At 50.7% G+C, this 144179-nt stretch overlaps 4 protein-coding genes across 16 annotated transcripts in view; 1 reads left to right on the top strand and 3 right to left on the bottom strand.

The window, feature by feature from the left end:
* The window catches only part of DNAJC5 (DnaJ heat shock protein family (Hsp40) member C5), a 24948-nt gene extending 16050 nt beyond the window's left edge, over positions 1–8898 (top strand). For both annotated transcript variants that reach the window (XM_075571670.1, XM_075571671.1), the window contains exons 2-5: positions 3377–3492; positions 4125–4338; positions 4691–4862; positions 4996–8898. In XM_075571670.1, the coding sequence (XP_075427785.1) occupies positions 3386–3492; positions 4125–4338; positions 4691–4862; positions 4996–5099 (597 nt within the window). In that variant the 5' untranslated portion in view covers positions 3377–3385 and the 3' untranslated portion in view covers positions 5100–8898. The remainder of the gene's footprint in view (positions 1–3376; positions 3493–4124; positions 4339–4690; positions 4863–4995) is intronic.
* Positions 8899–27522: 18624 nt separating this feature from the next.
* UCKL1 (uridine-cytidine kinase 1 like 1) lies at positions 27523–69722 on the bottom strand. Of its 6 annotated transcripts, none has more exons than XM_075571664.1 (15): positions 69583–69722; positions 65429–65616; positions 62157–62263; positions 60228–60398; positions 58502–58573; positions 56660–56849; positions 53385–53446; positions 44514–44530; positions 34416–34514; positions 32119–32212; positions 31902–31964; positions 31055–31177; positions 30083–30190; positions 29603–29759; positions 27523–27853 (listed from the first exon to the last, which is right to left on the bottom strand). In XM_075571664.1, exons 1-15 carry the CDS (start codon positions 69696–69698, stop codon positions 27783–27785), a joined length of 1638 nt encoding a protein of 545 aa, XP_075427779.1. In that variant the 5' UTR covers positions 69699–69722; the 3' UTR covers positions 27523–27782. The 6 variants fall into 6 exon arrangements, with proteins under 6 accessions (XP_075427779.1, XP_075427778.1, XP_075427783.1 ...); XM_075571663.1 differs by lacking the exon at positions 44514–44530 and adding an exon at positions 37313–37332; XM_075571668.1 differs by lacking the exons at positions 44514–44530; positions 69583–69722 and adding exons at positions 37313–37332; positions 68213–68702.
* Positions 69723–73015: 3293 nt separating this feature from the next.
* On the bottom strand, positions 73016–102726 carry ZNF512B (zinc finger protein 512B). Of its 4 annotated transcripts, none has more exons than XM_075571659.1 (17): positions 102608–102713; positions 98485–98610; positions 93064–93134; positions 92450–92578; positions 89221–89384; positions 88771–88961; positions 88037–88108; positions 86768–86881; positions 83124–83248; positions 81055–81147; positions 80686–80784; positions 80306–80473; positions 78971–79165; positions 77168–77269; positions 74958–75020; positions 73906–74004; positions 73016–73761 (listed from the first exon to the last, which is right to left on the bottom strand). In XM_075571659.1, the coding sequence occupies exons 2-17, from the start codon at positions 98606–98608 to the stop codon at positions 73492–73494; spliced, it is 2079 nt and encodes a 692-aa protein (XP_075427774.1). In that variant the 5' UTR covers positions 98609–98610; positions 102608–102713; the 3' UTR covers positions 73016–73491. The 4 variants fall into 4 exon arrangements, with proteins under 4 accessions (XP_075427774.1, XP_075427776.1, XP_075427777.1 ...); XM_075571661.1 differs by having other exon boundaries at positions 88037–88114; positions 88852–88961; XM_075571662.1 differs by having other exon boundaries at positions 88852–88961.
* A 6737-nt stretch (positions 102727–109463) lies between these two features.
* Positions 109464–132472, bottom strand: SAMD10 (sterile alpha motif domain containing 10). Of its 4 annotated transcripts, none has more exons than XM_075571656.1 (5): positions 131074–132472; positions 128908–129089; positions 124159–124327; positions 110958–111098; positions 109464–110549 (listed from the first exon to the last, which is right to left on the bottom strand). In XM_075571656.1, exons 1-5 carry the CDS (start codon positions 131078–131080, stop codon positions 110437–110439), a joined length of 612 nt encoding a protein of 203 aa, XP_075427771.1. In that variant the 5' UTR covers positions 131081–132472; the 3' UTR covers positions 109464–110436. The 4 variants fall into 4 exon arrangements, with proteins under 4 accessions (XP_075427771.1, XP_075427769.1, XP_075427772.1 ...); XM_075571654.1 differs by having other exon boundaries at positions 109464–110296; positions 131074–132470; XM_075571657.1 differs by having other exon boundaries at positions 109464–110736; positions 131074–132468.
* Between the last annotated feature and the right edge of the window lie 11707 nt (positions 132473–144179).

Genomic DNA, 144179 nt, shown 5'->3' with positions numbered 1-144179 from the left:
TTGTTTATAGACAGTAAACTTAATTAACATATACATTTAAAAGTGAACAACCCGAAGCATCTCAAGGTTGATTGATCGAGAAGAGGCGATCTGCCCCTAGTATTTTGTAACCTCCTATGCATTTAGATTCTACTATGTAGATCCCGTCCGGGAGAATTAACAGTTTTAGGAGGATCTTAGATCAAACCCCTTATATTAGTACTGTAAAGGATAGGCAGAGAGAGAGAGGGGGAGAAGAGAGAAGAACAGAAGAAGGGGGGAGAGAGGTGATAGGAACGGGGAGAGCTAAGGGAAGGGGTGTAGTTGTCCTCCACTCCACCTTGTCAAAAGACCCTGAGTAGACATGAACTCCCCCTTAGAGGGGTTAGTGGTCTAATGCAGAGTCCAACTGAAGCATCCATATCTCATTTTTAATCTCTTTAATTATAAGGCCACTGTGCCCAAACTTTCTCATATTGTACTATATTCTGTTTCAGGAGCGCCGATAGGTATTCCATAAGCTTGACCTCGCTTACCTTGCAAAGGACCATTTGCTTAGAAGGGGGTTTAATCTTTTTCCAATTAGCTGCTATTGAGCAGCGAGCCGCAGTCAGGATGAACGAGGCCAGTTTTTTAAGAGGGACAGAGATATCTTCGATGGGTTTCGCGAGTAGGCATATCAGCGGGTCCATCCGGACCTCAACTCCTACCGTCTCCTCAACCAATGAGCATATCATATTCCAGAAAGTCTGGATCTTTGGGCATGTCCACCATATATGCACCAGATCTCCTCTCTGGCCGCACCCCCTCCAACAGAGGTCAGACAGGCCAGGGAAGATCCGGCTCAGCCTACTCGGGATTAAGTACCATTGAAATAGAATCTTATATATATTTTCCTTAGTAGTAGTGCAAATAGAAGTTTTGGCTGCTGCTTCCCAAATATCCTCCCATTCATCTCTGTCTATATCAAGATTGAGGTCTTCAGCCCATTTCAACATATAATTGTGGTTGATGGGACTCCTGGACCGTGCTAGCCCCGCGTAAATCTCTGAGATCAGACCCTTCCGGTATGTGCCCACCATACACATCTTTTCAAAAGACGTTGGACCTTCAAATTTGGATGTTTGGGAAATTGTTAGGAGAAAGTGTCTGATCTGAAGATAACCATAAAGTGGGAGTTTCATGGGGAGGCATTTCTCCTGTAAATCAAGTAACGGAATAAGAGTCCCTTTGTCTATTAGATCTCTTGCTGATTTCATGTTAGCCAAACTAAATGCTTTAAGGTTCCCTGGGACACAACCCGGAGGGAATTCAGGGTAACCAAAAATGGGAGTGAGTATGGAGGGTGACGACAGAAATATATTTTAAAGAACGGGACCCCTTTTATTGAAATTTAGCTTGACAGATAAAGAGGCAGTGATGTGAGTGATTGGGGAGGGGGTCTTAGTGTGTGTCTGTGTGTGTTTTTATATGGGTGTTTGGCCAGACATCCTAGTGTATTTTGAGAAGCCCAGTACAAGACTGTCCCAGCTAACTTTGAGTTTGAAAATAATAAAATACCAATTATTTACATAACTATAGTCGCTATAACACACAGAACGGGGGGCGTGAAGCTGTTGTGGAGGTGTTTCCTTAGGTGGCGCGGTGTAAATGGAACTGAATGAAGACTGAGGACAAAGTTGAATGGATCTAGTCAAATACAGTATAAACCTTTTTGTTTTAGTGCAGTTATGACTGTTTTGTTTACTTGTGATTACATTTTAGTTTTTTGTCCTAGTTTTTAGGTTTGTTATTTTCCTACGTGTTTTTTTATGATTTTTAATCATTTCTGGGATTAATGTATATTTGTGTTTTTTTTTCTTTCTCTTTCTGTGATATGTCTTGTGTTTTGGAAAAAGGTGCTAAAATATTTGACAAATACATATAAAAAAAAAAAAACACATCCAACCTCATCATATGGCCTGGGTGGGGGGGGTCGCCAGGTTTGAAGTTTTTATAATATTGGGACTCCGAAATCCAGTATGAAAGTGTGATGCCATAATGCGCGATGAATGATGCTTCGAGGTGAATGGGTTTTCCCGCATGACTGTTCTATTCTTTGGTTTTTATCATCTCTGCGCTTGGCCGGGCGGGGTAAGACACGTCCCAAGCCTGGCCCTACTCCCCCTTCTGCATTACTGTTGGCCGTGATATCATACACCCAGTATCACAAGCACGCTGCCCAGGGGTCACATTTGACTCCTCCCTCACGTTCTCCTCTCACATTCACAATGTAGCTAAAACCTGTAGTTATTTTCCTCCGTAACGTTGCAAAGATACAAACTTTCCTCTGTCCCGCTACTGCTAAAACGCTAACACAGGCCCTCATTCTCTCCCGTCTTGATTACTGTAACCTCCTGCTGTCTGGCCTTCCTGCCTCTCACCCGTCTCCCCTACAATCTATCCTAAACACTGCTGCCAGAATCTCTCTACTCTTTCCTAAATCTGTCTCGCCGTCTCCCCTGCTGAACACTCACCTGGCTTCCAATGAAATTCTGTATCACTTACAAAAGTCTCCTACTCTCTCTCTTTTTTTTTTTTTAAGGCTTTACCCTCCTCTGCCCCTCATTACATCTCGGCCCTAATTTCTCACTATACACCTGCCTGACTCTTGTGTTCTGCTCAATAATTTTTTCTGTCTACCACTTTTTGTATCTAAAGCCCTCTCCCGTCTAAAACCTCTCACTGACTGCCCCACACCACCTTCCCCTCGATATCCGACTAGCGCCCTCTCTCTCCACCCTTAGGATCTTTCTTAAGATACCTCTGTAACGAAGTGTATGTGTAGCTCAGCTCGCTGATACTTTACACCTCTTATGCACTGACCTTTGCCCCCTGCAGACGCACTTACTAGAACGCCCTCCTACTGTCTCTGTACGTTCTTACCACTTAGACTGTAAGCTCTTCGGGGCAGGGACTCCTTTTCCTATATTAGGCCTGAAGCGCTTATTCCCACTAATAGTTATATTATTACGCCCCGTGTATTACCGCTGTGACGCACTGTGTATATGAATGGTGCTGTATAAATAAAGATATACATGACCAGGCAGTGTCCCAACTTTATTATTTTAATAACTTAACAAGGCGACATCTATCGGAGACGGTAACTATTACACTCCCTGATTTGATTAGTCCTTTTAAGTTCAGGCATTTCACGTCAAGGCGCTAAAATACGGGACAATGATGCGTCCCGATCTTATCGGGATATGACGCTGAAATAAGGGACAATCCCCATATATACGTCCGGCGACCCTATTCGCTCTGTCTGTCACTCAATGTACACCCCCCCCCCCCCCCCCCGGTTGGGAATCCCTGCTGTAATGTCGTCTTGGTATCTTGCTTTTTTTTTTCTGCGCAGTGATTAAAGATGGCGGACCAGCGGCAGCGTTCTCTCTCCACATCCGGGGAGTCTCTGTATCATGTCCTGGATCTGGACAAAAACGCTACTTTCGATGATATCAAGAGATGTTACCGGTAAGATCATGAGGGGGCAGGGGACACGTCACCCAGACAAAAGATTCCCCCCCCCCCCTGTCCAGGGTTGGGTAATAATGGCTGTCCTCAGAGAGCTAGGAGGGAGTGGGGCGGCTGCCACGGTACCCGCAAGAGATGGCGGGAAGCGGGTGAGGCGGGTGCCGCAGTGTGCAGAGGTGCGGGGTGGGGCGGGTCATTCGCTGACTGATATTAGGACAATATATTTGATATAGGTTATCAGTATTTTTTTATTACCGGGTTATGGTTGGGATACTTTATGGGCTGCTGCTTCAGGCCAAAATGTATCCCGGTTCAAATCCCAATGTTTACTTATTCTTGTGACCTTCTCTCCCTGTGCACCAGGCACCAAAATGAGATTGCAAGCTCTTCTGGACAGGGGATTATGGTGCCTATTACATGTTGTGTACATGTGAATATAATTATATAACTAATACATACACTATTAATAATTATATATGACTATTTTATACACTATTATTGATGTGTTGCTAATATACACATCTATACATCGCCCAGCTCTGCCCCACTCCAGTACCCTCTTTATAACGCCCGCACCCTCTCTATAATGCTTGTCCCCCCCCCCCCCTCTCCCACATCTCTTTGGCGTGCAGGAAGCTGGCGTTGAAGTATCACCCCGACAAGAACCCCGATAACCCGGAGGCGGCCGAAAAGTTCAAGGAGATCAACAACGCGCACGGGATCCTGACGGACGCCACGAAGAGGAACATCTATGACAAGTACGGCTCCCTGGGACTCTACGTGGCGGAGCAGTTTGGGGAGGAGAACGTCAACACGTACTTTGTGCTGTCCAGCTGGTGGGCAAAGGTAGGTGCTGACCCCTTCCTTCCCAGGGAGGCCAGGGAGCAGTAAGGCACTCGGGGGATTTGGTACGTCCATATTGCATCATTTTAACAGCCCCGGAGGGTTGTGTGACGGAGGTTGTGACGTAGAGGCGCCCCTGTGTGCGAGTGGGGAGTTATATTTATGGGGTGGGAGTGTCTCTGTCTAAGCAGTGTGTTGTATTTTGGGGGTCTTTGTGATGTGGGGGGGTTGGCTTATAAGTGGGCCACAATGTTGGCGGGATTATAGTTTGGGGGTCTGTGTTTCTGCATTTTAACTGGCGGGGTCTGGCAGTGGTCGGGGTTGGTTATCATCGGGGGTCCCCTCTCCCCCGCAGGCCCTGTTTGTGTTCTGCGGCCTCATCACGGGCTGTTATTGCTGCTGCTGTCTGTGTTGCTGCTGTAACTGTTGCTGTGGGAAGTGCAAACCGCGGCCCCCCGAGGGGGAGGAGCCGGACTTCTACGTGTCCCCTGAGGACCTGGAGGCTCAGCTGCAGTCCGACGAGAAGGGTGAGTGTGGGGGGAAGGGTAGCGGGCGGCGGCTTTTAGCTAGGAGGGCAACACTCTGAAGTTCTGTTGCTTTGATTGCAGTGTATGGTTTGCGCTCTGAGTCTACATATCTTCTCTCCCCTTTTCTCTCCAGAGGCGGATGATGTTCCCGTGGTGGTACAGCCCAGCTCTGCCACGGAAACCACGCAGCTCACCAGCGACTCGCATGCCAGCTACCGCACCGACGCCTTCAACTGAGTGAGCGTGGCAGCCCGCTCTTACACCCCCCCCAGATCATTAGGATTAGAGAGGAGGGGGGAGGACTGAATGGGACCCCACACCCCCTCTGTGTAAACATCAGACCTGCCCCCTCCTTCCCAGTGCCACTCTCCCAGTACCCTCATGTGACCAGCTTTTTATCTGCTCCCCTCGGTGTGGTGACCGGAAGCTGCCCTGGTGGGGGCGCCGCATGCTCATTACGGAGCCCTCCTGACTTACATGGTCATATTTGTCATTTATTTTAATTTTATTTTTGTCTAGTTTTTATTGGGTATTTTTTTTGTATCAGGGCCTGTAAACCCCCCCAACTCCCAATCCCCCTTTCTTTCTCTCTCGGTCGCTCTGTCTCTTTCTTTCTCTCTCTTTCTCTCTCCGTCTCTTTCTTTCTTTCTCTCTCGGTCTCTTTCTTTCTCTCTCGGTCTCTTTCTCTCTCCTCTCTCTCTCTCGGTCTCTTTCTCTCTCTCTCTTTCTCTCTCTCTCTTCCTCTCTCTCTCTCTCTCGGTCTCTCTCGGTCTCTCTCTCTCTCTCTCTCTCTCTTGGTCTCTCTCTCTCTCGGTCTCTCCCTCGGTCTCTTTCTCTCTCTCTCTCTCTTTCTCTCTCTCTCTCTCTCTCTCTCTCTCGGTCTCTCTCTCTCTCTCTCTCTCTCTTGGTCTCTTTCTCTCTCGGTCTCTTTCTCTCTCTCTCTCGGTCTCTTTCTCTCTCTCTCTGTCTCTTTCTCTCTCTCTCGGTCTCTTTCTCTCTCTCTCGGTCTCTTTCTCTCTCTCTCTCTCTCTCTCTCTCTCTCTCTCTCTCTCTCTCTCGGTCTCTTTCTCTCTCTCTCGGTCTCTTTCTCTCTCTCTCGGTCTCTTTCTCTCTCTCTCGGTCTCTTTCTCTCTCTCTCGGTCTCTTTCTCTCTCTCTCTCTCTCGGTCTCTTTCTCTCTCGGTCTCTCTCTCTCTCTCGGTCTCTTTCTCTCTCGGTCTCTCTCTCTCGGTCTCTCTCTCTCTCCCCTTCCATCTGCATGTCTGCTGTTCTGTTTATACATGGCTGTAATGTGTTTGTGTTCATGAGAGATAATGGGCAAAGACACTCGCTGCAGTTAACAAGTTATATCCCTCTCTTTCCTCTCCTGTTTTCAGAACTGTGTGCGCGCTCGTCCGTGTGTCCAGCATAGTGTGTGTGTGTGTGTGTGTGTGTGTGTGTGTGTACCAAGGAAATCGCTTTGCTCTTGCGTTTGCCTAACGCCAAATTAAAATGGTTTCATTGCTATGGAGTTTTCCATGTACTGATGGGGGAGGGCGGGGGCGTTAGAGAAGACCCCTCCCCTGTTACCCTCTTTGGTTACTGCTTTGAGCAGCGGCTCCTTTGCACAACACTGGGCGTTTTTTGGAACGCGCTGGGTGTTTATCAAAGTCTCACTCATGTAAACCGTTCGCAGAATGATTTCTGTAAGAAACTGGCTTGAATATCTCTCTGATAAATCTGCTGCAATATTTTGGCTCCAGTTTTACACGGTTGAAACTTGGATGGACAACGCATTCCGCGCTGCACTCTCAGAACGCGTCGGGCACACGCAGCAAATGTGTGCTACCCGTCACCCGTCTGCAGTCGCTTTTAAAACCTTTTTTTTTTTTTTCAATTCTTTTCATGATTATAAAATAGTTTTGTTTTGGGGGTACAGTGTAAACCGCACAGGGGCGCAACCCCAGAAGAACGCCCAATGCAGGGAAAGTGTCTTCCCTCCTCATGTTACCGGGGAACGCCCTCCCTCATACTGGGGGAATGTTTTCCTCCTCATGTTACCGGGGAATGTTTCCCACCTCATGTTACTGGCTGTTATAGCAAGGGGAGCGTCCATTTTAACCTCCCGGACACTTATTTCCAAACTCTCCCGTCTCCCGAACAGAGCATGAGATTTTAAAAATAGAAATAGTGTCGGGACGGGTAAGAGGAGATCTCCTGACGTTGGCCGAGTAAAGCAGCAGACTGCTTTTAATCAGACCCATCTTTGGAGCGCATAGTTGCATTGTACTGTCGCTGTGTCTCTAAATGTCCGAGTGATGGATGTGTGGGGGGAGGGTAGCAGTGACGCTGTCCCCTGTGGCTGTGGTATAAATGGGTTGTTGCATGGTGACTGTATGTGACCGGGACACAGGCCCTGCTGCTCTGCCCTGCTCTCTGCACGTTGGGTTAGGGAGGGGGAGTTTGGCTCTGCTGCTGCCTCCCTGCACCTGACTTGTGTATATATGCAGTGTGAGACAGAGTTGTGTAATGTCCCGGATAACCCCAGACATTGCAGTAGCCCTCTAGTTACAGGACGGGGGGGAGGTCTTTGTAACCACTTCTAATGATTCACTTCTCTGTATCTTCTGCCCGCACACACCGACACCTCCTGGGTTTCCACATCCCTGTTTCACTGCTCTTTGTTTTTAGTTGGTATATGGGGGGTGGGGGTTGGGTGGGGGGGAGCCGGAGGAGGGGGCAACCACGTGAACCCTTTCGTGATGAGTGGTGAAAGAAAGCGGGAGATTTCAAAATGGCGGCACAACACTCTGCGAAAGAGGGGACAGGTGCGCGAGCTCCTGGTGTAACTGTGTTTAGTGTGGGCAGGGCCATAATTATTTGTATATAGTGCTCGTAGTCTGCAGCGCTGTATTTATATGTATATAGTGGCGGTAGTGTACACAGCGCTGCACGTATGTGTGTGTGTGTGCGTGCGTGTGTGTTTGGCGCTGTGCCAAGGATACAGAGCCGATACCGAGCCTCACAGGCAGGGGAGCATAGAGATGACCCCAGGAGTTTGACAGGGACTCACCAAGGGGTATGAAGTTCAGTTGAGTCTTCATTGTATAGAGACCTTTCCAGCAGGGGGAGCCAGAGGGGCTCTGCTGCCTGAGGTGCCAGTAACACGCTGCACGGGAAGACCTCATTCAGTGGCACAAAACTGTCCATGTGATGTAGGGTGACCTAACTGCAGAGTATCAGGGACAGGCTGAGACAGTCCTGGGTTTATAGCTAATGTAGGGTGACCTAACTGCAGAGTATCAGGGACAGGCTGAGACAGTCCTGGGTTTATGGCTAAAGTAGGGTGACCTGACTGCAGATTAGGGACAGGCTGGGGTCCGGTCCTGGGGTCTGGCTCAGCAGGGAGGTGCCAGCGTATCTGGGAGTATGCACAGTGACGCTCTCTCTTCCTGCTCGGGGGTTCGGATTTAACCTCTTCGCTGCCAGAGACCTGCCGCCCGTCGCTTTGCCATTTACGAACACTACGCACATCGCAAATGTAACATTTAGTAAGCGATTTATGTATTTAATTTCAACTTGTGTAATTGACTTTAACATTTCCTTAACTGATGGGACCCCCATAGCAAGTAAATCCTAATGATTTGCAGTTATTTTGCGTTGTTTCTGGCTCGCCCTGGGAGGGTCACTCCTGCTGTAGCCCCACTTACCTCTGTGCCAGAAACTGCCCCCCGATTTCTGGCATAGAAAAAAAGTCAGCTCTTAACACCCTGTGTTCATGATGGCTTCATCCCCAAAGTGAAGCAGCAGAGAGCAGCTGCAGGAGGTGTCTGTCTACCCAGCCGTGTGTGTTTAGTTAGTCTTTAGGGGGGCAGGGGGGGGAGAGAGAGAGGGTGTAACTCCGGGGTCCCCGTGGACATTGGCACAGGGAATCATGTTCTGTTTGTAGCATGTCAGTTCATAATGTACGTCTGAATATTACCTTATGTGAAACGAGAAGGATGTTAAGGAATATGAACCACTACTGTAAAATAAATGTTTTCAGTGCAGGAACATCTCGTTTTGCCTGTTGTGTTACGTGAACCACACCCGCCGCCTCACCCGCTTTATAGCGCGGGGAGCACTGGGGAAAGCGCTCTAGCAAAACATTTGCCAATGCTGGAATTTTCTGCTGCTGCTAAATTTCCTAACCGATCTCCCTTTTCAGGGCCACGTCGCAACCATGTGATGTGTGACCGGTATAAGGGTCAATTTGCCAAGGGAATTTTGGAGCAAAACCGGTCATTTTGAACCTGCACCAATGTATCAAGGTGTTTTTGCTCCAATTTTGCCACGACTGCCCAAGTTTGCACCTTAGGAGGAGTTGGGGGGAGTTACGTGGTGCACAGGTTATAATGAGATGTATCACATTCTGCGTCTCTGCCCCAGCTTGCACCTTGGGGAGAGTCAGTAGGAGGAGTTGGGGGGAGTTACATGGGGCAAAGATTATAATGAGATGTATCACATTCTGCATCTCTGCCCCAGCATGCACCTTGGGGAGAGTCAGTAGGAGGAGTTGGGGGAGAGTTACATGGTGCACAGATTATAATAAGATGTATCACATTCTGCGTCTCTGCCCCAGCATGCACCTTGGGGAGAGTCAGTTGGGGGAGAGTTACATGGTGCACAGATTATAATGAGATGTATCACATTCTGCGTCTCTGCCCCAGCTTGCACCTTGGGGAGGGTCAGTAGGAGGAGTTGGGGGAGTTACATTGTGCACAGGTTATAATGAGATGTATCACATTCTGCGTCTCTGCCCCAGCTTGCACCTTGGGGAGCGTCAGTAGGAGGAGTTGGGGGAGTTACATGGTGCACAGATTATAATGAGATGTATCACATTCTGCGTCTCTGTCCCAGCTTGCACCTTGGGGAGAGTCAGTAGGAGGAGTTGGGGGAGGGAGTTATATGGTGCACAGATTATAATGAGATGTATCACATTCTGCGTCTGCCCCAACTTGCACCTTGGGGAGAGTCAGTAGGAGGAGTTGGGGGAGAGTTACATGGTGCACAGATTATAATGAGATGTATCACATTCTGCGTCTCTGCCCCAGCTTGCACCTTGGGGAGTCAGTAGGAGGAGTTTTGGGAGAGTTACATGGTGCACAGATTATAATGAGATGTATCACATTCTGCATCTCTGCCCCAGCTTGCACCTTGGGGAGAGTCAGTAGGAGGAGTTGGGGGAGGGAGTTATATGGTGCACAGGTTATAATGAGATGTATCACATTCTGCCTCATTCTTTTTCCATTTTATTTGCCCCACAAAATCTCCCCCCCGGCCCCCCCATATCTCATCTCAGGTGGCGTAAACCTAACATACTGCATCAGCTGTTCTCGCATACACCGTCGTCCTCCAAAAACCCGCACCAGCGCACTTTTCTCTACGCTGATACATGGACCCCTTAGGATTTATTAACTGACTGAAGTGAATTGCAGAACTGAAAATCCTTCACTCTGTATCATGTGTATAAAATATAACTGCTGACTTTGATTTCCACAAATTCTAACAAAACAAAAAATGTTGGTACAGGATCTTAGAATAAGAACTATTTACATTGTATGGGCACTTTTGCTACCTGCAGGTATACAGGGGTCTCTTACATCAGGTCCTAGTTACCAATCCCCACCCCACTCGCTGATTCCTAGTCCCACCCATGACATGTCATGACACACTGCCCGTGGTTTCCGGCTGCAGCTTCTCCATCTCCGCAGCATGAGTTGGGTGGGAGGACCTGGCACAAACTGACCCAATATTTTACCCAGCACGAGAAAAATAATAATATGCACCAGATACAGGAGAAGATGTTTCACGTCTACAACACACGCACAGGCGCCCGTTCAACCTGTTCTGGGCTGTGCTGCATTCCACGGATACACCTGGCACTGCAGGAGTTAAAAAAAATTATGCACAGCCATTGATGTTAACCATTTCACTGCTGCATCGCACCCCATCATTTTACAACATTCACCCGTTTGTTCGTTCTGGTAACCAAGGTTTGTAAATCCTTCCAGAGCTGCAAGGGTTAAGAGCCCTATACGACACGTCACCGTCATACACAAATACGCACAGTGGGTGAGTTTTAGGCTGTAGCTGCCGTGTAATGGTCCTGTACACTCATCTGCCGATGTTCTCTTGTAACCCCTTGTTGCTTTGAACTTTCTGGGCCAGTTTCTCCGCTCTGGACATTTCCTGGACCTCTCTGAGCAGATGGGAGGTCAGATCCAGGGATCTGGGTTTCCAGTCTTGTCTTTTGGAAGGAGAACCCTCCCCAACCCCCCCTCCCCCCTCACCGCCCCATGGAGTCACTTCCAGGCTCCGGGGCGCTGAGGAGGGGGGGGAGGGGGAAATGCATGAAGTCTCCGGGACTGTGGGGGTGTGACGTGAACACTTCTCCTCTTGTACCCTTCTGCACCTTGCGCCCCCCTGCAGGAGGATTCTGTCTGCACACCACTCTGGGGTTGTAACTAGGGACAAGAAGTGAGGTCCACTGCCTGTCAGAGGGGGGCAGTGTTGTGAGGACAAGAAAAGTACCAGTGGGACCGAAGTGAGAGACACACACACACACACACACACACACACACACACACACACACACACACACACACACACACACACACACACACACACACACACACACACACACACACACACACACACACACACACACACACACACACACACACACACACACCACACACCACACACCACACACCACACACCACCACCCCCTCTCTCTCTCTCTCTCGTGTATGTATATGCGTGAGTACTTATATGTATACACAGATGTAGTCGGCATTATTGCACCTACCGGTGCGTCAAAGTTGTATAAATGGCCACACGGCCGTGTCATTTCGGTAACAAGCGTCACCATTGGTGTCAATAGATCTTCATCAAATCTGGAAGTATCGCAGGAGCTCTGACACCAGAGGAAAAAAAAGAAAATGACATCTATAAAAAGAGAGCAAAAAAAATACAAATATTATTGCTCCTGGTGGTGCTGTCGGGTAATAAATGTAACACAAAGAAGGGGGGAAATCCTGTATTTCTGAGTGCTTATAGTGTACAATTTTGTTCTTGCCTTGATTGTGTGTATATATCTGTAATGTGTGTGTGTGTGTCTCCACTGCTACAACCTTAATGCATGTCCTTGTTAATTACTGTATGCAGAAAGGAGGCAGGCACACGGGCTTAAGCATAAATGAATTAAATGTGCCATGTTACCGACGTTTCGGCAGTGAGATGCTGCCTTTTCCCAGGTGAGGGCTAAGTACCCCCCACTTTCCCACTGCTGAGTGCCTGCATTGCTTCTCTTGTTAATTACTGTAACATTATTACATCTGGCCTCCCTGCCTTGTGCTGCTGCTGCGGCTTAAATCACCTCCTCTTCTAGACTCGCTTCTGCTTAAGTTCTGACCTAAATTCTCTCTGCTGGATTCCTATTCATCTCTGTACACACGGCACAATTCTCCTCCTTTCCTTTAAGGCTGTACACCAGCGGAGTAACCACCCCCCGGGGTCCCCAGCTCAGGGGGAGGGGCCCAAAAGGGGCCGGGTATTCATTGGTACATTGGTATTCATCGCACATTGTGAGCTCAGAGGCTCCAGGAGAAGCTGCAGCTCTGTCCAAGGTGCTGAAATCGAGACCGGCTCCTCTACTGAACTCTCTCTCTCTCTCCTCTCTCTCCTCTCTCTCCTCTCCTCTCTCTCCTCTCTCTCCTCTCTCTCCCTCCTGTCTGTCTCTCCCTCTCACTTCTCTCAACTGTCTGTCTATCTGCTCTCTCTGTCTTTCCCCTCTCTATCACCTCACTGTCTGTCTCCCCTCTTTGTCTCTTTCACCTCTGACTGTCTTTTTAGCTCACACAAACGTCTCTCTAACTTTCTGTCTCTTATCTCTCTGTCTCTGTTTGTCTGCCTGTATCTCTCACACACCTGTTTCTTTAACTCAATCTCTTACTTTCACATATCTTTTATCTCACATCTCTCTCTCTCACCCTATATTTCTGTCTCTCATCTTCTCGCTCTCTGTCTCTTTAGCTCAATCTCTCTCACCTGTCTCTTTCCTTCTCTTACACCTTTGTATCTCTCTAACATCTTACATATACTCTTTTCTCTCTATCTCACCTCTGCGTATCCCTCTTTCTTTCATACACATCTGCCACTCTCTCTCCTTCACATCTCTCTAACACACCTCTCTCTCTCTCTCTCTCTCTCTCTCTCTCTCTCTCTCTCTCTCTCTCTCTCTCTCTCTCTCTCTCTCTCTCTCTCATAAACACCCCCCTCTTTCTCACACTCTTCTCTCATTCACTCCTCTCTCTCACTCACACACCTCTCTCGGACACACCCCTCTCTCGCTCTTAAAGAACAGCTTGGGTGCTTTCTATGTAAACACCAATATAATGTGTTATAGAGCAGAATAGTGGATGTCTCTTGGTCATGTCACTTGCCTTTCAAGTGGAGTGAACCTGGTTTAATTTCCAGTGCCAGCAATTTATAAGTTTGGGATAATCCCTTTATCTTCCTGTGGATCTGGAGCCAGAAATTAGAATTGTAAGATCCACGGAAAAGGGACTTGTGCCTGAAGACATTTCTATGTGCAGCACAGCGTAGTGTGTGTGTGTATGTGTATGTACTGTATGTATGTATGTATGTGTGTATATGTATATGTATATATGTATATATATATATATATGCAAATATAACTGTATGCTCATCTGCATGTCTTAGGCAGGTCTGCAACCCCGCCTTTCCCCATTATCACCAAGCATACAGCACTTCCACTGCAGCAAGGGATTCTGGGAAATGACATGCAAATGAGCACACAGTGTCACTTTTTGCCTCAATAACCATTTTTAACATGGTTCCCTATAGGCTTAAGCTTGCTGCATGGTCACAGCTTTGAGCACAGCCAGGGTTAAGGTGCATACCCAGAAAACCACCCACAGACAGCTGTTTCGACCTTGATGGGTCTCATCAGTGTGGGGTTGATTTTACTGGGAATGCAAGAGAGGCTATGGGATAGGCTAAACCATAATACTGAGTTAAGTTATGGTGAGTAAAAAAGTGACAAAAACCCTCCACAGGAAAGCAAATATGCAAATATAACTGTATGCTCATCTGCATGTCTTAGGCAGGTCTGCAACCCCGCCTTTCCCCATTATCACCAAGCATACAGCACTTCCACTGCAGCAAGGGATTCTGGGAAATGACATGCAAATGAGCACACAGTGTCACTTTTTGCCTCAATAACCATTTTTAACATGGTTCCCTATAGGCTTAAGCTTGTTCATGGTCACAGCTTTGAGCACAGCCAGGGTTAAGGTGCATACCCAGAAAACCACCCACAGACAGCTGTTTCGACCTTGATGGGTCTCATCAGTGTGGGGCAGTATTATGGTTTAGCCTATCCCATAGCCTCTCTTGCATTCCCAGTAAAATCAACCCCACACTGATTCATGGAAACTGCTCCAGGATCTGAGCATCTTCTTAACCCATTTTGTTCTGCAGGGTGCCTGTATTTTTAACTTGTTCAGTGCCAGCGTGTTTGTGGTTCGTCCACTCCAACCCTGAAATAATATAGGAAATATGTCTCTGCTGTTAGTGATGTGACACAATCCTTTTATCTTCTCCTGTCTGTGTGAGGCCGCAATTATAGTTGTCGCGCGTGCATGACGTCACGCATGCGAAACCTGCACTGAGGTCCGAGGCGTGATGGAGGCGTGGCCGTGATGTCACGTGAGCGGTTCGCCCTTAGCTGAACCGCGCACGTGACCCGACCATCACGCGACAAAGACAAAATTATTTGTCTTCTCGAGAATCGCACACGCGGTCGCACTTTATCGGTCACGCGCTCTATGGGCGGCCTCATAGAGGAGAGGCTGGGTGTATGTGCCGCGTGCGCGCCATCGCTGCCACTATAATCGCGGCATAAGAAGTATGTACAAGCTGTGCAGGGAACTGTTGTGATGTTCTGTGTGTGTGTGAGAGAATGTGTGTACTAGTGTCTGAGAGCACGTGTGTCCTTGTGTAAGTGACAGAGCATATGTGTGTGTCCCCGTGTAAGTAAAAGAAAGTGTGTGTGTGTCCCTGGGTAAGTGAGAGAGTGTGTGTGTCCCTGTGTAAGTGAAAGAGAGCATGTGTGTCCCTGTGTAAGTGAGAGAGCGTGAGTGTGTCCCTGTGTAAGTGAGTGTGTATGTGTGTCATCATCTATCCACCAAGAGGAACCTTCTTATGGAGAAACGAGAGCACGTGTGTGTCCCTGTGTAAGTGAGAGAGCGTGTGAGTGTGTGTAAGAGAGCGTGTGTGTCCCTGTGTAAGTGAGAGTGTGTGTGTCATCATCTACCCACTTTCTTATGGAGAAATGAGAGCTGGGCTCTAAGTATTGGAACATTTTATTAATGGAGGCCATTGAGATCCATCTCATCTTCTGGATGAGAAACGATGTTTCAGAGAATCTTCCTACTCCTAATTCCAGGGAACATTTCATGAATCCCATTACAATTACTTCCTGGTAAAATATTTTATAAATAAATAAATAAATAAACAATGACCGATTCCTCCTCATATATGTTTCGACCTTATCCGTATACAAATATTGCATATGATATTATGTACCAATGATCAGACAGATAAGTAGTTATTTCTATGTGTGTGCTTGGTGCTGTGCACATGGGAATCCGCACACACTCTAGTTCCCAGTCCCTCCCCCCCCCCCCGCTGGTCTCTCTGGGGCCTGTCACTGCCACAGAAGCTGCTTCGTCTGGTGAAGGGGAACGGTCACTCTCTAATAATGACATCAGAGCTGCCACTTAGCTCGATTGGCCGTGTCCCCTTCCTGGCACTGCCAGGGCTCCAGAGGCATGCCAATTACTCTGCTCCAAACACGGAGACTGGCAACTGGTCAGAACAAGGGAAGGGCCCCAAATTCAGGACAAGCGGGGGGACACACAGAGTGACAGACAGACCACAAGCATCTCCTTAAAATATGTCGACAGTTCTTTTTATTGCAGTATGGTTAACCATATTTTCATTTTATTTATTTCTTTGTCATTAAAATGTCATTTTACACGGTACACAGATTATAATGAGATGTATCACATTCTGCGTCTCTGCCCCAGCTTGCACCTTGGGGAGAGTCAGTAGGAGGAGTTGGGAGGGGGGGGAGTTACATGGTGCACAGATTATAATGAGATGTATTACATTCTGCGTCCCTGCCCCAGCTTGCACCTTGGAGAGAGTCAGTAAGAGGAGTTGGGGGAGTTACATGGTGCACAGATTATAATGAGTTGTATCACATTCTGCGCCTCTGCCCCAGCTTGCACCTTGGAGAGAGTCAGTAAAAGGAGTTGGGGGAGTTACATGGTGCACAGATTATAATGAGATGTATCACATTCTGCGTCTCTGCCCCAGCTTGTACCTTGGGGAGAGTCAGTAGGAGGAGTTGGGAGGGGGGGGGGAGTTACATGGTGCACAGATTATAATGAGGTGTATCACATTCTGCGTCTCTGCCCCAGCTTGCACCTTGGGGAGAGTCAGTAGGAGGAGTTGGGAGGGGGGGGGGGAGTTACATGGTGCACAGATTATAATGAGGTGTATCACATTCTGCGTCTCTGCCCCAGCTTGCACCTTGGAGAGAGTCAGTAAGAGGAGTTGGGGGAGTTACATGGTGCACAGATTATAATGAGTTGTATCACATTCTGCGTCTCTGCCCCAGCTTGCACCTTGGGGAGAGTCAGTAGGAGGAGTTGGGGGGAGTTTCATGGCGCACAGATTATAATGAGATGTATCACATTCTGCGTCTCTGCCCCAGCTTGCACCTTGGGGTGAGTCAGTAGGAGGAGTTGGGAGGAGTTACACGGTGCACAGATTATAATGAGATGTATCACATTCTGCGTCTGCCCCAGCTTGTACCTTGGGGAGAGTCAGTAAGAGGAGTTGGGGGAGTTACATGGTGCACAGATTATAATGAGATGTATCACATTCTGCGTCTCTATCCCAGCTTGCACCTTGGGGAGAGTCAGTAGGAGGAGTTGGGGGAGAGTTACATGGGGCACAGATTATAATGAGATGTATCACATTCTGTGTCTCTGCCCCAGCTTGCACCCTGGGGAGAGTCAGTAGGAGGAGTTGGGGGAGGAGTTACATGGTGCACAGATTATAATGAGATGTATCACATTCTGCGTCTCTGTCCCAGCTTGCACCTTGGGGAGAGTCAGTAGGAGGAGTTGGGGAGAGTTACATGGTGCACAGATTATAATGAGATGTATCACATTCTGCGTCTCTGTCCCAGCTTGCACCTTGGGGAGAGTCAGTAGGAGGAGTTGGGGGGGAGTTACATGGTGCACAGATTATAATGAGATGTATCACATTCTGCGTCTCTGTCCCAGCTTGCACCTTGGGGAGAGTCAGTAGGAGGAGTTGGGGAGAGTTACATGGTGCACAGATTATAATGAGATGTATCACATTCTGCGTCTCTGTCCCAGCTTGCACCTTGGGGAGAGTCAGTAGGAGGAGTTGGGAGGAGTTACATGGTGCACAGATTATAATGAGATGTATCACATTCTGTGTCTCTGCCCCAGCTTGCACCTTGGGGAGAGTCAGTAGGAGGAGTTGGGGGAGTTACACGGTGCACAGATTATAATGAGATGTATCACATTCTGCGTCTCTGCCCCAGCCTGCACCTTGGGGAGAGTCAGTAGGAGGAGTTGGGGGAGAGTTACACGGTGCACAGATTATAATGAGATGTATCACATTCTGCGTCATTACATTTGCTTTTATTTGCTCCCCAAAAATCCCCTGTATCTGAAGTGGTGTAAATCTAACATACTGCATCAGATGTAAGAAACGTTTCATACACACGCCGCCGCCGCTCTGCTCCAAAAATACGGAGCAGTCTGCACATTCTTTTCTCTGCGCTGAGCCCTAAGTCTATAAAGGAACCGTCCATCCTTGTGCTGCTCTGGACTCTGTCAGCTGTTTGTCTCAAAATGGGCTGGACAATAACTAGCAGATCTCAGTGTATTTGAGCTGGGAAAATATATTCAAATATGTGTCTCTTGGAAGAGACGGTCTTGGACAAAACACGGATGGCGCATTCTCTCATGGATGGAGCAGTCTCACCTGGATGGAGCAGTCTTCCCTGCAAGGAGCAGTCTCTCTGGGATGTAGCAAGTCTCTGACGATCTAAAGAGATGTCTCGTGGGCTGACGAACCTGAGATTGACCTTAATATTCCACCATTCTCAGATTAGACAGTCCTGGAAACATCTCTCATATGGGTGATCAATGAGTGGAGGAGGAGAGAAGGGGGAGAAGAAGAGAAAGGGGTCGAGGTGGAAGAGAGAGATGGAGGAGGTGATGGAGAGAGATCTGAGAGGGAAAGAAGACATTAATAAGAAAGTGAGAGGCTCCTGTTATTGAAGAGATGGCAGTGTCATGATTAACCCATTCCCTGCCACACAAACCTTCCTCATATCCTATTATACGATTCTACAGTACTTTTATTTCTGGTCTTGTTCTCGACCCCATAATTTGGGGATCGGAGCGTTCAGGCAGGAAGCTGATGTGATACCCTGGGAACAGCCCGGGCACCTTCCGTCTTTGTGTCTTCCGCTAGTGAGAGTTTACAGGGCGAGGCGGCGGCTCGGAGAAATGGGTTTGGGATCCCTTTATAAGCCAGAAGGGCTAGCCACACATTGCTCTGCATGTTATATATATATATATATATATATATATATCTTCCCACTTCTTTCTCCACAACATTGCTAAAATACAAAAAAATGTTTCTGTTTCTCTACTACTAAAATGTTAACGCACGCCCTCATTCGCTCCCGTCTGGATTACTGCAACCTTCTCCTTACTGGCCTCCCGGCCTCGCAGCTCTCTGCCCTTCAATCTATTCAAAATGCTGCTGGGAGGATAACCTCACTCTCCTCTCTGTCAGCCTCTGCTTCTCTCCTCCTGGAAACTCTCTGCGGGCTCCCTATTAAACTCTGAATACGCTACAAAACGATTCTCTCTCGCTCCAGGCTCTCCCCTTCGCCGCTCCCTTTATATCTCAGCTTTAATCTCTCGCTAACCGTGTCTACTGTTTTTGTTAGTCTCCGTACACGCTGATTAGAGTGTTAGCTCTTTGGGAGAGGTGCTTCCTTCTCCCAATGTTATTTTTATGTCTTTATACACTCATCCCATCTGTATTATTATATATTTCTGCATTGCAATGTTTAAAAAAAAAAAAAAAAAGTTAAATGTTGAGTGTCTGATTGGCTGTATAAAAAATATACATATATTTAGATTGTAAGCTCTTCTGGACTCCTTTTCCTAATGATACTTTTATGTATGAAGTGCTGATTCCTATTACCTCCCGTGTATTACCGCTGTAAGGCGCTGTACACAAGGATGGCGCTATATAAAGATATACATACATATCTTGCTGTGCGGTGTGGTGGCAGCTTCTCCAGCGGTGAAAAGGTTAAGGTTAGGCAGAGCGCTGGGAACTCTGCTTAGATGTTAATGGCGTTTTGGTGAGATAAGGTGCTCAAAGTGTGCTATACACAAGAAGGAGGGGAGTACACTCTGGGTATTAAAGCATTGATAGATGTATACACTGAGCATCAAACAATGGGGCACCAGATATCCTGAAGGTCGGGGTAGGTAGTCCAAGGACAGCCTCCCCTACCTCATTGGGTTAGCCCTAAGTACTCACGGTATTCACTGCCACCAGAGTCTCCCCTCCACCGCGTGCTGCTGTAGAGAAATGGAGTCCAGCAATGTAGAGAGTGATGCAGCGCACCGCGATCAAAAAGAAGAACAGGTCTGGCCAAAAAGATGTATTCTTTAATGAAGTATCATAAAACCAAGGGATGCAGCCCTTCTACGCGTTTCGTGTCTAGCACTTTATCAAGAAGTGCTTCCACACAGTATACAGAACATTTAAATAGTAATGGCTGCCAAATCTCGCGATGGAGATGTGATGTCACAGATATCGCGAGATTTGGCAGCCATTACTATTTAAATGTTCTGTATACCGTGTGGAAGCACTTCTTGATAAAGTGCTAGACACGAAACGCGTAGAAGGGCTGCATCCCTTGGTTTTATGATACTTCATTAAAGAATACATCTTTTTGGCCAGACCTGTTCTTTTTGATCGCGGTGCGCTGCATCACTCTCTACATAGATGTTAATGGCGTTTACTTTAAAAAAAAAAAAATGATTTTGTGCATCAAAAAAAAAATAATCAACTGCATCAAAGCCATATGCCAAGTTTAACTTAAACCCTAAAAAGCCTGGTAATAATGTTCGGGCAGAATTCAGTTGATATGTATCAGAGGAGCGGCTCAGTGAGTAAAGACACTGACCCTGTTAACAATGACATCTGAGTGTGAAGACGCTGATTCAATTCGGCTCCTTGTGACCTTGGGCAAGTCACTTTACCTCCCTGTGCCTCGGGCACCAAAAACATAACTTGTTAGCTCATCTGGTCAGGGTCTGTGTCTGTAACATTCCTATGTGCTGTCAGCGCTAAGCAAGAAAAAAAAAACCTATTATTATTTAAATTGTGCACACATTATGCAATGCTGGGAAATTCCTTTTTGTTACATTTTGGCACGCCAAAAAAACCAAAATATGTCCTTGGTACATACTGTCGGCTGTCAGGGAACGGAGCCGGACGGGCTCCATATAGCAAGGCAAATTTTGGAGAAAAACTGTCATTTTTATTCTGCATCAATACTTGCCCCATCTCAGGGAAAGTCAGCAGGAGTTACAATTATTTATTCATAAAATATATATTAGTACATTGAGAGTGACCTCTCGTTATCAAGTTTGTCCTGGGTACAGAATATTAAGCTAACAACATCATAAATGAAAGTTATAACCATGTTTAAAGTAGGAAACAGCCAAAGTCTGGAAGGAATTTAGACGGGAGGCGGTTCTCATAGACTCGGGTAAATTGTTCTAGCAGCGGTGGGGTATGGGGGGGGGGGGGGTTGGGGGGGATCAGTACGAGAAGGGAGAGCGACCGGATTCTTTATTGAACAGAGGGACCATAAGCAGGTTTCTGTACGGTGGATGTAAGGGGTTAAGTGCGGTGTACAGTGGGGGGTGAGAAGCCTGCTCATATAATTGGGATACTTGTCAGAAGGGGTTTGAAAGTTAGAAAACATATAATTTGCACCTGGATTCAAGGGATATCCAACCAAGTTCAGTTAACATATCACAATAATTGGTTTTGTAGTTAAATATTGAGCTGTAAAGAAGTCAAGCTTGCGGAGGTTAATTCTGGGTAGTGGACAATACACTATATCCCCTTCGTCAATAATTGGCATTAGCATCTGCTGTGCATAGCGCTTTCTGACCAAGGAGCTCGAGTAGGATTTAATGATATAAAAGTGCGCCCAGTTGCGTATAGATTTTGGATGTCGTGTCGATACGCACATCAAATCTTAGATGGGACTCTAGCCATATAACCAAATATTTAAAGCTGGTGACTGGGGTTAGATGAGGGTTAGACTCGGCGCTAACCTGTCGTTGGAAGCTTTGCACGTTCAGCCTTTGTCCCTAATACCAGTTACTGTTCTGTCCGTGTTTGGCGCCCGAATTGTAACGAGACGTAGCACATTCTCGCTGAAACTCATGAATCCGCCGATGGACTTTAATGGCCGTTAACGCTGGGGATCAGGTTATAATACCGGACATCGATGATTAGGGACTCTCCGCCACCGAGTGTGCGCGCCATTTTTGTTTGTGCCAAAATACCCGCCAGATCTGAAGTCGCTTACATGTGACTTCTGCAACGGACTGTAAGAAACGGCTTTGTACGTGACAAAGGGATAATGGCAGAATGAGCGCCCACTGCCCATCTCCGTGTCCCGTCCGCCTGGTGTAAAATGTCACACTGTAGCAGTTTGTCACTGGTGCAACATTTTTATATGTTTTATTGGGATAGTGTTTCACACCCAGGATATGCTGAATATTAATAATATTAATACAGGCCTGTGTATTAAAGTCTCCCAGCTGCAGCAGCGTCAGATATAACATAGAAAACAAATGATCTCCGTAGTCTAAATACTCTGGGTACTAAGGTAACGCATGACTTTGGTACCAAGGTATGTGCAGCTCTGGGGGATTTGGGAGGGGAACACGCGGGACTCTGATTTTGCTGCTCGCTCCCCTTACATCGTCTCCAGAAGTTCCGGAGCACCCAGCTTTGGGTGCAACTAATTTAATGACAGAGCGGGGGGAACTGCCTCATATTTTCTAGACTTTAATGTTGGCTCTAAGCATCTTCCAGCTGGAAAAGTGGATTCAGCCACGTGACCCCCCTCACCGTTCTATCTGGTCTGGGGGAGGGGGGGGGGTTGAGGGTGATGCTGTTATTAGTTATCGTAATTAAATTCGAGATCAAGGGTGGCCAACTCCAGGCTGCAAGGGCCAGGTTTTCAGGATATCCCTGCTTCAGCACAGGTGACTGAGCCACTGAGTGAGCAAATTGTGCTGAAGCAGGGATATCCTGAAAACCCGACCTGTTGGTGGCCCTGGAAGACTGGAGTTGGCCACCTCTGCTTCAGCACAGACACCTTCCAGAGACATGATCCCGAAAAGCAAATCCTACGGAAATCTGGACCACCTTCAGAGACAGAGGGTTTTTAAAGGTCGGCAAAACCAGTACAAAAAAATGTTGGTTTATTTCAGAGCGCTAAACAACGGCACCCGCTAATTTGCCAGCAAAATCCTGCAAAGATGTTCTGGAAACGTCTGCCAAGCAGCGGACGGGAGGCGAGAGAGCGAAGGTCGGATTTCTCTCGCAGAGAAACTGTGTTTCTTTTCCCGGTGTGGTGTGAAATACATACGTGTTTACTAAAGAGATGCAATGGGGAACTCCTATTAAATGTATAGTGACGGATGAGTTGTCAGCGGGACCCCAAACTCCTGGGAACGCCTGCAGACATGCCCCGAAGTTCTATAGAAGTGTCAGGAGTCGTTACATTTCTATTTGATGGAATAAGATGTATCAAGCAAGGGGTGGCCAACTCCAGTCCTCAAGGGCCACCAACAGGTCAGGTTTTCAGGCTATCCCTGCTTCAGCTGAGCAGGGATAGCCTGACAGCCTGACCTGGTGGTGGCCCTTGAGGACTGGAGTTGCCCCCCCCCCCCTGTATGAAACCATCAGAACCGACGTTTCGGCTGCAACATGCAGAGTTCCTCGGGGATACGGCCAAATCCTGAGGAAGGCTGCGTGGTACAGCCGAAACGTTGGCTTAATTCCTCTTTTGATGAAATCCGATTTGTCCTCTCCTGCTCTCACTTCAAACAAATATATGTAACCAGATCACAGGGGCGGTTATATTTAGAGGCAATTTGCCAAAACACTGGGGGTTGAGGGGGGTCATTGATCAGTGTCCCGGGTGCAAAGTTAACAGGGTGAAAACAGAGCCGGGTTTATCGTGTCCCTTCTCACATGCGTGTTCTCGCAGAGAAAAAATTAATAACCCCCTCGCCCCCCCCCCCCCCATTCGTTCCCAGACCTCTGTGCCTCCCGCGAGAATGCGCTGGCCTGTGTGACCGTCCCGCTACTCTCTGTTATCCCCAAACCCGCCCTGCCCCTCATTTACACAATAAAAGGACTATTTTCTCACGGCTCAGTAGCCTCACACATTGCTTTGTACGTCCAGATCTTGCTGTGCAATATATTGCAGGACACTGCAACGTAACGGTTTTAATAGCATAAGCACCCCCCCCCCCCATCCCGCCTTACTAAGCGTATGCTACGCAGCACAGTGCTGCTTCCTTTGAGCTGATCTTACCTGTCAGGTACAGCACGCACTGTCACAGCATGTCTGTCAGTCAGCTTGTGAGGTCCTGTTACACGCGCCCTCTGTTATAACACCCCCCCCACCCCACCCCCCCCCCTCACCCCACCCCTGGGCTGATTAGAAGCGGCTACTAGAAGCTTGCCACATGGTTTGATGCTTCCTGTTTGTGTGGTGGGAGACATGTGGTTAAGTTTCCATTGCAGAGCTGGACACACACATGGGGGGGGGGGGGGGGGCCTTGTCTGTCCTCCCTGCACTGTAGCTCACACAGAGCCAGCGGTGCCCCCCCCCACCGCCTGTCTACTACCCCCCAGACATGTCAGTAGGGGGTCACTGTATGCGTCTACGTCCCAGGCTGTCGGAGTATTATTTACATGTATAGACTATACACACATGCACTCTAAATTACTTTGCACTCTCCGATAGTAAAAAGGACATCAAAATGTCACACAAAGGGGAAAATTCTATGTATGTCAAAGTGAAAGTCTACGGGGATATCGGCTGTTAGGGCAGCCAAAGGGTGTGAACCGTTTGCTGTCGTTCGCTGATGTTGGTTTATGTTAAAGCTGCTCTATTTCTATCTGAAACACATAAGCCCTTTATCCCCTGTACCCAATTTTCCAACTCTATCTGTCCTATGAAAGGTCTGTGAATTCACTGGATGACCGCTGTTCTTTTAATGTAACCGTGTATTTTTTATAACTCTGTGCACAGGACATACTTGAAAACGAGAGGTAACTCTCAATGTTTTACTTCCTGATAACACATTTTTATAAATAAATAATGGCCAGAAACAGCCACTTCAGCATATATACAATTTACCCCAAAGAGCGCTCTTTTCAGATTGTCACGTAACCCCTGGGATAGCTGCCTGTGACGTTGTGACTATTACTTCAAGCAGATTAGTGTCAGTGTATCAGGTCTTGGCTCCAATCTTTGTGTCAACTTGGGACACAGACACACTCCATTTAACTCCTCCTGCTGCCCCATATAACCTCTCCCTATAACTCCTCCTTTTGTGGAAAAAGGTGTTGTGGTCAGACGAGATAAAAATATAACATTTTGGTCTAAATTCCAAGCATTACGTCTGGCGCACGCTCAACACTGCACATCACCCGGTCAGCACCAACCCAACTGTCAAGCCTGGTGGTGGCAGCATCAGGTTATGGGGACGCGTCTCTTCAGCAGGGACTGGGACGCTCGTCAGGATAGAGGGGAGAATGGATGGTGCAACATACAGGCGAATCCTGGAGGAAAACCTGTTTGAGTTCAGCCCAGACTCTGACACGGGGTGGGGGGGAGGGAACTCACATTTTAGCAGGACCGATGCACAAAGCCACGCTGGAGTGGTTAAACAAGAAGAGAATTAACGTTCTTGAGCTGCCCAGTCAATGCCCTGATGAACCCAATCGAACATTTATGGCGGGACTTGAAGATTGGAGTCCATCGACGATCCCCAACAAACTTATCAGAACTGGATCAACTTTCCCGTGAAGAATGGGAAAAAAATGTCACCATCCTGCTGTGCAAAGCTTGTATAGACCGATCCATCCTGCTGTGCAAAGCTAGTATGGACCGATCCATCCTACTGTGCAAAGCTAGTATAGACCGATCCATCCTACTGTGCAAAGCTAGTATAGACCGATCCATCCTGCTGTGCAAAGCTAGTATAGACCGATCCACCCTACTGCGCAAAGCTAGTATAGACCGATCCATCCTGCTGTGCAAAGCTAGTATAGACCGATCCATCCTGCTGTGCAAAGCGAGTATAGACCGATCCATCCTACTGTGCAAAGCTAGTACAGACTGGTCCATCCTACTGTGCAAAGCTAGTATAGACCGATCCACCCTACTGCGCAAAGCTAGTATAGACCGATCCATCCTGCTGTGCAAAGCTAGTATAGACCGATCCATCCTGCTGTGCAAAGCGAGTATAGACCGATCCATCCTACTGTGCAAAGCTAGTACAGACCGATCCATCCTACTGTGCAAAGCGAGTATAGACCGATCCATCCTGCTGTGCAAAGCGAGTATAGACCGATCCATCCTACTGTGCAAAGCTAGTATAGACGGATCCATCCTACTGTGCAAAGCTAGTATAGACGGATCCATCCTACTGTGCAAAGCTAGTATAGACCGATCCATCCTACTGTGCAAAGCTAGTATAGACCGATCCATCTACTGTGCAAAGCTAGTATAGACCGATCCATCCTACTGTGCAAAGCTAGTATAGACCGATCCATCCTACTGTGCAAAGCTGGTATAGACCGATCCATCCTACTGTGCAAAGCGAGTATAGACCGGTCCATCCCACTGTGCAAAGCTAGTATGGACCGATCCATCCTACTGTGCAAAGCTAGTATAGACCGGTCCAAAACGTCGCATAGCAGTAATTGCGGCAAAAGGGGCTTCTACCAAATACTGACTTCAGGGGCTGAATACTTATGCAAGCAGTACATTTAATTCTGTACATTTCCTTTGCGGACATGTAATTTCCTCCTCATATAACAGCGCTCAGTGTAACCTCCTCCTCATATAACAGCGCTCAGTTTAACCCCTACAGCGTTGTAGCTTAGAATTAAAAAAAAGTTACTTTGAAAAACTGTGCATATATTATTTGTAATTCAACAACGTTAACTTATTGGTAGAGTGAATACTTCTGTTAACTGTAGCTGCTCCCTATAACTCCTCCTATTACCCCATATAACCGCTCCCTATAACTCCTCCTATTACCCCATATAACCGCTCCCGATAACGCCTCCTATTACCCCATATAACCGCTCCCTATAACTCCTCCTATTACCCCATATAACCGCTCCTTATAATTACTCCAATTACTCCATATAACCGCTCCCTATAACTCCTCCTATTACCCCATATAACCGCTCCTTATAATTACTCCAATTACACCATATAACCGCTACCTATAACTCCTCCTATTACCCCATATAACCGCTCCTTATAATTACTCCAATTACTCCATATAACCGCTCCCTATAACTCCTCCTATTACCCCATATAACCGCTCCTTATAATTACTCCTATTACCCCATATAACCGCTCCCTATAACTCCTATTACCCCATATAACCGCTCCCTATAACTCCTATTACCCCATATAACCGCTCCCTATAACTCCTCCTATTACTCCATATAACCGCTCCTTATAATTACTCCAATTACTCCATATAACCGCTCCCTATAACTCCTCCTATTACCCCATATAACCGCTCCTTATAATTACTCCAATTACTCCATATACCCCCTCCCTATAACTCCTCCTATTACCCCATATAACCGCTCCTTATAATTACTCCATATACCCCCTCCCTATAACTCCTATTACCCCATATAACCGCTCCCTATAACTCCTCCTATTACCCCATATAACCGCTCCCTATAACTCCTATTACCCCATATAACCGCTCCCTATAACTCCTCCTATTACCCCATATAACCGCTCCTTATAATTACTCCAAATAACCGCTCCCTATAACTCCTCCTATTACCCCATATAACCGCTCCCTATAACTCCTATTACTCCATATAACCGCTCCCTATAACTCCTATTACCCCATATAACCGCTCCCTATAACTCCTCCTATTACTCCATATAACCCCTCCCTATAACTCCTCCTATTACCCCATATAACCGCTCCCTATAACTCCTCCTATTACTCCATATAACTCCTCCTATTACTCCATATAACCGCTCCCTATAACTCCTATATCTCCATATAACAGCTCCCTATAACTCCTCCTATTACCCCATATAACTGCTCCCATTACCGCTGGCGGATAACAGGATAAGGTACTCGGACATACTGCCGGCGGGACGTACAATACAGTATTTATTGAATCCTCGGCGTCTCTGATCCCCGCTGCCCGCTCTGTGCAGGGACGTGCGAGGTGCAGCTGCGAGGGGGGCGCGCGTCCTGAGAAACCGAAAGGACAGGCGGAGATGGGACGGAGCAGGAGACCCCAGCACTGAAGGGGTTACTGTCCATGGATAGGCGCTTGTGACATTATGGTGCAATGACGAGGTTTTGTAGGGGGGAATTTGGAGGCTGTGACAGGCAGGAGGACGGAAGGGTCACACCGGGTCATCCTCATCGCTCCAATCTGCAGGAGCGTCTGTCCCGAAATAACGGTCCCCAAAGTTACCTGAGACAGAGAGAGTGTGAGACAGACAGGGAGAGAGCGAGAGACAGAGAGAGACAGACACAGAGAGCGAGAGACAGACAGAGAGAGAGAGCGAGAGCCAGACAGACAGAGAGCGAGAGCCAGACAGACAGAGAGAGAGAGCGAGAGCCAGACAGACAGAGAGCGAGAGCCAGACAGACAGAGAGCGAGAGCCAGACAGAGAGAAATACAGACAGAGAGAGAGCGAGAGACAGACAGAGAGCGAGAGACAGACAGAGCGAAATACAGACAGAGAGAGAGCGAGAGACAGACAGACAGAGTGCGAGACAGATAGAGAGAGAGCGAGAGACAGAGAGAGAGAGCGTTTCTTTACTAAAGAGAGAAAATAAGAAAGCAACCAAAACAGACCCTGAAAATACTAACAGAAACACAGAGGGAAGAGCCAACGGTAAGAATCAATCTACTGTCTCTTATATTACTGCCCCTTACCCTGCTAGCAACACAGGCAACACACGGAATAATACAGAAACAACACACACAAATCTACTGTCTCTTATATTACTGCCCCTTACCCTGCTAGCAACACAGGCAACACACGGAATAATACAGAAACAACACACACAAATCTACTGTCTCTTATATTACTGCCCCTTACCCTGCTAGCAACACAGGAAACACACGGAATAATACAGAAACAACACACACAAATATAGAGGTTTTGCACAAAAAATAATACAAATGGAAAACTAATCTTAAAAAATAAATACATCTAAAATACAGCAAGACAAACTCCCTAAGCAAACAGGCCAGGCTAATAACCCCTGTCCCTGGGGAGTCCAACACCTCTGAAATCAGGTACCCCGAGGAACAAATGTACTTTCTGTGCTGAATTCCCAGCCGCCTGGTACACTGCAATGTACAAACACTACACACGTCACAACGAGAGGAATGTGTAAGGAAGACGACTAAGAATCCATGATGTTGAAGAGTCAGACAGCACTGTGCCAACTGCAAAGATTTATGCCAGTGGCACCTCCATGGTCCATGGCGGTGAGAGCAGTCTGCAGTGCAGGCCAGAGCTGAAGAAAAAGAGCTCCCCCTCTCAGTCCCGATCAGAGACACAGACAGCAAAGATATCACACCAAGTCCCAGCACATCATATCCACCCCCAGCACTATCACAGACAGTCTATTCCAGCTGGAGAGAGACTTCACACTATTCAAAGAGGACTCGTTAAAAAAACAACCTCAAGAAATGAGCACTGACCAGCTAAGGGAAGAAATTAGTTAAATAAAAAATGAATGCATGGCAAATATGCAGTCTCTAAAAACTACTATAATAACCCTGAGCGAGAGAAAGAGACCAGGTGAGAGAGAGACCAGGTGAGAGAGAGACCAGGTGAGAGAGTCCAGGTGAGAGAGTGTGAGAGAGAGAGACCAGGTGAGAGTGAGAGAGACCTGGTGAGAGAGTGTGAGAGAGAGAGAGACCAGGTGAGAGTGTGAGAAAGAGACCAGGTGAGAGAGAGACCAGGAGAGAGAGAGAGACCAGGAGAGAGACCAGGTGAGAGACCAGGTGAGAGAGAGACCAGGTGAGAGAGAGAGAGAGACCAGGTGAGACAGTGAGAGAGAGTAGGTGAGAGAGAGAGACTGGTGGATGAGAGAGAGAGACTGGTGGGTGACAGAGAATGAGAGAGAGGGAGGATGAGAGCGAGAAAGACACTGGGAGAGAGAGAGAGAGAGAGATAGTATCCAGTGTCCGGAGCGGACGTACCAATCCCGGGGATGATGCGGAATAAATCATTGACTTTCTTGTCTACGGCGGTGGTGAGGATCCGCACGCGGGGGAAGGCGTAAGCCACGGAGTGCACCCCCAGCTCCGCCATGAGCAGCGACAGCAGGAAGATCTTCTCCTCCGGCACCTCGTGGTCCTGTCAGGGGCACACGCAGCACGTGAAAGGGGGGACGGGGTTTGCGAGGGATCAGGTACACTGTGGGACTCAACGCATAGAGGCGGCAACACAGAGCCACCGAGTCCATGCGACCAAAACACAGAGCCACGGGCAACGGAACACAGAGCCACGGAGCCCATGCGACCAAAACACAGAGCCACGGGCAACGGAACACAGAGCCACGGAGCCCATGAGACATTTTAATTCCTAAGACCAATACGTTGTGTGAGATACCGGGGTGAAGCTCCAAATGACCCCCATATACACCCCAACACCCCCGGGGCTCGATCCTGAGCTCTCACCAGCAGCACTCGGACCGCCATCATGGCCGCAGCGCCCGTGGACACCGTGCAGTCCATCAATATCACATGATCCTCACTGATATCCTTTGGAAGCCTCAGGTAATGCAGCTGAGGAGAGAGAAAGAGAGAGAAAGAGGCGAGAGAGAGAGAGAGAGAGGTAGGGGGGAGAGAGAGAGAGAGGCAGGGGAGAGAGAGAGGCAGGGGAGAGAGAGAGAGAGAGAGAGAGAGAGAGAGAGAGAGAGAGAGAGAGGAAGGGGAGAGAGAGAGGCAGGGGAGAGAGAGAGGCAGGGGGAGAGAGAGGCAGGGGAGAGAGAGGCAGGGGAGAGAGAGAGAGGGGAGAGAGAGAGAGGCAGGGGAGAGAGAGAGAGAGAGAAGCAGGGGAGAGAGAGAGGCAGGGGGGCGAGAGAGAGGCAGGGGAGAGAGAGAGAGGCAGGGGGGAGAGAGAGAGAGGCAGAGGAGAGAGAGAAGCAGGGGGGAGAGAGAGAGAGACAGGGGAGAGAGAGAGGCAGGAGAGAGAGAGGGGCAGGAGAGAGAGAGAGGCAGGAGAGAGAGAGAGGCAGGAGAGAGAGGCAGGAGAGAGAAAGAGAGGTAGGAGAGAGAAAGAAGAGAGAAAGAGAGAGGCAGGAGAGAGAAAGAGAGAGGCAGGGGGGAGAGAGAGAGAGGCAGGGGAGAGAGAGAGGCAGGGGAGAGAGAGAGGCAGGGGAGAGAGAGAGGCAGGGGAGAGAGAGAGGCAGGGGAGAGAGAGAGAGGCAGGGGAGAGAGAGAGAGGCAGGGGAGAGAGAGAGAGGCAGGGGAGAGAGAGAGGCAGGGGAGAGAGAGAGGCAGGGGAGAGAGAGAGAGGTAGGGGAGTGAGAGAGGAAGAAAAGGAGGAGAGGAAGAAAGGAGGTGAGGGAAGGGGGGGGGGAGAGAGAGGGGGTGAGAGAGGGGACTCATCTTTACCAGTGCCCTCCCCTCTCACCACAAGCCTCTCACCTCAGGCTCCCCAGTGCTGGGGTTTGTCTGGATCAAGATGGTTCCGATCCGTACGTCTTTACACACAGCTCTCAGCGCCGGCTCCATAGTCTCCCCAGCTCTCAGGATGGAGACCCCAGTGATCTGAAGTACAGAGGGGGCAGAGATCACACCAGCACCGCAATATCACACCTGCACCGCATCCTACAGTACACCTCACTGCACTATCACACACCTGCACTGCATCCTACAGTACACCTCACTGCACTATCACACACCTGCACTGCATCCTACAGTACACCTCACTGCACTATCACACACCTGCACTGCATCCTACAGTACAGCTCACTGCACTATCACACACCTGCAATGCGTCCTACAGTACACCTCACTGCACTATCACACACCTGCACTGCATCCTACAGTACACCTCACTGCACTATCAAACACCTGCACTGCATCCTACAGTACACCTCACTGCACTATCACACACCTGCACTGCATCCTACAGTACACCTCACTGCACTATCACACACCTGCACTGCATCCTACAGTACACCTCACTGCACTATCACACACCTGCACTGCATCCTACAGTACACCTCACTGCACTATCACACACCTGCACTGCATCCTACAGTACACCTCACTGCACTATCACACACCTGCACTGTATCCTACAGGACACCTCACTGCACTATCACACACCTGCACTGCATCCTACAGGACACCTCACTGCACTATCACACACCTGCACTGCATCCTACAGTACACCTCACTGCACTATCACACACCTCACTGCACTATCACACACCTGCACTGCACCTCACTGCTCGCTCTCCTGCACATACAGCACTCACTCACTCACCCGTTTGCCATCATATGATCGGCCCTCATAGTCCTGTTCCTGTGGAGTCTGAACCGTGCAGCTCTGAGGAGGGAGAGCGAGAAAGCCAGCGATAAACAGCAGGCCGAATGCGGGTGGCGATGGGGGGGGGGGGTGGGGGGGGGGGATGGTTATAGGGGCGAGTCACTGAACGGGATGGAGGGCGGAAAATCCCCGGTCCCCCCCCCCCCCCCCCTACCTGGAACGACAGGAAGGACAGCGCGTGTTCAATCAGAAGCCGCATCAGGCGCCGAGAGTAGAAGATAAACTCGTCCCGACTTGTTTCTCTGTTCCTGACGGGTGCAACACAGAAATCCCAAATACCAACACGATCCGGTCACCCTCACCCATGAACATAAGGCGAGTCCCTCACGCCGCGGCACATGGTATCAGAGACGCGTCGCGTGGGCCCAAACCATTGCATGGTCAGAAGTGCAGAAGAGGAGGAACAAGGATTCGGGTCAGCACCCCCCCTCCCGTTCCGAGTGTGCCACCTTGTATACCCCCGCCACGCCGGGGGGGGGGCGCTGTGTCAGGCGCCGTAATAACCAACGGATACAATGTCTACAAACTTTCTGCGCCACCACACGTGAGAGCCAGACAGAGGTAGGAACGTTATTCTGTCATCGCGGACGCGCTTCCGGCGTGATGACGGTTTAGAAGGTGTCTATGTACCACTTCTCTGGGACAGGCGCAACACGTCCCTGATACCAAGTGAAGAAAGTAGGCATTCTGGTAACGGAGTGTACACCAAGGTTTATAGCTCATCCCCAGACAGGCCGTCGCCTGGCGTCACGCTGTCCCTGCGCTGTACCGCGCGGCGGAATGTCTGCACTTTATAAATAACCGGAACGGTGCGTTATATTGTATTTAAAGACTCCTTATTTCCATGCATGTTAGAACATGTGTAGTGAGCCGTTTGCGTGTACTCAATGTTGTCTGTTGAACGGTGTATACCGCCATGTAAGAAAGGTTTCACGGAGGAAAAAAGCGGAGCACAGCAAAAAACGTGGGGGCAACACACCAGCAGGTAAGAGGTTAAAACACCCTTTATTCCATGGTAGACATCATGGTGTTATGGGAGATAGGGACAAACGCGTTTCGGGCGGTAGCCCTTTGTCACTCTTTGACTAACGAAACGGGTTAGAGTCCCTATCTCCCATAACACCATGATGTCTACCATGGAATAAAGGGTGTTTTAACCTCTTACCTGCTGGTGTGTAGCCCCCACGTTTTTTGCTGTGCTCCGCTTTTTCCTCCGTGAAACCTTTCTTGTTGTACTTACCTACAAGCGCGATTCACGCCAACGGAAACTCTGCCTTCAAATTGTGAGTACGCCTCTCCTTCATGCAAAGGATTGGAGGTTTATTTTGTCTAAGTGCCATTCTCCAGGGTGACGGTTATCAATGGTGTCCACATTGAGTTTTATGTACATTTACATGTTACTCCATTGTTGGTAATGATATTCCCCATGTCCCCACATTTAGGAGACTAATCCAGGCACACTCATTGATTTATACTCAGCTGGATTACTTCTGCTCCTCTATATTGGTTTTATATACCTCTCTAGACATTGTCATACTTGTGGTCAAAACACAGCTGAGCACCAACCTCTGGATTCTATCCTATTACTGTTTATACTGCCATGTAGTGCATTGCAGGCCTCTCTGGCAGAGAAAGGGTTACAGTCATATACACAGAAGCGCCCCTCGAAATTCCCGCGCTGAATAAACGTGGTTGGAAGCGCGTCTTCCTGTTATATAAAGGCGTACAATTGTACTTGCATAGCGCCTGTCTTGTACACAGCGCTGAATAAGCAGACACTGTATATTAGGTGCCCTTGTTACACACCTTCTGTATATTAGGTGCCCTTGTAACACACCTTCTGTATATTAGGTGCAGATTTATAAAAAAAAAAAAATTTTGGAACCAAACTTTGTGTTTGATCATGTTTATTTTCTGCCACTTAACCCTTTAGCTGACTGATGAGGCAGCAATGCATTGCAGAGCAATATAATAACACACAGAGTAATATAATAACATACGGAGCAGCGTAATAACACACACAGAGCAACAGGTTAACACGCAGAGCGTTGTAATAACACGCAGAGCGTTGTAATAACACGCAGAGCGTTGTAATAACACGCAGAGCGTTGTAATAACACGCAGAGCGTTGTAATAACATGCAGAGTGTTGTAATAACATGCAGAACAATGTAATACCATTCAGAGCAATGTAAAAACACAGAGCAGCATAATAACCCGCAGAGCAATGTAATAACAGAGATATAACCCCCCCTGGCAGTGAAACAGTTAAACTGCAGGGCCACTGCTCCATACAAGCCCAGCGGTGCACGTGCGAGATGCTCACACGTTACATGCATGTGCGAGATGCTCACACGTTACATGCATGTGCGAGATGCTCACACGTTACATGCATGTGCGAGATGCTCACACGTTACATGCATGTGACGCTCGGGAACCCCCCGCAGCCTACCTGATAATGGTGTGCATGCCGCTTACTTGGGGAGACTCCTTCAGCACGCTCAGGGTCCGGGGCAGAGGCTGGGACTGGTGGGCAGATGCCAACGCTGCCCTAATGTGAAGAGCAGAGGGGGGGGGGGAGGGGGGGCACGGGTGAGGCAGGAGCTGGGCACGGAGACCTGTACCCCCGAGGCAAACCCACCCTTGTGAGCATCATGCTAGTTACTCAGCCCCCTGATATTAGTAGGTCACACTCATCGGATGTTATGTTTCGGTAGAAGTGGAGCTGTAATTGGAGGCCGAGCCCCGGAAAGGGATTCATTCCATTAAAACAAAGGGACGCCGACTTTGCCGGCAGAGAAGAACCAGCCGGCCTCTTTCCCCGGTGCGGTAAAACCTCAGACCCGGTAGGAGCCTTCGGCTTCCTTCTTATACTTGGGATATAGCCTTTGTCCCAAGCACGCTTGCATTCCCTTACTAATATTACCGCCTCTGCCGGGAGGCGACTCCATGAAACCACCACTCTCTCCGAGAAGCACGTCCTCGCATTGCCCGAGCCCCCCTCCGGCTTCAGAGAAGGACCTCTGGTTCTAGCTCTTCTCTCTCTCGGAAATATGCTTCCCTCCCGTACTTTGCTGAAACCCCTTTATATATTTGAAAGTTTCTATCACATCCCCCTCTCTCCTCCAAGCTGCACATATTAACCCTTTATCGTACCCCTCTCTCCTCCAAGCTGTACATATTAACCCTTTATCATACCCCCCTCTCTCCTCCAAGCTGTACATATTAACCCTTTATTATACCCCCTCTCCTCCAAGCTGTACATATTAACCCTTTATCACCCCCTCTCTCCTCCAAGCTGTACATATTAACCCTTTATCGTACCCCTCTCTCCTCCAAGCTGTACATATTAACCCTTTATCACCCCCCCTCTCCTCCAAGCTGTACATATTAACCCTTTATCGTACCCCTCTCTCCTCCAAGCTGTACATATTAACCCTTTATCATACCCCCCTCTCTCCTCCAAGCTGTACATATTAACCCTTTATCATCCCCCCCTCTCCTCCAAGCTGTACATATTAACCCTTTATCGTACCCCTCTCTCCTCCAAGCTGTACATATTAACCCTTTATCATATCCCCCTCTCTCCTCCAAGCTGTACATATTAACCCTTTATCATACCCCCCTCTCTCCTCCAAGCTGTACATATTAACCCTTTATCATACCCCCCTCTCCTCCAAGCTGCACATATTAACCCTTTATCATATCCCCCCCTCTCCTCCAAGCTGTACATATTAACCCTTTATCATATCCCCCCTCTCTCCAAGCTGTACATATTAACCCTTTATCATCCCCCCCTCTCCTCCAAGCTGTACATATTAACCCTTTATCATCCCCCCCTCTCCTCCAAGCTGTACATATTAACCCTTTATCATCCCCCCCTCTCCTCCAAGCTGTACATATTAACCCTTTATCGTACCCCTCTCTCTCCTCCAAGCTGTACATATTAACCCTTTATCGTACCCCCCCTCTCCTCCAAGCTGTACATATTAACCCTTTATCGTACCCCTCTCTCTCCTCCAAGCTGTACATATTAACCCTTTATCATACCCCCCTCTCTCCTCCAAGCTGTACATATTAACCCTTTATCATACCCCCCTCTCTCCTCCAAGCTGTACATATTAACCCTTTATCATACCCCCCTCTCTCCTCCAAGCTGCACATATTAACCCTTTATCACCCCCCCTCTCTCCTCCAAGCTGTACATATTAACCCTTTATCATACCCCCCTCTCTCCTCCAAGCTGCACATATTAACCCTTTATCATACCCCCATCTCCTCCAAGCTGTACATATTAACCCTTTATCATACCCCCCTCTCTCCTCCAAGCTGTACATATTAACCCTTTATCGTACCCCTCTCTCCTCCAAGCTGTACATATTAACCCTTTATCATATCCCCCCCTCTCCTCCCAGCTGTACATATTAACCCTTTATCATACCCCCCTCTCTCCTCCAAGCTGTACATATTAACCCTTTATCATACCCCTCTCTCTCCTCCAAGCTGTACATATTAACCCTTTATCATACCCCCCGCTCTCCTCCAAGCTGCACATATTAACCCTTTATCATACCCCCCTCTCTCCTCCAAGCTGTACATATTAACCCTTTATCATATCCCCCTCTCTCCTCCAAGCTGTACATATTAACCCTTTATCATATCCCTCTCTCCTCCAAGCTGTACATATTAACCCTTTATCATACCCCCCTCTCCTCCAAGCTGTACATATTAACCCTTTATCATACCCCCCTCTCCTCCAAGCTGTACATATTAACCCTTTATCATACCCCCCTCTCCTCCAAGCTGTACATATTAACCCTTTATCATACCCCCCTCTCCTCCAAGCTGTACATATTAACCCTTTATCATACCCCCCTCTCTCCAAGTTGTACATATTAAGGTCCTGCGGTCGTATGATGTCGACCATGCGCCATTTTAGTAACCCTTTCATGCTCAGTCTCCAGCTTATTAATAAAATATCTAGTAACATCTCCGTATAGCATAATTCACACCCCGTTAAGTTCTGTGATGCAAGAGTGGCAATGATGTGCTGGAAAGCAGGGAGAAGCCCACAGCTTCATGCATGTACACGCACATACACATGCATGTACACGCACATACACATGCATGTACACGCACACACATGGATGTACACTGTGCAGCGTGAGTGTGTAAGAGGAAAGCAGCAGCGCACGGTAAGTGCTCTACTTGGATGGGACGTCTGGGTGCAGAATGCCATGAAACGCGCAGGGGACAATGAAAGGAACGCACGGCCAGCAGTGAAGGGGTTAGACAGGCAGGGGTGTTAGTTTAGGTGAAGACACGCGCAAGGCTGAATACAGATCTCACATATCCCAGCGCAGCTTCCTCTGCCCGGAAACATACAGGATGGAACAGGAGAGAATGAACAGGAAGACAGGTTACAAAAGGAAGAGAGAGGTGGGGAAGAGACAGGGGGGGGGGGGGGGAGGGAAGAGAGGGGGGGGGAAGAGACAGGGGGGGAGAGGGAAGAGAGGGGGGTGGGGAGGGAAGAGAGAGGGGAGATGGGGAAGAGAGGGGGGTGGGGAGGGAAGAGAGGGGAGATGGGGAAGAGAGGGGGCGGTGGGGAAGAGAGGGGGGGTGGGGAAGAGAGGGGAAGAGAGATGAGGGGGGAAAGAGAGTGGAAGAGAGATGAGGGGGGAAAGAGAGATGAGGGGGGGGAAGAGAGGAGGGGGGGAAAGAGAGGAGGGGGGAAGGGAGGAGGGGGGGAAAGAGGAGGGGGGGAAAGGGAGGAGGGGGGGAAGAGAGGAGGGGGGGAAAGAGAAGAGGGGGGGAAGAGAGGAGGGGGGGGAAGAGAGGAGGGGGGGAAAGAGAGGAGGGGGGAAGGGAGGAGGGGGGGAAAGAGAGGAGGGGGGAAGGGAGGAGGGGGGGAAAGAGGAGGGGGGGAAAGGGAGGAGGGGGGGAAAGGGAGGAGGGGGCGAAGAGAGGAGGGAGGGGAAGAGAGGAGGGGGGGGGGAAGAGAGGAGGGGGGGGAAGAGAGGAGGGGGGGGGAAGAGAGGAGGGGGGGGGGAAGACAGGCGGGGGGGGAGAGAGGAGGGGGGAAAAAGAGGAGGGGGGAAAAGAGAGGAGGGGGGAAAAGAGAGGAGGGGGAAAAGAGAGGAGGGGGAAAAGAGAGGAGGGGGGGAAAAGAGAAGAGTGGGGGAGGGGGGAAGGAGGGGAAGAGGAGGGGGGGAGAGGAGGGGGGGGAAGAGGAGGGGGGGAGAGGAGGGGGGGGAAGAGGAGGGGGGGGAAGAGGGGGGAGGGAAGAGGAGGGGGGGGAAGAGGAGGGGGGGGGGAAGAGGAGGGGGGGGGAAGAGGAGGGGGGGAAGAGGAGGGGGGGAAGAGGAGGGGGGGAAGAGGAGGGGGGGGGAAGAGGAGGGGGGGGAAGAGGAGGGGGGGGAAGAGGAGGGGGGGGAAGAGGAGGGGGGGAAGAGGAGGGGGGGGAAGAGGAGGGGGGGGAAGAGGAGGGGGGGGGAAGAGGAGGGGGGGGGGAAGAGGAGGGGGGGGGAAGAGAGATTGGGAAGGTAGTGTGGGGGATATAGGAGAGAGTGGGTGAAAGAGAAAGGAGGGGAAGAGAGAGAAATGGGAAGGAGAGAGAAAGAGAAAGGGGAGAGAAAGTGTGATAGAGAGGGGGACAGAAAGATGGGGAGAGGGAAGGGATGATTGAGAAGAGGTAAGGACAGAACGGAGAGAGAGGGTGGGGGGCAGACAGACATCTGGCCTAGAGAGAAAGGGGGGTGACCTGCACAATATAATCTGTTTTCTTTTTTCATGTCCTTGTACAGTAGTGAGAATAAGTTTGTGAGCCCCAATGATAATGACAGAAATTCCATTGTTTTTCCATGATAAGCTTCTTGAATCAAAACCAGTCGTTTCCTAAATATCCAATAGGGTTTATATTAACCAATGTCATGTCTTTTGAAACAAAATGATGTAAGAATTAGACAAACAATGAGTAATTAAGAGTCAGGGTATGTGCAAAAATAAGTGAAACCCTGGTTTTATCAGCTAAATTAAAAGGGGATAATTAGAATCTGGTGTTTAAATAATTAGGTAGATCCTCAGAGGTGAGTTTGGGAGGCCCCACCCTATATAAAGATCAGAAACTTTGTGAGTTTGGTCTTCTCCATAATGGTGTGTAGAAACACATCATGCCACGATCAAAATAAATATCTGAGAACCTCAGAAGAGCGATTATTGATTTTCATCAGTCTGGAACGGGTTACAAAAGCATTTCTAAGGAATTGGGGCTCCACCAATCCACCGCCAGACAAAATGGAGAAGTTCAAGACCACACTCGCTCTACCTAGGAGCGGTCGTCCTACCAAAATCTCTATAAAAACAAACCAGCAAATCATCCAGGAAGTCACAGAGAACCCCAGAGTAACATCCAAGGATCTGCAGGCCACTGTCGCCTTGGCTAATGTGAGTGTCCACGACTTAACTATCAGAAAAAGACTGAACCAGAATGGTTTCCATAAAAGGATACCGAGGACGAAACCACTGCTCTCTAAAAGGAACATTGCTGCCTGTCTGAAGTTCACCAAAGAGCGCATAGATGATCTACAAGACTTCTGGAACAAACAGACAAGTCAACGGTAGAAATTTTTGGCCTCAATGAGAAACGTTATGTTTGGCGAAAACCAAACACTGCTTTTGAACAGAAGAACCTCATCCCAACCGTCAAGCATGGTGGTGGGAGTCTGACGGTTTGGGGATACTTTGCTGTCTCATAACCAGGACGGCTTGCCATCATTGACACAACCATGAATTCTGCATTGTATCAGAAGATTCTAGAGGACAATGTCAGGCCGTCAGGCCCTGAACTGGAGCTGAAGGTGGGTCATGCATCAAGACAATGATCCTAAACATATGAGCAGATCTACAAAAAAAATGGCTGCGGAAGAAATTCTGTGTTTTAGAATAGCCTAGTCAAAGTCCGGACCTAAACCCCATCACAATGTTGTGGCAGGACCTGAAGCGTGCTGTCCATGCAAGGAAGCCCTCAAATGTCACTGAGTTTAAGTAGTTCTGAAAGGAGGAATGGGCCAAAACTCCTCAAACCCGACGTGAGAGACTGACCAGCAGATACAGGAAACGCTTACTTGAAGTTATAGCTGCTCAAGTTGGCGCCACCAGGTACTGAATCTAAAGGGTCACACACTTTAACACACGTGGATATTAAATGTCAATTGTGGATAAATAAATGTTGAAAAAGTATCGTGTTTTTGTGTTACCTGTTTGATCAGGTTATGCTTATCTATTATTAGGACTTAGATTAAGATCTAATAACATTTGAGGTTTGAAATATGTGAAACTCCTTAGGAGTCCACAAACTTTAAGTCTCACCACTGTAATGGGGTTTTTTTGTTTGCCTTCCTCTGGATCAATAAGTAAGTATAGATATAGGATAAAGTATCTGTTGTCTAAATTTAGCATAAGTTGAACTTGATGGACCTACGTCTTTTTTCAACCTCATCTACTATGTAACTATATAACTATGTAACTACTATGTAACTATATAACTATGTAACTACTATGTAACTATGTAACTATGTAACTATATACATATTGACAGTAGCATTCCCTGTGTAGTGACCCCTCCCCACACGCACGGATTCACTTTCTTGCCCGTGCAGGGTAACCAGGACTGCTCTCTACGTACTCCCACTGTCTCCACGTGGCAACATACAACTTAGATTGCGAGCTCTGCAGGACAGGGCACGTGTTTCCGGAAGCTGACCGGGGCCTTCAAATTCTTTTCTATCCAAATCTCTAACTCCGGTGTGTAATTCCCTGGGGTCGCAATAAGTCCTAGCAGTGAATGGGGTAACGGTGTTGTAACATATCAACTATGTGTTGGTCCAATAGAAAGGTATCATACCCCCTACCCCCCCTCCCTCCTTTGTTACTACAGTATTTATGTAATACTCGCACTTAGCAGGGAATCAGCGGGCTCAGGCTGCACACGCCAGCCTGCAACCAGCATCCCCGCTCAACGCCAACCACATCCTAAAATAGCCGTGTCCGAGCGGTGTCAGACTGCAGGTGACTTGTGGGGGCTTCCTGTCACCTGCGGGGGTGAGCGATGAGAGGAAAGAGGGGGCAGTTTCCTGAGCTCTCGGAAGCGCGCCGGACCCACAGTGGAAAAAGAAACACCCTCCCCGGGCCCCCACCCCCCCGCCCGACCCCACACACCCAGGCAAACCAGTGTGTAAGAGGCATGAACAGAGGCGATATGCGGGGAGGGGGAGAGGTAAAGAAAGAAAACAGACAGTAAAGTGTGAAAGAGAGAGAGGGGCGGTGTCATTGAAGAGAGGGGGCGAAGAGGAGGTGAGGGAGAGAAAGGTAAATAACATTTGAGATAGAAAGGAGGAGATGAGAATAAAAAGAGAGAGGGAGGGAAGTAGAGAAGAAAATTGTGCATTTTCGGTCTCTATTGCCAACATGTTTAAGACGGCAGACATGGTGTGCGCGCGACAGAGCTCAAGGAGGCGTGCGCGCCTGACGCCTGAGCGTTCTGTGTCCTCCCCTGGCGCGCGCGTCGGACAGGGCGTGGCTGTGACGTCACCAGGCTGGTTCGCCCTCAAGGGCTCAAACGCTCACGTGGTGCGATAAAAATCAAATGGATTTGTCTCCTCCAAATCCTGCCGCGCCATCGCACTTCCCCGCACGCCGCATCGCACGGCAGTATGGCCGAACTGCTTCACGTAATGTTTTTGTTCGTGCCGCGGTCGGTGGCGCGCACGGTAGCCACAGCCTAAGGCTACGCTTACAGTGCCGGCGACGGCGACACAACGGCGACGTCAGGCTGCGGTCGCTGGAAAAATCAAATGGAGATGACTTCCCGCGATTGCGACCAAGCCGTCGCTCCGTCGCGCTTACTATAAGCGCACGCGACGGCAGCAATGCATTTGTTTTGACGCGACGTCGCGTCGCTGTCACTATAAGGGCAGCCTAGGTCTTCTGTTGATCTGCCTGTTGGTTTTACCGCCGGTCTCTGTTCGGGGACCTCTCCTTTTCTCCCTCTACGCACGGTCACCTGGTGACCTCATCAGTTCTTTGGCTTTAGATATCATCTCTATGCAGATAATACGCAGATATATCTATCCACCCCTACAATCCAGTCCCAAGTCTCGGATTGCCTCCTGACTGTATCCTCATGGATGGTACTCTGTGTCCGAATGTAATATGTCCAAAACTGAGCTCCTCCTTTTTCCCTCTACAGCTGTCCTACTATCCTCCTTTTCCATCTATCCAGTCGCCAAAGCGCGTGGTCTAGGAGTGACATTCCACTCCTCCTTTCCTTCTCCATTCACATTCACGTCGTGGCTAAAACGTGTCACTTCTTCATCGGTAATATTGCCAAAATCCGTCCTTTCTTCTGCTAATCTACTGCTAAAACTCTACTGCACTAATGCCTGCCCTTACCCTCTCCCGTCTGGATTACTGTAATATTCTTCTAACCGGCCTCCCTGCCTCACAACTTTCTCCTTTGCAATCTATCTATTTCTCTTTCTCCCAGACCCGTCTCTGCTCACCTCCTCCTCAAATCTCTCTCCCGGTTTCCCATCATGTTTGGGATCACCCACAAAGTTCTCATCCTTACCTTCAAGGTTCTCCGCTCACCTGCTCCACCCTACACATCAGCTTTGATCTCTCGCTATGCCCCTGCTCTACTCCTGCGCTTTACCCATAACAAATCTCCTCCCCACCCCTTTCCCCTCTACTGCTGTCTCCCACCTTAAAACCTTTTCCCTCACTACCTGTGGAACTCCCTCACACTGTATACGCCCAGTATCCTCGCTCTTCACCTTTAAGTCAAACCTAAAAACTCACCTTTTAAATGAAACCTTTCTTTGGCATAGACTTCCGGTTACTGTCCCACACCCACAGTGACTCCTACCACCCATTGTGGCCAAGCACTGCCATCTACTGCACTTATTCCCTCACCTGCTGTCTCTAAGTCTCCCAAATGTTGGAAAAGCCCACATTCACACGACAAGGGTCACAGTGGAAGTTCCAAAACAACAGTGGTGTAGAGCATGGGTGCGCAAACTTCTTGATCTGCGCCCCCCTGCCCGGCAGCTGCAGCGTTCCCGCCTGCGCCCCCCCTGGCATTTTACGCACGTTGCTATGGCGACGCATCACGTCACATGACCCCGCGGCATCATTTGCGTTGCCGAAGACCCGGCAGAGAGCAGGTGAGGGAGTTACAGAGGTCCTATTAGATTAAGTTACAGTACACGTGAAGAAGAGACCTGCGAGGTTTGGAAAGCTCTGTGCATGTGAAGAAGAGACCTGTGAGGTTTGGAAAGCTTTGTGCATGTGAAGAAGAGACCTGTGAGGTTTGGAAAGCTCTGTACACGTGAAGAAAAAACCTGTGAGGTTTTGAAAGCTCTGTACACGTGAAGAAAAGACCTGTGAGGTTTTGAAAGCTCTGTACACGTGAAGAAAAGACCTGTGAGGTTTTGAAAGCTCTGTACATGTAAGGAAGAGACTTGTGAGGTTTGAAAAGCTCGGTACACGTGAAGAAGAGACCTGTGAGGTTTGGAAAGCTCTGAGCACGTAAAGAAGAGACATATGAGGTTTGAAAGCTCTGTGCACGTGAAGGAGAGACCTGTGAGGTTTGGAAAGCTCTGTGCATGTGAAGAGACCTGTGAGGTTTGGAAAGCTCTGTACACATGAATAAGAGACCTGTGAGGTTTGGAAAGCTCTGTGCGTGTGAAGAAGAGACATGTGAGGTTTGGAAAGCTCTGTGCATGTGAAGAAGAGACCTGTGAGGTTTGGAAAGCTCTGTGCATGTGAAGAAGAGACCTGTGAGGTTTGGAAAGCTCTGTGCACGTGAAGAAGAGACCTGTTAGGTTTGGAAAGCTCTGTGCACGTGAAGAAGAGACCTGTGAGGTTTGGAAAGCTCTGTACACGTGAAGAAGAGACCTGTGAGGTTTGGAAAGCTCTGTGCATGTGAAGCGACCTGTGAGGTTTGGAAAGCTCTGTGCACGTGAAGAAGAGACCTGTTAGGTTTAGAAAGCTCTGTACACGTGAAGAAGAGACATGTGAGGTTTGGAAAGCTCTGTGCATGTGAAGAAGAGACCTGTGAGGTTTGGAAAGCTCTGTGCACGTGAAGAGGAGACCTGTGAGGTTTGGAAAGCTATGTGCATGTGAAGAAGAGACTTGTGAGGTTTTGAAAGCTCTGTACTCGGGAAGAAGAGACTTGTGAGGTTTGGAAAGCTCTGTACACTATAATTTAATCTATGAAGAATCCCAACGTTGGTCCTTAAAATATATCCCAATCTACAACAAATCTTCACTTCTCCATGAACAATACGGCTATGGGACTGTGAGTTACACTATGAGAACATGAAACAGATCGCTTTGTCTTTAAACATGAAGTGTAATGTTAGATTTCTGCATAAAGAAGTGGTGGCGCTGAGCGCAAAACCGTCACGCCTCAAACACAGGAAGAGGTGACCAGATGCGGAAAGGAAGTGATAGGTAAAAGGACACAGAGGAGGGGAGTGGGGTCTCTTACCTGACACTCAGCTCCCTCTGCAGCAGTGGGACAGATACAGGCAGTGTGAGGAGAACACAGAGGGACAGATACAGGCAGCGTGAGGAGAACACAGTGTGACAGATACAGGCAGTGTGAGGAGAACACAGAGGGACAGACACAGGCAGTGTGAGGAGAACACAGAGGGACAGACACAGGCAGTGTGAGGAGAACACAGAGGGACAGACACAGGCAGTGTGAGGAGAACACAGAGGGACAGATACAGGCAGTGTGAGGAGAACACAGTGTGACAGACACAGGCAGTGTGAGGAGAACACAGAGGGACAGACACAGGCAGCGTGAGGAGAACACAGTGTGACAGACACAGGCAGTGTGAGGAGAACACAGAGGGACAGACACAGGCAGCGCGAGGAGAACACAGAGGGACAGACACAGGCAGTGTGAGGAGAACACAGTGGGACAGACACAGGCAGTGTGAGGAGAACACAGAGGGACAGATACAGGCAGCGTGAGGAGAACACAGAGGGACAGACACAGGCAGTGTGAGGAGAACACAGAGGGACAGATACAGGCAGCGTGAGGAGAACACAGAGGGACAGACACAGGCAGCGTGAGGAGAACACAGAGGGACAGACACAGGCAGTGTGAGGAGAACACAGTGGGACAGACACAGGCAGTGTGAGGAGAACACAGAGGGACAGACACAGGCAGTGTGAGGAGAACACAGAGGGACAGACACAGGCAGTGTGAGGAGAACACAGAGGGACAGACACAGGCAGTGTGAGGAGAACACAGAGGGACAGACACAGGCAGTGTGAGGAGAACACAGAGGGACAGACACAGGCAGTGTGAGGAGAACACAGAGGGACAGACACAGGCAGTGTGAGGAGAACACAGAGGGACAGACACAGGCAGTGTGAGGAGAACACAGAGGGACAGACACAGGCAGTGTGAGGAGAACACAGAGGGACAGACACAGGCAGCGTGAGGAGAACACAGAGGGACAGACACAGGCAGCGTGAGGAGAACACAGTGGGACAGACACAGGCAGTGTGAGGAGAACACAGTGTGACAGACACAGGCAGCGTGAGGAGAACACAGTGTGACAGACACAGGCAGCGTGAGGAGAACACAGTGTGACAGACACAGGCAGCGTGAGGAGAACACAGAGGGACAGACACAGGCAGTGTGAGGAGAACACAGAGGGACAGACACAGGCAGTGTGAGGAGAACACAGTGTGACAGACACAGGCAGCGTGAGGAGAACACAGAGGGACAGATACAGGCAGTGTGAGGAGAACACGGTGGGACAGACACAGGCAGTGTGAGGAGAACACAGAGGGACAGATACAGGCAGTGTGAGGAGAACACAGAGGGACAGATACAGGCAGTGTGAGGAGAACACCGTGGGACAGACACAGGCAGTGTGAGGAGTACAGTGGGACAGACACAGGCAGTGTGAGGAGAACAGAGTGGGACAGACACAGGCAGTGTGAGGAGAACACAGTGGGACAGACACAGGCAGTGTGAGGAGAACACAGAGGGACAGACACAGGCAGCGTGAGGAGTACAGTGGGACAGACACAGGCAGTGTGAGGAGAACAGAGTGGGACAGACACAGGCAGTGTGAGGAGAACACAGTGGGACAGACACAGGCAGTGTGAGGAGAACACAGTGGGACAGACACAGGCAGCGTGAGGAGAACACAGTGGGACAGACACAGGCAGTGTGAGGAGAACACAGTGGGACAGACACAGGCAGTGTGAGGTGAACACAGTGTGACAGACACAGGCAGTGTGAGGAGAACACAGTGGGACAGACACAGGCAGCGTGAGGAGAACACAGAGGGACAGACACAGGCAGTGTGAGGAGAACACAGTGGGACAGACACAGGCAGCGTGAGGAGAACACAGAGGGACAGACACAGGCAGTGTGAGGAGAACACAGAGGGACAGACACAGGCAGTGTGAGGAGAACACAGTGTGACAGACACAGGCAGCGTGAGGAGAACACAGAGGGACAGACACAGGCAGTGTGAGGAGAACACAGAGGGACAGACGCAGGCAGTGTGAGGAGAACACCGTGGGACAGACACAGGCAGCGTGAGGAGAACACAGTGGGACAAACACAGGCAGCGTGAGGAGAACACAGTGGGACAGACACAGGCACTGTGAGGAGAACACCGTGGGACAGACACAGGCAGTGTGAGGAGAACACAGTGGGACAGACACAGGCAGCGTGAGGAGAACACAGAGGGACAGACACAGGCAGCGTGAGGAGAACACAGAGGGACAGACTGAGGCAGTGTGAGGAGAACACCGTGGGACAGACACAGGCAGTGTGAGGAGAACACAGAGGGATAGGCAGTGTGAGGAGAACACAGAGGGACAGACACAGGCAGTGTGAGGAGAACACAGAGGGACAGACACAGGCAGTGTGAGGAGAACACAGTGGGACAGACACAGGCAGTGTGAGGAGAACACAGAGGGACAGACACAGGCAGTGTGAGGAGAACACAGAGGGACAGACACAGGCAGTGTGAGGAGAACACAGTGGGACAGACACAGGCAGTGTGAGGAGAACACAGTGGGACAGACACAGGCAGTGTGAGGAGAACACGGTGGGACAGACACAGGCAGTGTGAGGAGAACACAGAGGGACAGACACAGGCAGTGTGAGGAGAACACAGTGGGACAGACACAGGCAGTGTGAGGAGAACACAGTGTGACAGACACAGGCAGTGTGAGGAGAACACAGAGGGACAGACACAGGCAGTGTGAGGAGAACACAGAGGGACAGACACAGGCAGCGTGAGGAGAACACAGAGGGACAGACACAGGCAGTGTGAGGAGAACACAGTGTGACAGACACAGGCAGTGTGAGGAGAACACAGTGTGACAGACACAGGCAGCGTGAGGAGAACACAGTGTGACAGACACAGGCAGCGTGAGGCGAACACAGTGGGACAGACACAGGCAGCGTGAGGAGAACACAGAGGTACAGACACAGGCAGCGTGAGGAGAAGGCAGTGTGAGGAGAAAACAGAGGGACATGCAGTGTGAGGAGAACACAGTGTGACAGACACAGGCAGCGTGAGGAGAACACAGTGGGACAGACACAGGCAGCGTGAGGAGAACACGGTGGGACAGACACAGGCAGCGTGAGGATAACAGAGTGGGACAGACACAGGCAGTGTGAGGAGAACACAGTGGGACAGACACAGGCAGTGTGAGGAGAACACAGAGGGACAGACACAGGCAGCGTGAGGAGAACACAGTGGGACAGACACAGGCAGCGTGAGGAGAACACAGTGGGACAGACACAGGCAGTGTGAGGAGAACACAGAGGGACAGACACAGGCAGTGTGAGGAGAACACAGAGGGACAGACACAGGCAGCGTGAGGAGAACACAGTGGGACAGACACAGGCAGCGTGAGGAGAACACAGTGGGACAGACACAGGCAGTGTGAGGAGAACAGAGTGGGACAGACACAGGCAGTGTGATGAGAACACAGTGTGACAGACACAGGCAGTGTGAGGAGAACACAGTGGGACAGACACAGGCAGTGTGAGGAGAACAGAGTGGGACAGACACAGGCAGTGTGATGAGAACACAGTGGGACAGACACAGGCAGTGTGAGGAGAACACAGAGGGACAGACACAGGAAGTGTGAGGAGAACACAGTGTGACAGACACAGGCAGTGTGAGGAGAACACAGAGGGACAGACACAGGCAGTGTGAGGAGAACACAGAGGGACAGACGGAGGCAGTGTGAGGAGAACACAGTGGGACAGACACAGGCAGTGTGAGGTGAACACAGTGTGACAGACACAGGCAGTGTGAGGAGAACACAGTGTGACAGATGCAGGCAGTGTGAGGAGAACAGAGTGGGACAGACACAGGCAGTGTGAGGAGAACACAGAGGGACAGACACAGGCAGTGTGAGGAGAACACAGAGGGACAGACACAGGCAGTGTGAGGAGAACACAGTGTGACAGACACAGGCAGTGTGAGGAGAACACAGAGGGACAGACACAGGCAGTGTGAGGAGAACACAGAGGGACAGACACAGGCAGTGTGAGGAGAACACAGTGTGACAGACACAGGCAGTGTGAGGAGAACACAGTGTGACAGACACAGGCAGCGTGAGGAGAACACAGTGTGACAGACACAGGCAGCGTGAGGCGAACACAGTGGGACAGACACAGGCAGCGTGAGGAGAACACAGAGGGACAGACACAGGCAGTGTGAGGAGAAAACAGAGGGACAGGCAGTGTGAGGAGAACACAGTGTGACAGACACAGGCAGCGTGAGGAGAACACAGTGTGACAGACACAGGCAGCGTGAGGCGAACACAGTGGGACAGACACAGGCAGCGTGAGGAGAACACAGAGGGACAGACACAGGCAGTGTGAGGAGAAAACAGAGGGACAGGCAGTGTGAGGAGAACACAGTGTGACAGACACAGGCAGCGTGAGGAGAACACAGTGGGACAGACACAGGCAGCGTGAGGAGAACACGGTGGGACAGACACAGGCAGCGTGAGGAGAACAGAGTGGGACAGACACAGGCAGTGTGAGGAGAACACAGTGGGACAGACACAGGCAGTGTGAGGAGAACACAGAGGGACAGACACAGGCAGTGTGAGGAGAACACAGAGGGACAGACACAGGCAGTGTGAGGAGAACACAGTGGGACAGACACAGGCAGTGTGAGGAGAACAGAGTGGGACAGACACAGGCAGCGTGAGGAGAACACAGTGGGACAGACACAGGCAGCGTGAGGAGAACACAGTGGGACAGACACAGGCAGTGTGAGGAGAACAGAGTGGGACAGACACAGGCAGTGTGATGAGAACACAGTGTGACAGACACAGGCAGTGTGAGGAGAACACAGTGGGACAGACCCAGGCAGTGTGAGGAGAACAGAGTGGGACAGACACAGGCAGTGTGATGAGAACACAGTGGGACAGACACAGGCAGTGTGAGGAGAACACAGAGGGACAGACACAGGAAGTGTGAGGAGAACACAGTGTGACAGACACAGGCAGTGTGAGGAGAACACAGAGGGACAGACACAGGCAGTGTGAGGAGAACACAGAGGGACAGACGGAGGCAGTGTGAGGAGAACACAGAGGGACAGACACAGGCAGCGTGAGGAGAACACAGAGGGATAGACACAGGCAGTGTGAGGAGAACACAGTGGGACAGACACAGGCAGTGTGAGGAGAACACAGTGTGACAGACACAGGCAGTGTGAGGAGAACACAGTGTGACAGACGCAGGCAGTGTGAGGAGAACAGAGTGGGACAGAAACAGGCAGTGTGAGGAGAACACAGAGGGACAGACACAGGCAGTGTGAGGAGAACACAGAGGGACAGACACAGGCAGTGTGAGGAGAACACAGAGGGACAGACACAGGCAGTGTGAGGAGAACACAGAGGGACAGACACAGGCAGTGTGAGGAGAACACAGAGGGACAGACACAGGCAGTGTGAGGAGAACACAGTGGGACAGACAGGCAGTGTGAGGTGAACACAGTGTGACAGACACAGGCAGTGTGAGGAGAACACAGTGTGACAGACGCAGGCAGTGTGAGGAGAACAGAGTGGGACAGAAACAGGCAGTGTGAGGAGAACACAGAGGGACAGACACAGGCAGTGTGAGGAGAACACAGAGGGACAGACACAGGCAGTGTGAGGAGAACACAGAGGGACAGACACAGGCAGTGTGAGGAGAACACAGAGGGACAGACACAGGCAGTGTGAGGAGAACACAGAGGGATAGACACAGGCAGTGTGAGGAGAACACAGTGGGACAGACACAGGCAGTGTGAGGAGAACACAGTGGGACAGACACAGGCAGTGTGAGGAGAACACAGTGTGACAGACACAGGCAGTGTGAGAACACAGTGTGACAGACGCAGGCAGTGTGAGGAGAACACAGTGGGACAGACACAGGCAGTGTGAGGAGAACACAGTGGGACAGACACAGGCAGTGTGAGGAGAACACAGTGGGACAGACACAGGCAGTGTGAGGAGAACACAGAGGGACAGACGGAGGCAGTGTGAGGAGAACACAGTGTGACAGACACAGGCAGTGTGAGGAGAACACAGTGTGACAGACACAGGCAGTGTGAGGAGAACACAGTGGGACAGACACAGGCAGTGTGAGGAGAACAGAGTGGGACAGACACAGGCAGTGTGAGGAGAACACAGTGGGACAGACGCAGGCAGTGTGAGGAGAACACAGTGTGACAGACACAGGCAGTGTGAGGAGAACACAGAGGGACAGACGCAGGCAGTGTGAGGAGAACACGGTGGGACAGACACAGGCAGCGTGAGGAGAACACAGTGGGACAGACACAGGCAGTGTGAGGAGAACACAGTGGGACAGACGGAGACAGTGTGAGGAGAACACAGTGGGACAGACACAGGCAGCGTGAGGAGAACACAGAGGGACAGATAAACAACTGTGTGCCCCCTCTTCTCTCTCTCTTTTCCTCTCCCTCCTGCCCCCCCTCTTCTCTCCCTCTCTTACCCCCTCCCCTCTTCTCCCTCCCTCCCTTCTGCCCCCCCTCTTCTCTCCCTCTCTTCTTCTCCCCCTCTCTCTTACCCCCTCCCCTCTCTCCCTTCTGCCCCCTCTTCTCTCCCTCTCTCTTACCCCCTCCCCTCTTTCTCTCCCTCCTTTCTGCCCCCCTCTTCTCTCCCTCTCTCTTACCCCCTCCCCTCTTCTCTCTCCCTCCCTTCTGCCCCCCCCCCGTCTTCTCTCTCTCTCTCCCGCCTGCTCAATTCCGTAACCCCTGTTATCTGCCCCAATTCCTCGGCGGGGAAGTAGTTCCATGTATCCACTTCTTTCACCTACTCTCCCCAGCTTCAGAGCGTGACCGCTTCCTGTAGGACATCTTTTCTCTGGAAATTAACGCTCCCCCACCCCATATATGTGAAATACCCCCCTCTCATGGGTCGGCCGTAGGAAAAGAACATCTGGCATAAGCCTGAAGAGGAGGGATGGTCAGGACTCAGGAGAGTAGGGGAGAGGTCGGGAGAGTGGGAGAGGGGTCGGGAGAGTGGGAGAGGGGTCGGGAGAGTGGGAGAGGGGTCGGGAGAGTGGGAGAGGGGTCGGGAGAGTGGGAGAGGGGTCGGGAGAGTGGGAGAGGGGTCAGCAGAGTGGGAGAGGGGTCGGGAGAGTGGGAGAGGGGTCGGGAGAGTGGGAGAGGGGTCAGCAGAGTGGGAGAGGGGTCAGCAGAGTGGGAGAGGGGTCAGCAGAGTGGGAGAGGGGTCAGCAGAGTGGGAGAGGGGTCAGCAGAGTGGGAGAGGGGTCAGCAGAGTGGGAAAGGGGTCAGCAGAGTGGGACAGGGGTCAGCAGAGTGGGACAGGGGTCAGCAGAGTGGGACAGGGGTCAGCAGAGTGGGACAGGGGTCAGCAGAGTGGGACAGGGGTCAGCAGAGTGGGACAGGGGTCAGCAGAGTGGGACAGGGGTCAGCAGAGTGGGACAGGGGTCAGCAGAGTGGGACAGGGGTCAGCAGAGTGGGACAGGCGTCAGCAGAGTGGGACAGGCGTCAGCAGAGTGGGACAGGGGTCAGCAGAGTGGGACAGGGGTCAGCAGAGTGGGACAGGGGTCAGCAGAGTGGGACAGGGGTCAGCAGAGTGGGCCAGGGGTCAGCAGAGTGGGCCAGGGGTCAGCAGAGTGGGCCAGGGGTCAGCAGAGTGGGCCAGGGGTCAGCAGAGTGGGCCAGGGGTCAGCAGAGTGGGCCAGGGGTCAGCAGAGTGGGCCAGGGGTCAGCAGAGTGGGCCAGGGGTCAGCAGAGTGGGACAGGGGTCAGCAGAGTGGGCCAGGAGTCAGCAGAGTGGGACAGGGGTCAGCAGAGTGGGACAGGGGTCAGCAGAGTGGGCCAGGGGTCAGCAGAGTGGGACAGGGGTCAGCAGAGTGGGCCAGGAGTCAGCAGAGTGGGACAGGGGTCAGCAGAGTGGGACAGGGGTCAGCAGAGTGGGACAGGGGACAGCAGAGTGGGACAGGGGACAGCAGAGTGGGACTGGGGTCAGCAGAGTGGGACAGGGGTCAGCAGAGTGGAACAGGGGTCAGCAGAGTGGGACAGGGGTCAGCAGAGTGGGACAGGGGTCAGGAGAGTGGGACAGAGGTCAGGAGAGTGGGACAGAGGTCAGGAGAGTGGGACAGAGGTCAGGAGAGTGGGACAGAGGTCAGGAGAGTGGGACAGAGGTCAGGAGAGTGGGACAGAGTCCAGGAGAGTGGGACAGAGTCCAGGAGAGTGGGACAGAGGTCAGGAGAGTGGGACAGAGGTCAGGAGAGTGGGACAGAGTCCATGAGAGTGGGACAGAGTCCACGAGAGTGGGACAGAGGTCAGGAGAGTGGGACAGAGTCCAGGAGAGTGGGACAGAGGTCAGGAGAGTGGGACAGAGTCCAGGAGAGTGGGACAGAGGTCAGGAGAGTGGGACAGGGGTCAGCAGAGTGGGACAGAGGTCAGGAGAGTGGGACAGAGGTCAGGAGAGTGGGACAGAGGTCAGGAGAGTGGGACAGAGGTCAGGAGAGTGGGACAGAGGTCAGGAGAGTGGGACAGAGGTCAGGAGAGTGGGACAGAGTCCAGGAGAGTGGGACAGAGGTCAGGAGAGTGGGACAGAGGTCAGGAGAGTGGGACAGAGTCCAGGAGAGTGGGACAGAGTCCAGGAGAGTGGGACAGAGGTCAGGAGAGTGGGACAGAGGTCAGGAGAGTGGGACAGAGTCCAGGAGAGTGGGACAGAGGTCAGGAGAGTGGGACAGAGTCCAGGAGAGTGGGACAGAGTCCAGGAGAGTGGGAGATGTCCTGATGCTGCAACCTTTCCCCCCCACCCCACAAATAATGATCATGAGATGCAGGAATCACGGGCCCCTCACCTCCTCCAGCTGGCTGTGCACGTGTTGCACTATTAGGTCAATGGCTACTGTGTTACCACTACCTGAGAGAGGGAAGAGAGAAGAAGAGAGATAGAGAGAGAAGAGAGATAGAGAGAGAAGAAGAGAGAGGAGAGAGAGGGGAGAGCGCGAGATATTTATACAATGTTATTGTCCCCCCTGCCCATCTCCGCAGAGCGCTCTCCCCTGCCCGTCTCCGCAGAGCGCTCTCCCCTGCCCGTCTCCGCAGAGCGCTCTCCCCTGCCCGTCTCCACAGAGCACTCTCCCCTGCCCGTCTCCGCAGAGCGCTCTCCCCTGCCCGTCTCCGCAGAGCGCTCTCCCCTGCCCGTCTCCACAGAGCACTCTCCCCTGCCCGTCTCCGCAGAGCGCTCTCCCCTGCCCGTCTCCGCAGAGCGCTCTCCCCTGCCCGTCTCCGCAGAGCGCTCTCCCCTGCCCGTCTCCACAGAGCACTCTCCCCTGCCCGTCTCCGCAGAGCGCTCTCCCCTGCCCGTCTCCGCAGAGCGCTCTCCCCTGCCCGTCTCCACAGAGCACTCTCCCCTGCCCGTCTCCGCAGAGCGCTCTCCCCTGCCCGTCTCCGCAGAGCGCTCTCCCCTTCCCGTCTCTGCAGAGCGCTCTCCCCTGCCCGTCTCCGCAGAGCGCTCTCCCCTGCCCGTCTCCACAGAGCACTCTCCCCTGCCCGTCTCCGCAGAGCGCTCTCCCCTGCCCGTCTCCGCAGAGCGCTCTCCCCTGCCCGTCTCTGCAGAGCGCTCCCCCCTGCCTGTCTCTGCAGAGCGCTCCCCCCTGCCCATCTCCGCAGAGCGCTCCCCCCTGCCCGTCTCCGCAGAGCGCTCTCCCCTGCCTCACTCTGCAGAGCACTCTCCCCTGCCTGTCTCTGCAGAGCGCTCCCCCCTGCCTCTCTGCAGAGCGCTCCCCCCTGCCTGTCTCTGCAGAGCGCTCCCCCCTGCCCGTCTCCGCAGAGCGCTCTCCCCTGCCTGTCTCTGCAGAGCGCTCTCCCCTGCCCGTCTCCGCAGAGCGCTCTCCCCTGCCTGTCTCTGCAGAGCCCTCTCTCCTTCCCGTCTCTGCAGAGCGCTCCCCCCTGCCTGTCTCTGCAGAGCCCTCTCTCCTTCCCGTCTCTGCAGAGCGCTCCCCCCTGCCTCTCTGCAGAGCGCTCCCCCCTGCCTGTCTCTGCAGAGCGCTCCCCCCTGCCCGTCTCCGCAGAGCGCTCTCCCCTGCCTGTCTCTGCAGAGCGCTCTCCCCTGCCCGTCTCCGCAGAGCGCTCTCCCCTGCCTGTCTCCGCAGAGCGCTCCCCCCTGCCCGTCTCCGCAGAGCGCTCCCCCCTGCCTGTCTCTGCAGAGCCCTCTCTCCTTCCCGTCTCTGCAGAGCGCTCTCCCCTGCCCGTCTCTGCAGAGCACTCTCCCCTGCCCGTCTCCGCAGAGCGCTCTCCCCTGCCCGTCTCCGCAGAGCGCTCCCCCTGCCCGTCTCCGCAGAGCGCTCTCCCCTGCCCGTCTCCGCAGAGCGCTCTCCCCTGCCCGTCTCCGCAGAGCGCTCTCCCCTGCCTGTCTCTGCAGAGCGCTCCCCCCTGCCTCTCTGCAGAGCGCTCCCCCCTGCCTGTCTCTGCAGAGCACTCTCCCCTGCCTGTCTCTGCAGAGCGCTCTCCCCTGCCCGTCTCTGCAGAGCACTCTCCCCTGCCCGTCTCTGCAGAGCGCTCCCCCCTGCCTGTCTCTGCAGAGCGCTCTCCCCTGCCTGTCTCTGCAGAGCGCTCCCCCCTGCCTGTCTCTGCAGAGCGCTCTCCCCTGCCCGCCTCCGCAGAGCGCTCCCCCCTGCCTGTCTCTGCAGAGCGCTCCCCCCTGCCTGTCTCTGCAGAGCGCTCTCCCCTGCCCGCCTCCGCAGAGCGCTCCCCCCTGCCTGCCTCTCTGCAGAGCGCTCTCCCCTGCCTGTCTCTGCAGAGCGCTCTCCCCTGCCCGTCTCTGCAGAGCGCTCCCCCCTGCCTGTCTCCGCAGAGCGCTCCCCCCTGCCCGTCTCCGCAGAGCGCTCTCCCCTGCCCGTCTCCGCAGAGCGCTCCCCCCTGCCCGTCTCTGCAGAGCGCTCTCCCCTGCCCGTCTCCGCACAGCGCTCTCCCCTGCCTGTCTCTGCAGAGCACTCTCCCCTGCCCGTCTCTGCAGAGCACTCTCCCCTGCCTGTCTCTGCAGAGCGCTCCCCCCTGCCTCTCTGCAGAGCGCTCCCCCCTGCCTCACTCTGCACAGCGCTCTCCCCTGCCAGTCTCTGCAGAGCACTCTCCCCTGCCCGTCTCTGCAGAGCACTCTCCCCTGCCTGTCTCTGCAGAGCGCTCCCCCCTGCCTCTCTGCAGAGCGCTCCCCCCTGCCTGTCTCTGCAGAGCGCTCCCCCCTGCCTGTCTCTGCAGAGCGCTCTCCCCTGCCTGTCTCTGCAGAGCGCTCCCCCCTGCCTGTCTCTGCAGAGCGCTCTCCCCTGCCCGCCTCCGCAGAGCGCTCCCCCCTGCCTGTCTCTGCAGAGCGCTCCCCCCTGCCTGTCTCTGCAGAGCGCTCTCCCCTGCCCGCCTCCGCAGAGCGCTCCCCCCTGCCTGCCTCTCTGCAGAGCGCTCTCCCCTGCCTGTCTCTGCAGAGCGCTCTCCCCTGCCTGTCTCTGCAGAGCGCTCCCCCCTGCCTGTCTCTGCAGAGCGCTCCCCCCTGCCTGTCTCTGCAGAGCGCTCTCCCCTGCCTGTCTCTGCAGAGCGCTCCCCCCTGCCCGTCTCCGCAGAGCGCTCTCTCCTTCCCGTCTCTGCAGAGCGCTCTCCCCTGCCTGCCTCTGCAGAGCGCTCTCCCCTACCTGTCTCTGCAGAGCACTCTCCCCTGCCTGTCTCTGCAGAGCGCTCTCCCCTGCCTGTCTCTGCAGAGCGCTCTCCCCTGCCCGCCTCCGCAGAGCGCTCCGCCCTGCCCGCCTCCGCAGAGCGCTCCTCCCTGCCTGCCTCCGCAGAGCGCTCCCCCCTGCCTGTCTCTGCAGAGCGCTCCCCCTGCCTGTCTCTGCAGAGCACTCTCCCCTGCCTGTCTCCGCAGAGCGCTCCCCCCTGCCTGCCTCCGCAGAGCGCTCCCCCCTGCCTGCCTCCGCAGAGCGCTCTCTCCTGCCAGTCTCCGCAGAGCGCTCTCCCCTGCCAGTCTCCGCAGAGCGCTCTCCCCTGCCCGTCTCCGCAGAGCGCTCCCCCCTGCCTGCCTCCGCAGAGCGCTCCCCCCTGCCTGCCTCCGCAGAGCGCTCCCCCATGCCTGTCCCCGCAGAGCGCTCCGTACCTCGGGGTACCACGATGTCGGCGAGGCGCATGGTGGGCTGGATGTGCTGATCGAACGCCGGCTTCACAAACGTGTGGTACTGTTTCAGGACGCCCTCTATTTCCCGGCCCCGCTGCGAGATGTCCCTGCGCAGCCTCCGTACCAGGCGGATGTCAGAGTCGGTGTCCACGAAAATCTTCATGTCCAGCAGCTGAGGGACAGTGACAGATCCCAACCCATATTACCAGGCGGGACCGGGACCAGTCACAGGGACAACGGGCCGGTGACAGCTCACACCATATTCTGTGTATCTGCATTGCTCTCGGTTTGTTACTCCCGTCACATTGTTACTATGTCCCGTCCTGTTTGTTACTCCCGTCACATTGTTACTATGTCCCGTCCTGTATGTTACTCCCGTCACATTGTTACTATGTCCCGTCCTGTTTGTTACTCCCGTCACATTGTTACTATGTCCCGTCCTGTTTGCTACTCCCGTCAGATTGTTACTATGTCCCGTCCTGTATGTTACTCCCGTCACATTGTTACTATGTCCCGTCCTGTATGTTACTCCCGTCACATTGTTACTATGTCCCGTCCTGTTTGTTACTCCCGTCACATTGTTACTATGTCCCGTCCTGTATGTTACTCCCGTCACATTGTTACTATGTCCCGTCCTGTATGTTACTCCTGTCACATTGTTACTATGTCCCGTCCTGTATGTTACTCCTGTCACATTGTTACTATGTCCCGTCCTGTATGTTACTCCTGTCACATTGTTACTATGTCCCGTCCTGTTTGTTACTCCCGTCACATTGTTACTATGTCCCGTCCTGTATGTTACTCCCGTCACATTGTTACTATGTCCCGTCCTGTATGTTACTCCCGTCACATTGTTACAATGTCCCGTCCTGTATGGTACTCCCGTCACATTGTTACTATGTCCCGTCCTGTATGTTACTCCCGTCGCATTGTTACTATGTCCCGTCCTGCATGTTACTCCCGTCACATTGTTACTATGTCCCGTCCTGTATGGTACTCCCGTCACATTGTTACTATGTCCCGTCCTGTATGGTACTCCCATCACATTGTTACTATATCCCGTCCTGCATGTTACTCCCGTCACATTGTTACTATGTCCCGTCCTGTATGGTACTCCCGTCACATTGTTACTATGTCCCGTCCTGTTTGTTACTCCCGTCACATTGTTACTATTTCCCGTCCTGAATGTTACTCCCGTCACATTGTTACTATGTCCCGTCCTGTTTGTTACTCCCTTCACATTGTTACTATGTCCATCCTGTTTGTTACTCCCTTCACATTGTTACTATGTCCCGTCCTGTTTGTTACTCCCGTCATATTGTTACTATGTCCCGTCCTGTTTGTTACTCCCGTCACATTGTTACTATGTCCCGTCCAGTTTGTTAGTCCTGTCACAATGTTACTATGTCTGTCCTGTTTGCTACTCCCGTCACATTGTTACTATGTCCCGTCCTGTTTGTTACTCCCGTCACATTGTTACTATGTCCGTCCTGTTTGTTACTATGTCCCGTCCTGTTACTCCCGTCACATTGTTACTATGTCCCGTCCTGTTACTCCCGTCACATTGTTACTATGTCCGTCCTGTTTGCTACTCCCGTCACATTGTTACTATGTCCCGTCCTGTTTGCTACTCCCGTCACATTGTTACTATGTCCCGTCCTGTTTGCTACTCCCGTCACATTGTTACTATGTCCCGTCCTGTTTGCTACTCCCGTCACATTGTTACTATGTCCCGTCCTGTCTGTTACTAGGGCCGTGGGCCCCTGGCACTCTGCCTTCACACAGAAATGAAGGAGTAATAGGTTCCTGCCGCCGACCCCTCACCTTCAGAAGCTCCGTCTCCGCGAACGCCATGATCCCTTCGAATATGATCACGTTGGCCCCGTACAGGGTTTTCTAACGGAGAGAGACGCCTCGTTATCTCCCCCCTCTGCGCCATCGTATTCATCCGCAGTCTCACCATTTGGTGTCGCCCTCATCGCTCCTCCCATCGTTCCCCCTTCTCTCTCCCTCCTGCCCCCAAGACACAATCCTTGCCTTCCCTGCCAGCGCACGTGTCGCCGGGCTTTGCGTGCCCGCACACACACTGGGCCCGGCCCCGTAGAGGGCTTTGCTGTTGTCTGTAGCGCGTGCCGCAGCGGCCACTCGGAACATGCCGTAATGACACAGCCCTGAGTGTGTGTGCAGCAAGACGAAGCGCTGCTAGTAAGAGGCCCAATCTGCACAGGCCCACACTGCGAACTCCCCACTCAGGTTCTGTTATTGGCGACTCGTTTAACACGTCCTGCCGCTCAGACGCGAGTGGTAACTGTAACGGTACAGCCCGGGTGTGTCCGAGTGCACGGATACCACAGGGAGGGGTTAGCCGAACGTACACATGAGCCGAGAGGATAAACCGTCTTCCTTCGTTTAATGTCTGTGTCAGAAGCTCAGCAGAAGCTCTCTGAGGTCTGTGTGTCTCTCTCTGGCTCCGCGTGTCTCTCTCTGGCTCCGCGTGTCTCTCTCTCTCTGGCTCCGCGTGTCTCTCTCTCTCTGGCTCCGCGTGTCTCTCTCTCTCTCTCTGGCTCCGCGTGTCTCTCTCTGGCTCCGCGTGTCTCTCTCTGGCTCCGCGTGTCTCTCTCCCTCTGGCTCCGTGTGTCTCTCTCTGGCTCCGTGTGTCTCTCTCCCTCTGGCTCCGCGTGTCTCTCTCTCTCTGGCTCCGCGTGTCTCTCTCTAGCTCCGCGTGTCTCTCTCTCTCTCTGGCTCCGTGTGTCTCTCTCTCTGGCTCCGTGTGTCTCTCTCTCTCTGGCTCCGCGTGTCTCTCTCTCTCTGGCTCCGCGTGTCTCTCTCTCTCTCTCTGGCTCCGCGTGTCTCTCTCTCCCTCTCTGGCTCCGCGTGTCTCTCTCTCTCTCTGGCTCCGCGTGTGTCTCTCTCTCTCTGGCTCCGCGTGTCTCTCTCTCTCTCTGGCTCCGCGTGTCTCTGGCTCTGGCTCTCTCTCTCTGTCTCTCTCTCTGGCTCTGCGTGTCTCTCTCTCTGGCTCTGTGTCTCTCTCACTTCCACCGTTTCTCTTGTTGTGCCACCAGTCCACTGTCCCTCTCTTTCCCTTCCTCCTCTCACACACACACTTCTCTCTTCCTACCCTGACATCCTTCTATCTTCCCTCCCCCACTCCCCTCTCTACTCTTACACACTTCTCATCCTGACCCCCCCATCCCGCCCTCTCTCTTCCTCTTCTCTCTCCTTCCTACAAACCTCCCCTCCATCCTTCTCTCCCTCCTCAGACTGTAAGCTCTTCGGGGCAGGGACTCCTTTTCCCTACTGTTACTTTTATGTCTCAAGCGCTTATTCCCATTATGTGTTGCATTATTATGTCCCGCGTGTTACTGCTGTGACGCGCTGTGTACCTGGATGATGCTATATAAAGATATACATACATCTCGCCCTTCCCCTCTCACTCTGCCCTTCCCCACTCCCCCTCCCACCTCTCCCCCTTCCCTCCAAGCTTCCACTCCCCTCTAACCTTCCCTCCCCCCTTTCCCGCACCCCTGTCCCTCCTCGCTCCCCTCCTCACCCACTCCTTCTTGCGGCTGTGGCTGGTGAAGTCGTAGGTGGGGATCTTGATGCTCTTCCCCTGTTTCAGCTTCTTCAGGGTGCCGATGATCAGCTCAAAGTCGAAGGCGTCTGGGTGATCGAAGTTGAAGTCATTACAGGCGGCCTGAGCCTGCTGCTTCTCTGTCAGCACCTGCGCGGAGACACACACCCCACATTACCCTGCGCTCTCACCCTCGCACAGGTGTGGGGGGGGGGGGGGGGGGAGGGTCGGGATGAGAAGAGGGGGGGGGGGGGGACACACAGGTAGCACAGGCCCTCCACACTAGTCCATGCTAGGACGCGTGAGGAAGCGATCTGTGGCCTGTGATCCACAGCGACGGGGAGGCGTGTCCATGACGTCACATGAGCGGTTCGCCCTCACTGGCTGAACCGTCACCAGACAAAATCATCGCTCACGTGCGTGCGCTCTACGGACTTTAAGGCTTGTTCTATAGTAGGTGCGGGTGCGCCTGTGCGAACGCGCGTGCACGTGACGCACACTTTTTGTGTGAATGGTGGTCCGTGCTGCCGGAAGCAACAGGTTTGCAGTGGTCTGTGTGTTTGTATATGTGTGTGTGTGTATATGTGTATATGTATGTATGTATGTGTATGTCTGTGTGTGTATGTATATGTGTGTGTGTGTGTATGTATGTATGTGTGTGTATGTATATGTGTGTGTATGTATGTGTGTGTGTGTGTATGTATATGTGTGTATGTATATGTATATGTGTGTGTGCGTATGTATATGTGTGTGTATGTATGTGTGTGTGTGTGTATGTATATGTGTGTATGTATATGTATATGTGTGTGTGCGTATGTATATATGTGTGTGTGTGTGTGTGTGTGTGTGTGTGTGTGTGTGTGTGTATGTATGTGTGTATGTATGTGTGTGTATGTATGTGTGTATGTATTTGTGTGTATGTATGTATGTGTGTGTATGTATGTATGTGTGTATGTATATGTGTGTGTGTGTGTTTATGTATGTATATGTGTGTGTATGTATGTGTGTATGTATGTGTGTGTGTGTACATGTGTGTGTGTACATGTGTGTGTGTGTATATGTACATGTGTGTGTGTGTATGTATATTTGTGTGTGTGTATGTATGTGTGTGTGTACATGTGTGTGTATATGTACATGTGTGTGTGTATGTATGTATGTGTGTGTATATTTGTGTGTGTGTGTGTGTGTATGTATATTTGTGTGTGTGTATGTATATTTGTGTGTGTGTATGTGTGTGTGTGTGTGTGTGTACATGTGTGTGTGTGTATATGTACATGTGTGTGTGTATGTATGTATGTGTGTGTGTATATTTGTGTGTGTGTGTGTGTGTATGTATGTGTATGTGTATATTTGTGTGTGTGTGTGTGTGTGTGTGTATGTATGTATGTGTGTGTGTATATTTGTGTGTGTGTGTGTGTGTGTGTAATTTATTATATATTTTTTAAATTAAAAAAATAAGACGTTGATAAGAATAAAATATTTATTAACATTGTACACACACACACACACACACACACACACACACACACACACACACACACACACACACACACACACCTGCCGTGCGCGCGCGTGGCCCTAGCATACAATGGCTGGCTAACCACAGCCAATTATAAGTGCTGCGCACGCACGGCGCAGCAAGCGCACCCACTATATTACGGGCCTTAATGTGTTGGATTACGCCGCTCGCGCGGCCGCTCTACGCATGGACGCGGTCTTGTACCTGGGGACTGTCAAAGAGGAGCTGGGATTTTATAACCAGAAAGCTTGCGTCGGTGGGGAGAGACCTGGGAAACGGTCCTTCCCCTGAGCAATGTCCCCCCCATCGCCAGGGGAGGAGAGGCTGAGCAGACGGGGCGTATCGCACAGCTAGGCACAGAGGCACATGCACTGGGAGTCCAGTCTGACCTTGTAGAAGGAGTCCATGGAGATGAGGACCACCCAGGGGACATCCAAAGCTTCAATGATCATTCTGGCAACCGTGGTTTTGCCTGAGGCGCTCCCACCACCCAGCCCTGAGAGAGAGATGAGAGGGGGGAGACAGTGGGGAGAGTGAGAGAGAGGGTTAGAGGGAGAGAAAGAAATGGTGAGAGAGAGGAGAAAGGGGGAAAGAGATAGAACTCTTTTAAGGCTATACTCCTGTGCCCCTCCTTACATCTCATCCCTAATCTCTCACTATACCCTCCTCTGCCCCTCCTTACATCTCATCCCTAATCTCTCACTATACCCTCCTCTGCCCCTCCTTACATCTCACCCTAATCTCTCACTATGCCCTCCTCTGCCCCTCCTTACATCTCACCCTAATCTCTCACTATAGCCTCCTCTGCCCCTCCTTACATCTCACCCTAATCTCTCACTATAGCCTCCTTTGCCCCTCCTTACATCTCACCCTAATCTCTCACTATAGCCTCCTCTGCTCCTCCTTACATCTCACCCTAATCTCTCACTATAGCCTCCTTTGCCCCCTCCTTACATCTCATCCCTAATCTCTCACTATAGCCTCCTCTGCCCCTCCTTACATCTCACCCTAATCTCTCACTATACCCTCCTCTGCCCCTCCTTACATCTCACCCTAATCTCTCACTATAGCCTCCTCTGCCCCTCCTTACATCTCATCCCTAATCTCTCACTATACCCCCCTCTGCCCCTCCTTACATCTCATCCCTAATCTCTCACTATACCCCCCTCTGCCCCTCCTTACATCTCACCCTAATCTCTCACTATAGCCTCCTCTGCCCCTCCTTACATCTCATCCCTAATCTCTCACTATACCCCCCTCTGCCCCTCCTTACATCTCACCCTAATCTCTCACTATAGCCTCCTCTGCCCCTCCTTACATCTCAGCCCTAATTTCTCACTATACACCTGCCCGCCTCTTGCATTCTACTCAAGGATATCTTCTGTCTACCCCCTTCTTGTGGCTAAAGCCCTCTCCCACCTAAAACTTCTCTCATTGCCCCGCATCCCTGGAATGCCCTTCCCCCCAATATCCGACTAGCACCCTCTCTCTCCACCTTTAAGACCGATCTAAAACACACCTCTTTTACGAAGCATATGGGTAGCTCCGTGGCTGACAGTATACATCTCCTGCACTGGCCTTGGCCCCTTGCAGACGCTCTTAACAGAACACCCTCCTACTGTCTCTGCAAGTTCTCCCCTACAAACCACTTAGATTGTAAGCTCTTCGGGGCAGGGACTCCTCTCCCTAATCTTACATTTATGCCCGAAGGGCTTATTCCCACTATGTGTTACAGTATATTATGATGTCCTGTGTATTACTGCTGTGCAGCGCTATGCACATGGATAGCACATACATTATACATAGCTGCCCCTGAGGAAGTCGCTTGTAATGCGCCGAAACGCGTAGGGCTCGTTTCATTGCTGGTTCCCGCAGCTACGTCACTGATGCGCTGTGCCTAGCCCTGCCCCCGAACGCGGATTTCAACCTGGGTTTCTGCTGTCTGCGATTGGCTACTAAGCATCGGACGCCGGCTGAGGATTCCCCCATGGCAACACCAGAGCTTCCTTGTGTCTCTGGGTCGTCCTATTTTCAACTGTGCTTGACTTAGGTAACCTAGACCTTCGGCAGTGAGGCGTTCCACCTCATCTCCCACGGGATTCTGGGACTACTGCAATTGTACTACCATTGTTTGTCAGTGTGCATTTTTAAGGTTACTCCAACCTAGTTATTGTAATAAAACTGTATTACACCATGGCGCATGCGCTTCTGTTTTTTGTCTTTTAGATCTGTTTGGAGTTTGGTTCATTCCCCAGAAGCAGCTCAGACCCCAAAGATTTCACTTGGGCCATCTACCCTATATCCCTTTTCTATATCTGGCACTTTGATGTGATGTCTACTACTCTTTATTCAAATATCAACAAATGTTCCAGCACTCACTGACTCTACCGAAGAAACCATCAACTAGGAGTAACGTCCAAAATGAAAATAATTTCATGTATACAACAGATAACAATAACTTGGAGTGATGTCTCCGCCTCTGGGGTACACGTGGTATGGGGAAAGAACATAAGGTACGGGAGTGAGAGACAATAAACAAGGTGTGGGTGGGGGGGAAACAAACACTAGGGGGATGGTATATTAGGGGGGCAACGTTTCGGGGTGGATACCTCTTCTTCAGGCCCATTCCCTCTGGTCCAAAAGGACCGTAAAGTACTTCCCTTATCCCTCATTCCCCAACTAATGTTCAGCCAAAACCCACAAAGATAATAATAAGCTAAGCAGCAAAACAGAGCAGCAGCTCAAAGTAGTCCAAAGCAACAAGAGTTCCAAGGTAGTAAGCAGTATATAGCAGAAATCAAACCGTTTGATCCTTGGCAGCAACGTATCTCTTTCTCACTCCTGCTGTGGGGGGCTGGTGAGAACGTCCTGTGCTCCTTGTGTATATTCTGGACTACTTTGAGCTGCTACTCTGTTTTGCTGCTTGAAAAGGGGAGTTTTCAGGTAGCTTGTAAACATCTGAAAAGATGGGCCTTAGGTTGTAAATAGCTGCTGATAGGGGAGGGTCTGGATATATCCATAGGAACGGTCTGAGCCAATCAGAGAGCTGCGTGTGAGGCACCTGTCGGAACACTAAGGCCGCGGGCATGGTCAGCGCTTAGGCGCTGACCCGCGCTGACGCTCGGCAGTGAGCCCCTGCAGCCGCAATGAGAGCGGCTTCAGCAGGGGCTCGCGCACACTTCTGCAGGCGTGCGGAAGCGTAGCCGACAATCCTATTTATTTTTGGCGCTCACGGGAGCGCAGGGCCGGTCACGTGAGCGGTTCGCCCAATGAGTGCGAACCAGCTCCGTGACGTCACTGCCCCGCCCCCCCCGACGGAGCGCGAACTAAGGCCAGGGAAAGCACTCGCTTTCCCTAAGCCTCAGCACGGCTGCAGTCACCATGGACTCAGCCTAAGAAGGTGCCTGTGGAGAGCAGAATGGAGCATTTAGGTCTATATTTACTAAGTGGTGTTAAGCCATAAAGGCACCTAATGGGTTATCCACTCGGAAACAGTCTGACCGCATAGATCCGATTAATAAATATTGTTGAGTGCGGTTTCCTATGTAGAAGGAGATGCTCACCGCTACACTATAATGTATCTGTAAGTGTCCTGGGTGTGCAGCGCTGCTCTAGCCTCTGGTAACCCAACCCCTGCAGTGTGTGCCAAGCCTCCTCTCACCAATCACAAAGGCCTCCTTGGACTGCGCTCCATGCTCGTTGTACCAGGGAGGGCGTCCAGCCGTGTAGATGGTTCTTTTGCTGGTCCGGAGCAGGGGGGGCTCAGATTTACACTGGCTGGTGGTCCGTCTGCGGGGTGAGCGGCTGGAGCTGACAGTAGGCAGGAGATTGTGGCAGGTGTCTGTCCCGCTAGTGTTGGGGGAGAGAGAGAGAATGAGACAGACAGGGGGAGAGAGAGACAAAAGGAGAGAGAGAGAAGGAGAGAGAGACAGACAGAAGGAGAGAGAGAGAGAGAGAGAGAGAGAGACAGACGAGACACAGGCAGAGAGAAAGAGACAGCCAGACAGGAGAGAGACAGACAGAAGGAGAGAGAGACAGACAGACAGACAGAAGGAGAGAGAGACAGACAGACAGACAGAAGGAGAGAGAGACAGACAGACAGGAGAGAGAGAAACACAGACACAGACAGACAAAAGGAGAGAGAGAGACAGAGACAAAAGGGGGGAGAGAGACAAAAGGCGACAGAGAGAGAGACTGAAGCAGGAGAGAGAGAGAAAAAGAGGGGGAAAAATCTGTATTTCTCTAAACCCCTTCGATGTAAAAGCAATATAATACAGAGGGAAATGTGCAAAATGTCTAAAACACTGTGACAGATGAAAATATTACAAAACAACAAGAATGACACGTTAGCAGTGAGCTCTGTCTGTCTAATAACCTCTCCAAACACACACAGCAGAAAGAGGTCTCCCACTCCCTGCAGAAGAATCTGCCGAGGGAGCATCGCACACACAGATTCCCAGGTGTTTGTTACAGGGAAGAAAAGCTGGAATTCGATCTTATTGACTATACTAGTTGTGTTTTTCTGGAGACCAGCGGCTTGCCCCGAGTGTGATGTCCTGCACCATCACAGCACCATCATTTGTTGCCCTCCCCCCAAATGTGGCAATAAGGAATGGAGAGCCTTATAGACAATTCATTGAGTAACTGAATTCATAGCAGATCACCATAGCTGTGCAAGGGGGTGGTCACATGACACCCCAAAAGACCTTTCAAGGGCTGATGGCCCACACGTGTGGGGCGGTGGCAGCTATGGGGACAAACAGCCCTAGGGCACCTGTCAATTTATATGTGCCATGTCCTGCAGAGAGGGAGAGATAGGGACAGGAGCTGGGACACCTGCAGTACAGCATCTGGTCAACAAGCACCTCTAAGACCGGATAGTTCAGGGATATAGAGCCTACCTCGAGGACTGGACAGCTCGGGAGAAACAAGCCACAGTCTCTAGGGCTTTGCTGCACAGAAATACAGAGCCTGCCACCTCTAAGACCAGAGCAAAAATGCATTCTGGTACATCTAAGGCAGGACAGGGCACGGTCTCCCAGTGACACAGCTCATCGCCTGCTGGACAGGAGTCTGGGCACGGCTCAGGTAGGTGGCAGCCTTGCTGGGGACTCACCTGGTGTGTCCCCCCTCCAGGTTCCAGTACCCTGTCACCCCAGGGCCCGGACATACAGGCAGACTCATCCTCACACGGTCCTGTTTGTCCGTCTCCGGGAGGGAAGGGGGTGGGGGGGGGGGGAATGATGTTCCATAACCGATATTAATAGCGCGCACACTATAAAAATGGAAACACGGCCCGAGTGTGATGTGAAAAACACTCACGCCGCCAATCACAGCACACACACACGTTTGATCACAGCACACACACGTTTGATCACAGCACACACACACGTTTGATCACAGCACACACACACGTTTGATCACAGCACACACACGTTTGATCACAGCACACACACACGTTTGATCACAGCACACACACATTTGATCACAGCACACACACACGTTTGATCACAGTACACACACACGTTTGATCACAGCACACACACGTTTGATCACAGCACACACACACGTTTGATCACAGTACACACAAACCCTCAAGTACACAAGCACAGCCGCTCCATATTTCGGACATAATTTGCAGCTGAGAGTTTCCTAGCCCTGTAATCTTTAGGGAATACCCAGCTCAGGCAGGAACAACTGGAGCAGGGTGTTACACGCAGTGAACACGCTTACGCACATTCATAAGGAGAAAAGGCGTGCTAAAGCTGAGCACCCGTGTGTGGATCTGGGCCTTAGACTGTCAGCTCTTCGGGGCAGGGACTCCTTTTCCTGACGGTTACTTTTATTTCAGGCCCCTATTCTGATTGCTCTCGTGTGATTGTGTCGAGCCTATTGCTGCTGTGAGGTGCAATGTACGTGGATTGTGCTAGACAAAGATATACACACGTGCAGGTCTGTCAGTGTGCTCAGTGGCATGTTTACCCAGGTCCTGAGAATCATTACAGGGAGAGACAATGCGGTGAGCGCATTCAGGACCCAGTCCAGCATGAAGCCGGGCACCTGGAACCCGCGGACATACAGGCGGGCCTCGCTTATCCGGTCTGAATGCGTCCCGCAAACCGCCGTCGGTTAACGGACCTGTCGGATTGCAGGTCCCGTGTTAATCGGCGGCGGCGACCGTTGGATAAGCGGGTCCGACGTCAGATAAGGCGTCCGTCGGAAACCAGGACGTCATCTAATGATATATCATAAAGAGAAAATTTAAATTCCCTCATGACTCCAAATATTGGCAATCAGATCAACGTCCTTCCCGTGTTTACTTATTAGGTATATCCCTGTATACCTTTCCTTTCTAAAGAGATGTCCAACCTTTTTTTGAACAAATCTATTGTATCTGCCATCACAGTCTCCATGGTAATGAATCCCACATTGTAACTGCCCTTACTGTAAAGAACCCTTTCCTATGTTGCTGGTGAAATCTCCTTTCCTCCAACCTTAAGTGATGGCCCCGAGTCCTTTGTACTGCCCGTGGGATGAGTAATTCTTTTGAAAGTTCCTTGTCCTGTCCCAGAATATATTTGTGTGTAGTTATCATATCCCCTCACAGACACCTCTTTTCTAATGTAAATAAATATAATTTATGCGTGCTACTGTATGACCCTTGGGAAAGCAGGAACTGGAATCTTATTTCCAATGCTACATTACGCCGGGTGATCACATCCAGGGATAATGTGGGGTTTGTGTCACCGCACACAGCGTTGTACACACACACCACAGCACACACCTGACACTGCACCCAGGGGAGTCAGAGCGCAGTATGCAGTGCCAGTTAGTGTGTGCAGTGAAGTACAGAGTTTGGGGTGCACAGCGCTCCCTGCTGGCAGTAAGTGCAGGTATTCATGAGTATTTCCAGTACTTGTGCAGGTGTCAGTTAGCGCTTGGTGTATAAGCATGCGAGCCATCAGAGCTGGGTATGCAGTGTGTGCAGAGCCATCAGCACTGGGTGTGCAGAGCCATCAGCACTGGGTGTGCAGAGCCATCAGCACTGGGTATGCAGTGTGTGCAGAGCCATCAGCACTGGGTGTGCAGAGCCATCAGCACTGGGTGTGCAGAGCCATCAGCACTGGGTGTGCAGAGCCATCAGCACTGGGTGTGCAGAGCCATCAGCACTGGGTATGTAGTGTGTGCAGAGCCATCAGCACTGGGTGTGCAGAGCCATCAGCACTGGGTGTGCAGAGCCATCAGCACTGGGTGTGCAGAGCCATCAGAGCTGGGTATGCAGTGTGTGCAGAGCCATCAGCACTGGGTGTGCAGAGCTATCAGCACTGGGTGTGCAGAGCTATCAGCACTGGGTGTGCAGAGCCATCAGCACTGGGTATGCAGAGCCATCAGCACTGGGTATGCAGAGCCATCAGCACTGGGTGTGCAGAGCCATCAGCACTGGGTGTGCAGAGCCATCAGAGCTGGTTATGCAGTGTGTGCAGAGCCATCAGCACTGGGTGTGCAGAGCCATCAGCACTGGGTGTGCAGAGCCATCAGCACTGGGTGTGCAGAGCCATCAGCACTGGGTGTGCAGAGCCATCAGCACTGGGTGTGCTGGGTGTGCAGAGCAGTCAGCCCTGGGTGCGCAGAGCAGTCAGCGCATGCAGAGCAGTCAGTCTAAGCTGGGTGTGCAGAGCAGTCAGTGCGGGGTGTGCAAAGCATGCAGAGCAGTCAGTGCTGGGTGTGCAGAGCAGTCAGTGCTGCAGCTTCCTCTAGTTTCCATGGTAACTGACCGTTTCCCTCTGAGCCGGGCCTCTCTGGACCCCCACTCACCCAGCACTGCCCCCGGCCTCCCGCCCTGGATGGGCCCGCTCAGCCTCCGCCATTCCCAGGACTGTCACACTGGGCCCGCCCGGGGCATTCCGGGAGCTGAAGTGCGGAACACACATCACTGTCACCTGGAAGCGGCGAGCAGGCCAGCGCCGAACTACAACTCCCATCAGCCACTGCGCATTTAGGACATCGCTGCCCGAAAGCATGCTGGGAACTGTAGTCCTGCTCTGCCATGGGTAGAACAGCAAACTGTGAAGTGTGTTATTTATACATATAATATTATATGAGATGTGTGTTACTATAGATATATTATATGAAATTCTTCTCTCTCTCCCTATCCCTCTCCCCCTCCCTCCCTCCACAGCAAAGCATATAGCAAATGGAAATATTCCTGTATGCTCATTTGCATGTATATATTTGTATATATATATATTTGGTGTTATTATAGATATAATATTATATGAGATGTGTGTTATTATAGATGTAATATTATGAGATGTGTGTTATTATACATATATATACATTGTGTTATTATAAAGATATATTGTGTTGTGCGTTATACAGATATTATATGTGCTGTGTGTTTATATATTACAGAATTAATCTATCTGCTGTGTTATACAGATATAATATTATGTGTTGTGTTATTATACAACTATAATCTGTGTTGTGTTATACTAGTGTAGCCCCCTGTAAACAGCACAGGCTATACCCTTCTACTGTGGTAAGTCCTGTTAAGATCAGGCACCAGTAATAATCATGGGTTTTCCCCCTTCCAAGCCCTGTCCTGAGTGGTACACGCAGGCCTGGACTCTGCTGCGGGCGTGAGTTAGAGGGGAGGTTCTGCTGACATCACGAGGGGTGGGGCTGACTCTATATTTAGCAGCCAACTCCTGTAAGGCCTTGCCCCCGCTGCCTGCTACAGCGTCCGCTGTGGCGGACGCTGCGCTCACGAGAGCCCTCCCCGCAATGGCGCCGGGCCCGCTGCGAGGGGGGGGCCGCAGCGCTCGCGCGAGAGCTACTCCTGCTCTCAATAGTATTGAGAGCAGGAACTCGCGTCGAGCGGCTAGGCACGCCCCCCGGCGGTTCAGCCAATGAGGGCGAACCTGCCGGGTGACGTCATGGCCGCGCCCCCATCACTCCTCCGCCATGCCCCCCCAGGTCTATGCTCCTGCAGTGAGCTGCAGACCGGGGAATCGCCGGAACGCGCAGCCAAAAGCGCGGGCGCGCGTTACAGCGCCGTGACCGGGGCCTTAGTGACAGTTATGGAAGTTCATTGTGGCTCTCGGTTGGTGCGGGTCAAGCTGTCTGTCCGAGGAGTTGGAGGAGACAGTGCGGTCTCACCTGCGCAGTCGTGCCGGAGCAGAGAGAGAAGCGGAGAGACTCAGCCACTTTGAGTAGAGCTGATAGCAGTATAGACCCGTTGGACCCTCACCCCCCTGCCTGGGGTGATGGGGAGAATCCAATCCCCACCCCGAGGATAACCTCGGAGGTGGGCTATGGGGTAGTGACGCCCCGGCCCAGAAGCCTGGTCCTGTCTCCCCAATACCATCGTGGGAAGCTCAGGCCCTCCTGTTCCTCACAGGTACGCACCACCACGACGCATGTAATCTGCCCTCACGCACCCTAGACACCACCGATGAGTCTGGGGGGGGGGGGGGAATAAGTGTTACACTGATATAATACTGTGTGTTGTGTTATTATACAGCTATAATCTGTGTTGTATGTTAGAGAGATCATATTATATGTGCTGTGTGTTATACAGATACAGGCATACCCCGGTTTAAGGACACTCACTTTAAGTACACTCGCGAGTAAGTACATCTCGCTCAATAGGCAAACGGCAGCTCACGCATGTGCCTGTCAGCACGTCCTGAACAGCAATACCGGCTCCCTACCTCTACCGAAGCTGTGCGCAAGCGGGGAGACTATAGAGCCTGTTACACATGTTATTTACATCAGTTATGCACGTATGTAACGATTGCAGTACAGTACATGCATCGATAAGTGGGAAAAGGTAGTGCTTCACTTTAAGTACATTTTCGCTTTGCATACATGCTCCGGTCCCATTGCGTACGTTAATGCGGGGTATGCCTGTATATATTATGAGCCGTGTTATAGTTATATTATGTGTTGTGTGTTATAAAGATATATTACGTGTTGTGCGTTATACAGATATTATATTACAGTATATATCTGTGTTTTACATATATCAGCATTAAGGCGCTTGTCTCCCTCCCCCCCCCCCTCTCACCCTCTCCCCCCCCTCTCACCCTCTCCACGGCTACATGCATATATAACAATGGTGATATAGACAAAAATTATTAACCATTTATTGATTACAGCTTTGTGTGTTTGTCTGGATACAGAGGCTCACCACAACCCTACACCCGGGAAGTCCACCATACAGGACAAATTAACCCTTCCACCGCTGGCAGAGCAAACAACCGACCATTTAAAGGGTCTACATGTACGATTTGAACGTGTCGGGAGCAGACGACGTGACACGGATCTGATCAGAGTCTTTGACTGTAAACGAAGAAAAGGGATCAAACCCTGCACATCTGCAGTGTGTTTTTTTCAGACGTACAAGGAGGGGCGTCCTGCCACATGCGCTCACCGAATACCGCAGAGCGCGTCGGGGGGGGGGAGTTACCTTCACCCTTATGATGGGCGCTGCTACTTGTCGGGGTCAGTCCCCGCTCTCCATTTCCTTGTGTATTTTTTTTCCCCAGACTATTTAAAACAATGCAGGTACACTCCTGCTCGCAAGAGCTTACAATCTAATGAGCTACTGGCGGCCCCCTGGAGGCTAAAGTATCTTGGCCACCCAAATGTCATGTGAGAACTCCAGCTGACAGTTCGCCGCTGGCACGAGCAGCCCACTTCATGACGGTGACAGGAGTTGGGTGACGAGGACATGGGGAAGGTTATAAGGATGACAAGGGTCAGCATAGAGCTTCAGACAATGCCCTAGAGACTCCAGCCATGTAAGAGATAAGACTCTGTGCGGCTGCACACGTGCATACTGGGGACTCATGTATGTGTATGTCTGTGGTTGTCATACTGCGTTAATATGACATGTGTGTGGGAGTTTCTAAGTATGTGCCAGGAAGGTGTTAACATGTCTGTGCTTATTGGGAACATGTGTGATCCCCGTTTTCAGGATTGTCTTCACGTGTGTATGTGTGATTTACTGTTTTAATGTATATTCTCAGGTGTTCATGGCCAGTTGTGTGATGGTATCCTGTGATTGTGTCTGTACAATCCTGGTATTGAAGCTGCATTTCATTAATTGTGACCCACCCCTGAAAACAAGCTCAAACGTACAACAATACTGAGTATCTCTATATAATCCCAGACATCCAAAGTGGAAGAAATATAAATACATTGTGTGGGTGTGAATAGATTCTCTCCCCCCCCCCCCCCCCCCTCCCCACATCGCTGCCTATAAATACCACCCTCGCACCCCCTTTCCCTGCTTGCATTACTGAAACCACCTACACCTGTCCTCCTCCCACACCCGCCCTTGTATTGGTGCCCAAACTGGTAGAAAGGGGAAAGAGGCCAGAACTCCCATCCTAAACGGTGCTTCGTCTCCAAGCTCTGGATACTTTTCACCCTGTGAACACACAACCAGGTACCCTTAATCTGACATTCATTCTGCAACAGAAGTCTCGCCGTCGGGGTGTTAGGTGGGTGGCGGGTTTGGGTGTTCAATTGATTGCAGGTGTGCAGTTGGATATACTTGGTACTGCTTAATGATGCAGCGTGCTGATGCTTAGAGAGGGGTTCTGGAACTTGACTTGAAGCAGCTGTAAGTTGGTGTGTGTGTGTGACGAGAGCAGATTCCTGAAGGGAAGTCTGGTACTGCCGCTGTGTTCTGGCACCATCACCGCCCCAGTTGGGTTATTTTGCTCTCCTTGGAGGTGCTGATTTCTTGGGTCTCCCCTTGGGCTCGGGGCTGGTTGGTTTCCTGGAGTAAGTCTTTAGTATGAGGGGGGTCTCTTTCCCGTGGCCGGGGTGAGCTGTGGGGGCTGGAGGAGTCGCGGGTGGTCTCTCATTGGGCTTTCTTCCTCGTTTCTTGCCCGTGGCCACCGTTTCACTCTCCTTACTGGGGGATTCGGAGGCTAGTTTCCGTTTTGGGGGGGGAGGGATGGCAGGCACTCGGAACCAGTTCTGGGGGAGACAGAAAGGAACCCCCCCTGTGAGCAAACTGTCCAATTGACCCCCTCCTGCTCCCGTCAACCTCTCTCTGCCCCACCACCTGCTTCCTCTTCCCCTTAGTCCCCTCTCCGCCTCTCTGTCCCTCCCCCTCCTCACCTGGGAGTGCGTCTTTAAGATGTGATATTTCACTCCGCTCTCGGAGCTGAATTCCTTCTGACACAGGAGGCAGCGATACTTCCCCACGGAGTGATTCCCCTGCGAGGGACAGATGGAGACGTTGGGTAAGCGGACACCCAACACACAGCGCTGGGCAGAGGGGTCACTATGTCACACAGAGGGGTCACTATGTCACACAGAGGGGTCACTATGTCACACAGAGGGCTCACTATGTCACACAGAGGGGTCACTATGTCACACAGAGGGGTCACTATGTCACACAGAGGGGTCACTATGTCACACAGAGGGGTCACTATGTCACACAGAGGGGTCACTAAGACACACAGAGGGGTCCCTAAGACACACAGAGGGGTCCCTAAGACACACAGAGGGGTCCCTAAGACACACAGAGGGGTCACTAAGACACACAGAGGGGTCACTAAGACACACAGAGGGGTCACTAAGACACACAGAGGGGTCACTAAGACACACAGAGGGGTCACTAAGACACACAGAGGGGTCACTAAGACACACAGAGGGGTCACTAAGACACACAGAGGGGTCACTAAGACACACAGAGGGGTCACTAAGACACACAGAGGGGTCACTAAGTCACACAGAGGGGTCACTAAGTCACACAGAGGGGTCACTAAGTCACACAGAGGGGTCACTAAGTCACACAGAGGGGTCACTAAGACACACAGAGGGGTCACTAAGACACACAGAGGGGTCACTAAGTCACACAGAGGGGTCACTAAGTCACACAGAGGGGTCACTAAGTCACACAGAGGGGTCACTAAGTCACACAGAGGGGTCACTAAGTCACACAGAGGGGTCACTAAGTCACACAGAGGGGTCACTAAGTCACACAGAGGGGTCACTAAGTCACACAGAGGGGTCACTAAGACACACAGAGGGGTCACTAAGACACACAGAGGGGTCACTAAGTCACACAGAGGGGTCACTAAGTCACACAGAGGGGTCACTAAGACACACAGAGGGGTCACTAAGACACACAGAGGGGTCACTAAGACACGGAGCAGACTCGGTACCTTGTTGCAGTTTGCTAGATGAGCCTTCAGTCCGGAGACACTGGAGTAAATCGCTTCACAGTACTGCCAGGAGAAAGCAGTGGCCGTCACACTGTGTCACTGTGTCATTGCACATGCAACTGTCTGTGTCACTGTGTGTGTCTCTGTCACTATATCCAGACTGTCACTGTGTCTCTGTCACTGGTGCGTGTGTCTCACTATCTCTGTCATCGTGCGTGTGTCTCCCTGTCACCGTGTGTGTGTCTCACTGTCACCGTGTGTGTCTCACTTTCTCTGTCACCATGTGTGTCTCTGTCACCGTGCGTGTGTCTCTCTGTCACTGTGTGTGTGTGTCTCACTGTCTGTCACCGTGTGTGTCTCACTTTCTCTGTCACCATGTGTGTCTCTGTCACCGTGCGTGTGTCTCTCTGTCACTGTGTGTGTGTGTCTCACTGTCTGTCACCGTGTGTGTCTCACTGTCTCTGTCACCATGTGTGTCTTTGTCACCATGTGTGTCTTTGTCACCATGAGTGTGTCTCACTGTCTCTGTCACGGTGTGTGTCACTGTTTCACTGTACTTGTCACTTTCTCTCACTGTACTGTATCTCTGTCACTGTGCGTGTGTCTCACTGTCTCTGTCACCGTGCGTGTCTCTTTGTCACTGTTGGCTGTGTGTAACATCAAAGTGTAACATTTAAATGTGTGGAGTTAATCTTGGAGTTGAAATTGGAGGTGAAGATTTGAGGATTATTTGTACTCTTCCTATCCCCCAGTACCTGGCAAGTCTCTCCTCCTGTATCTCACTATGCCCTCCCTACTGCTTTTTCTGTTTACTATTTCCTCACTCCTTGGTGAATGTCCCTGTTCTCTCCAACTTCCCCACTCCCCACTGCACCATTATTTATACACATCTCTCCCAACAACCCTCAATAAAAAAAACAGCCACACAAATCCCCTATTCACACCGTCTATCTACTCCTTCCTGCTGCTGGGGATCTCCCCTAAGCCTGAAGCCAGACATACACACCTGAACTCACCCACACCTCCCTGCCATCTCTTCCCCTGTAAATGGTGTTAACCTTTTCATTTAACACTGACTAACCTTAAAACTCGCCCCACAAATGAAGCATCCCTATATCCGGCCCTCATGGCTATTGTCCCACAGTTACTTATACCACCCATTGTGGCCAAGCACACCCATCTACAGCACTTATTCCCTCACCTGCTGTCGCTGTAAGTTTCCCCTCAAACCTCTTAGATTGTAAGCTCTTCGGGGCAGGGATTTCCTTTCCCATTGTCTGATTTTGCTGCACTTATTGTATTTTTAAAATTCCCTGTACTGTATTCTTTGTGAAGCGCTGAGTACACTTTTGGCGCTATCTAAACAAAGAAATACAATACTGTGCGTGTGTCTCACTGTCTCTGTCACCATGCGTGTCTCTGTCACGGTGTGTGTGTGTGTCACTGTTTTACTGTACTTGTCACTTTCTCTCACTGTACTGTATCTGTCACCGTGCGTGTGTCTCACTGTCTCTGTCACCATGCGTGTCTCTGTCACGGTGTGTATGTCACTGTTTCACTGTACTTGTCACTTTCTCTCACTGTACTGTATCTGTCACCGTGTGTGTGTCTCACTGTCTCTGTCACCGTGCGTGTGTCTCACTGTCTCTGTCACTGTGCGTGTCTCACTGTCTCTGTCACTGTGCGTGTGTCTCACTGTCTCTGTCACCATGAGTGTGTCTCACTGTCTCTGTCACTGTGCGTGTGTCTCACTGTCTCTGTCACCGTGCGTGTGTCTCACTGTCTCTGTCACTGTGCGTGTGTCTCACTGTCTCTGTCACCATGCGTGTCTCTGTCACGGTGTGTATGTCACTGTTTCACTGTACTTGTCACTTTCTCTCACTGTATGTATCTGTCACCGTGTGTGTCTCTCTGTCACCGTGCGTGTGTCTCACTGTCTCTGTCACCATGCGTGTCTCTGTCACGGTGTGTATGTCACTGTTTCACTGTACTTGTCACTTTCTCTCACTGTACTGTATCTGTCACCGTGCGTGTGTCTCACTGTCTCTGTACCATGCGTGTCTCTCGGTCACTGTGTGTGTGTCTCACTGTCTCTGTCACCGTGCGTGTCTCACTGTCTCTGTCACCGTGCGTGTGTCTCACTGTCTCTGTCACTGTGCCTAACTTTGTCTCTGTTACTATGTCTGTCACTGTGTCTCTGTCACACTTACATTATTGGGGCAGCTAATGAACCCATCCTCCTTGACACGGTTTTTCCAGCTGTCCAGTAGCTGTGGGTTGAAGGTCGGCAGTCCCGGCCGCAGGTAATTCAGCTGTCACATGACACAAGCATCAGACCGCCCACATGTAATCCAACCTGTATCCCCCCCACAAACATACCTATCACATAACCCCTTCACTGCCAGAGGGGCACGCAACTGCACAGCAATATAACAAGGTCACATACACGGCGCTGTGCGGGAATTCTAAGAAACCAACCACATCCCCTCCTCCTCCTCTCTATCCCTACTCCATTTCTCTCCCCCAACCTCCTCTCCCATCACTGTCCTTTAACACCTTATTATATCCCCAATTCTTTCCGCCTCTCTCCCCTTCTCCAGCATTCTTATTTTATAGCTATCTGCCACCAGGCTATGTGCATTATGATGTCACCAGTATGTTGTCACGTGCCAGATGCACAGCCTACCAGGTACAAGACCCAATGGCTGACATGAGAAATTATAATAACTCAAATAATTAAAATCTTTCCTTTGTTACGGCTGAAATCTCCTTTCCTCCAACCTTAAGGGATGACCCCGTGTCCTTTGTACTGCGGTTGGGATGAATAATTATTTTGAAAGCTCCTTGTATTGTCCCTAAATATATCTGTATATAGTTATCATATCCCCTCTAAGACGCCTTTTTAATGTAAACAAATCTAATTTAGCTAGCCTCTCCTCATAAATCAGATTATCCATCCCCTTTATTAATTTGGTGGCTCTTCTCTGCACTGTCTCTAGTTCCATAATGTCTGTTCTTAGGATTGGTGCCTAAAATTGTTCTCCATATTCAAGGTGTGGTCTTACTAATGCTTTATAAAGGGGCATAATTATGTTTACTTCCCTTCCATCCATTCCCCGTTTAATGCAAGATAAGATCTTGTTGCCTTTGCAGCTACTGCCTGACATTGAGCACTATTGCTAATCCTGCTGTCTGCAAGCACTCCTAAATCCTTCTCCATCAAGGATTCTCCTAATCTATCCCCATTTAATTTGTAAATCGCCTGTTTATTCTTTCTTCCCAAATGCATAACCATACATGTATCTGTATTAAACCTCATCTGCCATTTACCTGCCCAGGTTTCCAGTCTCTCCAAGTCCTTCTGGAGAGAAATTACATCCTGCTCTGATTCTACTACCTTACACAATTTAGTGTCATCAGCAAAGATGGAGACTTTGCTCTTGATGCCAACCTCAAGGTCATTAATAAACAAGTTGCACTTGATATGTGCATCTATAGATATATATATATATATATATATATATATATATATATATATATATATATATATATTTTTGTATTTCTATCATATCTATAATCTTGTGTGTGTGTGTGTGTATATAGATAGAGATCTCTATCGATCATTCACAGTAACTGCTACACAATATGCTGCAGACACTTCCAGCAGTGAAGGGGTTTAAATGAGATTATCTTTGTGAGAGGAAATCCTGGTATACAGGCCTTCTCCCCCAAACCAAGCCCAGGGTATCTCTCAGTATATGTCCCTCTCACCCCCCTTCTGTACCTTCAAAATCACTGTGTCAGTATCTACCCCTCTCACCTTCCTCCTGCCCCTCCCTGGGGTATATTTCAGTATCTGCCCCTCTCACCCTCCTCCTGTCCCACCCTGGGGTATATTTCAATTTCTGTCCTCACCCTCCTCCTGCCCCTGCCTGGGGTATATTTCAGAATCTGCCCCTCTCACCCTCATCCTGCCCCTCCCGGGGGCATCTCTCAGTAGCTGCCCCTCTCACCCTCTTGCTGTCGGGCACCAGGTCCTCTCTCATCCTCCTCCTGCTTCCCTCCTTCGCCAGCTCGTCCTCCGCTATCTCCTGGAGGTGAAAGACCGCGACTTGCGCTGACCGGCGTCTGACGCGCCCGCTGGGGGTGCGCTCAAAATCCTCCAGTGCCTCCGCCCCCTGCGCCGACAGCTCCGGCTCCATGGGGGCCTGTGGGGTGAGTGAGGGGACCCACAGGAGGGCAGGACAGTTACCAGGGTAAGAAGGGGCGGAGTGGGAGAGGGCAAAGGAAGAGAGATGAGAGGGCAGTTATAGGCGGTAGTTACCAAAAGCATAATAGAAGTGGCAGGAAGATAATGGGTAGTTATACAAAGCATGGGGTAGTTACAGGAAGCACAGGGGTAGCTATACAGCACATGGGGGTATTTACAGGAAGCACAGGGGTAGTTATACAGAGCATGGGGGTATTTACAGGAAGCACAGGGGTAGTTATACAGAGCATGGGGTAGTTACAGGAAGCACAGGGGTAGTTATATAAAGCATTGGGTAGTTATACAAAGCACAGGGTAGTTATAGGAAGAACAGGAGTAGTTTTGGGTAGTGACAAACATGGGGCGGGGAAAGTTTGGGGCAGTTATTAATAGTGGTGGGCGGTGTGACAAAGGGGCAGTGTAGGTGCAGGGGTTGCAGTGTCACACAGGGGTAGCTGTGTGCAGGGTCATACACAGGGTTGTGTGCAGTAGCACACAGATAGTTGTGTGCAGAGTCACACGAGTTGTTGTGTGCGGGGTGACACACACACGTAGGGGTGTGCGGGGTGACACACATATAGGGGTGTGAGGGGTCACACACACATGTAGGGGTGTGCGGGGTAACATGTAGAGGTGTGTAGGGTGACACTCGCAGGGGTGTACGAGGTGACACACACAAGGGTGTGCGGGGTAACGCATGTAGGGGTGTGCGGGGTGACACACACATGTATGGGTGACGTGGGGTGACACACTCGCAGGGGTGTGCGGGGTGACACACATGTAGGGGTGTGTGGGGTGACATACTTGCACGGGTGACGCGGGGTGACACACGTATGGGTGACGTGGGGTGACACACTCGCAGGGGTGTGCGGGGTGACACACTCGCACGGTTGACGCGGGGTGACACATATGTATGGGTGACGTGGGGTGACACACTTGCAGGGGTGTGCGGGGTGACACACTCGCACGGTTGACGCGAGGTGACACACATGTATGGGTGACGTGGGGTGACACACTTGCAGGGGTGTGCGGGGTGACACACTCGCACGGGTGACGCGGGGTGACACATGTATGGGTGACGCGGGGTGCCGGTCCTCACCGTGCCATGCTCGGAGCGCACATGGTAGTCCCTCCCAGCCTTGGACTGGTACTGCTTGCTGCAGTGCGGGCAGGGGAAGTGCAGCCGGTCTCTCTCGCAGGGATCCCTGCCGCACCGCTGGCCGTGGTACTGATATCCCATGAGGCTGGAGAAGGAGGCTGAGCAGCTCTGGGGAGGTCAGAGACACACTGGTGTAACCCAACTGCTGCACTGCCTCACTGCCAGAACCTCCACATGCAACTATGTATCACACGGGAGTCAGGCAATGGCTGGGTGTATACACTGTTACCTGTGATGACATGTGCATGTATATGTGTATATATCGTCGGTGTGTCTGTATATGTATGTGTCCGTGTGTCTGTGTGTTCTGACCCTGGTACCTTGTTAGGACAGCGTAGTTTCCCCATCTGTTTCAGCACTTTGCGCAGACGCTCGCGCTCCTTCTGCTCATCTAACGGGGCCTCGTCAGTACTGAAACACTGAGAGAGGAAAGAGGGGAGGGGAGGGAGAAGGAGAGAGAGGGAGAGGAGAGGGAGAAGGGGAGAGAGAGGGAGAAGAGGGAGAAGAGGGAGAGGAGAGGGAGAAGAGGAGGAGAGGGAGGGGAGAGAGAGTGGGGGTGTGGGGAGAGAGGGGGGGAGACAGATACTTTGACTGTGGGGTATAGTGTCCACTATTGCCCCTGCTCACAGAGGGGTTTATATCTGCCTCTGTGGCCCTGACATGTAGCAGGTTAGAGTTTTCTCTCTCACCTTGTTCGCGTGTTCGGCCATCGTGTGATAATTCAGACCGGCCTTGGATTTGAACTGTTTCCTGCAGTGCTGGCATTTCAACGCTTCCTGCAGCTGGGAGTGAGAGGCAGGCTAGTTCAGGGGTGCACAGACACACACACACACATACACATACACAAAGACACACACAAGTACACTGACAACATACAAAGACACTCACACATACACACGCACACAGGCACACACACACACACACGAGTACACTGACACACACACACACACGAGTACACTGACAACATACAAAGACACTCACACATACTGTACAAGTACTCTACTAGTTTCTGTAAAGGGTTAAGGGGTTAACTTTGTGGGCTCACTCAGCTTACTCCCCTCCCCATCATGGGATCTATGATGATGACAATATAAGGATATCTAGCCGCCCCTTATGTTCTAGAAGCAGGTTCTTCGGAGTTCTGACCGGGGTCCTCACTGTGAGTCCTGTAAATAGGTTTGTGTGTTTAGTATTATGTATTAAGATGTGTCCTGTCAGCTTTTGTTGTTTCTACTTAGTAACGTGCCCCATCTAATCCAGCGCCTGTTAAAGGAACAGGAAACCTAAGTGGTGGGAGAGAGATGCCACTGGTCCTGGTCTCAGTGTGTTGCCCTTACCACAGCCTGACAGCCACTCTCCTCATAGGGTTGCTGATACTGTAGCCTGCGCTCACATTGAGTCTGCCCGTCCAGCGGCTTCTTACTGCATCCTAACCTCCCTGCAAGCGGTCCCCACTCTATCCTTTGCAATGGGCACTCACGTAACGCACAACCCCTGGATAGGACCCGGAGCTATCAGGGGGTGAAGTCTGGAGAGTTATTATTTGACACGAGTTTCTGTCAAGTTACAGCTTATGTCAATACCTGGGAAGCGTTTTTAGTCGGCTGTCAATTAAGTACATTTGTGTTTTATAAAACTTCCTGGCGCCCGTCTTTTTCTATATACAGCAAGGCCCCGCTTTTCGGCGATCTGCCGGTACCGAGAAGGGGGCCGCCCTGTCTGTGCGTGCGCAGAACGGGGAAGTCCGAGGTCACGCATGCGCAGAATGGGTGGGGTGTCGAGGTTTGCACATGCGCAGAACGAAGGTTGCGCACGCGCCGAGCAGAGGTGGCGCATGCGCAGAAGGGGGAATCGCCGGTTCCGCTTTCCGGGCCCTTAGAACGGAACCCGCCGCATGCCGGGTCCCTCCTGTACCATCATCCACGCTCAGCCTGCACCTACCCAGCACCCTGCAAAGGCCCCAGAGATGGAGAACTGCCAGTGTATATATGTAGTTACACCCACGCAAAGCCTGCACCCACCCAGCACTCTGCAAACGCCCCAGAGACGGAGCACTGCCAGTGTATATATATATATATGTAGTTACACCCACGCAAAGCCTGCACCCACCCAGCACCCTGCAAAGGCCCCAGAGACGGAGCACTGCCAGTGTATATATGTAGTTACACCCACGCAAAGCCTGCACCCACCCAGCACTCTGCAAACGCCCCAGAGACGGAGCACTGCCAGTGTATATATATATATGTAGTTACACCCACGCAAAGCCTGCACCCACCCAGCACTCTGCAAAGGCCTCAGAGACGGAGCACTGCCAGTGTACATTACTCAGCTGATGCGATCTCCTTTAGAGCCGGGTAAGGAGGGGTTACACACACATACACAGGTACACATACTCGTGCACAGACACAAACACACAGGTACACAGACCCATGCACAAACACATACTCATGCACAGACACCCACACATACACAGACTCATGCACAGACACACATACACTGGTACACAGGTATACAGACACACAGGTATACAGACTCGTGCAGACACACACGTACACAGACACGCATACACAGGTAAACAGACTTGTGCACAGACACACACACACAAGTACTCAGAAACCCATACACTCGTGCACAGACACACACAGACACAGACACACACAGATTCAAGTACAAAAACACACAGATACACACACCAACAAAAAACCACAAAGACCTGAAAACAAACACGCGTGTTTCACACAGACGGGTAGCATCTCACCTGCTCACACACGCTCATGTGCTTCCTCAGACCTGCCATGGTTTTGCGGGTGACAGACGCACAGTTAGGACATGTGACTTCCCCCCTCTCGCTGATCTGATGCTGCCACTTGTCTTCAACACTGCCTGGTACAGAGGCAGAGACACAGGTAATATCTGCACCCCCCCGAGACATCAACCGAGCCCCCCAACCCTAACCCAACACTGCCTGGTACAGAGGCAGAGACACAGGTAATATCTGCACCCCCCCCCCCCCGAGACATCACCGAGCCCCCCAACCCTTACCCAACACTGCCTGGTACAGAGGCAGAGACACAGGTAATATCTGCACCCCCCCCCGAGACATCACCGAGCCCCCCAACCCTTACCCAACACTGCCTGGTACAGAGGCAGAGACACAGGTAATATCTGCACCCCCCCAAGACATCACCGAGCCCCCCAACCCAACACTGCCTGGTACAGAGGCAGAGACACAGGTAATATCTGCACCCCCCGAGACATCAACCGAGCCCCCCAACCCAACACTGCCTGGTACAGAGGCAGAGACACAGGTAATATCTGCACCCCCCCCCCCGAGACATCAACCGAGCTCCCCAACCCAACACTGCCTGGTACAGAGGCAGAGACACAGGTAATATCTGCACCCCCCCCGAGACATCACCGAGCCCCCCAACCCAACACTGCCTGGTACAGAGGCAGAGACACAGGTAATATCTGCACCCCCCCGAGATATCACCGAGCCCCCCAACCCAACACTGCCTGGTACAGAGGCAGAGACACAGGTAATATCTGCACCCCCTCCCGAGACATCACCGAGCCCCCCAACCCAACACTGCCTGGTACAGAGGCAGAGACACAGGTAATATCTGCACCCCCCCCGAGATATCACCGAGCCCCCCAACCCAACACTGCCTGGTACAGAGGCAGAGACACAGGTAATATCTGCACCCCCCCCCCCGAGACATCAACCGAGCCCCCCAACCCAACACTGCCTGGTACAGAGGCAGAGACACAGGTAATATCTGCACCCCCCCGAGATATCACCGAGCCCCCCAACCCAACACTGCCTGGTACAGATCAGAGACACAGGTAATATCTGCACCCCCCGAGACATCAACCGAGCCCCCCCAACCCTTACCCAACACTGCCTGGTACAGAGACAGACACAGGTAATATCTGCACCCCCCCGAGACATCACCGAGCCCCCCAACCCAACACTTCCTGGTACAGAGGCAGAGACACAGGTAATATCTGCACCCCCCGAGACATCAACCGAGCCCCCCAACCCAACACTGCCTGGTACAGAGGCAGAGACACAGGTAATATCTGCACCCCCCGAGACATCAACCGAGCCCCCCCAACCCTTACCCAACACTGCCTGGTACAGAGACAGACACAGGTAATATCTGCACCCCCCCGAGATATCACCGAGCCCCCCAACCCAACACTGCCTGGTACAGAGGCAGAGACACAGGTAATATCTGCACCCCCCGAGACATCAACCGAGCCCCCCCAACCCTTACCCAACACTGCCTGGTACAGAGACAGACACAGGTAATATCTGCACCCCCCCGAGATATCACCGAGCCCCCCAACCCAACACTTCCTGGTACAGAGGCAGAGACACAGGTAATATCTGCACCCCCCGAGACATCAACCGAGCCCCCCAACCCAACACTGCCTGGTACAGAGGCAGAGACACAGGTAATATCTGCACCCCCCGAGACATCACCGAGCCCCCCAACCCTAACCCAACACTGCCTGGTACAGAGGCAGAGACACAGGTAATATCTGCACCCCCGAGACATCACCGAGCCCCCCAACCCTAACCCAACACTGCCTGGTACAGAGGCAGAGACACAGGTAATATCTGCACCCCCCGAGACATCAACCGAGCCCCCCAACCCTAACTCAACACTGCCTGGTACAGAGGCAGAGACACAGGTAATATCTGCACCCCCCCCCCCCCCGAGACATCAACCGAGCCCCCCAACCCTAACCCAACACTGCCTGGTACAGAGGCAGAGACACAGGTAATATCTGCACCCCCCCGAGACATCAACCGAGCCCCCCAACCCTAACCCAACACTGCCTGGTACAGAGGCAGAGACACAGGTAATATCTGCACCCCCCGAGACATCAACCGAGCCCCCCAACCCAACACTGCCTGGTACAGAGGCAGAGACACAGGTAATATCTGCACCCCCCCGAGACATCAACCGAGCCCCCCAACCCTAACCCAACACTGCCTGGTACAGAGGCAGAGACACAGGTAATATCTGCACCCCCCCGAGACATCAACCGAGCCCCCCAACCCTAACCCAACACTGCCTGGTACAGAGGCAGAGACACAGGTAATATCTGCACCCCCCGAGACATCAACCGAGCCCCCCAACCCAACACTGCCTGGTACAGAGGCAGAGACACAGGTAATATCTGCACCCCCCCCCCGAGACATCAGCCGAGCCCCCCAACCCTAACCCAACACTGCCTGGTACAGAGGCAGAGACACAGGTAATATCTGCACCCCCGAGACATCACCGAGCCCCCCAACCCTAACCCAACACTGCCTGGTACAGAGGCAGAGACACAGGTAATATCTGCACCCCCCCCCGAGACATCAGCCGAGCCCCCCAACCCAACACTGCCTGGTACAGAGGCAGAGACACAGGTAATATCTGCACCCCCCCGAGACATCAACTGAGCCCCCCCAACCCTTACCCAACACTGCCTGGTACAGAGACAGACACAGGTAATATCTGCAACCCCCCCCCCCCCCGAGACATCGACAGCCCGACCGCCCCTCAAACACCCGAGCCTCCTTACCCAATACATTACCGACAATCCCATCCATTTCCATGGAGAGTGTTCCCACTAATCCTTTGGGAAGCGCTGTGTACACGGGCGGGATCACACAAACCAAGATATACATACAGAATGAGGACAGACCCCGCGTTCCGATCCACGCTCCGTAAAGGGACGTAACATGGCATTAATAATAATAATAATCAGTGTTCGACAAACCTATACATTTGCTCGCCCCGGGCGAGTGGATTTAACCCCCGGGCGAGTAAATATTGGCCCAAGCAGCACACGTTTGGTACTAGGTGGCAAGTAGATTTTTTTTGTGTGGCGAGTAGATTTTTTTTGTGTGGCGAGTAGATTTTTTTTGTGTGGCGAGTAGATTTTTTTTGTGTGGCGAGTAGATTTTTTGGTGATTTGTCAACCACTGATAATAATAATAACTTTATTTCACACCGCGCTTTTCTCCCAATGGGACTCACAGCGCGTCACAGTATCGCGCGGTACGCAGCGCGTAGGGCACAGTCCTTGCCCAGAGGAGCTTACAACCTATGTTTTTGGTGACTTACCCGGGGTCACAAGTCCGCAAAGGCCACCAACAGCCCAGGTATTAGTGATATCCCTGCTTCAGCACAGGTGGCTCAATCAGTGGCTCAGTCGAAGACTGAGCCACTGATTGAGCCACCTGTGCTGAAGCAGGGATATCCTTAATCCGTGCCTCAGTCATTATGACTGAGCCACCTGTGCTGAAGCAGGGATATCCTAAACCTGACCTGTTGGTGGCCCTAGAAAACTGGAGTTGGCCACTTTCACGAGAGGCGCAGCTGCAGTACACTTTCTTACCTGGAGGAGGCGCTGTGTTCTCTCGCCTGACGCCCGAGCCCCTCATCTCCTGCATTCTACCCCCTCCGATCCTTCCACGTCTCCCCCTCGATTTATCCTCCGCCTTCCCCAGACCTGTAGTGAGAAGGGGCCAGGTGTGCAGAGAGCTGTGTGTTTGGGATCGAAGCTGGGGCGGCAGGTGGTGTTTTAACAAGTGGACGCAATTGATGTCACGCAGGGTGACTGATTTGTTATATGTCGTGTTGGCGTCAAATGTCAACCGTTGTGTGCATATGAACAAGAGACCCGTGAGGTTTGGAAAGCTCTGTACACGTAAGGAAGAGACCTGTGAGGTTTGGAATGCTCTGAACATGTGAAGAAGAGACCTGTGAGGTTTGGGAAGCTCTGTATGTACATGTGAAGAAGAGACCTGTGAGGTTTGGGAAGCTCTGTATGTACATGTGAAGAAGAGACCTGTGAGGTTTTGGTAGCTATGTACATGTGAAGAAGAGACCTGTGAGGTTTGGGAAGCTCTGTATGTACATGTGAAGAAGAGACCTGTGAGGTTTGAGAAGCTCTGTATGTACATGTGAAGAAGAGACCTGTGAGGTTTGGGAAGCTCTGTATGTACATGTGAAGAAGAGACCTGTGAGGTTTGGGAAGCTCTGTATGTACATGTGAAGAAGAGACCTGTGAGGTTTGGGAAGCTCTGTATGTACATATGAAGAAGAGACCTGTGAGGTTTGAGAAGCTCTGTATGTACATGTGAAGACGAGACCTGTGAGGTTTTGGTAGCTATGTACATGTGAAGAAGAGACCTGTGAGGTTTGGGAAGCTCTGTATGTACATGTGAAGACGAGACCTGTGAGGTTTGGGAAGCTATGTATGTACATGTGAGGAAGAGACCTTTGAGGTTTGGGAAGCTCTGTATGTACATGTGAAGAAGAGACCTGTGAGGTTTGGGAAGCTCTGTATGTACATGTGAAGAAGAGACCTGTGAGGTTTTGGTAGCTATGTACATGTGAAGAAGAGACCTGTGAGGTTTGGGAAGCTCTGTATGTACATGTGAAGAAGAGACCTGTGAGGTTTGGGAAGCTCTGTATGTACATGTGAAGAAGAGACCTGTGAGGTTTTGGAAGCTATGTACATGTGAAGATGAGACCTGTGAGGTTTGGGAAGCTCTGTATGTACATCTGAAGAAGAGACCTGTGAGGTGTGTAATGAATAGGGTGTAGTAAAGGTATAAGGACCCCCCTCTCGCCTCACGCCCGCCCTCTTCCTCCTCCTCACCTTTCAGGCCGAAGGTCCCTGTGATGGACGGTTGCTCCCCTGTGAACTTCTTTGGCGTTTTCTGTTTCCTTCCTGACTCAAGAGAGAAAAGACAAAGAAAGTACCGGGAAATCATCCCAAGCAGAGAGAGGGAGCCGGAGAACGTCTGCCGTGTAATGGGCGGCCATGAGCGGCGGTGCCTCTCGTACCCCCCTTCAAGCTGTGCCATTAGCTGACGGGCATAATGCATGGGCAAGTGTCAATGGCTACTGTATATAATATGGTGCCTTGGGGGGTGTACTTCCTCGCCCTTGAAACAGCAACAAACATGGGGAGAGAGGGAAGGAAGGGGAGAGAGGGAGAGAGGGAGAGAGAAGGAGAGAGAAGGAGAGAGGGAGAGAGAGGGAGAGAGAGAGAGAGAGAGAGATAAGGAGAGAGATAAGGAGAGAAGGAGAGAGAAGGTGGGTGAGACAGAAGGTGGGAGAGAGAGAAGGTGGGAAGGAGAGAGAGAGAAGGTGGGAAGGAGAGAGAGAGGAGGGAAGGAGAGAGAGAGCGAGGGAAAGAGAGAGAGAGAGCGAAGGAAAGAGAGAGAGAGAGAGCGAAGGAAAGAGAGAGAGGGAGAAACAAATAGAGAGAGGGGGGAAAAAGGGAGAGAAACAAAGAGGTAGTAGGGATGAGGTCCATTTAGGGATGAGGTCCATTTAGGGATGAGGTCCATATAGGGATGAGGTCCATATGCACTGGCCCCTCCTTACTATGCCTCATGCGTCCTGGATCCTCATCAGATAGGCGCGCCCCTCCCTGTTTGACGCTGCGGCTGTGGGGGGAGCACTCACTGCTGCCGGGGGCGTCCCCGAACTGGGGGGAGCACTCTCCATTCTCGGGGGGCTTCCTCAGCTTGGCCTGCTTGGAATGTCTGTGTGGGGAGAAGATGCTCTGTCCGGCTCTGGGGAGAGATACAAAGGGGGTGACGCTTTAAAGACCCTCCCACACATACACACAATGACACTGTATGCCCCCTCTACTATTGCAGTGCTGCCTGCTCCCCCCCAACACACACAGCTTAGTCACCGCACCCCAATCTTTCCCTGCCCTTAATATTGCCGTGCTCATCCTCTCCTCCCTCTCCCCACACATACTCCTCTGCAGCCCCCCCCCCCTGCGATTCACTGCTCCCCCTTGCACATTGGGGATGCATGAAGCACCTTTTCTGGCCCCCGCTCCGGGCCGCAGGATTGGGGGGTCTCTTCTCTCTGCTGCTCCCCCTGTCTGAGTGATTCCAAACCAGGTGCTTCTCCAGCTGGGACTTCGAGGCAAAGGCAGCTTCACAGCAACCGCAGGCGAAGAGGAGGCGTGACGAGAGCGCTGCCTGCGGGGGAAGAGATCGTCAGGGTGAGAGAAGAGACAGGCAGAGGGCTGCCTTCCGTGAGAGAGACCATCGGGGAGAAAAGAGACAATTAGTTGCAGTGAGTGCTAATGAGTATCAGTGGGTCACAGTCGGTATCAGTGGGTCACAGTCGGTATCAGTGGGTCACAGTCGGTATCAGTGGGTCACAGTCGGTATCAGTGGGTAACAGTCGGTATCAGTGGGTCACAGTCGGTATCAGTGGGTCACAGTCGGTATCAGTGGGTCACAGTCAGTATCAGTGGGTCACAGTCGGTATTAATGGGTCACAGTCGGTATCAATGGGTCACAGTCTGTGTCAGTGGGTCACAGTCGGTGTCAGTGGGTCACAGTCGGTGTCAGTGGATCACAGTCGGTGTCAGTGGGTCACAGTCGGTGTCAGTGGATCACAGTTGGTGTCAGTGGGTCACAGTCGGTATCAGTGGGTCACAGTCGGAGTCAATGGGTCACAGTGAATGTCAGTGGGTCACAGTTGGTGTCTGTGGGTCACAGTTGGTGTCAGTGGGTCACAGTCGGTATCAGTGGGTCACAGTCGGTATCAGTGGGTCACAGTCGGTGTCAATGGGTCACAGTCGGTGTCAATGGGTCACAGTGAATGTCAGTGGGTCACAGTTGGTGTCAGTGGGTCACAGCAGACAAGCTAGAAGTAATGGTTGCAAGTTCTCCTAGCGATCCGGTCAGTCTCCCATGAGCAACACAACGATATACACACACAAGGGCAAACGTAGGAAATGTTAACCTTACGCATTTCGCGATAAAATGATTCGCTTCCTCAGGGACATGATAATGACATGATAATGACATGACAATGACATGACAATGACATGACAATGACATGACAATGACATGACAATGACATGATAATGACATGATAATGACATGATAATGACATCACGCCTCCGAGGCAGCGAATCATTTTTCCGTTTGTGTTGCTTATTAGAGACTGGCCGCATCACTAGGAGAACTTGCAGCCGGACGACCGACTGCGGGACAGTGTGAGGGAGCACAGAGGACCCGGACAGTCAGCCTGCAAGCAGCGTGCGTCAGTACGCGAATGCGTGATGTCATCACGCAAGGCGGAGCTAGTGAAAACCAGGAAAAGTGGTGAGGTGAGGACACCGGCATCGCTGCACAAGCCCCAGCGACACGCGGACACCAGCAGCAACATGGACCTGAAGAATGGAGTCCCCAGGGTCCATAACCAAATACAATTATTCACAACGCGCCAAAGGATGGAAAATGTGTGAGCGGCGCGCCAGGGGCCAGCTTTATATGTTTTAATACATCTTACTGTGGATCTGTGCTATGTTGCCTTCTCTTCCTATTGTATAATCATTGATGTAACTAACGCATGGATTCCTGCCATCCACTGTCATCTAAAGAGCTTTGCTTCCTACCAAGACACACTAGTATTGTGAGTCTGTATCATTGAAAGGAGCACAATTGTGTTTTATAAAAGTGCACTGCATGATAGCGAGGGGTTACATTTCCAACAAAAGCTTCTCCCATCGAGGATGTTCTTTAATTAATGTTACCACCACCGTTGGTGTTCATTGTCTACATCTATGGTGTCCCCAATATCAGATGTTCTCGTTACTCAATGTCCATTATTATGGGGATGTTCGCATGTACTATCTCTGCTGTTTGATACTATACATGGTTCTTTTTGGACTTTCGATTCACATATTGCACTGGGCATTGACCGTTGGAGACCAGCGTCAAAGAGGACTATTGCCCATTTAGGCATATTAAGTTTAAGGAGATGGAGCGCCATCCACGAGGATATAGCCAAGAGGCAACCAGAGACGTGATTGCAGGAGAGAGGGTAGGGTGGATATATCTGCGTATCTTCTGCATGGCGATGATATCTAAAGCCAAAGAAGTTGATGAGGTCACCAAGTGATAGTGTGTAGAGAGAGAAAGGGAGAGGTCCCCGAACAGAGACCTCAGGCTTAACCCAAGTGCCCAATATCAGGCAAACAAGATCTTATCTAGCATTAAACGGGTATGGATAGAAGGGAAATAAGCATAAGTATGCCAGTGTATACAACATTAGTAAGGCTGCATCTTAAGAACAGTTTTGGGCACCACTCCAAAAAAGAAAGACATGATGGAACTAGAGAAAGTCCAGAGAAGAGCCACCAAATGAATAAAGGGGATGGATAATCTGATTTATGAGGAGAGGCTAGCTAAATTACATTTGTTCACATTAGAAAAGAGGCGTCTAAGAGGGGATATGATAACTATATATAAATATATTTGGGGTTAATACAGGGAGAATTCAAAAGAACTATTCATCCCAAGGGCAGTACAAATGACACGGGGGCATCCCTTAAGGTTGGAGGATAGGCGATTTCACCAGCAACAAAGGAAAGGGATCTTTACAGTAAGGGCAGTTACAATGTGGGATTCATTACCCATGGAGACTGGGATGGCTGATACAATAGATATGTTCCAAAAAAAAGGTTGGACATCTTTTTAGAAAGCAAAGGTATACGGGGATATACCAAATAAGTAAACATGGGAAGGACGTTGACCCAGGGAGGAATCTGATTGCCAATATTTGGAGTCAGGAAGGAATGTATTTTCCCCTTATGAGACAGCATTGGATGATGTGTCACTGGGGGTTTGTGTTTGCCTTCCTCTGGATCCATATACTGTAAGTACAGATGTAGGATAAAGTATCTGTTATCAAAATTAACCATAGGTTGAACTAGATGGAAGCATGTCTTTTTTCAACCTCATCTACTATGTAACTATGTAACTATGTAACAGTCAGTATTCATAGGTCACATTCCATATCAGTAGGTCAGAGTGGGTATATGTGTCACACTCAGTATCAGTGGGTCAGAGTGGGTATATGTGTCACACTCAGTATCAGTGGGTCAGAGTGGGTATATGTGTCACAGTCAGTATCAGTGGGTCACAGTCAGTATAGGTGGGTGACAGTGGATCATAGTGTGTAAGTGGGTCACAGTCGGTATCAGTGGGTCATAGTGAGTATCGTTGAGTCACAGTGCAGTACTCACACCCTGGCAGCGCTGGTAATGATATTTCAAGCTGTAGATGCTGGGGAATTCCAGCCAGCAGCCGGAACTCGGACATCTCACCCGGGACCCCGACTTGAACTTCTCCTTCCACTGACTCAGCAGCGTGGCCTGAGAGAGAGTGCGGATGTCAGTGCTGGTCAGGGGGGTCAAGGCAGGTGGGTCAGTGCAGGGGGGTCAGTGCAGGGCAGGAGGGTCAGGGGAGGGCAGGGGTGTCAGGGGAGGGCAGGGATGTCAGGGGAGGGCAGGGGTGTCAGGGGAGGGCAGGGATATCAGGGGAGGGCAGTGGGGTCGGGGGAGGGCAGGGGGGTCGGTAGGGCAGGGGGATCAGGGGAGGGCAGGGTAGTCAGGGGAGGGCATGGGGGTCCGTGCTGGGCAGGTGGGTCAGTGCTGGTCAGGGGGGTCAGTGCAGGGCAGGCGGGTCAGTACAGGGCAAACGGGGCAGGGGAGGGAAGGTCAGTGAAGGGGAGGAGGGGTCAGTGCTGAGCAGAGGGGTCAGTGGAGAGATCATTGCTCATTGCTGGGGGGGGTTAGGGCTGTCCCAAGGGCTCTTTGCTAACTGATCACTTGCCCCCTCCTCAACCCCCCGCAGTTACCGGGATCCCCCTCAGCTCTTGTCTCTCTGCTCTCGGGGTTCTCTGATCCGCACCCTTGTTGCAGGAATCACCTGCAAACAGTATATATGAATCAGCAAAAATACCAGAGATCCCAAAGAGAGACTTGTGACCTGGAGCCTGTGTCCCCTCCCGCAGGGTGACACAGTAACACAGACAGTAACACATATATATATAATGAAGAGTGAACAGGGTGACACAGTAACACAGACAGTAACACATATATATATATAATGAAGATTATAACAGAGTGAGCAGGGTGACACAGTAACACACACACACATATATATATATATATATATATATATATATATATATATATATATATATATATATATATATATATATATATATATTAGGAAGATTATAATAGAGTGAGCAGGGTGACACAGTAACACATATATATATATATATATATATATATATATATATATATATATATATATATATATATATATATATTAGGAAGATTATAACAGAGTGAGCAGGGTGACACAGTAACACACACACATATATATATATATATATATATATATATGTTGTCCCCTTTTCCCTATATATTTGCTATTGTGTGTAGTTTAACACCTAGGCAGCAATTGTTACTATTTTATTATTTAAATGTTTTAATTTGTGCACTTAGTATTTTATAGTTTCTACATATATATATATATATATGTAGAAACTATAAAATACACATATATATATAATATACAAAAATACAAAATGTCCCTGAGGAAGCTCCATAGCTGCAGGGAAACATGCGTTGGGCACGTAGTGATGTTCTAAGACTCCTACTTGGAAGTCTTTTTACTTTAGCTTGACGATTTTACAGCTGACCAGCTGTTACATCACCATAGGTAGATTTATATCTCGGGACTCACATACTGGCACTGTCCTGCTGTGCCTGTGGTTTATGTGTGTGGTGCTTAAGGTGATTACAGCTGCATCTGTGTTTGTGTTACATTGGTGCAGGGTTGGTCTGTGATAGTAGGGTTGTCCACACTTTAACCTGATTACTAAGGGAGTTCCCTGTCCCTGATATACACCTCTATTAGATTTTATCTGAGGTCACATTACACTTATGGTAGTAACTATGCACCTAACCTGGTATTATCATTATACAGTATGACATTTCTTGGTGCAATTTAGCTCTGGTCCTAGGTGGCTTACGCATACCACTGCTGTATCTGCCTTGTATTTCCTAGATCACTAGTTTAACGTGCTATTTAGTGGTTACTATTTAGGTCAGGTGACAGACAGTTCGTCAAACTTATTTTTAAATTTCGGTTACACCTACATTATCGGTAATATATGTTTTATGTAATATCAATAAAGGTTATATTTTATATTAAAGTGGTGTGCATTTAAGTGAATTCTCTATTGAGTGCACTGCCTTGTGTGCTCTATATTTTTCCTATTTATATGATAGGAAGATTATAACAGAGTGAGCAGGGTGACACAGTAACACACACACACACATATATATATATATATATATATATATATATATATATATATATATATATATATATATATATATGTGTGTGGAAAAAACACTGAATAATCCAAACAGAATTTTGCTTTGGGCATCAGTCCCTCTCAGCCAATCAGAAAGCAGCTTTCTTTGCTCTCCCCCCACCACCCCCCCAGCCCTCCAATTAATGCCTAAAGGCCTGACTGCGGTACCAGCAGCATCTGTATCAATGAGTATCTACACGGAGATGGGACAGTGAGTGAGTGTGCATATGTATGAGTGTGTTAGAGTAAGTGAAAGTGTGTGTGAGTGTGCATATGTATGACAGTATGAGTGTGTGTTAGAGTGAGTGTGTGCATGTGAGTAAAAGTGTGTGCGTGTGTGCATATGTATGAGTGTCTGTTACAGTAAGTGTGTGCATGTGTGTGCGAGTGTGCATACGTATGAGTGTGTGTTAGCGTGGGTGTGTCCGTGTATGTGAGTGCACGCATCTGAAAGCACACTCACTCACTTGAAGGCAGCCCCACTTATTGGGAGGGGCCACTCTTGTTTCTAGCACCAGTAGCGTCTTACACTCCCAAGTTAGTGAGTGGGAGCTGGAATTGAAGGTGCTCCCTGCCTGTGTAACCAGACCCCCCCCCCCCTCTCTAATTCATCTAATAAATCCCTCCTCACCACGCGGGATTTTAATGACCTACATACATAGTAATGAGGCTGCTCTCTCCATACAAACAGTGGGCTGATTAGCATATCTCTAATTACTGCAGTTCCCCTCCTCATGGGACGCCTCGAGCTTCTCTTTATACCAGGGGCGGGCGGCATTCGGGACTGGCCCACATGCAGTGTAAGATCTCCCATTAGGCCAGGGCGTAATGCGGCAAAATTTGGGGGGGCGGCAAAAAATTGCCGCCACCCCATATCATCGGACCTAGTGGGAAGCTCCTTGCCTGCGCCGGCCGCCTCCTTTCTGCCGCCACTCCTGCTCCCCTTGGAATGCCGGGCGTCACACGGCGTCTCGTCGCCGCGGCAAGTGACGTCATGGCGTCGCGTTTCCATGGCAACACGCCGCCGCACGATATCGTGTTGGTGTCATTTGACGCCGGGATTCCAAAGGAGCAGGAGGGCGGCGCCAAGGATGCGGCCGGCGCAGGCAAAGGACGTGGGGCGGCAAATTTGGAAATCCGCCCCTGCCCACGTGATGGTTGTTGGGGGGGATGAGCCACTCAGGGTGGTGGAAGCTCGTCAAGTTTCCTCCTCCGGACACCAGGGGGGGACCCCATCTCTCCTCAGCTGCGGGTCCCTCCAACGCCACCTCTCCCCGCCAGTACATCCGGCCGGCGCTGGTAGTTGGGCCCTAAAATTCTTAAGAGGGGGAATTGCGTGAGAGAGATGGGAGGGGGGAAATAAGGGACAGAGTGGGGGAATTGAGTGAGAGAGAAGGGAGAGAATTGAGTGAGAGGAGGAGGGGGGATTGAGTGAGAGGAGGAGGGTTGAGTGAGAGTTGGGGAATTGAGTGAGAGGAGGAGAGGGGGGGATTGAGTGAGAGGAGGGGAATTGAGTGAGAGGAGGAGAGGGGGTTTGAGTGAGAGAGGGGGAGAGGGGGATTGAGTGAGAGGAGGGGGATTGAGTGAGAGGAGGAGAGGGGGATTGAGTGAGTGGGGGGGGGGATTGAATGAGGGGAGAGGGGGATTGAGTGATAGAGGAGGAGAGGGGGATTGTGTGAGAGGAGGGGGGATTGAGTGAGAGAGGTAGAGGGGGGACTGAGTGAGAGGGGGAGGGGGATTGAGTGAGGAGAGGGAGATTGAGTGAGAGGAAATGGGGGGGAATTGAGTGAGAGGAGGAGGGGGATTGAGTGAGAGGAGGGGAGGATTGAGTAAAAGCAGGAGGGGGGATTGAGTCAGAGAGCAGGCTCGGGATTGAGTGAGAGAAGGGGGTGGGGATTGAGTGAGAGAAGAGGGGGGGTAGGGGCACTAGGACAGCAGCTAGCCCAAAAATGTGTGCCCATTTATTTGCACGCTTGAAAAAAAAGGTTGTTTTGACGCGACGGCGCGTCGCTGTCACTGGCACTATAAGCGCAGCCTTATGTATTTCCTCCACTGCATAGAACAAAAATTCTGCAGCCAACAGCTTCATTACCCATGGAGACTGGGATGGCAGATACAATAGATATGTTCAAAAAAGGTTGGACATCTATTTAGAAAGGAAAGGTATACAGGGATATACCTAATAAGTAAACAGGGGAAGGATGTTGATCCAGGGAGTAATCTGATATTTGGTGTCAGGAAGGAGTTTATTTTTTCCCTTATGAGTTATCATTAGATGTGTCACTGGGGGGTTTTGTGTTTGGCTTCCTCTGGATCAATATACTGTATGTACGGATATTGGAAAAAGTATCTGCCGTCTAAATTTAGCATAGGTTGCACTTGATGGGCGTACGTCTTTTTTCAACCTCATCTACTATGTAACTATGTAACTATGTAACTATGCAACGTAACTATGTAACTTTATGATGAACAAATATAGATAAAATACATAGTAATGTACTAAATAATTTGTCATATTGGATGCAGCATTGGAGCCTTTTTGTCTCTTGTTGTATGCATTATGGTAACAAACCAGTAGCGCTTCAAATGACACAAATATATACTAGTGGTTTCCAACCTTGTTTTGGTTAAGGAACCCTAAGTGAAAGTCTGAGGAACCCCAACCCTCTCTAATAGCGCGTCTGAGATCAGATGCATTGTAAGGAACCCCAACCCTCTCTAATAGTGCGTCTGAGATCAGATGCATTGTAAGAAACCCCAACCCTCTCTAATAGCGCGTCTGAGATCAGATGCATTGTAAGGAACCCCAACCCTCTCTAATAGCGTGTCTGAGATCAGATGCATGTAAGGAACCTCAACCCTCTCTAATAGCGTGTCTGAGATCAGATGCATGTAAGGAACCTCAACCCTCTCTAATAGTGCGTCTGAGATCAGATGCATTGTAAGGAACCCCAACCCTCTCTAATAGAACGTCTGAGATCAGATGCATTGTAAGGAGCCTCAACCCTCTCTAATAGCGCGTCTGAGATCAGATGCATTGTAAGGAACCCCAACCCTCTCTAATAGTGCGTCTGAGATCAGATGCATTGTAAGGAACCTCAACCCTCTCTAATAGCGCGTCTGAGATCAGATGCATTGTAAGAAACCCCAACCCTCTCTAATAGCGCGTCTGAGATCAGATGCATTGTAAGGAACCCCAACCCTCTCTAATAGCGTGTCTGAGATCAGATGCATTGTAAGGAACCTCAACCCTCTCTAATAGTGCGTCTGAGATCAGATGCATTGTAAGGAACCCCAACCCTCTCTAATAGAACGTCTGAGATCAGATGCATTGTAAGGAACCCCAACCCTCTCTAATAGCGTGTCTGAGATCAGATGCATTGTAAGGAACCCCAACCCTCTCTAATAGAACGTCTGAGATCAGATGCATCGCAAATTCTTCAGTATTTGATACAATTCTCAAATTACCAGAAAATTGCAGGGAACCCTTTAATGATGCTCGGGGCACCCCAGGGTTCTTAGGGACCCTGGTTGAAAAACACTGATACTGTACAGTATATAGAATGTAATGGGTTTGGGTTTGGAGCCAAGACTGTGTATGTCCATGTATTGTGTGCTTTGTCTAATAATTACGATTCCATCATTAATCCAACAGGTAACCATGTACATCTCAGCACTGGAAAGGATCAGATTCATTGCTCACTGGATACAACCAAGTAAAATTGTTACTTTCGATGTGGTTGAATCGAAGGGCCGATTGCACTGACAAGCATGAGTTCAACACCTGGACCTCCTCCAGTGCGACTCCCTGCTGTCTCCTTCTCTGCGTGACGTCCCGTGTCCCCTTCCTCCCTCCCTAACAATCATATACTGTAAATGTCTCACCCAGTTTGGGGGGGTCGCTGGCTGGACGAGTCTTGGAGACGGTGACGGGGACGTGTGACAGAGGTCGGGATTTACTGGTCCTGGGGAAGTGTCTCCTGGATCCGGCAGAGAATGGATCAGCCATGTCTGCAGAGAGAGAAGAGGCCAGCCAAGCTGAGAGAGGGCAGAGCACAGGGCAGTGCCACCCAAGGGGGCTCTGGAGAGAGGGGGGAGCACAGAGCAATGCCACCCAAGGGGGCAGTGGAGAGAGAGAGGGGTGGGGAGCATAGGGCAGTGCCACCCATGGGCGCTGCGGAGAGAGGGGGAGCATAGGGCAGTGCCAGCCAAGGGGGCTTCGGAAAGGGGGGGGGAAGCATAGGGCAGTGCCACCTAAGGGCGCTTCTGAGAGGAAGGGGGGTAGCATAGGGCAATGCCACCCATGGGGCTTCAAAAATGGGGGGTAGCATAGGGCAGTGCCACCCGAGGGCGCTTCTGAGAGGGGGGGAGCATAGGGCAGTGCCACCCAAGGGGGCTTCGGAAAGGGGGGGAGCATAGGGCAGTGCCAGCCAAGGGCACTTCTGAGAGGGGGGGAGCATAGGGCAATGCCAGCCAAGAGCAGATTGTCCAAAACTGGAAAAGAAAAACCCCACCGGAAATAAAAATACAACTCCAAATACCCCTGGGGGTCACATAATCACATTATCTGTAATCACTGACATCCTGACAATGGTACAGAATAGACCTAAGTGATGTAACCATGTTCCTAAGTGATGTAACCATGATGTCATCAATGTGAAGTGTGATGTCAGCTGCAAAAAGCATTACGAGTGAAGTCTCCCGTGAGCTCCTGTGCGAATGCTCACTTATTGGGTAACTGTCTAATTCCTGTGAAGAGAGTCTCTCTCGGTGGAAAGTCTCATTTATTGGCAGTGAGTCTCACACTGTGGAAGGCAGTCTCATACATTGGCAGTGAGTTCCCCTGATAGGCTGTCTCATTAATTGGTGGGGAGTCTCAAATTGTGCAAGGCAGTTTCATACATTGGCTGTGAGTCTCAGAAATAGGCAGTCTCCTTCATTGGTGGGGAGTATTACATTGTGGAAGGCAGTCTCATACATTGGCAGTGAGTGTCAGCAGTAGGCTGTCTCATTCATTGGTGGCGAGTCTCAAACTGTGGTAGGTGGTCTCATACATCTCATCCAGGTTCTTGAGATAAAGTCTGACTACAAGTCCCACTGCTCAGTACACTGGTGACCACACAGTCCCTGCAATATTGTGTATTATACAGGCCATTAAACCTGACCTGTCCCTCTTCAGGACTCCTCGGGGTAAACACAGGTGTGCACCACGTGTCACAGCAGGGAAAGGGTTAATAATAATGGTTTGTGCTTGTATAGCGCTGCTAGTTTTACGTAGCGCTTTACAGAGACATTTGGCAGACACAGGTCCCTGCCCCGTGGAGCTTACAATCTATGTTTTTGGTTGCCTGAGGCACAGGGAGATAAAGTGACTCTGCCCAAGGTCACAAGGAGCCGTCACCGGGAATTGAACCAGGTTCCTCTGCTTCACACTCAGTGCCAGTCAGTGTCGTTACTCACTGAGCCGCTCCTTCTCTGATACAATGTAAAGGGTTACAGTGTATCACCCTCTGCCACCATTTTAACCCTTCCACCACCACCACCACAGATACCCCACACACTGCAAACCTTAAACATTATAGTAACACGAGGGGTTAAAGCATCTCAGTCACGTGGTGATAAGGGAGCGGGTGACTTAGGTGACGGATGGTGATGGTGACGGAAATGCAGGAACTATCCTGTAACACTGTGACCTCGTTTGACACTGTCAATGTGCAAAAATTATATCCTCGTCACAAGGGTGCTGTGTGTGTGTGATATCCTCGTCACAAGAGTGCTGTGTGTGTGTGTGATATCCTCGTCACAAGGGTGCTGTGTGTGTGTGTGATATCCTCATCACAAGGTTGCTGAGTGTGTGTGTGATATCCTCATCACAATGGTGCTGTGTGTGTGTGATATCCTCGTCACAAGAGTGCTGTGTGTGTGTGTGATATCCTCGTCACAAGGGTGCTGTGTGTGTGTGTGATATCCTGGTCACAAGGGTGCTGTGTGTGTGTGTGTGTGATATCCTCATCACAAGGGTGCCGAGTGTGTGATATCCTCATCACAAGGGTGCTGTGTGTGTGTGTGATATCCTCACCACAAGGTTGCTGAGTGTGTGCGTGTGATATCCTCATCACAAGGGTGCTGTGTGTGTGTGATATCCTCGTCACAAGAGTGCTGTGTGTGTGTGATATCCTCATCACAAGGGTGCTGTGTGTGTGTGTGTGATATCCTCATCACAAGGTTGCTGAGTGTGTGTGATATCCTCATCACAAGGGTGCTGAGTGTGTGCGTGTGATATCCTCATCACAAGGTTGCTGAGTGTGTGTGATATCCTCATCACAAGGGTGCTGCGGGTGTGATTGTGATATCCTCGTTACAAGGGTGCTGTGTTTGTGTGTGATATCCTCATCACAAGGGTGCTGTGTGTGTGTGTGTGTTATCCTCATCACAAGTGTGCTAAGTGTGTGTGTGATATCCTCATCACAAGGGTGCTGTGTGTGTGATATCCTTGTCACAAGGGTGCAGTGTGTGTGTGTGTGTGTGTGTGTGTGTGTTTGTGTGTGTGTGTGTGTGTGTGTGTGTGTGTGTGTGTGTGTGTGTGTGTGTGTGTGTGTAATATCCCCATCACAAGGGTGCTGATTGTGTGTGATATCCTCATCACAAGGGTGCTGAGTGTGTGTGTAATATCCTTGTTACAAGGGTGCTGTGTGCGTGTAATATCCTTGTTACAAGGGTGCTGTGTGTGTGTGTGTGTGTGTGTGATAGCCTCGTAATAAAGGTGCGAGTGTGTGTTTGATATCCTCATCACAAGGGTGCTGTGTGTGTGTGTGTGTGTGTGATAGCCTCGTAATAAAGGTGCGAGTGTGTGTGTGATATCCTCATCACAAGGGTGCTGAGTGTGTGTGCATAGAGGGGAAGTGGGCAGTCTTTAGGTGAGTGTGGGGGAGGGCGGTGTCCTCTGGTGGGTGCTGAGTGTGGTGGGGGGGGAGGAGGGGCTGAGTGGAAGATCTGTCTTCAAGTGGGTGCTGAGTGTTCTCACATGGAAGCGCTGAGAGTGGGTGCTTAGGCCGGGTGGGTGCTGTATTGAGGTGGGTGCTGAGAGGGTGGGGAGGTGCTGTCATCAGGAAGGTGCTTAGTTGTGTGGTGAGGGTGCTGTCCTCAGGTGGGTGCTGAAAGGGTGGGGGTGCAGCCCTCGGTGGGTGCCGAGAGTGAGGGCTGTTCTCAGGTGGGTGTTGAGAGTGAGGGCTGTTCTTAGGTGGGTGCTCAGGTGGGGGGGCTGTTCTAATGTTGGCGCATAGTTGGGGGGCTGTTCTCAGGCGGGTGTTTTATTGGGGGGCTGTTCTCAGGTGGGTGCTTAATTGGGGGGGGTTGTTCTCTGGTGGGTGATTAGTTGGGGGGCTATCATCAGGTGGGTGCTGAGGGGGGGTGCTGTTCTCAGGTGGGTGCTGAGGGGAGGGTGCTGTTCTCAGGTGGGTGCTTAGTTGGGATGGAGTTGTTCTCTGGTGGGTGCTTAGTTGGGGGCTATCATCAGGTGGGTGCTGAGGGGGGGTGCTGTTCTCTGGTGGGTGATGAGGGGGGGGGGGTGCTGTTCTCTGGTGGGTGCTTAGTTGGGGGGCTATCATCAGGTGGGTGCTGAGGGGGTGCTGTTCTCTGGTGGGTGCTTAGTTGGGGGGGTGCTGTCATCAGGTGGGTGCTGAAGGGGGGGTTGTTCTCAGGTGGGTGCTTAGTTGGGGTGGGGAGGGCTGTCATCAGATGGGTGCTGAGGGGAGGAGGGTGCTGTCCTGAGTTGGGTGCTGATCGGGTCACTTGGCCCAGGGATATTTTCTCTTTGTGTAATCCCCGGTTCTGGATCAGGCGGGTGGGTGCTCCGGTACCGGCCCGGTGTGGTTCCGGGCAGGACGGGTGTTAGTACCGGGTTCGGGAGGTTCTGTAACAATGTGTTCCGTTACCGGCTCGGTGGATTAGTCCCCGGTACCGGTTCTCTGAGCTCGGTATCCCGGTACCGGGTCTCTCCGTCTCTTACCTGCCGGGGCCGCCGAAGCTTTCGGGTCATGCGCGGACCTTCCCTCCGCCCCCGGACCGAACTCTCGCGGTACTGAGGGGGGAACCGGGGGGGGAGGGAGGAGAGAGGGAGAGACCGGGGGAGGGAAGAGAGGAGGGAGAGACCAGAGGGAGAAGAGGAGAGAGGGGAGGAGAGGCGAGGGGGAGAAGGGAGAGACCGGTGGAGGGAGGAGAGGGTTGGGAGGAGAGACCGGGGGGAGGAGATGAGTGCGGGTGGGGTGAGAGGGAGAGACCGGGGGAGGGAGGAGAGTTGGAGAAACCGGGGAGAGGGAGGAGAGGAGTGGAGGTGTGTGGGAGAGAGGGAGAGACCGGGGAGGGAGGACAGGGGGAGAGACCAGGGTGGGGGAGGAGAGGGTGGGGGTGGAGGGAGGGAGGGAAAGACCGGAGGAGAGGAGAGGGGGGAATCCATACCATGTATATACTGATCCTGTACTCACGCGATATACCTGTCATATTACACAGAGACTCCTATATACCTGTCATATTACACAGAGACTCCTATATACCTGTCATATTACACAGAGGCTTCTATATACCTGTCATATTACACAGAGACTCCTATATACCTGTCATATTACACAGAGACTCCTATATACCTGTCATATTACACAGAGGCTTCTATATACCTGTCATATTACACAGAGGCTTCTATATACCTGTCATATTACACAGAGGCTTCTATATACCTGTCATATTACACAGAGGCTTCTATATACCTGTCATATTACACAGAGACTCCTATATACCTGTCATATTACACAGAGACTCCTATATACCTGTCATATTACACAGAGACTCCTATATACCTGTCATATTACACAGAGACTCCTATATACCTGTCATATTACACAGAGGCTTCTATATACCTGTCATATTACACAGAGGCTTCTATATACCTGTCATATTACACAGAGGCTTCTATATACCTGTCATATTACACAGAGACTCCTATATACCTGTCATATTACACAGAGACTCCTATATACCTGTCATATTACACAGAGACTCCTATATACCTGTCATATTACACAGAGACTCCTATATACCTGTCATATTACACAGAGACTCCTATATACCTGTCATATTACACAGAGACTCCTATATACCTGTCATATTACACAGTGACTCCTATATACCTGTCATATTACACAGTGACTCCTATATACCTGTCATATTACACAGAGACTCCTATATACCTGTCATATTACACAGTGACTCCTATATACCTGTCATATTACACAGAGACTCCTATATACCTGTCATATTACACAGAGACTCCTATATACCTGTCATATTACACAGAGACTCATATATACCTGTCATATTACACAGAGGCTTCTATATACCTGTCATATTACACAGAGACTCCTATATACCTGTCATATTACACAGAGACTCCTATATACCTGTCATATTACACAGAGACTCATATATATACACCTGTCATATTACATATAGACTCCTATATACATGTCATATTACATAGAGACTGCTATATACCTGTCATATTACACAGAGACTCCTATATATACCTGTCATATTACATAGAGACTCCCATATACCGGTCACATCTTATACTGACCCTATGTACCTGTCATATTACATAGACTTCTATATACCTGTCGCATCCTATGCTCACCCTATATACCTGTCATACTTCATAGAGAATCCTATATACCAATAACATCCTATACTCACCCTATATACCTGTCATATTACATAGAGACTCCTATATACGTTGTCAGATCCAATACACACCCTATATACCTGTCATATTACATAGACTCCCCTATATACTGTACCTGTCACATTCTATTCTCACCCTATATACCTGTTGTATTACATAGAGACTCCTATATACCTGTCATATTACATAGTCTCCCCTATATACCTGTCACATCCTATACTCACACTATATAACTGTCATATTACATAGACTCCTATATACCTGTCACATCCTATGCTCACCCTATATACATATCATACTACATAGAGACTCCTATATACCTGTCACATCTCATATACACCCAATATATCTGTCACATTACATAGTGACTCCTATATACCTGTCACATCCTATACTCACCCTATATACATGTCATATTAAAAAGACTCCTATATACCTGTCACATCCTATACTCACCCTATATACATGTCATATTACAGAGACTCCTATATATCTGTCAGATCCTATACTCACCCTATAAACACTCACCCAATATATCTGTCACATAACTTAGAGACTCCTATATACCTTGTCAGATTCTATACTCACCCTATATATCCGTCTCATCTTATACTCACCTTATATACATGTCCCATTACATACTCACCCTATATACCTCTAATATCTTATACTCACAATAGATCCCTAGAATATTCTATACTCATCCTATATACCTGTCAAATGCAATGCTCACCCTATATACCTGTCACATCCAATACTCACCTTATAAACCTGTCAAATCCTATTCTTTCCCTATATACCGGTCACATCCTATACTCACGTTATATAACTCTCATATACTATACTCACCCTTTATACCTGTCACATCCCATACTCACCCTAAATACCTGTCACATTCGATAGAATATATACCTGTAAGATCCTCTATATTTTATCACATTCCATACTTACTTTATATACCTGTCATATTATATAGACTCCTATATACCTGTCACATTCTATACTCACCCTACATACCTGTCATATCCCTTACTCACCCAATATACTTGTCCCATCACATACCCACTTCATGTACCTGTCATATCCTATACTCACCCCACATACCTGTCACATCACATACTCACCCTATATACCTGTCCCACCCGACTCCTATACACCTGTCACATTCTAAACAACCTATATACCTGTCACTTCACATAGAGCTCCTATATATACACGTACCGTGTGCTATAATGTAATTGTAACGTGCTTTGAGTACCATTGGAGGAAAAGTGCTACAATATATTAAATAAAGTTAATATAATATTATATAGACTCCTATATAATCCTGTCAGATCCTATACTCACCCTATATACCTGTCACAGTACAGTGACTCCTATATACCTGTCACATCCCATGCTTAACCTATATACCTGTTACATTAAATACTCACCCCTATATACTTGCTGTCACGAGAGACCAGGTACTTTTTACACCATTTATATATTACCGGGATCATGCATTAGGCAGAACAAGATAGTAACAAAAATTGTGGGTTTTTTTTCTCGGTAAACCCACGTATAACAAGAAAAACACAAGAGACAGTTAAAAATACACTTACTGGGAGTCTGGGGGGGAAATCTAGGCTTTCCCAGGTGCAGGGCGCCCGCTTGGATGAGCTTACCCTGACCGGGATATACCCCCGGTTCTCCTGGTCCTCTTTCCGGCTCCAATTCCTAACCGCGACCGCTCCGTTCGATTTTGAGAACTTGGGCACGAAAGACGGGACTTAGTCTCTGCGAGGCAAACTTTTCAGGCTTCCAAACTGAAGCCAGGTCGCTCTGTTATTTCGAACAGAGCAACTTTGAAAAGCCCGCCGAGCTTCATCGACTCACCTCATTGGTTGGCTTGGATGGACGCGCTCCCTCTCTTGGTCAGCACCTTACATATACTCCGCTGGGCTATCCCCAGAACGGAGGGGGAAGGAGCAGCCAATCGGAGCGTGGGAATTCCTTCCCGTTAGCCAATAGAAAGAGGGGTTTGACCCCGGCTGACGTCACGAGGAGTAGGCGTACCCAGCAGGCTCGAAAAGCCGGGTGCGCGGGAAATATGATTTTAGCCAAAAGGAGAGCAGACTCTATGGCTGCCTCCTCCCTGGCTAACTCATTGCCACCTGCAGGGCCGGCACCACCACGTCAGGAAACTACAAAAGGTGTCCCCGCGGGGGGGCCCTTTGTAGTCCGGACCTGGCCATTCGCCCTTCCCTCGCTCACCAAACGTTTTCACACATCTGGACATCCTCTCCCCTTTGAACTACGGACCCTATGCAGACTTGCTGGCACCGTAACTGGTTGCCCGGGCAAGCTGCATAGAGCCTTATAAGAAATGTATCAAACACCATAAAACATACTTTAATCCATGGGGGGCATTGGGGAGACTCGTGACTGTAAGGGATTTAGGACTGGGATATTGGGGCTCGAATTCAGGAGTCTGGGGGACACTGGACAGCCCTGGTGTAATTCTAGGTGTAATCTACTCACGTACCAGCATATAGTGCCGGCACGTCAGGTGGAATGAAGGTACTACCGGTAGCTTCGGACCCCGAACTACTGCAACCAAAAGAATTGCATTCTTACCCAAATATCCCACCTAAAACTTACACACAGCAAGTTTCATGAGTCTGGGGTAAAGGGAACATGGAAAATGGAAAAGCGGGGTGTAACAGGGACTTATCACTGCTTGGGAGACACTGCCTCTAAATCCAGCAGAGAGATAGTTAATTGCAGCCACTCAATTAACTGGTCTCCACCTGGACTAATGAGAGCTCTGTAAAAAGCCTGATGTGAGAAACAGGCGAGAGATTTCCTTAGCTCACATTTGGGCTGGCAGAAGGAGAGCAGAGAAGCCTGCACACAATGTCTTGAGCACAAAGGCTGTGCTGAGATCCAGACACCCAGAGACCTATATTTCCTGGACACAGAGAACCCAGGGACCTGCCAGAGACTGACATGGAGGGCCACCTGCTTAAGGTACCTCCTGAGACGTTGGGGTGATAGGCTATGGGAATATCCCCCCAGTCCTGCAGATAGGGTCTGGGGAAGTAAGTTAGCCCTTACACAGGGATAGGGGTTTGTTATTGTGCTGTTTTTGTATGTTTTGCCTGGATAAAGGAACAGGCTCAACAAAGCCAAGATATAATTTCACCCTAAAACAGTCTCCATTTGCATACCTCTGTGCACGTCTCTTACACAGGGACACCTTAGCTTTTCATGCCAAGATACCTGGCCCCTGGCTTATAGTGCTGGCTAACTGCCAGGGACCCACGGGCAACCAGAGGGCGTAACCTTTATAATGAAGCCTGGTTACCCTTGCCCATCACACCTGCCTCACCTTATACAAACCTTATATGCCTGTCACATTACACACTCATCCCATATACCTGTCACATCTTATAATCACCCTATATACCTCACATTCCATATGTATCCCTGTATCTCTCACATCGCACACACCCTATATACCTGACACATTCCATACTCACTCCTATATCATCCCATAATTACCCTATATACCTATCACATTCCATCCTTATACCTATATAACATACTCATCCTATATGCTTACATCACATACTGACCCTAAATACCTGTCGCATACTTATCCATATATCCTGTAACATCTTTCAGAGTGAACATACCTGTTACTGTACATCCCCTATAGACTCAATATTCCACATCCTATAACATTTCCTACTTACCTGTTACATTCCCTATAGATGTCTACATGGCACTCACATCCCCACCTACACATTCCCCTATGGCCTGTACGATTCCCCTCGTTTCCCCCAGGCACCCTGCGGTGTTTTCCTTTTTCTAGACACGACACAAAATTATTACCGAGAATTTATTAATAAAACAGTCTCAAAAGGGGAGTCGCACAGATAGGATGGACAAGGGCCTCCAAATCCAGGTGCAGACATCGTATAACCCACCCCACCCCGTATAGCACCCACCCAGTATCCCAATGAGGCAGTTTCCTGCTTCTACTCTAAAATCTGTCACTCCCCCCCCCACTAGCCCACTAGAAGCAGCTTAACCCAATCACTGCCATAGGGATGTGTTGCAGGTCTGCCTGGCAGTGCAGGGGTTAACATCACTGTGACAGCTCGTGTCACGAGCCGCCAGAAAGCTGCGCTTTTTATTTATTGTAGGAGGAGCGGCTCAGTGAGTAACGGCGCTGACTGCAAGCAGTGAACCTGGATCCGTTACCGGTGTCGGCTCCTTGTGACTTTGGGCGAGTCACTTTAGCTCCCTGTGCCTCAGGCACCAAAATCATAGATTGTAAGCTCTGCGGGGCAGGGAATGTGTCTGTAACATTCCTATGTGCTGCGTACCGCGCGCTATGCTGTAATTGTGACGCGCTTTGAGTCCCATTGGGAGAAAAGTGCTATATGAAATAAGGTTATTGCGTCAGATTTCATTCCCTGCTCCGCAGAGCTTACACTCTAATTTCCGAGGGGGCCTGAGGCACAAAGGGAGATAAAGTGACCTGCCCAAGGTCACAAGGAGCTGATCTGCGTTCTCCCACTACAAAGGCATCATCACCGCGCCTGCCATCAGCGGGACATTAGTAAACGGAGGGGGTGGGCGGATCTGTCAGAGAGGAAACAAAGGCAACTTTACATTCACTATTAACCCCTCCAGCGCTGAAGGGGTTACATGGCTATTGAGACGGGTGAGGCGATATATTATACATTTAAAATCTTCACACAAATGTAAATTCCCCTGTAATACAACACTTAACTTTATATATATATATTTGGAAGAAAAAGTATTTACAATTATACACATTGTCACACAGCCTTGCTACTTCTGTATGACGTGTGTGTGTGTGTGTGTGTATATAAGATCATAAAATAATAAGATATATGTATGTCATCCTATTATACAATAAATTATTTCTCATTTTTTAAAACAGTTCTGCTGCCGTCTAACTATGGCAGTAATCATACCATAAAATGAGTTATTGCCCTAATATTCCATTATATGATAAATATTGTGCATTGCACGGCATAAGCAAGACACACTACTGTAATATATATATATATTATAACAGTTCTGAAGTGTAAGCACGACACAATACTGTACAATATTGTTGTATATATTTATATTGTATAACACATCTCTGCAGCATTATCACAGTATATTCTTCAGACCATTTAATATGATCTATTTATAACCAGTTTATATTACTTTATATATAAAGTGCTGGGGGCTACATTTTTTACGTTATATTATATCCAGATCCAGTTTTGGTGAACACAGATCGTCCTATTTGCATTCAATATATCCAAGCTAAGTTTGCTGTCTTTTCTACCCTATTGGGAGTGCCTTGGTTATATATATATATATATATATATATATATATATATATATATCACCCAAAAATCTACTCGCCGAAACAAAAAATCTACTCGCCACCTAGTCCCGCCCCCATTCCTGCCCTGCTTGGGCGGCCATGAGGAGGTCACCACGGGCCTGTAGGTGAATGGATTTGTCGAACACTATATATATATATATATGCGTTTTACCATTCTAACTATATGTTCTGATGTCATATTACAATACTCTGGGATACATATTATGAATCACAGCTCTGCTTCTATGTCATGATCATTTTAAAATATATAATACTGATGATACATTTGAACAAGTCGAATTTTGTTCACATCTGACGAAGAAACTTGTGTGGTCTGAAAATATCGTGTACGAACTGCGGCTATAAAGGAATCTCACATAGGTGCAATCTGCACTATAGGGATACACAGTAGAATGCTTATGGTATATGATATTATGGTTCTGCATAGTGGCTTCTGCCCTGTAGCTCCATCCTACACAAGGTCCAAATCCAGAATCCCAGAGCAAGGTCAGCAAGGATTGGGGTCAACAGTGTCTTCTCATCCAATCTCCAATTGGCCAGGACACCTGAAGGGGAGATGAAGAGAGTCGAGGTATCCGCTCAGAGTCGGCTGTCTCTGCACCCCAACTAGACCTTTGCCATTCTGGGGACATGAGCTGGTGTCAGTATGGGGTCTCCTCTGTCATAGAGGTGATGGTCACAGTGCTTAGGGAGTCCACACAGGACCACGTCTATGAGAAGTTCCCAATGGAAGCTGCAAGAAGAAGGGGATTGTGGTCAACAGTGTCTTCTCATCCAATCTCCAATTGGCCAGGACACCTGAAGGAGAGATGAAGAGAGTCGAGGGGTCTGCTCAGAGCCGGCGGTCCCCGCACCCTTAGACCTTTGCCATTTTTGGGACCTAAGCTGGTGTCAGTGTGGGGTCTCCTCTCAGTCCTAGAGGTGACGGTCACAGTGCTCAGGGGGTCCACACGGGACCACCTCTATGAGAAGTTCCCAAAGGAAGCTGCAAGAAGAAGGGGAGAGATAGAGAGAGAGAAGGTAAAGGGCAGAGGGAAAATAGCTATGGTGGAAAGGGGGGAAGGGAGAGAGAGAGGAGGGAAGAAGGAGAGAAGATGAAAGGATGGAATAGAGAAACATAAGAAGAAGAGAGAAAGAGATGAGCAGGGTGAGTGAGGAAGATCCATGCAATGAAGATTAACCTTCTCACTGCCCCCTCCCCCGCACCTTGGCTGAGCAGCTGCAGGTTCCGAACCTCCTCTCGCACCTGAAGCTGGAGCACCTGCTGCAACACCTCCTGCCGCTGAGACTCGTGGGTAATACCCATACGCTGCAGCTTCTCTGCGTTCAGTCTCAGCAGAGCCCGGCCTGAGAGAGAGAGAACTGTCTGTGAAACCTCTCTCTCTACCTCACTCTCTCCCCCCTCCCAGTATCACTACTCTCTTCCTCAATCTCTCCCCCCCCTCCCAGTATCACTACTCTCTGCCTCACTCTCTCCCCCCTCCCATTATCACTACTCTCTGCCTCACTCTCCCCCCCTCCCTGTATCACTACTCTCTGCCTCACTCTCTCCCCCCCTCCCTGTATCACTACTCTCTGCCTCACTCTCCCCCCTCCCAGTATCACTACTCTCTGCTTCACTCTCTCCCCCCCCTCCCAGTATCACTACTCTCTGCCTCACTCTCCCCCTCCCAGTATCACTACTCTCTGCCTCACTCTCCCCCCTCCCAGTATCACTACTCTCTGCCTCACTCCCCCCTCCCTGTATCACTTCTCTTCCTCACTCTCCCCCCTCCCTGTATCACTACTCTCTGCCTCACTCTCCCCCTGCCTGTATCATTACTCTCTGCCTCACTCTCCCCCTTCCCTGTATCACTACTCTCTGCCTCACTCTCCCCTACCTGTATCACTACTCTCTGCCCCACTCTCCTCCTCCCTGTATCACTACTCTCTGCCTCACTCTCCCCCCTCCCTGTATCACTACTCTCTGCCTCACTCTCCCCCTCCCTGTATCACTACTCTCTGCCTCACTCTCCCCCTCCCTGTATCACTACTCTCTGCCTCACTCTCCCCCCTCCCTGTATCACTACTCTCTGCCTCACTCTCTCCCCCTCCCAGTATCACTACTTTATTCCTTCTCTCTCTGCCTCACTCTCTCCCCCCTCCCAGTATCACTACTCTCTGCCTCACTCTCCCCCTCCCAGTATCACTACTCTCTGCCTCACTCCACCCTCCCTGTATCACTACTCTCTGCCTCACTCTCTCCTCTCTCCCTGTATCACTACTCTCTGCCCCACTCTCCCCCCTCCCAGTACCACTACTCTCTGCCTCACTCTCTCCCCCCCTCCCTGTATCACTACTCTCTGCCTCACTCTCCCCTCTCCCTGTATCACTACTCTCTGCCTCACTCTCCCCCTCCCTGTATCACTACTCTCTGCCTCACTCTCCCCCTCCCTGTATCACTACTCTCTGCCTCACTCTCCCCCTACCTGTATCACTACTCTCTGCCCCACTCTCCTCCTCCCTGTATCACTACTCTCTGCCTCACTCTCCCCCTCCCGGTATCACTACTCTCTGCCTCACTCTCCCCCCTCCCTGTATCACTACTCTCTGCCTCACTCTCTCCCCCCTCCCTGTATCATTACTCTCTGCCTCCCTCTCCCCCCTCCCAGTATCACTACTCTCTGCCTCACTCCCCCTCCCTGAATCACTACTCTCTGCCTCACTCTCTCCCCCCTCCCTGCATCACTACTCTACTCCTTCTCTCTCTGCCCCACTCTCTCCCCCCTCCCTCTATCACTACTCCCTGTATCACTCTCCCCCTCCCTGTATCACTACTTTATTCCTTCTCTCTCTGCCTCACTCTCCCCCTCCCTGTATCACTACTCTCTGCCTCACTCTCTCCCCCCTCCCTGTATCACTACTCTCTGCCTCACTCTCTCCCCCCTCCCTGTATCACTACTCTCTGCCTCACTCTCTCCCCCTCCCTGTATCACTACTCTCTGCCTCACTCTCTCCCCCCTCCCTGCATCACTACTCTCTTCCTTCTCTCTCTGCCTCACTCTCTCCCCCTCCCTACATCACTACTCTACTCCTTCTCTCTCTGCCTCACTATCCCCCCCTCCCTGCATCACTACTCTACTCCTTCTCTCTCTGCCTCACTCTCTCCCCCCTCCCTGCATCACTACTCTACTCCTTCTCTCTCTGCCCCACTCTCTCCCCCTCCCTGTATCACTACTCTCTGTATCACTCTCCCCCTCCCTGTATCACTACTCTCTGCCTCACTCTCCCCCCTCCCTGTATAACTACTCTCTGCCTCACTCTCTCCCCCTCCCTGTATCACTACTCCCTGCCTCACTCTCTCCTCCCTCCCATTATCACTACTCTCTGTCTCACTCTCCCCCTCCCTGCATCACTACTCTCTTTCTTCTCTCTCTGCCTCACTCTCTCCCCCTCCCTGTATCACTACTCTCTTCCTTCTCTCTCTGTCTCACTCTCCCCCCTCACTGTATCACTACTCTCTGCCTCATTCTCTCCCCCTCCCTGTATCACTACTCCCTGCCTCACTCTCTCCTCCCTCCCATTATCACTACTCTCTGTCTCACTCTCCCCCTCCATGCATCACTACTCTCTTTCTTCTCTCTCTGCCTCACTCTCTCCCCCTCCCTGTATCACTACTCTCTTCCTTCTCTCTCTGCCTCACTCTCTCCCCCTCCCTGTATCACTACATTCTGTCTCACTCTCTCCCCCTCCCAGTATCACTACTCTCTTTCTTTTCTCTCTGCCTCACTCTCCCCCCTCCCTGTATCACTACTCTCTTCCTTCTCTCCCTGCCTCACTCTCTCCTCCCTCCCAGTATCACTACTCTCTGCCTCACTCTCCCCCCTCCCTGCATCACTACTCTACTCCTTCTCTCTCTGCCCCACTCTCTCCCCCTCCCAGTATCACTACTCTCTTTCTTCTCTCTCTGCCTCACTCTCCCCCCTCCCTGTATCACTACTCTCTTCCTTCTTTCCCTGCCTCATTCTCTCCTCCCTCCCAGTATCACTACTCTACTCCTTCTCTCTCTGCCTCACTCTCTCCCCCCTCCCTCTATCACTACTCTCTGTATCACTCTCCCCCTCCCTGTATCACTACTCTCCTCCTCCTCTCTCCCCTCCCTGTATCACTACTCTCTTCCTCCTCTCTCTGCCTCACTCTCTCCCCTCCCTGTATCTCTACTCTCTTCCTTCTCTCCCTGCCTCACTCTCTCCCCCTCCCTATATCACTACTCTCTTCCTTCTCTCTCTGCCTCACTCTCTCCCCCTCCCTGTATCACTGCTCTCTTCCTTCTCTCTCTGCCTCACTCTCTCCCCCTCCCTGTATCACTACTCTCTCCCTTCTCTCTCTGCCTCACTCTCTCCCCCTTCCTGCATCACTACTCTCTGCCTCACTCTCTCCCCTCCCTGCATCACTACTCTCTGCCTCACTCTCTCCCCCTCCCTCTATCACTACTCTCTGTCTCACTCCCCCCTCCCAGTATCACTACTCTCTTCCTTCTCTCTCTGCCTCACTCCAGCCTCCCTGTATCACTACTCCCTGTCTCACTCTCTCCCCCCTCCCTGCATCACTACTCTCTGCCTCACTCTCTCCCCCCTCCCTCTATCACTACTCTCTGTCTCACTCTCCCCCTCCCAGTTTCACTACTCTCTTTCTTCTCTCTCTGCCTCGCTCTCTCTCTCTCTCCCTGTATCACTACTCTCTTCCTTCTGTCTCTGCCTCACTCTCCCCCTCCCTGTATCACTACTCTCTGACTCACTCCCCCCCTCCCTGTATCACTACTCTATGCCTCACTCTCTCCCCCCTCCCTGTATCACTACTCTCTGTCTTACTCTCTCCCCCTCCCAGTATCACTACTCTCTTTCTTCTCTCTCTGCCTCGCTCTCCCCCTCCCTGTATCACTACTCTCTGACTCACTCCCTCCCCCTCCCAGTATCACTACTCTCTTCCTTCTCTCTCTGCCTCACTCTCCCCCTCTCCCTGTATCACTACTCTCTTCCTTCTCTCCCTGCCTCACTCTCTCCTCCCTCCCAGTATCCCTACTCTCTTCCTTCTCTCCCTGCCTCACTCTCTCCTCCCTCCCAGTATCACTACTCTCTGCCTCACTCTCTCCCCCTCCCTGTATCACTACTCTCTTCCTTCTCTCTCTGTCTCACTCTCCCCCCTCACTGTATCACTACTCTCTGCCTCATTCTCTCCCCCTCCCTGTATCACTACTCCCTGCCTCACTCTCTCCTCCCTCCCATTATCACTACTCTCTGTCTCACTCTCCCCCTCCATGCATCACTACTCTCTTTCTTCTCTCTCTGCCTCACTCTCTCCCCCTCCCTGTATCACTACTCTCTTCCTTCTCTCTCTGCCTCACTCTCTCCCCCTCCCTGTATCACTACATTCTGTCTCACTCTCTCCCCCTCCCAGTATCACTACTCTCTTTCTTTTCTCTCTGCCTCACTCTCCCCCCTCCCTGTATCACTACTCTCTTCCTTCTCTCCCTGCCTCACTCTCTCCTCCCTCCCAGTATCACTACTCTCTGCCTCACTCTCCCCCCTCCCTGCATCACTACTCTACTCCTTCTCTCTCTGCCCCACTCTCTCCCCCTCCCAGTATCACTACTCTCTTTCTTCTCTCTCTGCCTCACTCTCCCCCCTCCCTGTATCACTACTCTCTTCCTTCTTTCCCTGCCTCATTCTCTCCTCCCTCCCAGTATCACTACTCTACTCCTTCTCTCTCTGCCTCACTCTCTCCCCCCTCCCTCTATCACTACTCTCTGTATCACTCTCCCCCTCCCTGTATCACTACTCTCCTCCTCCTCTCTCCCCTCCCTGTATCACTACTCTCTTCCTCCTCTCTCTGCCTCACTCTCTCCCCTCCCTGTATCTCTACTCTCTTCCTTCTCTCCCTGCCTCACTCTCTCCCCCTCCCTATATCACTACTCTCTTCCTTCTCTCTCTGCCTCACTCTCTCCCCCTCCCTGTATCACTGCTCTCTTCCTTCTCTCTCTGCCTCACTCTCTCCCCCTCCCTGTATCACTACTCTCTCCCTTCTCTCTCTGCCTCACTCTCTCCCCCTTCCTGCATCACTACTCTCTGCCTCACTCTCTCCCCTCCCTGCATCACTACTCTCTGCCTCACTCTCTCCCCCTCCCTCTATCACTACTCTCTGTCTCACTCCCCCCTCCCAGTATCACTACTCTCTTCCTTCTCTCTCTGCCTCACTCCAGCCTCCCTGTATCACTACTCCCTGTCTCACTCTCTCCCCCCTCCCTGCATCACTACTCTCTGCCTCACTCTCTCCCCCCTCCCTCTATCACTACTCTCTGTCTCACTCTCCCCCTCCCAGTTTCACTACTCTCTTTCTTCTCTCTCTGCCTCGCTCTCTCTCTCTCTCCCTGTATCACTACTCTCTTCCTTCTGTCTCTGCCTCACTCTCCCCCTCCCTGTATCACTACTCTCTGACTCACTCCCCCCCTCCCTGTATCACTACTCTATGCCTCACTCTCTCCCCCCTCCCTGTATCACTACTCTCTGTCTTACTCTCTCCCCCTCCCAGTATCACTACTCTCTTTCTTCTCTCTCTGCCTCGCTCTCCCCCTCCCTGTATCACTACTCTCTGACTCACTCCCTCCCCCTCCCAGTATCACTACTCTCTTCCTTCTCTCTCTGCCTCACTCTCCCCCTCTCCCTGTATCACTACTCTCTTCCTTCTCTCCCTGCCTCACTCTCTCCTCCCTCCCAGTATCCCTACTCTCTTCCTTCTCTCCCTGCCTCACTCTCTCCTCCCTCCCAGTATCACTACTCTCTGTCTCACTCTCTCCCCCTCCCTGTATCACTACTCTACTCCTTCTCTCTCTGCCTCACTCTCTCCCCCATCCCTCTATCACTACTCTCTGCCTCACTCTCCCCTACCTGTATCACTACTCTCTGCCCCACTCTCCTCCTCCCTGTATCACTACTCTCTGCCTCACTCTCCCCCCTCCCTGTATCACTACTCTCTGCCTCACTCTCCCCCTCCCTGTATCACTACTCTCTGCCTCACTCTCCCCCTCCCTGTATCACTACTCTCTGCCTCACTCTCCCCCCTCCCTGTATCACTACTCTCTGCCTCACTCTCTCCCCCTCCCAGTATCACTACTTTATTCCTTCTCTCTCTGCCTCACTCTCTCCCCCCTCCCAGTATCACTACTCTCTGCCTCACTCTCCCCCTCCCAGTATCACTACTCTCTGCCTCACTCCACCCTCCCTGTATCACTACTCTCTGCCTCACTCTCTCCTCTCTCCCTGTATCACTACTCTCTGCCCCACTCTCCCCCCTCCCAGTACCACTACTCTCTGCCTCACTCTCTCCCCCCCTCCCTGTATCACTACTCTCTGCCTCACTCTCCCCTCTCCCTGTATCACTACTCTCTGCCTCACTCTCCCCCTCCCTGTATCACTACTCTCTGCCTCACTCTCCCCCTCCCTGTATCACTACTCTCTGCCTCACTCTCCCCCTACCTGTATCACTACTCTCTGCCCCACTCTCCTCCTCCCTGTATCACTACTCTCTGCCTCACTCTCCCCCTCCCGGTATCACTACTCTCTGCCTCACTCTCCCCCCTCCCTGTATCACTACTCTCTGCCTCACTCTCTCCCCCCTCCCTGTATCATTACTCTCTGCCTCCCTCTCCCCCCTCCCAGTATCACTACTCTCTGCCTCACTCCCCCTCCCTGAATCACTACTCTCTGCCTCACTCTCTCCCCCCTCCCTGCATCACTACTCTACTCCTTCTCTCTCTGCCCCACTCTCTCCCCCCTCCCTCTATCACTACTCCCTGTATCACTCTCCCCCTCCCTGTATCACTACTTTATTCCTTCTCTCTCTGCCTCACTCTCCCCCTCCCTGTATCACTACTCTCTGCCTCACTCTCTCCCCCCTCCCTGTATCACTACTCTCTGCCTCACTCTCTCCCCCCTCCCTGTATCACTACTCTCTGCCTCACTCTCTCCCCCTCCCTGTATCACTACTCTCTGCCTCACTCTCTCCCCCCTCCCTGCATCACTACTCTCTTCCTTCTCTCTCTGCCTCACTCTCTCCCCCTCCCTACATCACTACTCTACTCCTTCTCTCTCTGCCTCACTATCCCCCCCTCCCTGCATCACTACTCTACTCCTTCTCTCTCTGCCTCACTCTCTCCCCCCTCCCTGCATCACTACTCTACTCCTTCTCTCTCTGCCCCACTCTCTCCCCCTCCCTGTATCACTACTCTCTGTATCACTCTCCCCCTCCCTGTATCACTACTCTCTGCCTCACTCTCCCCCCTCCCTGTATAACTACTCTCTGCCTCACTCTCTCCCCCTCCCTGTATCACTACTCCCTGCCTCACTCTCTCCTCCCTCCCATTATCACTACTCTCTGTCTCACTCTCCCCCTCCCTGCATCACTACTCTCTTTCTTCTCTCTCTGCCTCACTCTCTCCCCCTCCCTGTATCACTACTCTCTTCCTTCTCTCTCTGTCTCACTCTCCCCCCTCACTGTATCACTACTCTCTGCCTCATTCTCTCCCCCTCCCTGTATCACTACTCCCTGCCTCACTCTCTCCTCCCTCCCATTATCACTACTCTCTGTCTCACTCTCCCCCTCCATGCATCACTACTCTCTTTCTTCTCTCTCTGCCTCACTCTCTCCCCCTCCCTGTATCACTACTCTCTTCCTTCTCTCTCTGCCTCACTCTCTCCCCCTCCCTGTATCACTACATTCTGTCTCACTCTCTCCCCCTCCCAGTATCACTACTCTCTTTCTTTTCTCTCTGCCTCACTCTCCCCCCTCCCTGTATCACTACTCTCTTCCTTCTCTCCCTGCCTCACTCTCTCCTCCCTCCCAGTATCACTACTCTCTGCCTCACTCTCCCCCCTCCCTGCATCACTACTCTACTCCTTCTCTCTCTGCCCCACTCTCTCCCCCTCCCAGTATCACTACTCTCTTTCTTCTCTCTCTGCCTCACTCTCCCCCCTCCCTGTATCACTACTCTCTTCCTTCTTTCCCTGCCTCATTCTCTCCTCCCTCCCAGTATCACTACTCTACTCCTTCTCTCTCTGCCTCACTCTCTCCCCCCTCCCTCTATCACTACTCTCTGTATCACTCTCCCCCTCCCTGTATCACTACTCTCCTCCTCCTCTCTCCCCTCCCTGTATCACTACTCTCTTCCTCCTCTCTCTGCCTCACTCTCTCCCCTCCCTGTATCTCTACTCTCTTCCTTCTCTCCCTGCCTCACTCTCTCCCCCTCCCTATATCACTACTCTCTTCCTTCTCTCTCTGCCTCACTCTCTCCCCCTCCCTGTATCACTGCTCTCTTCCTTCTCTCTCTGCCTCACTCTCTCCCCCTCCCTGTATCACTACTCTCTCCCTTCTCTCTCTGCCTCACTCTCTCCCCCTTCCTGCATCACTACTCTCTGCCTCACTCTCTCCCCTCCCTGCATCACTACTCTCTGCCTCACTCTCTCCCCCTCCCTCTATCACTACTCTCTGTCTCACTCCCCCCTCCCAGTATCACTACTCTCTTCCTTCTCTCTCTGCCTCACTCCAGCCTCCCTGTATCACTACTCCCTGTCTCACTCTCTCCCCCCTCCCTGCATCACTACTCTCTGCCTCACTCTCTCCCCCCTCCCTCTATCACTACTCTCTGTCTCACTCTCCCCCTCCCAGTTTCACTACTCTCTTTCTTCTCTCTCTGCCTCGCTCTCTCTCTCTCTCCCTGTATCACTACTCTCTTCCTTCTGTCTCTGCCTCACTCTCCCCCTCCCTGTATCACTACTCTCTGACTCACTCCCCCCCTCCCTGTATCACTACTCTATGCCTCACTCTCTCCCCCCTCCCTGTATCACTACTCTCTGTCTTACTCTCTCCCCCTCCCAGTATCACTACTCTCTTTCTTCTCTCTCTGCCTCGCTCTCCCCCTCCCTGTATCACTACTCTCTGACTCACTCCCTCCCCCTCCCAGTATCACTACTCTCTTCCTTCTCTCTCTGCCTCACTCTCCCCCTCTCCCTGTATCACTACTCTCTTCCTTCTCTCCCTGCCTCACTCTCTCCTCCCTCCCAGTATCCCTACTCTCTTCCTTCTCTCCCTGCCTCACTCTCTCCTCCCTCCCAGTATCACTACTCTCTGTCTCACTCTCTCCCCCTCCCTGTATCACTACTCTACTCCTTCTCTCTCTGCCTCACTCTCTCCCCCATCCCTCTATCACTACTCTCTGTATCACTCTCCCCCTCCCTGTATCACTACTCTCTTCCTCCTCTCTCTGCCTCACTCTCTCCCCTCCCTGTATCACTGCTCTCTTCCTTCTCTCCCTGCCTCACTCTCTCCCCCTCCCTGTATCACTACTCTCTGTCTCACTCCCCCTCCCTATATCACTACTCTGTCGCACTCTCTCCCCCCTCCCTGTATCACTACTCTCTTCCTTCTCTCTCTGCCTCACTCTCTCCCCCTCCCTGTATCACTGCTCTCTTCCTTCTCTCTCTGCCTCACTATCTCCCCCTCCCTGTATCACTACTCTCTTCCTTCTCTCTCTGCCTCACTCTCTCCCCCTCCCTGCATCACTACTCTCTGCCCCACTCTCTCCCCCTCCCTGCATCACTACTCTCTGCCTCACTCTCTCCCCCTCCCTCTATCACTACTCTCTGTCTCACTCCCCCCTCCCAGTATCACTACTCTCGTCCTTCTCTCTCTGCCTCACTCCAGCCTCCCTGTATCACTACTCTCTGTCTCACTCTCTCCCCCTCCCTGCATCACTACTCTCTGCCTCACTCTCCCCCCCCTCCCTCTATCACTACTCTCTGTCTCACGCTCCCCCTCCCAGTTTCACTACTCTCTTTCTTCTCTCTCTGCCTCGCTCTCTCTCTCTCTCTCCCTGTATCACTACTCTCTTCCTTCTCTCTCTGCCTCACTCTCCCCCCCTCCCTGTATCACTACTCTACTCCTCTCTCTGCCTCACTCTCCCCTCCCTGTATCACTACTCTCTGCCTCACTCTCTCCCCCCTCCCTGTATCACTACTCTCTGCCTCACTCCCCCCCTCCCTGTATCACTACTCTATGCCTCACTCTCTCCCCCCTCCCTGTATCACTACTCTCTGTCTTACTCTCTCCCCCTCCCAGTATCACTACTCTTTCTTCTCTCTCTGCCTCGCTCTCCCCCCTCCCTGTATCACTACTCTCTGTCTCACTCCCTCCCCCTCCCAGTATCACTACTCTCTTCCTTCTCTCTCTGCCTCACTCTCTCCTCCCTCCCAGTATCACTACTCCCTTCCTTCTCTCCCTGCCTCACTCTCTCCCCCTCCCAGTATCACTACTCTATTCCTTCTCTCCCTGCCTCAATCTCTCCTCCCTCCCAGTATCATTACTCTCTGCCTCACTCTCTCCTCCCTCCTAGTACCCCAACCCTCTTCCCTCTCTCACTTTGCTTCACTCTCTCCCTTCCACCATATCATATCACCATCTCTCTCTCTCTCCCTCATATCGCTACTCTCTAACCTCTTTCTCAGCCTTGCTTTCCCTTCCCCCATATCATATCACCTACATCTCTCTCTCTGCCTCACTCTCTCCCTCCCTCATATCCCTACTCTCTTCTCTGTCTCCCTCTTCCCCCATACCACTACCTTCTTCCAACTCTCTCTGCTTCTCCAGCCTCATTTTTCTTTCTCATTATTACTCTGTATTTTATATAGTGCCAGCCATGTGTACAGCACTTCACAATACACACACACACACACACACAACACACACAACACACACAACACACACAACACACACAACACACACACACACAACACACAACACACACACACAACACACACAACACACACAACTTGTAACAGACAGGAAAATGGGCAAAGTGGTTGTTTTCTGTCTGCGTATTGTATGTTGCGGTCACCGGTATAAGAGGAACAAGTAGAGCACAGCAATGGGAATCCCTGGCCCAAGAGCTTACCATCTAACCATGACGGGAGGCATACAGAACCAGGATGAATACGTAGAATTGTGTTGGAAATCAGAGTGCACACCATTAGAACAAGGTGTCTCTCTAGGACAATTAGCCACGACCATTCAGGGCGGCCGTTTCACCACCGGGCACATGGCCGCCAGGACAGTTCGCTGCCGCAGGTAATGTATCGCCTGACCCCTTACCTTACCCTAAAAACCCTAACCCCATACCCTGACTTTATACCCTAAACACCATAACCCCTTACCCTAAAGACCCAAACCCTTACCCCAAAAAAACCTAACCATAACCCCTTACCATAAACCCTCTCTCTATCTCTCTTCCCCCCCTCCTCTCTAATGTCCTCTTTTCCCCCCTCCACTCTCTATCTCATATCCTCTCTCCCCCTTCCACTCTCTCCCCCCCCCTTCTCTAATCTCTCTCCCCAAGGGTCCCTGTGAATGTATTCCCCACTCTTTGTTCCATACCCGCTCTGTACATTAAATCTCTTCTCTCTGTGTCCTGCCTCAGGGCGCAGGGTCCCTCTTTGTGTGTGTGTGGTGCACACATTGTGTCATCCTGCGCTGTTCTCGTACAAAGCAGAGAATATTCACTGCACAATGGACAGTGCTCCGGGGGAGAGATGAGAGCCACGGTGACTCCGAAAGTGACTGCTCCCTGTCACACAGGGTAGTGAGCGAGTTCGACACACACAGCGAGGGTGTGACTGTGCTACACACATCCAGAGGATAAAAGTGTCAGGAAAGATGTGATATTGATACACACACAGAGAAAGTTACACTGTTACAAACTTGTGCTTATGTGTGTGTGGGGGGGGAATGATGCTACACATTCAAGTGTGAAATTGGAGAGAGTGGCACAGCACCACTCAAACACACACACACACACACACAGGTGGGGGGGGGGGTGACATTGACACACATACAAAGGGAGAGTGACAGTGGGACTCACACATGGGGGGGGGGGTGTGAAACTGGGACTCACACATGAGGGGAGTGTGACACAGGGAGTCACATGGGAGGAGTGTGACACTGGGATTCGCACACACGGGAGGGAGTGTGACACTGGGACTCACACATGGGGAGGGGGGAGTGTGACACTGGGACTCGCACACCCGGGGGGGAGGAGTGTGACACTGGGAGTCACTCATGGGGGGGAGTGTGACACTGGGACTCACACATGGGGGGGGAGGAGTGTGACACTGGGACTCACACATGGGGGGGAGCGTGACACTGGGACTCACACATGTGGGGGGGGAGCGTGACACTGGGACTCACACATGGGGGGGGAGCGTGACACTGGGACTCACATGGGGAGGAGTGTGACACTGGGACTCACATGGGGAGGAGTGTGACACTGGGACTCGCACACTCAGGGGGGGGGGAGGAGTGTGACACTAGGACTCACACATGGGGGGGGGAGTGTGACACTGGGACTCACACATGGAGGGGGAGTGTGACACTGGGACTCACATGGGGAGGAGTGTGACACTGGGACTCACATGGGGAGGAGTGTGACACTGGGACTCACACATGGGGGGGGAGCGTGACACTGGGACTCACACATGGGGGGAGTGTGACACTGGGACTCACACATGGGGGGGGAGCGTGACACTGGGACTCACATGGGGAGGAGTGTGACACTGCGACTCACATGGGGAGGAGTGTGACACTGGGACTCGCACACTCGGGGGGGGGAGGAGTGTGACACTAGGACTCACACACTACGGGGGGGAGTGTGACACTGGGCCTCACACATGGGGGGGGGATGTGACACTGGGATTCACACGAGGGGAGTGTGACACAGGGAGTCACATGGGAGGAGTGTGACACTGGGATTCGCACACACGGGGGGGAGTGTGACACTGGGACTCACACATGGGGAGGGGGGAGTGTGACACTGGGACTCACACATGGGGGGGGAGTGTGACACTGGGACTCACTCATGGGGGGGAGTGTGACACTGGGACTCACACATGGGGGGGAGCGTGACACTGGGACTCACATGGGGAGGAGTGTGACACTGGGACTCACACATGGGGGGGGAGCGTGACACTGGGACTCACACATGGGGGGGGAGTGTGACACTGGGACTCACTCATGGGGGGGAGTGTGACACTGGGACTCACACATGGGGGGGGAGTGTGACACTGGGACTCACTCATGGGGGGGAGTGTGACACTGGGACTCACACATGGGGGGGGGAGCGTGACACTGGGACTCACATGGGGAGGAGTGTGACACTGGGACTCACACATGGGGGGGAGCGTGACACTGGGACTCACATGGGGAGGAGTGTGACACTGGGACTCGCACACTCAGGGGGGGGGGGAGGAATGTGACACTAGGACTCACACACTAGGGGGGGGAGTGTGACACTGGGCCTCACACATGGGGGTGGGGGATGGGGCTGCACCTGTGATGGCGTGATGGGAGAAGGCCTCCACATAGATGAGATAGTTGTGGGGACAATGCTTCTTCAGCCACTTGCAGACATCCTGCTGGGTCCACAGCACCACGGGTTTGGTGAGGCAGCTGAAGGACGGGCTGGTGTGGTAAATCCCGTACTGATCACTGGGCCGAACCTGCACAGGAGACAGAACCGAGTTTACCCACTTCAAAGACCAGTGATTTTACCAACTCAGCAGTATTCCTCTTCCATCTTTTATTCCCCCCGCTTTCTTTCACTTTCCACAGTACTGCGCCCTGGTATATGTCGGCCGCTATAAATGATCCCTACCAACTTGCAGCCCCTTCATTACAGAAGACCGTGCAGAGCATAGCTCCGTGAAAGTCCTTCTCCTGCAGAGCATAGCTCTGTGAAAGTCCTTCTCCTGCAGAGCATAGCTCCGTGAAAGTCCTTCTCCTGCAGAGCATTGCTCCGTGAAAGTCCTTCTCCTGCAGAGCATTGCTCCGTGAAAGTCCTTCTCCTGCAGAGCATAGCTCCGTGAAAGTCCTTCTCTTGCAGAGCATTGCTCCCCGTAAATCTCTGGCAGCAATAGGGTTAACACCCTCCCCCCCACCATCACCCCTGCAGGTCTCTGGGAGTGTAGTGGTTAAGTCCGAGCTCGCCGCACGCACGCACGCAATCTGCCGCTTCGCCCCGATGCAAATTCCCAATTAGCATCACTGTCCAAGGAGGTCACACATGAGCAGGTCAGCGCTGACCATCCCGTGGGACTGCGCAGTGTCATCGTACTCACTCTGTCCTCCCCCACCTCCCCCCAGACACCGCACCGCAGTGTAAGCGAGTGCAGTGGGCTCTGGGGGGGTGGGGGGGAGGAAAAGCAGCTCGCGACCCTCGCAGCTTTGGGGAGGAATAAGAGGACCCACTGCAATGGGAACGTTGGACATTCTGCATATCTCTCCGGTCAGCAACAAGCTTTCCTCGGGCTGCGGATCAATAGATCTACCTCCTGGGGTGACCGGATTATCAAAAGTGCAAACCGGGACACGTTATGAAATGTATTTATGGCTTTTGGAAATCTGTCATGTTTACCAGCAATGTTGGAAAATCAATAAAAAAATTAAAAAAAGAACAATGAGAAAAAAAGAAAAGTATTTATAAAACAAATGACCACTTCAAGTAGCACTCCTAATTTCCTTTTTATATATATAGATATAGGTGGGAAGCAGGGGGTCTCCGGAGCTGAACCGTGTTAATTAATTTCAGCTCCTGGGACCCACTGCTTCCCGAGATACAGACCTACTTAGGTGGTACCGGTAGACGCGCTGGCTGGGCTGGGTGGGGCTATCGAAATGGTGGCTTAAAATGTCCAGTGTCAGGCAGGCCAATAGGAAGCCGTGACGTCATGCCTTGTGGCTTCCTATTGGCCTGCATGACCGGGACCCCCTAAGGAGGTAAGTATTTTGGGACGCAGTAGTCACCGGAGCTGAAATGAATGGGGTTCGGCTACCGAGACCCCCCGCTTCAAAAGTATTTAGAAATAAACACGTTCTGCTGCTTTAAAAAGAAATATTCTAATGATATTTGTCTAATAGCGTCCCCACCTGTTCTGTATTATTGGTCTATATCAGTTTCCTGACATAACACTGTCTCTGATCGGATCGATCACCAAAAAACATGCAGAGCCTATTCTTACGGTTCTAAGAGGTTTTAGTGAGTCTGTAACAGGGGAGTAAGCCCTGTTCAAGTAATGTGCCTTTAATCTAGCAGTGTGGTGGTTAACTGCTGGTAGTCAATTAAGAAACACCACCTGCCTGATTTAGATTGCTTACAAAAGCCTGTCCTGTGAGACAGGAAGTGACTCCTTAGCTCTGAATGAGAGCTGACCTTTGGAGAGACAGAGCAGGGGTTCTTGAGACTCCCAGGAGAGACTGACCAAGAGAACACACATCTCTGGAGCTGACCGGTCTTGAGCTCTGCCCAGCATAGCTGATTACAAGACACCAAATAAGACTTCTAAACCTGGATGCTGATATTTTCTGTGCACGCAGGGGTGCGGTTCCAGGAGAGCAGAGAAGCTTACTCTACAGCAAGAAACAGATCAGACTTTCATAATTAAGAGACTGCTTATATCTGCTTATTTCATGCTATATGTTTTGGGGCTGCGAGACATGCTTGACTTAGGGAGTTGTGAATTAATTGCATGGTATTTTCACTAGAGATACTCCCAAGTGAATAGAAGCTTTGTTCCCCCCTCTGTGTTTGGATGATTTCCTGATGAAAAGGAAAAGGCACAATAAAGCCTATTATAATTTCACCTTATAAAGTCTCCAATTGTGTACCTCTGTGAACGTCCGTCTACAGAGTCCAAAAAGAAAAGATGAAAACCCGGACATTTGACATACAGTCACCCTAATAATACAGCATAACCCGGGGCATACGGTCACCCTAATAATACAGCATAACCCGGGGCGTACAGTCACCCTAATAATACAGCGTAACCCGGAGCGTACGGTCACCCTAATAATACAGCGTAACCCGGGGCGTACGGTCACCCTAATAATACAGCGTAACCCGGGACGTACGGTCACCCTAATAATATAGCCTAACCCGGGGTGTACGCTCACCCTAATAATACAGCGTAACCCGGGACGTATGGTCACCCTAATAATACAGCCTAACCCGGGGTGTACGGTCACCCTAATAATACAGCGTAACCCGGGACGTACGCTCACCCTAATAATACAGCGTAACCTGGGGTGTACAGTCACCCTAATAATACAGCCTAACCCGGGCTGTACGGTCACCCTAATAATACAGCGTAACCCGGGACGTACGCTCACCCTAATAATACAGCGTAACCTGGGGTGTACAGTCACCCTAATAATACAGCGTAACCCGGGATGTACGGTCACCCTAATAATACAGCGTAACCCGGGGCGTACGCTCACCCTAATAATACAGCATAACCAGGGGCGTACAGTCACCCTAATAATACAGCGTAACCCGGGGCGTACGCTCACCCTAATAATACAGCGTAACCCTGGACGGGCGGCCACCCTGAAACACACTGTAGATCTGTGTCTTGTCTGTGGCGGAAGCTCATGAACTAACTTCTTGTGTGTGGCACAAATACGAGGGAATGAGGTCAGCTGTAGGTGCAGATCCCCCCCACATGGGACCTATCGTCTAAATGAGCTCAGGGGGATGTCCTTTAAGGCTGCATTTACAGTAAGGGCTACGGCGAGGCGACCGCGTGACGTCAGCCGCCCCAAAACGTTTCCTGCACTCCGGTGCAGGACACAGGAGAGGGCGACCGGGGGGGGGGGGTGTGGCGGAGGCGTGGCAGTGAGCAGTTCCTCCCTTATTGGCTGAACCGCTGACGTCACGCGCCGATCGCTGAAGACTTCCAGCGTTTGCGTGACGTCAGCCATCGCGGTCGCGCCTCCTATGGGCGACGGACTGCATGTACTTGCTACGACGCTGCGCAGTCGCCGTAGCCAGTACTATAAACGCAGCCTAAAGCACCCATACGTTCCCCTTTTTATACAGTATGTAAAGCGTGTGACAATGTATAATGCTACATTCTTACCTAATCCGGCAATCGTTTGGCGCTCCTGTTATAAATCTGGCAAAATCCTGATGGTGTGACTAACATAATGGCCGCCTTTCAGTTTCAATCAATCCTTCAGTCAGTGTAACTCAGTAGCTACAATGTATCCTGATATTACTAATGTAACATTGCCTATTGTTACAGTTTGCAGCTCAAACTGCTGTGAATATTGGCAACAAATGATCAGAAACAGGAAAGTGTTACAAAGATCTTGCACTGCTGGGGAGGTGGGCTAAAGCCTGCTATAGAAATCAAAAGATGCTCAGTATATTAACACTCATTAAAAATGGCATTACGAGTTTAATTTTTTTTTTAAAAAGCCACTATATTTCAATACTACAGAACTGATTCATTAAAAAAAAAAATACATATATTTTTTCACATGTTTTGCTGCTTTCTGTTTTATATCTTTTCTTTCCTGGCTGTCTGTGATTTTTATATAAGGCCCGAAGCCTGTAGTAGATTGTCCACATGGCAACTCCTGCTGCTCACTCTCACTTTCTCCCCTCCATCTGGCAGCAAAAGGTCTCATCCCTTCCCCTCAATACCCGATTAGCACCCTCTCTATCCACCTTTAAGACCCACCTTAAGACACACTTGCTTAAAGAAGCATATGTGTAGCTCTGTGGATAACACTACACACGTGATACATAAAGCTTGGCCCCCTGCAGACGCACTTACCAGAACTCCCTCCTACTGTCCCTGTACGTTCTCCCCACCTACCAATTAGATTGTAAGCTCCTCGGAGCAGGAATCATTCCTTAATGTTACTTTTATGTCTGAAGCACTTATTCCCATGACCTGTTATTTATATTATCTGTTATTTATTTGTCTACCCCGTATATTCCTACTGTGAAGCGCTATGTACATTAATGGCGCTATATAAATAAAGACATACAATACTATACAATCAGAGGAGCTGTCTGTTCCTGAGCTTCTCTGATAAAGTACTTTGAAGTTCAGTGATGTAACAAAGTGGGAGTAGCTTGGAAGCCATATTAACTTTGTACATTATACCGATATTGGTGTGAGTTTGAATTACTGGCGCTCGCGGGTCTGACACCGGGGAAGGGGATATACCAGATCTATAATTTGGGGTCGGTGGCTTTGTGTAACACGTGATGAACGGGGGAAGGGGTCAGTACCTGTGACACTTCTGTCCCTGGCTGTTTTAGGAGTTTGATGACCCTCCCGCCCGTTGACCTCTGACCTCGGCCATCATGCCAGGTTAGGTTCATGCTTATGTCCCGTCGGAAGCGATGGTTTAGGTTTTCTGCTGACACCGTTTGTTCCAGGAGGCTCTGGCAAAATCGGAAGTGAGCAGCAGCTAACAATAAAAAAATAAATATATATATATATATATGGTCATTATACTGATTATATGTGTGTGAGGTCATATATATTTATATATATATCACACCAGCTGATACCATGAAGGAGGCATTTCGCATGCGTGATTATATGTATCTGTGGTCATTACTGATTATGTGTGTGTGAGGTCATTATACTGATTATATGTTTGTGTGAGGTCATTATACTGATTATATGTGTGTGTGAGGTCATTATACTGATTATATGTGTGTGTGTGAGGTCATTATACTGATTATATGTGTGTGTGAGGTCATTATACTGATTAAATGTGTGTGTGAGGTCATTATACTGATTATGTGTGTGTGTGTGAGGTCATTATACTGATTATGTGTGTGTGAGGTCATTATACTGATTATGTGTGTCTGTGAGGTCATTATACTGATTGTGTGTGTGTGAGGTCATTATACTGATTATGTGTGTGTGAGGTCATTATACTGATTATGTGTGTGTGGGGTCATTATACTGATTATATGTGTGTGAGGTCATTATACTGATTATGTGTCTGTGAGGTCATTATACTGATTATATGTGTGTGAGGTCATTATACTGATTATATGTCTGTGTGGTCATTATACTGATTATATGTGTGTGGGGTCATTATACTGATTGTGTGTGTGTGAGGTCATTATACTGATTGTGTGTGTGTGAGGTCATTATACTGATTATGTGTGTCTGTGAGGTCATTATACTGATTATGTGTGTGTGAGGTCATTATACTAATTATGTGTGTGTGTGGTCATTATACTGATTATATGTGTGTGAGGTCATTATACTGATTATGTGTGTGTGGGGTCATTATACTGATTATATGTGTGTGAGGTCATTATACTGATTATGTGTGTGTGGGGTCATTATACTGATTGTGTGTGTGTGTGTCTGTGTGAATTATACTGATAGTCTGTATGTATAGAGTGTGACATCATCCAGTATCACACACAGCACTGACACAGTGTGACATCACAGGATCGCTCACCCTCACTGCCCCCCCCACACACACACTAAATGTCTCACCACACACACAAGTACTGCCCCCACATTCAATGTCCCCCCCCACACACACTCACTGCCCCCACACATACTCAATGTCTCACCACACACTGCCCCCCCACATGCAATGTGCCCCCCCACATGCAATGTCCCTCCCACACACACTCACTGCCCCCACACATACTCAATGTCACACCACACACTGCCCCCTCCACATTCAATGTTCCCACCACACACACACTCACTGCCCCCACAAAATCACTCACTGCCCCCTCCACATTCAATGTTCCCACCACACACACACTCACTGCCCCCACAAAATCACTCACTGCCCCCACAAACACTCACTGCACCCCTCCTCCCCCCCACACACTCACTGCCCCCACAAACACTCACTGCACCCCACCCACACACACAATCACTGCCCCCACAAACACTCACTGCACACACCCCCACACACACACACTCACTGTCACATCTCACTGCAAACCCCCCACACACACACTCACTGCCACACTCACAGCAACCCCCCCCACACACACACTCACTGCACCCCCTCCCCACACACACACTCATTGCCACACACACACTATCACTGCCCCCACACACACTCACTGCCCCCCCAACCCCCACATACTGCCCCCATACCACACACACACACAGTGTCCCCCGTCTCTCACACACACACACACACAGTGCCCCCCGTCTCTCTCTCTCTCTCTCTCTCTCTCTCTCTCTCACACACACACACACACACACACACACACACACACACACACACACACACACACACACACACACACACACACACACACACACACACACACACACACACACACACACACACACACACACACACACACAGTGCCCCCCTCACACACACAGTACCCGGGTACCCCCCCTCAGACACAGTGCCCCCCCCCCTCACACTCTGCTCCATACCCCACACTTACCCTCCATGCTGCCCCTCTCCGGGCTGTAGACGCCCCCCCCCCCCGGCCGGCTCCGCCTCACTGATCCGGGGTCGGAGCTCTGTGAGCACCCGGGGTTCGGGTCATGGAGAAGGGGGAGGGGGACAGCCCCCTACTGCCTCGGGGGGGTGAGGGGGGACAGTCCTCTACTGCTCCGGGGGATGAGGGGGGGCAGTCTTCTGCTGCTCCAGGGGATGAGGGGGGACAGTCTTCTGCTGCTCCAGGGGATGAGGGGGACAGTCCTCTGCTGCTCCAGGGGATGTGGGGGGACAGTCCTCTGCTGCTCCGGGGGATGAGGGGGGACAGTCCTTTGCTGCTCCGGGGGATGAGGGGGGACAGTCCTATAATGTTCTGTGTCCGTATGTCTCCTCCACAGCACAGAGGACAGAGAGGAGAGAGACGGCGAGGGGGGGAAGGGGGAGATAGAGAGAAGGTGAGAGAGACAGAGTGAGAGAGAGAGAGAGGGGGGGGGAGATAGAGGGGGAGGGGGGAAGACTGAGAGAAAGAGAAAGGGGGGAGAGAGCAGCACACAGAGCAGGGACAGTAACTGCTGTGTCCACTCGTCTCTGGCCTCTGTCTCTCCAGCTGTGAGATGCTGTCTCTGAGATATGCTGTCTCTTTATGAGATGCTCTGTCTCCCTATGAGATGCTCTGTCTCTTGGTGAGATGCTCTCTGTCTCTTGGTGAGATGCTCACCGTCTCTTGGTGAGATGCTCTCTGTCTCTTGGTGAGATGCTCTGTGTCTTGGTAAGATGCTCTGTCTGTCTTGGTGAGATGCTCTGTCTGTCTAGGTGAGATGCTCTGTCTGTCTAGGCGAGATGCCCTGTCTCTCTTGGTACAATAATCTGCCTCTTGGTGAGATGCTCTGTCTCTTGGTGAGATGCTCTGTCTCTCTTGGTGAGATGCTCTGTCTGTGTTGGTGAAATACTCTGTCTGTCTTGGCAAGATGCTCTGTCTCTTAGTGAGATGCACTGTCTTTTGGTGAGATGCTCTGTCTGTCTTGGTGAAATGCTCTGTCTGTCTTGGTGAGATGAGCTGTCTCTTAGTGAGATGCGCTGTCTCTTAGTGACATGCGCTGTCTCTTGGTGAGAAGCTCTCTCTCGGTAGGATGCTGTGTATCTCTGTGAAATGCTATGTCTCTCTTGGTGAGATGTTCTGTCTCCCGGAGAGATGCTCTGTCTCTTTTGGTCAGATGCTCTGTCTCTCTGTGAAATGTTCTGTGTCGGTGAGATGCTCTGTCTCTTGGTGAGATGCTCTGTCTCTTGGTGAGATGTTCTGTCTCTATGTGAGATGCTCTGTCTCTTGGTGAGATGCTCTGTCTCTTGGTGAGATGCTCTGTCTCTTGGTGAGATGCTCTGTCTCTTGGTGAGATGCTCTGTCTCTGTGTGATGCGCTATCTCTGTGTGATGCGCTGTCTCTATGTGAGATGCTCTGTCTCTATGTGAGATGCTCTGTCTCTATGTGAGATGCGCTGTCTCTATGTGAGATGCTCTGTCTCTATGTGAGATGCTCTGTCTCTATGTGAGATGCGCTGTCTCTATGTGAGATGCTCTGTCTCTATGTGAGATGTGCTGTCTCTATGTGAGATGCGCTGTCTCTATGTGAGATGCTCTGTCTCTATGTGAGATGCTCTGTCTCTATGTGAGATGCGCTGTCTCTATGTGAGATGCTCTGTCTCTATGTGAGATGCGCTGTCTCTTAGTGAGATGCTCTGTGTCTTGGTGAGATGCTCTGTCTCTATGTGAGATGTGCTGTCTCTATGTGAGATGCCTTGTCTCTATGTGAGATGCTCTGTCTCTATGTGAGATGCGCTGTCTATTGGTGAGATGCTCTGTCTCTATGTGAGATGCTCTGTCTCTATGTGAGATGCGCTGTCTCTTGGTGAGATGCTCTGTCTCTATGTGAGATGCGCTGTCTCTATGTGAGATGCGCTGTCTCTATGTGAGATGCTCTGTCTCTATGTGAGATGCGCTGTCTCTTAGTGAGATGCTCTGTGTCTTGGTGAGATGCTCTGTCTCTATGTGAGATGTGCTGTCTCTATGTGAGATGCCTTGTCTCTATGTGAGATGCTCTGTCTCTATGTGAGATGCGCTGTCTATTGGTGAGATGCTCTGTCTCTATGTGAGATGCTCTGTCTCTATGTGAGATGCGCTGTCTCTTGGTGAGATGCTCTGTCTCTATGTGAGATGCGCTGTCTCTATGTGAGATGCGCTGTCTCTATGTGAGATGCTCTGTCTCTATGTCATATGCGCTGTCTCTATGAGATGAGCTCTCTCTAGGTGAGATGCTCTGTCTCTCTTGATAAAATACTCTGTCTCTAGGTGAGATGCTCTGTCTGTCTAGGTGAGATGCTCTGTCTCTCTTGCTAAAATACTCTGTCTCTTGGTGAAATGCTCTGTCTCACTGTGAGATGCTCTTTATCTTGGTGAGATGCTCTGTCTTTCTGTGAGATGCACTGTCTCTTGGTGAGATGCTCTGTGTCTTGGTGAGATGTGCTGTATCTTGGTGGGATGCTCTGTCTGTCTGGGTGAGATGCTCTGCCTCTCTTGGTAAGATCCTCTGTCTCTCTTGGTGAGATGCTCTTTGTCTTGATGAGATGCTCTGTATCTTGGTGGGATGCTCTGTCTGTCTGGGTGAGATGCTCTGCCTCTCTTGGTGAGATGCTCTGTCTCTCTTGGTGAGATGCACTGTCTCTTGGTAAGATGCTCTGTCTCTTAGTGAGATGAACTGTCTCTTAGTGTGATGCGCTGTCTCTATGTGAGATGCTCTGTCTCTATGTGAGAGGCGCTGTCTCTATGTGAGAGGCGCTGTCTCTTGGTGAGATGTGCTGTCTCTTGATGAGATGTGCTGTCCCTTGGTGAGATGCTCTGTCTCTATGTGAGATGCGCTGTCTCTATGTGAGATGCGCTGTCTCTATGTGAGATGCCTTGTCGATATGTGAGATGCGCTGTCTCTTAGTGAGATGCTCTGTGTCTTGGTGAGATGCTCTGCCTCTATGTGAGATGCACTGTCTCTATGTGAGATGCCTTGTCTCTATGTGAGATGCTCTGTCTCTATGTCATATGCGCTGTCTCTATGAGATGAGCTGTCTCTAGGTGAGATGCTCTGTCTGTCTAGGTGAGATGCTCTGTCTCTCTTGGTAAAATACTCTGTCTCTAGGTGAGATGCTCTCTCTGTCTAGGTGAGATGCTCTGTCTCTCTTGGTAAAATATTCTGTCTCTTGGTGAAATGCTCTGTCTCACTGTGAGATGCTCTTTATCTTGGAGAGAGTTGCTCTGTCTTTCTGTGAGATGCACTGTCTCGTGGTGAGATGCTCTGTGTTTTGGTGAGATGCGCTGTATCTTGGTGGGATGCTCTGTCTGTCTGGGTGAGATGCTCTGCCTCTCTTGGTAAGAACCTCTGTCTCTCTTGGTGAGATGCTCTGTGTCTTGGTGAGATGCTCTGTATCTTGGTGGGATGCTCTGTCTGTCTGGGTGAGATGCTCTGCCTCTCTTGGTGAGATGCTCTGTCTCTCTTGGTGAGATGCACTGTCTCTTGGTAAGATGCTCTGTCTCTTAGTGAGATGCGCTGTCTCTTAGTGAGATGCGCTGTCTCTTGGTGAGAAGCTCTCTCTCGGTAGGATGCTGTGTCTCTCTGTGAAATGTTATGTCTTTCTTGGTGAGATGTTCTGTCTCTCTGTGAAATGTTCTGTGTCGGTGAGATGCTCTGTCTTTGGTGAGATGGTCTGTCTCTCTTGGTGAGATGCTCGGTCTTTCTTGATGAGATGCTCTGTCTCTGTGGGAGATGCTCTGTCTCTATGTGAGATGTTCTGTCTCTATGTGAGATGTTCTGTCTCTATGTGAGATGCTCTGTCTCTATGTGAGATGCTCTGTCTCTATGTGAGATGCTCTGTCTCTATGTGAGATGCGCTGTTTCTATGTGAGATGCGCTGTCTCTTAGTGAGATGCGCTGTCTCTTAGTGTGATGCGCTGTCTCTATGTGAGATGCTCTGTCTCTATGTGAGAGGCGCTGTCTCTATGTGAGAGGCGCTGTCTCTTGGTGAGAGATGCTGTCTCTTGGTGAGAGGCGCTGTCTCTTGGTGAGATGCTCTGTCTCTATGTGAGATGCGTTGTCTCTATGTGAGATGCGCTGTCTCTATGTGAGATGCGCTGTCTCTTAGTGAGATGCGCTGTCTCAGTGAGATGTGCTGTCTCTATGTGAGATGCGCTGTCTCTATGTGAGATGCGCTGTCTCTATGTGAGAGGCGCTGTCTCTTGGTGAGATGCTCTGTCTGTTGGTGAGATGCTCTGTCTCTATGTGAGATGCTCTGTCTCTTGGTGAGATGCTCTGTCACTTGGTGAGATGCTCTGTCACTTGGTGAGATGCTCCGTCACTTGGTGAGATGCTCTGTCTCGGTAGGATGATGTGTCTCTCTTTGAAATGCTATGTCTCTCTTGGTGAGATGTTCTGTCTCCCGGAGAGATGCTCTGTCTCTTTTTGTCAGATGCTCTGTCTCTCTGTGAAATGTTCTGTGTCGGTGAGATGCTCTGTCTCTTGGTGAGATGTGCTGTCTATTTGTGAGATGCTTTGTCTCTCTTGGTGAGATGCTCTGCCTCTCTTGGTGAGATGCTCTGTCTTTCTTGGTGAGATGCTCTGTCTCTCTGTGAGATGTGCTGTCTCTATGTGAGATGCTCTGTCTCTATGTGAGATGTTCTGTCTCTATGTGAGATGCGCTGTCTCTATGTGAGATGCTCTGTCTCTATGTGAGATGCTCTGTCTCTATGTGAGATGCTCTGTCTCTATGTGAGATGCGCTGTCTCTATGTGAGATGCTCTGTCTCTATGTGAGATGTGTTGTCTCTATGTGAGATGCGCTGTCTCTATGTGAGATGCTCTGTCTCTATGTGAGATGCTCTGTCTCTATGTGAGATGCTCTGTCACTATGTGAGATGCTCTGTCTCTGAGATGCTCTGTCTCTATGTGAGATGCTCTGTCTCTGTGAGATGCTCTGTCTCTGTGAGATGCTCTGTCTCTGTGAGATGCTCTGTCTCTGTGAGATGCTCTGTCTCTATGTGAGATGCTCTGTCTCTATGTGAGATGCTCTGTCTCTATATGAGATGCTCTGTCTCTATGTGAGATGCTCTGTCTCTATGTGAGATGCTCTGTCTCTATGTGAGATGCGCTGTCTCTATGTGAGATGCGCTGTCTCTATGTGAGATGCTCTGTCTCTGAGATGCTCTGTCTCTATGTGAAATGCTCTGTCTCTATGTGAGATGCGCTGTCTCTATGTGAGATGCGCTGTCTCTATGTGAGATGCGCTGTCTCTATGTGAGATGCGCTGTCTCTGTGAGATGCTCTGTCTCTATGTGAGATGCTCTGTCTCTATGTGAGATGCTCTGTCTCTATGTGAGATGCTCTGTCTCTGTGAGATGCTCTGTCTCTATGTGAGATGCTCTGTCTCTATGTGAGATGCTCTGTCTCTATGTGAGATGCTCTGTCTCTATGTGAGATGCTCTGTCTCTGAGATGCTCTGTCTCTATGTGAGATGCTCAGTCTCTGAGATGCTCTGTCTCTGTGAGATGCTCTGTCTCTATGTAAGATGCTCTGTCTCTATGTGAGATGCTCTGTCTCTATGTGAGATGCTCTGTCTCTGAGATGCTCTGTCTCTATGTGAGATGCTCTGTCTGAGATGCTCTGTCTCTATGTGAGATGCTCTGTCTCTGAGATGCTCTGTCTCTATGTGAGATGCTCTGTCTCTGTGATGCTCTGTCTCTATGTGAGATGCTCTGTCTCTGAGATGCTCTGTCTGTTTGTGAGATGCTCAGTCTCTGAGATGCTCTGTCTCTATGTGAGATGCTCTGTCTCCGAGATGCACACCCTCTCCCATTGCACTTCTGCATACCCCCCCCTCCCTCTGCATCCCCCCTCTCCTCCCCCTGCACCCCCATTCCCCCCCTGCACACCACCTCCCCTCCCGCTGCACCTCTGCACACCCCCTCCCTCTGCACCTCTGCACACCCTCTCCCTCTGCACCTGTGCACACCCTCTCTCTCTGCACCTCTGCACATCCTCTCCCTCTGCACCTCTGCACACCCTCTCCCTCTGCACCTCTGCACACCCTCTCCCTCTGCACCTCTGCACACACTCATTCCTCTTGCTCACCCATCCCTCTGCACCTCTGCACAGATCCCTCCCTCTGCACCTCTGCACACACCCCATTCCTATGCTCACCCATCCCTCTGCACCTCTGCACAGATCCCTCCCCTCCATGTGCACCTCTACACAGCTCCCTCCCCTCCCTCTACACCTCTGCACACACCCCATTGCTCTGCTCACCCCCTTCTCTGCACCTCTGCACAACTACCTCCCCTCCATCTGCACACCTGCACCTCTGCACACCTGCACCTCTGCACAGCTACCTCCCCTCCATCTGCACACCTGCACCTCTGCACACCTGCACCTCTGCACAGCTACCTCCCATCCATCTGCACACCTGCACCTCTGCACCCCTGCACCTCTGCACAGCTACCTCCCCTCCATCTGCACACCTGCACCTCTGCACAGCTACCTCCCCTCCATCTGCACACCTGCACCTCTGCACAGCTACCCCCCCTCCATCTGCACACCTGCACCTCTGCACAGCTACCTCCCCTGCATCTGCACACCTGCACCTCTGCACACCTGCACCTCTGCACACCTGCACCTCTGCACAGCTACCTCCCCTCCATCTGCACACCTGCACCTCTGCACACCTGCACCTCTGCACAGCTACCTCCCCTCCATCTGCACACCTGCACCTCTGCACACCTGCACCTCTGCACAGCTACCTCCCCTCCATCTGCACACCTGCACCTCTGCACACCTGCATCTTTGCACAGCTACCTCCCCTCCATCTGCACACCTGCACCTCTGCACACCTGCACCTCTGCACAGCTACCTCCCCTCCATCTGCACCTCTGCACACCTGCACCTCTGCACACCTGCACACCTGCACCTCTACACACCTGCACAGCTCCCTCCTCTCCCCCTCCTCCCTCCATCCAACTGTAATCTCTTATCCGTCTCTTTGTTCTCCGCTGACCTCCTCTTCACTTCACTCTTCGGGTAAAACATGCTCCATATACCAGCATCCTGCTCACTATACCACCCTCATTATACAGGGCAGGGAGCAGCAGTCCTTCAGTACCGAGTATCACCCTCTCTCCTCCCAGTTTCCTGTATCTGTCATCCCTTGGTGTTCCCCTGCATATACACGCATTGCTCTGCAAACACACGCATTGCTCTGCACACACACGCATTGCTCTGCACATACACGCATTGCTCTGCACACACACGCATTGCTCTGCACATACACGCATTGCTCTGCACATACACGCATTGCTCTGCACATACACGCATTGCTCTGCACATACATGCATTGCTCTGCACATACACTCTGCTCTGTACATACACGCATTGCTCTGCACATACACTCTGCTCTGCACATACACGCATTGCTCTGCACATACACTCTGCTCTGCACATACACTCTGCTCTGCACATACACGCATTGCTCTGCACATACACTCTGCTCTGTACATACACGCATTGCTCTGCACATACACTCTGCTCTGCACATACACGCATTGCTCTGCTCATACACGCATTGCTCTGCACATACACTCATTGCTCTGCACACACACGCATTGCTCTGCACATACACGAATTGCTCTGCACATACATGCATTGCTCTGCATATACATGCATTGCTCTGCACACAAACGCATTGCTCTGCACACACACGCATTGCTCTGCACATATACTCTTTGCTCTGCACATACACGCTTTGCTCTGCACATACACTCTTTGCTCTGCACCCACACGCATTTCTCTGCACACACACGCATTGCTCTGCACACACACGCATTGCTCTGCACACACACTCTTTGCTCTGCACATACACTCATTGCTCTGCACATACACGCATTGCTCTGCACATACACGCATTGCTCTGCACATACACGCATTGCTCTGCACATACACGCATTGCTCTGCCCACACACGCATTGATCTGCACATACACGCATTGCTCTGCACATACACGCATTGCTCTGCACATGCACTCTGCTCTGCACATACACTCTGCTCTGCACATACACTCTGCTCTGCACATACACGCATTGCTCTGCACATACACACATTGCTCTGCACATACACGCATTGCTCTGCACTTACACGCATTGCCCTGCACATACACGCATTGCTCTGCACATACACGCATTGCTCTGCACATACACTCTTTGCTCTGCACATACATTCTTTGCTCTGCACATACATGCATTGCTTTGCACATACACTCTTTGCTCTGCACACACGCATTGCTCTGCACACACACACATTGCTCTGCACACACACGCATTGCTCTGCACATACACTCTTTGCTCTGCACATACATGCATTGCTCTGCACATACATGCATTGCTCTGCATATACATGCATTGCTCTGCACATACACACTTTTCTCTGCACATACACTCTTTGCTCTGCACATACACTCTTTGCTCTGCACATACACTCTTTGCTCTGCACATACACTCTTTGCTCTGCACATACACTCTTTGCTCTGCACATACACTCTTTGCTCTGCACATACACTCTTTGCTCTGCACATAAACTCTTTGCTCTGCACATACACTCTGCTCTGCACACACATGGATTGCTCTGCACACACATGCATTGCTCTGCACACACTCTTTGCTCTGCACATACATGCATTGCTCTGCACATACACTCTTTGCTCTGCACATACACTCTGCTCTGCATATACACTCTGCTCTGCACACACACGCATTGCTCTGCACGTACACTCTTTGCTCTGCACATAAACTCTTTGCTCTGCACATACACTCTTTGCTCTGCACATACACTCTTTGCTCTGCACATACACTCTTTGCTCTGCACATACACTCTTTGCTCTGCACATACACTCTTTGCTCTGCACATAAACTCTTTGCTCTGCACATACACTCTGCTCTGCACACACATGGATTGCTCTGCACACACATGCATTGCTCTGCACACACTCTTTGCTCTGCACATACATGCATTGCTCTGCACATACACTCTTTGCTCTGCACATACACTCTGCTCTGCATATACACTCTGCTCTGCACACACACGCATTGCTCTGCACGTACACTCTTTGCTCTGCACGTAAACTCTTTGCTCTGCACATACACTCTTTGCTCTGCACATACACTCTTTGCTCTGCACATACACTCTGCTCTGCACATACACTCTGCTCTGCACATACACTCTTTGCTCTGCACATACACTCTGCTCTGCACACACGCATTGCTCTGCACATACACTCTTTGCTCTGCACATACACTCTTTGCTCTGCACATACACTCTGCTCTGCACATACACTCTGCTCTGCACATACACTCTTTGCTCTGCACATACACTCTTTGCTCTGCACATACACTCTTTGCTCTGCACAGACACTCTTTGTTCTGCACATACACTCTTTGCTCTGCACATACACTCTTTGCTCTGCACATACACTCTTTGCTCTGCACATACACTCTTTGCTCTGCACAGACACTCTTTGCTCTGCACATACACTCTGCTCTGCACATACACTCTTTGCTCTGCACATACACTCTTTGCTCTGCACATACACTCTTTGCTCTGCACAGACACTCTTTGCTCTGCACATACACTCTTTGCTCTGCACATACACTCTTTGCTCTGCACATACACTCTTTGCTCTGCACATACACTCTTTGCTCTGCACATACACTCTTTTCTCTGCACAGACACTCTTTGCTCTGCACATACACTCTTTGCTCTGCACATACACTCTTTGCTCTGCACATACACTCTTTGCTCTGCACATACACTCTTTGCTCTGCACATACACTCTTTGCTCTGCACAGACACTCTTTGCTCTGCACATACACTCTTTGTTCTGCACATACACTCTTTGCTCTGCACATACACTCTTTGCTCTGCACAGACACTCTTTGCTCTGCACATACACTCTTTGCTCTGCACATACACTCTTTGCTCTGCACATACACTCTTTGCTCTGCACATACACTCTTTGCTCTGCACATACACTCTTTGCTCTGCACATACACTCTTTGCTCTGCACAGACACTCTTTGCTCTGCACAGACACACATTCCCCTGCAGTCCTCTGTGGCAGGGAATGGGTTCATGTCTGGCATCCAGCCCCAGGAATTCCCTGCTATCTGCACATACAGTATCTGAGCTGTCAGTGTAGCATGGATACAGAGCCTGACAGAGCCGGCTGTGTGCCTGGCAGGGACCCTCTGCACTCAGTGACCCCTGCACTGCGGGACAAGCACAGCCATGCCATTGTGTCCCGATGCCCGCTGTCCTGGGCAGCTTCCCTGCTGGTGTTCTTCATGCATTTTAATGCTGGAAACAGAGAGAGAGAAGCGGAAGACTGAGAGGAGGGAGTAACACATCTCACCCACTCACACCCACCCATCTCTGGGCAACCCAGGACTGACAGTCTTAGGGCAGCGCCAGCCTCCCCCTCACACACACACACACACGCACGCACGCACGCACGCACACACACATACACACACACACACACACACACTGCCTAACCTGATGTTATATATAGCGCAGGTACAACAGCAGCAGTGCCAACCTCACACACACACACACACACACACACACACACACACTGCCAAAGTTATTATACACAGTACATGTAATACAACAGAGTTAGCAGTACCAGCCTCACCCTCACAAAGACACTGCCAAACTTTACATGTATGCACAGCACATACAGGTACAGTACGGGCAGTTGCAGTGCAGTGGCAATGCCAACATCCCCCTCAAACACACACAACCAAACCTGATATTATACATGCAACCCTTTTACTAGAAGGTTGGAGTGTATCGGGCCCCACCCCGTGTTGCCATAAGATCATGACGTCACGGATAGTATATTAGCGAAGGGGAAGGTTCGAGAAGGTTAGGTTCCAGGAGGCCAAGAGGAGAGGAGCCTTGGGGAGAGTAGATAAGTAATGTTTGTAAAGTAATAGCGCAGACCAGACCCCCCTATTTATTCTGTTGTAGATAGGGACAGTTCCCTTTAAGTTAGGTTACCCAAAAGAAGGAATGGAGTGATGAATAGTTCCAGCTCTAACCGCGGATCTGCACTAATGTTCTTCATCAGTCTGGGTGGAAGGGGCTGTTCCCAAACAGGCCAAAGGTATCGGGTCACGTGAGAAAGACCCCCAAAGATTCCCGTAGAGACCCAGAGTAATCGGATTAATACCGATTATGACCCCAAAGCAACGAGGGGGCTGGGTCCTACATCTACGAGGAGCCACTAAGTCAATGTATCTCCATTTGAGTGTTAAGAGTGGGCACTAATGAAGGTCTTATATCGAATACAGTGCAACATTGTCCCAATATGAATGAGTGGTCCCTGTGCCTGGGGGATATGAATAAACACAGTTGTGATATAAAAGTTCCTGGCGCCCATTATTATACATCCTTGTTATCTCATCGCCCAGCCGCCTGGAGCCAGTCAAGGTAACGCATGCGGAGGAGCCAAGCATTGCACAATGATGTCATCTCCCTAGGAGCTGGGCAGGGAGGGTTACATGCACGGGCAGTGGCAGTGCCAGTGTAACGGTGGACTTATTCCTGTTCACAAATGTGCCTCTAATCCAGCAGTGTGGTGGTTAACTGCTGGTAGGCAATTAACTAACACCACCTGCCTGATTTAAATGGCTTAGAAAAAGCCTGCCTTTGAGACAGGAAGTGACTCCTTAGCTCATTTGTGAGCTCACCTTTGGAGACAGAGCAGAGGTTCTTGAGTCTCCCAGGAGAGACTGACCAAGAGAACACAGATCTCTGGAGCTGACCATGTCTTGAGCTCTGCCAGAAGACACAGCAGAGCTGCTTCCAAGACACAGGGGAAACTTCTAAACCTGAATGCTGACAAACCCTGAAGAAAAGGTAGCAACCAGGGACAGAGAAGATTTTCCCTCCAAACTACAAGGAACAGATAAGACTTTTATTACAAGACTTTTTATATCTGTTCATTTCATGCTATGTGTTTGGGGCTGGAAGACATGCTTAACTAAGGGAGTTGTGAATTGCATAGTATTTAACTAGAACCACTCCCAAGTGAATAGAAGCTGTGTTTCCCCCTTGTTTGGATGGTTTCCTGATGTTAAGGAAAAGGCACAATAAAGCCTCATTATAATTTCACCTCATAAAGTCTCCAATTGTGTACCTCTGTGAACGTCCATCTACATATGGTGTCCGAAGTGGGACGAGAGGTCGTCTTTGAAGTTAGAAAGGACCGGAGATTTTTTCTGTGAATTTTTTTTATGCTTTTTGCCTACAAACATTCTGAGCAACTTAAAAAAACAAAAAAAAAAACTTTCAGGCAGCAGAGACCAGAGTTAAAGTGATACACACCACTGCACTGAAACCACAGATGGACTCTTTTCCCCAATCCCAAGAGGAGAGAAACTGCTGAAGTAGCTAAACCTTATTTGCCTATCACAAAGTGTAATATGGTCATTGAAATAGGGGTTTTGCCTTCCAGTCATAGTCAGGGTTCAAGAAGTGAGTCAGCCCTTAAAAAGGGATAGGTGTTTGTTGTTTTCAAAAGTTTCGCTGAAGCAGTGAATACAGATGGTGACCCACGAGCGGTACTGATTTTGAGAATAAAGGTTGCCACACCGCATAGGACTACCAGCTATGAATGGAGTATATGCAGAAAAGTGTGAAAAATTGATGTAAGTGTGCTGAAGCAGGGGATTTTTTAGCAAACAAATGCTGAGTGTAAAATTGCCCTAGAGGGGAAAAGGGGATTGCTGAACTGTGTAATAGGTATTCCAAAGCCAATTGCTGAGTGTTGAGTCACCCTGCCGGGAGTGAAAGAAATATTCCACTGAAAATAATGTTTTTTTTTTCTGCAAGTAAAAAAAAGTCTGCCTATATATCTTGGGAGCAAAATAAGACACCCAAAGTGTGAAGTGTGAATGCCATAATACCCAAGGATGAGACTGAAAATTACTGAACTCAAGCAGAAAACCAAATTCTGTTGCTGAAGCGGAGGCAT

Source organism: Ascaphus truei, chromosome 15, assembly GCF_040206685.1.
Source record: "Ascaphus truei isolate aAscTru1 chromosome 15, aAscTru1.hap1, whole genome shotgun sequence".
Taxonomy (NCBI): Eukaryota; Metazoa; Chordata; class Amphibia; order Anura; family Ascaphidae; genus Ascaphus; species Ascaphus truei.
The sequence above is the reverse complement of the archived record's forward strand: the minus strand, read 5'-3'. Positions and strand labels throughout refer to the sequence as shown.

Coding starts and splice junctions, on each gene's coding strand:
- UCKL1 (XM_075571663.1), bottom strand. CDS start 69,698: ATGTGTGTTCCGCACTTCAGCTCCCGGAATGCCCCGGGCGGGCCCAGT. Junction 62,264..65,428: donor CAAGGAGGCCTTTGTGATTG/GTGAGAGGAGGC, acceptor TCTCTCTCTCAG/GGCTGGGTGGTGGGAGCGCC. Junction 53,447..56,659: donor CGACATCGTGGTACCCCGAG/GTACGGAGCGCT, acceptor TCCCTCTCTCAG/GTAGTGGTAACACAGTAGCC.
- ZNF512B (XM_075571659.1), bottom strand. CDS start 98,608: ATGGCTGATCCATTCTCTGCCGGATCCAGGAGACACTTCCCCAGGACC. Junction 93,135..98,484: donor CAGCGACCCCCCCAAACTGG/GTGAGACATTTA, acceptor TACTGTTTGCAG/GTGATTCCTGCAACAAGGGT. Junction 89,385..92,449: donor ATTACCAGCGCTGCCAGGGT/GTGAGTACTGCA, acceptor CTTCCCCCGCAG/GCAGCGCTCTCGTCACGCCT.
- SAMD10 (XM_075571654.1), bottom strand. Junction 124,328..128,907: donor CAGGGACAGAAGTGTCACAG/GTACTGACCCCT, acceptor TCTCCTGTGCAG/GTTCGGCCCAGTGATCAGTA. Junction 111,099..124,158: donor CTCCCATCACGCCATCACAG/GTGCAGCCCCAT, acceptor TCTCTCTCTCAG/GCCGGGCTCTGCTGAGACTG.